The 121896-nt window shown below is 39.7% G+C and overlaps 4 protein-coding genes, 1 long non-coding RNA gene and 1 other non-coding gene across 6 annotated transcripts; 3 read left to right on the top strand and 3 right to left on the bottom strand.

Moving 5' to 3' along the window:
- Positions 1 to 838: 838 nt before the first annotated feature.
- On the top strand, positions 839 to 59110 carry MATN2 (matrilin 2). Its single transcript, XM_058040339.1, has 17 exons — positions 839 to 920; positions 15378 to 15947; positions 19979 to 20101; positions 23411 to 23533; positions 29053 to 29175; positions 33097 to 33219; positions 37106 to 37228; positions 39435 to 39557; positions 40675 to 40797; positions 41628 to 41750; positions 44690 to 44812; positions 48103 to 48516; positions 50931 to 51083; positions 55030 to 55101; positions 55605 to 55709; positions 55951 to 56046; positions 58810 to 59110. Exons 1-17 carry the CDS (start codon positions 854 to 856, stop codon positions 58860 to 58862), a joined length of 2637 nt encoding a protein of 878 aa, XP_057896322.1. The 5' UTR covers positions 839 to 853; the 3' UTR covers positions 58863 to 59110.
- A 1444-nt stretch (positions 59111 to 60554) lies between these two features.
- Positions 60555 to 64405, bottom strand: RPL30 (ribosomal protein L30). The gene is made up of 5 exons (XM_058022655.1): positions 64348 to 64405; positions 64210 to 64259; positions 63182 to 63327; positions 61963 to 62093; positions 60555 to 60720 (listed from the first exon to the last, which is right to left on the bottom strand). Exons 2-5 carry the CDS (start codon positions 64228 to 64230, stop codon positions 60671 to 60673), a joined length of 348 nt encoding a protein of 115 aa, XP_057878638.1. The 5' UTR covers positions 64231 to 64259; positions 64348 to 64405; the 3' UTR covers positions 60555 to 60670.
- On the bottom strand, positions 60958 to 61092 carry LOC131094857 (small nucleolar RNA SNORA72). The gene has a single exon (XR_009115804.1). It is a non-coding gene; the product is annotated as a small nucleolar RNA SNORA72 (small nucleolar RNA).
- Positions 64406 to 77702: 13297 nt separating the features above from the next.
- On the top strand, positions 77703 to 80356 carry LOC131092140 (uncharacterized). The gene is made up of 3 exons (XR_009115470.1): positions 77703 to 78045; positions 80010 to 80126; positions 80226 to 80356. It is a non-coding gene; the product is annotated as an uncharacterized LOC131092140 (long non-coding RNA).
- Positions 80357 to 88511: 8155 nt separating this feature from the next.
- RIDA (reactive intermediate imine deaminase A homolog) lies at positions 88512 to 97141 on the bottom strand. Its single transcript, XM_058025363.1, has 6 exons — positions 97013 to 97141; positions 92823 to 92928; positions 92220 to 92274; positions 91319 to 91387; positions 89726 to 89781; positions 88512 to 89299 (listed from the first exon to the last, which is right to left on the bottom strand). Exons 1-6 carry the CDS (start codon positions 97072 to 97074, stop codon positions 89237 to 89239), a joined length of 411 nt encoding a protein of 136 aa, XP_057881346.1. The 5' UTR covers positions 97075 to 97141; the 3' UTR covers positions 88512 to 89236.
- A 167-nt stretch (positions 97142 to 97308) lies between these two features.
- On the top strand, positions 97309 to 118837 carry POP1 (POP1 homolog, ribonuclease P/MRP subunit). The gene is made up of 15 exons (XM_058032279.1): positions 97309 to 97523; positions 99953 to 100120; positions 100958 to 101133; positions 103300 to 103548; positions 104070 to 104157; positions 104458 to 104633; positions 105248 to 105498; positions 105631 to 105724; positions 106501 to 106612; positions 107548 to 107667; positions 112618 to 112733; positions 114054 to 114245; positions 115128 to 115282; positions 116035 to 116376; positions 117181 to 118837. Exons 1-15 carry the CDS (start codon positions 97403 to 97405, stop codon positions 117839 to 117841), a joined length of 3021 nt encoding a protein of 1006 aa, XP_057888262.1. The 5' UTR covers positions 97309 to 97402; the 3' UTR covers positions 117842 to 118837.
- Positions 118838 to 121896: the final 3059 nt, after the last annotated feature.

Here is a 121896-nt window from a genome sequence, read left to right as displayed (position 1 = left end):
TGAATCTCTAGCATGTCAGTCTTTGTTTTCTGTTTGTGGCAGAGTTAGCCATGGCTTTTTATAGAGCATTAACAAGCTCCTCGTCAGGAATAATCTCTTAATGTAGGAATTTTGGCTGTCAATTTGTTCTTCTGTATGATAAAATTGCTCCAGAACCTATGGCAAGCTCCTTGCCAGTCCTCAGGAGTCTATTCCTACAAGCAAGATTAATCTTGCACTGACATCTTTATGTTAGCAACCATGGACTGTCTTCTGAAAAGTAAGCATGAGTTGTTGCCAGTTCACATTTATATTTGCTGTTTCTGAAATATATTTTCTTCTTTCTATTTTAATTCTCCAAGATTTTCTGCAGCAAGAATCCCTCAGACTACAGAACCATTAAACTTCTAAAAAAAATTGCAAAGGAGCACTGTGTGGAATAACAAAAATATATTTGTGTCCTCCTGAAACTTGTTTATGCTGACAGGCTGAGTGAAAAAACTTCCTTTTCTTACTTTAAAAACACTTGATTATTGTAAATTATTGTCAGTGTTGATGATGGACTTCAACTAACAGAATTTAGAAATGCTACACTGGGACTGCCAACTGTTGTGTTATTGTGTAAACCTTATTTCTTGAAGTTGTAGGTATTGTTTGGTGCCTGTGTCTCTGCATGTTTGTATGTGATGGAAGGGAAGCAATGCTGCTGGGTGACTGATGTGGTTGGAATGCATCATTTTATGTAATCAAAGAACTTATCTCCTTTCCTCCTCCTGCAGTTTTACATCCTTGTGTGTCCCTCTGTTTCATGAAGATGAAGAAAATGGTTGCATGTTTCCTTCTGCTATTTGTACACACTCTGCTTTCCACTGTCATGGCAAAGGATCTCTCTGGAAGACATTTTACTCGAAGAAGGGATGTTAACACACAATCTCTGCTGGGTAAGTTACACACAAAATACCCCAAACACCACTACCAAAAACTGTCTCAAATACAAATGATAAAAGGCATAAGCAGCTGGCCAAACCTTGGCTGAGTTAGTCTATAACAAAAAGGAGATTTTCATTTGCCAGCAGGTATGTGATAGTTTGTTGACCAGGCAGCAGCTGTTGAAAGAAGGTATTTACTTTTGGGGTACTAGATTTACTTTATGTAAGTGGTATTAAATAAATATTTGCTACCAGACTGTTGGCTTGAAAAAGAAAGAAAAAACTTTGTTTTCAGTATTTAGAGGAAATAAGTGTTGGTCCATGGAGGTTCTGTCAAACGAACCTTTAACCATGCTGGAAAGTTTTACCTGTCTACATGTGTGTAATGTGCATAAAGATGATTGAATAGAAATCTCTGGCTATTGAAATGAGGCTTGTCATTACATTATTGATGATAATCCTTTTATTTTGTCAGATTTATTCATAATGAGTAGCTTATTTTATAATGAATATTTTTTTATAATTTTCCTCCTTTGCCAAAAATCTTAGGACAGGGTGTATCAGTTTCAGCTTATGGGCTGTCATGTTTTAAAATATAAGGTTCATCTCTCTATTGTTGGTCATCACCTGTGCATCACCAAGCAGTCAACTTTTTCATTTCCTAACAGTTTGTGACTTAGAATAACTGTCTTTTGCTAATTGTTTAAAGTAATTGTCAGGTTATGAGAGTACAGCATAGATGGGGTTTGGACACAGCCCATCATTAGGGATTAATTGATTCACATCAGTAGTAGATCTCATCAGATACCTCTCTCCAGCCACTGGGGATGGTAAGTGGGCTCCATAAAGGTCACCTAACCCAAGTGAACATGAGGAATGTGAAATGTCCTGCAGAAGATACATCAGGAAGAAAGAAAGAATATGGGGGAATAGAGAGAAGAGCACCAAATTTTATCAGTGAAATGCTTGTCTAAATAAAATGCAATCCTTTACATGATGTAAAACTCCATAAAGTACCATTTACAATCTGTTACTTTAAAATGTTGATTTTCAATTCAACATTCAAATTGGGCAAATTTAAAACAAAAGATAACAGATTTCCATTTCTTATTCATCTTTCTCAAAACTAATAGATGCAGTCCTGAAACACTTGGGGTTCTGCTACTGAATGCTGAAAACCACAGCTCTGGAGATCTAATTCACAAAAAACCATGGATATAGAACAACAAAAAGAAATACTCACATTCACACCTTACTTAACAAGAATTCCAAACTTTCTAAAATCATAAATTCTAAAATGTGATTATATAGGAGCTCTTCCCAAATATTTTAGGATTCCTAGCAAATACCCTAAGGGAACTTATTACTTTAAGAAATAAACTGCCGGTCTCTAGAAAATTATTGCAGAGACAAGGTGTTATGCGGAGAAACAGAAAGTGTCACATTCCTTAGTTGCCATTTTCCCTGTGATTTTTTAAAAATTCCTTTTATAGCCTCTTTCAAATTTAAATAGTGGAAAATATATGAAAGGGTTACCAAACCAAAACGTGTAGAATAAATTATTTATTTCTTCTTTCAAAAGCCAAGAGATTTCTGGTCCCTGCATTTGGAAACCAGTGGATCTCTACTCAGTTTGGCATATGCAGGATGCAAACAGTTTTGGCTAAAGGAGCCTCTTCAAGATGTTAAATGATGCAAAAAACTTGGAACATTCTCTGAGCCAGCCCATAAAAGTACGTGGCAGTTTGGAGTCAGACTCTTGGGCCTTGCTGTCTGTTTCAAGAAATTAGGTCACCTGCTTATGTGCAGCAACGTATAGAAACAGTGGCATGGTAAAAACATGCCTCTCTGTAAAGAACAGAATATGTAAAGTGCCACTGTGCTGGAAAGTTGAGTGTTCCTTAAATGCCATGAGAGAGAACAGGGCCAAAACATGATCTCAGTGACATCAAGTAATAGATTTAATTAAATCCCTCCAGAATTCCAGCAACTTAACAGGGATTAGAAGTTGTCACATTCTATGTAGTGTGCATATTATAAGTAGTGGTGGTGATGACAATTGCTGCTGTTGTGTAAAGACTTGCTTGGCAGGCAAAATGGAGCAAAATAGCTGCAAAGAACCAACAAGTACCTGGAAAAATAATAAAAATTAAGGTTGGGAGTTGGATTTTTTTAGATGGAAGTCTCTTTTTCAGGACTAAAATGAAAGTTTATGCTATGTAAGTATAGCAGTATTAAAATAATTTTATTCCTTTTATCTTCTTTTCACCATTTTTAAAACAAAAGTGTACTGCTGTGATAACTATTTACTGGTAAAATAACAGCAGTTTCCAAGTACAAAAGTAAAAGTCATTGTTCTAGGAGACTGACAAATTAAATAAGTAAAATGGAATGGATGAAAAATTCTGTGGGATTGTCCATATAGAGAGAAAAGTACTTTGAGATCCAGGTTTAGGTGGATTTAATTTTTCATCAGCCATGCACTAATAGTTCACAGATTTCTTAACAGTCTTGTTAGGTCTAATTGCCTATACATTTTAACAAAGTCTTCTGGAGGAATAAGTTGTGTCTCAAAAGATATATATTTTTCTTATTCCTCAATTTTTCAACTAAATCTCAATGCATGTTGTTTTAATTTGGCAGGTCTTTGCATTGCTTATTGCTGTTTAAAATGATTATTGCTATAGCTAGTCATTTCTGTGAAAGAGCTAAAATATCTTGTTCAAGGACATATAGGAAATAGAGTTTTTGGAACTCTCATTATGTGGCCCTTGAAAACCAGACTCCTTTGCAGGTTTTTCTTTTGTGAACCGCTGAGTCAGACTTCCAAATATTAGAAACTTGTCAATCATGCCAAATTAATTAACTTTTAACATTTTCTTAAGTCTTTCTTGCAGCATATTAGATATGCATGTATTTCAAGTAATAAAAATTTGTATTATACTGCTGGAAGATGATGTTTTCATACAGCTGTATTTATGTTTTAAAGAATTGTTTTCATAGTTGTGCAAGGTCTTGTGAAACAACAGAAAGATGTAGGATTGTCAGTTTCTCTTTTCCGTTGCAGATAACAGTCACCTTTCCCCTTTTCTGAGATATGAACTAAATTTTGCCTTCTTTTTCCCCTCATCAGTACTTTGATCCAGAGTTTGGATCAAATTTGGCTTATCCTGATTTGTGAAAGGAAAATAATATTTTGGTTTTTTCTAAAGAAAAGCAGTGATATGCTTGCTACATGGTTATAAAGATAAAATTGTGTCTGTCAGATTAGCTGATTCCCTTCAGGCATAATGAAATGGCCTTCTGCACCTAAACAGACTGATGAAGAGCAAGGTCATTTGTCCAGAGTGGTGATTTCCATACCGTGTTTGCAAGGCCAGTGAGAGGTCCACAGCACCCTTCAGCAGGTTCAATGTCTAAAAGCAACATGCATCCATTCTTTGTAGATCCAAGATGTAGTGCCTTTTTGGTGTTTGAAGTTGGGAGGGTTTTTTTCTGAAGCAGATTTTGGACTTTGCCCCTACTGCATCTTAATAACATATGACAAAGTAAAGCAAATTAAAATTCCCACATTGTGAAAAAAAAACAACAAACCCAACAAGTGTTTGTGTTTGCTTTTTTTCTTGATTAACTCTGTTCTAATAAACTTGGCATGTATTTCATTTCATGTGGGCATACTTTGGAAAGATCTGAAGTGAATGCATGAAAGCTGTAGTGAATACAGTGAAAGCTAGAATGTAGAATACTATTCTAAGCCATAACATTCTTTCTGTTCCTTAGGAATATGAAACATGCAGCTACATGATTTTGAAAATAACTGTGTAAGGAGAAAAGCTAATTTAGGGGGCATTCCTTTAGATATTACATGATACCAGAAGAAACAACAAAAAATTAACAGATACTGCACAAAATTAAAACAGAAAGGAAAGGAGGCCAAGAAGGAAATGTACTTGGCTCCTGTTCAATGGAAGCTGCTGCAAAATGCAAATGCCTTTGTCTGCGTTAAATTATATTTTGCAACAAAATATACAATAATTTGTCTCTTGCTTGTATATGTATGATTCCACTAATAATATGAAGTAATAGGAACTATGTGGAACACTCACTAAGTTTATGAATCACTTGCTACATCCAGTTAAAACTAATCCAAGGATTATTATCTTCAACCCAGTTCTTAAACTTGAGTGTAGGTAACTTTAGGGCTGAAGACATTATCAGGTTAAACATTCTGAGTTATTTTAGCAGCAGATTAGAAGGAAAAGTATGTGATAAAAGTGCTTCTGTAGAGTGCAGATAAGATTCCTGTTTAATTTTGGTTTAATTCATTGTATATTTATACAGTAAGAGCTGACCAGAGATCTCTAAATTTTACTAATGTGCTCTGTTGAGCCAATGTGGGATGCTTTCTGCTGTAAGGAGCTAATTCACAGCCTCAACGTATGGATGTGTTATTTCTTCACATAAATGCAAGCCTGACAAGTTTTATGTCCTCAGATATAATCCTGTCAGAAAGTAAAATTATTGTAACTGAAATCTGTACTGCAATTGAAAAGAGAATTTTGTCACAGTAACTACATCATGTGCTAGACATACTGTACTGGTATGGTACTGGGGGAGGTGAAAACTCTTCCATGCAGCAGATGAAGGTAGGAAGTGATTGCAAATTACATCTTTTGAATTACCACATAAGTAGTTAAAATACAAGCAAAATCCTTGCCAAGCTTTTGTAAGGATACAGGGTAATCAAATACCTATCCATTTATTTACCTATCAGTTTTCTCTTCAAAGCATGATGTTGTCATATAAATTGGAACACATTATATTTAGAAAGAGAGCAAGCAAAGCATTTTACAGACAGCAAAATCTCCTGGTTTTTCCTTCTGAGGTGAGTAGATAGATACTGCAATCATTGTGTCTCAAGGCAATATTAGCAATGGCATGTTTTGCTTCCCAGTAGTGCTTGTTTCAATAGCTGAGAGGTCACCCATGAACTTTATTCCGACTCTCAAAATTTCAACTTTCATCCTTATCTCTCAGCTGTTGGCCTCTCCCCCCCAGTAGCTGCTTTTTCAGATTCCAGGGTTTATCCACAGTTGAACATCCTCTCTCTGTGGCTTTGAGGCTTGGTAGCATGGTTTGTGCTAAGGCTGTGCCTCCCCAGCCCCTCACAGTGATCCCAGAACCTGAGAAATAGAGATCTGATCAGCAGCCACATCCCTGCCCAGCCAGTTGTTCCTGCAGCAGCTGTTATCCCTTAAACAGCCCCAGCTAATGAGGGACTAGCTGGGACCGTGACAGACCTCAGGGATTTATGTTCTGATCTGAGTATGCTCATCTGTAGCCAATTATCATGGAGATCAGAAAGTTTGGATTTTGGTCTGTGCTAGCAGTTTTTAACCACAGAACAACATTCTGCTTGCCAACTTTTGTATTTAGTATTCATTATTAATTTTCATGTGTCAAAATCACATTCACTTTTAAGTCACCTATGGGGTATTTGTGTAATTTAAATTACATGGAGTATAATTTGATTTCCAGCATCACAAGAAATTATATTGTATTTCTTTAATGTGTATTTTCTCTATCAAAGCCTTTTCCCTCCTTCCTCTCATCTTTCTTTGTTTTGTTTTCTTATTTTTAATTTGCCCCTCCCCCACCCACTTTTCTTCTTTTCCCTTTTTAAAGGTAATTTGTAATATTTCCACGGGATGAAAGAATATCTGCTGTTACAGAAAAAAACTTGAGTCATGAACTAAACATCAAATGATCTTTGTATTTCTGAATTTGTTTGTTACAACCCCCTCAAATTACTGTGAAATACCATTTCTGTTTGAAAAAAAAGTTTGCCTTGAAAAAATTCAGTGAGGAACATTACTGTGAGTAAAAAAACTGTTGTTATGAGTATACTCTCAAGGAGCTCAAAGCCTCCTCTGTGTATTATGTCTTGAAGAAAAATCAGGCCAAAAGAAAGAATACTGATATTCAGCAGTGTGCTGGTTTTGACTTCATTTTGAGCACTTTGCCTTCTTAATTTAAAAAGTGCAAAAATTAATTTGAAATTCATGGAAATAGTATTTGCACGACTTCAAGAACATTTCATTTTATAGGCATGAGTGGGTGATCAGACATTATTGTGCAGGAGGACAACATACTTTAAATTGCTTTGGAACCTTGAAGACACCATCTTATTTAAGTACTGCTGAAGCAGAAGAACTGCTGGTTCACCAGTGGAAATGATGTCCCACATGTTTTGGGAGACAGGGGGAATGGTATACAGCATTATCTCCTCATGCTGTTTCTGAATTTGTTCTGGAAAAGAATCTAATTCTTAGACCGTTACCAATAGATAGAAATATGTGGTTTCAGGTCAGCTGATCAATGAGTAATGTTGAGGTTGCTAACAGCTTCCCCCATAAACAAATACATGGACAACTTATAAAAAGCATCTATAAGAGTTTTTAAAGGTTAAGCTAATGTCCTGAAAGCAAGACACCACAAACTCAGTAAGGTCACATTTTTTCTCTAGATTGTCTGTGCTGCTACTAACAATTGTTTACTTTCTGTTTCCATTCTTTCTCTAATAATTTCTGTGTCACCAGCAGCACCCTAAGTAGCTGAGGTAAGATAGGAGTCTCAGATCTTCAAGCAGAAAGCTACAAAGATCACCTTCTCCCACACAATCACCTTTTTCGTGTTGGTTGTGATTTGATGTTTTACAGGTGAGTGCAGGAAAAGACAGTCACAGAGTAAGTGCTTCCAGGCTGGCTGTGGGAACAGGATACAAAGTAGCATTACTGTGTGTACCACGAGTTTCTTCATCGTGGCTCAGAAACTGAATTCCTCATCTCTCATGGGTGTAAGCTATCCTTAGCTGAGAGCACATAACATTTGTTTCTGTCAGAGAGTGGTGGGTAGATTTTCATGTTGCCATATGCCTGGGGGTATGAGGATACTTTATCCTTCTGTGCAGGTGTTCCACTGCCTGCAAGGAAAACAACCTGCTCCCTGGTCTTCCTGACCATGAAAGCAGGCTTGGCTCCTGTCAGGAAACCAAACAGTTTCTGTCTCAGAGCAGCTGAAATATGCAAAAAGAACTAAGGAACTTGAGACTGTCCTTACACCATACTTTGGCTTCCTACCAGAGAAGCACCAGCATAGGTAAAGAAATTAAGAAATACTATGAGTCAGTTCTGGTTCTTTGGATTTAGAGAGACTTAGTGTTAATAATGACCTTGTTATTTTGAAAAACGTGACAGGGAAGGAATAGAAATAGTGAGGTGAAATGAGAACAAAGTAATATACTACTTTAGTCACTGTAGTGACTAATAATGAAGCATTTGCATGTAGAAGGAAATGGAAATCTCTGGACAAGAGCCTCCCAGAAATTTTGGAAGTTCAGAAAAGATTTTGTCAGAGGCAATAAAGAAATGTCTGGAGGCTGTGTTCCATTTAGAGATTGTTCCCAGATGAAGAAATTTGTAAGGAAAAATGGGTGAGCTGCCAAACTCATAATGAACATTTGGGTTAGGGCCATAGGCCTGTGTGTTTGGGGAAAGATTCACAGCAAGCATGGGGCCAGAAAGTACAGGGGCAGGTCTTGGATCCACGGCCTGTCCCAGAGCTGGGAAGAGGTAGCATCACCTGCAGAACCAAGAGCAGCATGTATGTGTGCTAGGGAAGGGATATTGGGCAGTTTCTAATGTTTACTTCAGGAACTAGGTATGATTATATGTAATATAATATGTATATGAAACATACATATATATATTATACATATGAATATGCATATACATGAAATATACATATTCATATATAGATATTTGTATATGAAATGTACCATACCATACTTTGTCTATCTTTGAATTAAATGAAAAAAACCCAAAAGGAGTGAAAGCTAACTTGCTCAAAATGTCTCACTAGAGACAGAAGTGCTTGGAATTAAATGCTCTTCTTCATTTATTCTTTGCAACAATCACAATCAGGAAATGTTTTTCCCAAAGCATTTTGCACTTGGAATGTTTACGAATGAATTCGAAATTTGCCTATTATTTACCTGTATAATTTTATATAGTCTATAATTTTATAAGATTAAACCTTCTTGATGAACTAGAAAATCTTTTGGAATTATCTGAGAACACGTCAAACACAATCTTTCTGGCTGGATATTTATCTAGGGAAAACCAGAAATATGACTCAATAAAAAAATATTTGACACCCAGGAAATTCATACATCTTTTAACAAATTTTGTAGGAGTTATGGAGAGATTTATAAGGAAAGAAGTTGTAAAAAGAAGATGAGCAGGGAAAATGAAATAATAAAATGGTAAAGAAAGAAGAGACATTTAGAAAGAAGTTGTAAAATATGCTAACAGGGAGAAGAGTTTTCTCCCCCTTTTATTTACTTTTCAGTAAAAACTTGTTCTGTTACTCAAAGATTAAATCTAAAAATAAACCTGGTGTTACTGCTGGCAGTGTTACAGGACATGTAATTATTGTATATGCATTACTGGGGAGTGAGCTAAGAAACAAAAAATATTAAAATTACCATTAAAGTCTGCTCAGGCAATAATTATTCTATGATCTCATTTTTTCTTAATTCTTTTTGCTTGAATTGTCATACTCTATAACATCTTCATGGAGCTAATATTTACTTGTTATAAATTACTTTTTCAATATGTAAACTTGGTTGTAGTGTTTACCAAACTGAGCTGACCTCCTTTTGCTTTGCATACAACAATAGCCTTCTTTAACATTTATCCATTCTCATCTATTGGATAAAGCCAAATAAGTAATATCTAGATTAAGTGAAAGGAAAAAAATTATTAAGGGGTCATAAAGATGTAGGACAATACCAGAAAATAACTTACTCATTTTTGAACAAGCATTTTTTCAAGACAACCACCTTGTAAACACTTTTGAAAAATGACCATCTAAAACTTGTGTCTTTGAATGTGTTCAGTTTGAATATCCACAGATGGAAATGTTTGAGGAAATGAAACAGTGCTGGGCACATTCTTGCACATTGGAACCTCCACCATTATTGTTGCTGTTAGATGGCTGGAGCTGTCTGTGACCCACAAAAACTAGGCATCACCATGCATGATTCAGAAGGTACAGAGAATAATCCCTGCAGGGATTATTCCCAGGAGGCCTCTTGCATACAGCCACTCTGTTTGAGCAGGACACTGAGTTTAACACTGTGGATGGAGCCAGGTGGGCTCTGGGCTTAGCTGGTGCCTCAGACTGTTCTCTGGCACTGAGACCGGTGATACAACGTGGCCTGCTTCTCTGCTGGGGAATACCCCGGCTCACAGACCAGTTCTGTCCACAAAGGATGCATCCCTGGTTCATGCTGTATCATGCCTGAGGACTGCTTGAGAAAATGTGAACTGCCCTCAGACAACAGTATCAGGAACTATTCTAATGATTTAACAGTCTAGAGGAGTCAATTTGAATGCCCAAGAAAGCTCCTTAGTGTTATTTTAGTTGTATTAAGGGAATGTAACATTAGTGAAAAATGAGGGGATAGAAACATGCTCTCAGACACAGAACCTGGATGGGTGAGCAAAATCCAAGCACTGTGAGCTTTGTCAAAGCCAAAACAGGCTCAGAATAATTTGCCTTGAGAAAGGAATAGAAGGAAACCTGCAGTCATCAGATAAAATGATTTAACTAACTTTTCAGCTTTAGAGGAAATAAGGATGCTCAGTATTATTTTAAGCCTTGTTTTATGAATCTCAGTAATTGGATCCTAGCTGGATTCTTCCCAGTAGAACTGAAATTTCCTTGCATTGTTAGTGTTCCAAAGGTGGCATCACTGTGGCTGTCATTTACGAAGCAGACACTGAGTAAAGAAGGAGAACATATTTATTACTGGCTTGTCTTCCCTTTCCTTGCTTCCCCTTTGGATAATACAACCCACACTGAGGGGGTTTTTTTAACTTTTGTGTTGGCAATAAAAGACCTCTGCCAACTTAGAAGTAGGTTTATGGATGAGTAGCTCTTTTCAGTGAGTAAATTTTCATAAGAGTGAAAGGGAATTACTTTTAGTTATGAAGATATTTGCCAAAATTGTGAGAAAGTTCACTGTTGAAAATGAGAGCTGGTCAGAGAAGAGATTATAGTTTACAGGACAGAGAAGCATGTAACTGCTAAAAAGCTATCACTGAAAATTTATCTGAGAGGATGAGTGTTTAGATCTGTCAGTCATTACTACTGATTGCCACTCCTCAAAATACCACCAAGCTGGATTTTTTATCTGTAGAAGAGTAATATAATATTTTTCATGGAGCCCAAGTTAAATCAACTTTAATAATTACAGCATTTTAAAAAAATTCATACCAAATCAGAAGACAAAGATTTTAAATACATCTTTATTTGGAAATGTTTTATTAAAAGTTTCTATAGATAGAACTTTGCTGGTCAAAGTAGTTTTGAAAAACACTGTGTTTCATTCAGCTTAATAGATTTTTCTAAAGTAATTCAGCACAGTGTGATGTGTTTCTGTCCACCAAGGCTCTCCGGGCTTTTTCCCACCAAGATTCTTTCCAGACTTCAGAATTGATGAATGAGCCTCTTCAGACTGGGATCCAAATGTTTATATTCCAATTAAAAGGCTTCAACACCATGGCTGTAATTCTGATTTGATTTCACAGAACAGACAAGGTTGGAAGGGAGCACAGTGGGTCATCTGGTCTAATCTCCCTGCTCAAGCAGGGCCATGCCAGAGCACATGGCACAGGATTGTGTGCAGATGGTTCTTGCTTATCTCTAGTGAGGGGCACTCCACCACCTCTCGGGGCAGCCCGATCCAGTGCACCCACACAAATAAAGAAGATTTTCCTCATGGTCAGGTGGAACTTCCTGCCCATCAATTTCTGCCCACTGCCCTTTGTCCTATTGCTTGGCACCACCGTGAAAAGCCTGGTCCATCCTCTTGTCACCGTCCCTTCAGAGACGGGTGGACATTGATGAGGTCCCCTCTCAGTTGTCTCTTCTCAAGGCTGAACAGGCCCAGCTCCCTCAGCCTTTCCTCATATGAGTGATGCTGCAGTCCCCTCATGATCTTTGTGGCCCTCCTCTGGGCCCACTCCAGCTGCTCCATGTCTCTCTTGTGCTGTGGAGCCCAGAACTGGACACAGCACTCCAGATGGTGCCTCACTTGGGCTGAGCAGAGGGGCAGGGTCACTTCCCTTGACCTGGTGCCAATGGTGCTCCAAATGTACTACCTTGATGAATCAATACCTTTGCCTCCAGGACCCCCAGGTCCTATTCTGCAGAGCTATTTCCAGCAAGTCAGTCCCTGTCCTGCACTGGTGCAGGTTGTTCTTCCCCGGGTGCAGGGACCCTGCATTCACCTCTGTTGAGTTTCAGATGGTTTTCTCTGCCCATGTCTCCAGCCTGCCGAGGTCATTCTGAAGGGCTGCTCAGCCCTCTGGGGTATCGGCTGCTCCTCCCAGCTTTGTGTTGTTGGGAACTTGCTGAGGAGGCCTGTGCCCCTTGATCCAAGTTATTGGTGAAAAGCTAAACAATACTGGGACCAGTACTGAACCTTGGGGGACACCACCAGTGACAGGCCTCTAACTATACCTTGTGCCAAACCAAACCAAACCAAACCAAACCAAACCAAACCAAACCACCTCTCTGTCCACATCGTCCACACTTCCTGAGTTTGCCCATGAGGATATTGTAAGACAGTGTCAAAAGCCTTGCTGAACTCTACGTGGACAATATCCACTGCTCTCCTCTCATCCATCCAGGCAGTCATTTCATCATAGACGGCAATCAGGCTGGTCAAGCATGATTTACCTTTAATGCATAAACACTGAAATGTTTTACGGGAAATAAAATAGCATCCATTTTACCCTTCTCCCTTATCTGTCCTTCCCCTCATATGCACACACATATTCTTAATCTTTTTTTTCTGTAATCATCCTTCTTTCCTCTTGGTCTGCTCCCACAAATCATAACTTAGCATTATCTTCATATTGCTGGAATCATTCATGTTATAGTAGTAAAGATAATTTGTCATTTTTTTGTATATAAGGCAATTAAGATAATAAGGTGGAAAATAGTTATGTCAGGATATCTGTATCCCATTAGAACTGGAATTTTTTTTCTGCTCAGCTTGGCTTATATTCAGCCTGCTCTGATTTTGAAAGAATAAGCAACCCGAGCATATTCCTACGCTTATGAATAAAGCTGTACTGTAGACTGCACATGAATAAATCCAGGCAGTCATTTTTATTGTCATTAAAGAGCATTTTTATTCTATGCCAAAAAATGTTCTTGGTAATCTATGAAAGAGGCTTCTGAGTTAACAAGTGAAAACAGGCATCTTTCTCACCCCCTGCCTTGGCAGAAGTTCATGGTGAGTGTTCGTCAGCAGTCACAAGCGAATTTGTTTAAAGGACAGTCTACAGAGAGATGTTTTTCCAATTGAGTCCTTGATTGGCCCACTTGTACTAGTGCAGTATGGCATGTCCTTTGATTGTACAGTCAGACACTGCTTTTCCACCAAACATTCCCTAGTGCCTCATTCACTGTACACGATGGATGACAGTGTGCTGGGATTGAATTGGGTTTGGCAATACAGTTTGGAAACTACTGATTAGGGGAGTCTCATCTTAGTAAAATAAGGATGCCACTACAGTCTGATGAGCATTCTTCCCATCTTTAATCTTTCGAGTTAGGTATACAAACACAACTAAGAACCTCACAGGTTTATTCATAGCCACAGGAATTTAGGAAGATGAGCAGACACAATGATTGAAGCCATAGGTATATCTGACCCTATGTTCTGACTCTGACAGAGGTCAAAAGTAGGTGCATGTGGAATAATTTAAGGACAAGAAAATGCCACCTGCAGTTATTCCCTGAACTGCAATGCTTTTATGATGCAGGGATTTCCTAATTTGGAGGAGTCTCTAGTATGCACATTAAACCTCTGTTGATTTCTTTTCATCAGCATCCCATCAAAGTCCTTTTTCCACATGCTGTCTTCTGTGGCAAGTATGATAGCTCAACTCACAGGCTTGCCTCAAACCTGTCATGTGCCAGCTTCTTGTGAATGCTCAGTCTCTATCCATTCTCATCATGCAACTCATGCATGTGTCTCATATTTCTCATATTCTTTCAGAAAAGTATGCCAAGCAGAAGCCAGAGGATGTACCCAGAGTCCCAGAAAGCTCTTAGTATTCCTACAAGACAGCCAGCCATCACTTCTACTGCTATCCCTAATGGCTTGGCCTGCCCATCTGTGCCATAGTCAGATATAGACATACTCTGTCTGTAATATTTCTGCTTCAGTGATTCTTGGAATAAAAGCCTTCTGAAAGCTGACATAGATTTCAGGGAGTGTTCAGTATGAGTGTTTTTTTGGCTGAGTGGAGTACCACTGCAGACAACAGGGTTTTCTCTCTGATGCAACCATATAATTTCTCTGTGATGCTAAGCTAGTCAATACAAGAAACTTTCCCCAGATGGGTATTAATTACATGCTTGAAATCATGACATTTGATTTGTAGAACTGCTGAGCATTCACAGCTGCAGTTGACATCATTGAGAACAGTACTTTGTGCATGCAAAGTGCTGCTTAGTGCCAACTTCCTTGAAAAATCCATCCCTTCTCTTATCAGTCAGTGCAATTAACAGATGCTTTTGACCTGTATTTCTTTGTGTTCTATTTCTCTGTTTTTAATGAAACACTTATATCCTCCTGATAGACTTGTCACAGTATTAGATTTCTAAATTTTCAGGCCCTGCCACATAAAGCATCACAGTGCATCCACTTAAATAGTTAACTGTCATTCAGAGAGGATTTCCACTCTTGCATGGGGAGTGAGGTCAAAATCTCAACAGTGACAAAACAGGGTAATGCACAAGTACCTGAAGAGTGACATTTGACAAGGGCATGTAGTGGTAGGACAGGAAGGAATGAACTAGTAATAAACTAAAAGAGGCCAGGATTAGATTAGGTGTAGGGAAGAAATTCTTTACTTGAACAGATTGCTCAGAGAAGTTGTGAATGTCCCATCCCTGGCAGTATTTAAGGCCAGGTTGGATGGGGCTTTGAGAAACCCAGTCTGGTGGAAGGTGTCCCTGCTTACAGCAGGGAGGATTGGACTACATGATCTTTAATGCCCTTTTCAACCCAAGCTGTGTGATTCTTTCTCACTATTCCACTGCCATTAACCATTCTGGGCACTTACCTCACTCACTCACACACACACACACACACACACACACACACACACACACACACACACAAAAATACATATAATGATCAAGTATCAGGCCATTTTTATTATATACTGGAGAACAAATTTATATTGCCCAAGTATTCTTAATTATGCTTTGTCCTATTTTTCCTGAATTTTCACAGCACTTGTCAGAGTTTGTTTAGACAGTAAACCTGAACCTATTTGCCTTTTGAAATTGTAAAGTACTGTTTTTGCATTTTCCTTTTAGAAAACTCTTGCAAGAACAAACGTCTGGACCTTGTTTTCATCATTGACAGCTCTCGCAGTGTGAGTCATTATGACTTTGAAAAAGTGAAGGAGTTCATTTTGACCATCTTGCAGTTTCTGGACATCAGCCCTGACGCCACGCACGTGGGTCTGATTCAGTACGGCAGCACCGTCAAGCAGGAGTTTTCACTGAAGACCTTCAGGAGGAAGCAGGACATCGAAAGAGCCGTGAGGAGGATGATGCACCTCTCCACTGGCACCATGACTGGACTGGCTCTGCAGTATGCAGTGAACATTGCATTTTCAGAGACAGAGGGGGCTCGACCTCTAAGGCAGAATGTGCCCCGAATTATCATGATAGTGACAGATGGGAGACCTCAAGATCCTGTGGCAGAGATTGCTGCTAAAGCACGTAACTCAGGAATCCTAATTTTTGCTATTGGAGTGGGAAGAGTGGATATGAACACTCTGAAGTCCATTGGGAGTGAACCACATGAAGAACATGTGTTTCTGGTTGCTAATTTCAGTCAGATTGAAACATTGACCTCTGCCTTTCAAGATAAACTTTGTGGTAAGGTTTTTATCTATAGATTTGAATATATAGATGAAAGTGAAACAGAAAAACTAAGCATTATCGTTAAACTTTTTTTTTTACATGAAACCTTATCTGTTAGAACATATGTATTGAAGGGATATTAGCCAAACAATATCCAGAACAGCAGTCACACACATGGGGAAAACTCATGCTACTTTTAAGTGCCATAAAAAATTATTTCATTGCTCGTGGTCATAAGCAGTTAGGCTAACACACATATAATGATTTTCCTATTTATTACATAATAGCAATAAATTTATGATTTATGATATTTGAATATTAGTTGAGTTTTTTCATCTCTTCATTTTAAGAGTGGTCTCCCTTAGCAGTGAAACTTTTAACTGCTGGACAGTCTTTCAGTTATTTAAATAGTCTTGAGAGTCCATGAATTCCTCTTCCAAAGCTTACATACGAATTCTATGCAAAGAATCATTTCTGTATATGTCTTGTTACTGGAAGTGAAACACAGAAGGTTTTGTATTCCATCTGTTTTAAATACAGGAAGTTAGGAAAAGCCTTTACAGTGACATTATTTATTCATCCAATATGGTAAATATTTAAATAAGCATTAACTTACAATAGAGATATCACTTCCATCTGTAATTCCCTGATAAGGAATTACCTTTTGCAAATATCATGGCATTTGTAATTAATTTTATTTTAATCTATGTACTTAGTAGATTTTTTATTTATTCCTGAGATAAATGTGAAAATATTTCCTACAACTTTGGCCTTTAGCTGATGTCTTTTCATTAGAATCCAGAAAAAGAATGCAGGGTAAGATTAAATAGTCACTCATGTCTAGAGATGCTTTTGCCAGAAAAGAACTGCAGCTTATTGTAAGGATAGTCTGGAGGATTTTCCTTACTTGATCTTTTCCAAAATTGTTTCAAAGAGCAGCTGAACTGTCTCAGCACAAAACACCAACAAAGACATTCATCAGATAATAGATTTTTTCCCATTTCTTCCTGGCTGTATTATTATCTGGCATAGTGGGATATATTTAAAAACCAAGAAAGAGTAAACTAATCATTGGATTCAGAGTTTAAAGGGAATGTGCAGCAAATGCTGAGTTTTTAGATTGTGTTTTAGAAACAAATCCCATACAAATAACATTTACTTGGTTGGATTTTTTTCTCACTGGGCCGTATCCAATAAATTTATTAGAGTTTTTAGCTCACTTTTAATCAAAATTATGTGTTCCACAGTGAAGCCACCCCCCACTGCTGATGGAGGACTATGGAGGTGACAAGGATTGCAGTTGCCTCCTGCTCCCAGGAAATGCCTCCACAGGATTTGCTGTGCTGAGAATTCAAAGTGAGATCCTAAGACATGTTTAAAAACTCAGATCCAGGTTCAACAGAGAGTTTAAACTGTTAGATTCATATGGATTTCAACATAAGGTGCTAAACTGGAGATAGGATCCATAACATTTTATTTGCTCTTGACTGTGAAGCAGCATTCAGCTTGATGAATTTCAAGAGAGTAATTCTAGGAAGCAGAGGCTATGATTGCTCTCTTGAAATTCATCATTCCTCCAAGAAATGTGGTTAGTTTAAGTCCTCCCAGGTGTGGACCCAGAGGCAGTATCAGTAGCTGAGTGGAACATCTGGACACCTTGTTTCTTTGCTAAAGCGATTGAAGGCACCCCTCTGGTCAAGTCTTCTGGAATGCTGTCTGCTTGGCTTTGTGCTGTGGGAAAAGACCTTGGCCCCTGAGCTGTCCTTGTGTCTGAATCACCCTTGTGTCTGTGGGAATGTGTCTTCATGGTTCCTGTGATGACAAGAGAAAACCATGGCTAAATGGTGAAGCTTTGTGGGGAAAACAAGAAGTAAGCCAAACTAGCCACTACTTACTACTGAATGGGAGAGATTACTAAGTATCCAGGACCTATATTCTCAGAAGAATCCCTGTGAACTGGATGTGCTCTATTCTATTAAGTCAGAGGTTCCCTACAGTTGCTGCCCCTGACTGTTAAAGGTTTGGGGGTATCAGAAACACCAGATGAAGCCAGGACCCCTTTTTATTACTAGTCAGTAAGGTAAAACAGAAGCAAAGAGTATCCTGGGGGATCAGAGGCATGAAGAATAAGACAAGAGTTGAAAACTCAGAAAAATGTCAGTGGAAATGGGAACAGAATCCAGGAAAGGAGATGGAGATTAGATGAAGCGTGAGAAAGACAGGACTTGGGATGGAGCAATCAGGAGCAGATAAAGTCTTTATTATATTCCTGTAAAGTAAATAGCAATGTCATGCCCATTTTACACTGGAGGAATGGAGGAACAGAAACAGGGTTAAGTTTGTCAAAACTAACTTAATATTTGACTCTACCTAAAGTTACCTCCACTAACTTTAAATATTTGACTCAGTGCAATCCCAGATGTGATTTTCAGGCATGTAACATTTTTGGACTAATACAACACGTTATTCACAGCTCTACAGCCATCACTTGCACTCTTGCAAATCCAGATTCAGGTCTCTGTCTGAACAGTTACAGTGTGAAGGCTGATATTTCCTTGAAGATACTGATACTATTGTCTTGCCCAAAATCAAATAAGGACCCTGTGATATAGAGATAAGATTTAAGTCACAACAAGGCTCACGTTCAGATTCCTTAACTATGAGATCACCTTATTACCTTCCTACGATCACCAAACACCTCCTGCAACAGATGAGGTTGCAGAAATCATTCAGAGAGCAGACTCCACCACAGAAATCAGACTAATGACTATCACTGCTTTGAAATGGGAGCAACAGAAACACTTCAGAATATGTACACTGTACTTGTGCGGTAGATGGGAAGATTGGTAACAGACAGCAACAATGTACTCTCAGAAGGAACGGGAGTTATTGGACTCCTGTCATTGAACGCTTTCATTTTCAGAATGACAGAAAGATGACAAGACAAGAAGTCAAAGTAGGTCTGTGTTCACATAAATAAAAGTACTTGAGAAGATTTATTATGGGAGAAATTTGTGAAATCCAAGAAGCTGATTAAGATATTAGGGTATTGTGGTGGTTTGTGTGTTAGCAATAAATACCTAACTCTAGTAACCGTGCCAAAGAGCAGATACATAGTATATATCTTAAAATCACATGTGGGTTTTTTCCACCAGTACCACACCCACCAGGTTAAGGTACTTTGCAGGCTTCTGTTGTGGCTTTTAGAAGATTACTGTCAATATCTATTCCATAAATTTTACTAGAGTTTTGTCGACCTAGCGCATTAGGAACACACCAATCCCTGATTGCTGTTGAGCAAAATAGATACTTTTCCACACAAAGTTCTCTGAGAAGTAATTCACCTATATATTATGGAGATTACATACAAGCAATGCTGCAGTGGAAAAAAAAAAAATCAGGATTTCTTAATCCCCAAATACTGCTCTGGAGAAAAATAGTTCAACAATGAATTTGACTGAATGGGCCTTCATTCTTTTTCTCTTTCATTGGCTGTCTGCTGCATTTTAATACCTGCTGTTAGAGACATAAAATACAAACAGAACAAAAATAGAAAGACTTACAATCTGGAGGGGTAGCTCAACTCAGCTCCTGCATAATGAATTTTGGAGATGCATATCCTCAGTGTCGTCATGTATTATTTCCATGTTCCTCAACATTAATAACTAAGCAAGCAAAACAGTATCTTCATTAAGTTGTTTTTTAATAATTCTTCTTTATTATTGGGTACTGTGTGGTGATTTTCTTCATGTGAGAAGTTGAATGTCCTCTAAATCAGCTTACACTTAAATTTCACTTATTTTCTAAAGTTGATTATAAAAGGTTTGTTTCATTGTCTTCATAGGGCCACCAAATGATTAGATTTTTCAAATACTCCTTTGTGTATTTTTATTTTCTTAGGATCTCATTTTTTGTCTTTACTAGCAACACTTAATTTGAAATTTCTGAGTTACTTCACTAAAATTTTCAACATCAGTTTTTTTTTCAGTTGTGACCACAAGTAATTAGGATCAGCAGCTAATAATGTTTTCCTTTTTCTCTTTCAGTGCCTCATATGTGCAGCATAATTGAGCATCACTGTGATCACTTCTGCATAAACACCCCTGGCTCCTACTTGTGCAGATGTAAACAAGGATACATTCTGAATGCTGACCAGAAGACTTGCAGCAGTATGTTATCTTTCTTTTCTCTTTCATACTCCCAAAAAGGGTTTAACATCACTTACCCTTTCTGCTGGGCTCATAAAGAACTGAGGTCAGTACATATTTAATGATAATCATCCGAAAGTGTCTAGAAAGGTGAAGTTGTAATTCTTTTTCTTGCTTTAAGTGAAGTTCTTACAAATCTTTCTGAAGTATATCCAGCTGAATTTTATACACAACTCTGCAGAGGTACACTGTAACTATATGAAGTTACATTTTAATTTTATTGGTATTTTAACTTCAACAAATAAAAACAACCAAATCAGTAACTTTATAATTTCAAATGAAGTGAATTTATATACTTTACTAATTTGTTCAGCTAGCAACAGTACTAAAAGGTGCAGAATGGTGCAATAGACCCTATACTAGAAAACTGTAAAACAACCTGACGTTCTGAAAAGCTCTTTCTAACTGCTGGTGGAAATATAAGGGTTTGCAACCTTTTAAAGAATGGTTTCAGAAGACTTGCTTATGCTCTCATTCCTCTCTTTAAAAGTGTTGACTTCTTTCATTTTGAGTAATTGGCTGTAGAGTTTATAATAACAAACTGTATTTCCCTTTAATTTTGATTTTTGTGTCAGTATTTTGTTAGTGCATTTTAACTTTTTTCCAAGTAATTAACAGCAATTTACATCAGGGGGATACGTCAAATTTATTCTGTATCCACCTTATTTTAAAGAAATTATGTAACACTATATTTAATTACTTGTGGAAAATGTACATGCTAAAAATTCAAGTTTTTATTACACAGCAGTGTACAGATTCAGATGAAAGTGCATGGATTCAAATTAAAGCTGCTAAACTGATTTTAGCCAGAAGAAAAATTTCGGAAAGCATCTTTTCAAGAAACTGTGGGAGACAGTAATCATAAGAGCATAGGATGTAGCTCTTACAATCGATAATTTAGACCTAAGGTGAACACTGCAGGCTTAAATCCCATCATTGTATTTGATGTTCTGTATCTTAGGAGAGTGCCATAAAACTGCCAGGTATCTTGAGATTAGTGGACTCTTAGTCTCTCTTGCTTAGAGTTGTTTTATATCAAATATGAAGCACCAATGAAACAGTGAAGGTATGTAAATAAATTAAAAAAAATAATTACAAGTTTGAAAAATTCTGTCTTTATTGTCTCTTCTTCCTGTTACTCTGTTACATTTCCATAGTTTTTCTCAGCCAGCAGTTCAACATTTGGGCACTGCACTGCTTCAAATACAGGTTAATTTCCAAGAGTTTTGGAATTGTATGTAATTTTCCTGCTAGTGACCCAGGCACAGTAGCCCTCAATATGCTCCCTCTCTACCATTTTTCAAAGCCCTTTGCTGCATTGCTTTACCTTGTTTTTTAGCTATGACATCTATTGGTTTTCCCCACTTACCTCTCACATGATTTCTTTGCTTGACCTGCTTTGATTGTCAATCAGATGATACCAGATTGCAATTTGATCAATATGAAAGTCAAATTAGTCCTTCAATGTGTTTGCAGCATTTAGGTTTTTTACATTACCAAATTGTAAATTAATTTTGGCAATTAGCACTGGAAATCTGAGAGTCATCAAACTGGCCTTAAATGCGCTAGGATGGTGCAAATCACTGGTGAATAAGAGAGATGATGCCCTATCAGTCTAGAGGAGATCAGACAATTAAGTCTAAAACCCCCACAGAGATGTAACAGAATTCATGAGGATGGGGAGTCAAGCCTGGACATTGGGGGCAGCGTAGTTCTGGAGGTAGGAGAACCACAGAGAAAGAAAAATGCACAGTGTGGGACTATTTTAGTTACCTTCACTAGCTGTTAATTGCCCACAAGTGCACAGAGACAATGGATTCCTCACTTGACGTCTAAGTAAAATAAATCTTCATCATGTTTATGTTAAGTACAATACATGATCAACATAAACCAGATGTACTTATCTAAGGTTTGGTTGTATTGGCACCTCTTCAATGAACAAATAGTTTCTTTACATACAAAATTTAACACTTTCTGAATTAAACAGTGCAGGAAAGATGAATGCTTTGTAGCTAATGTTATACTCTCTTTTCATTCTTTTGTCAGACTCTGTTTTTATTGTTCTGTTCCCTTTTTTTAATGTTGTGAGAGTATATGCTATCAGTAGTCAGTTCTTTAAAGCCCTTAACCAAATGGCTTCAATCAGCAATGAACTGGCAACTTCACTTCATGCTAGGAAATGGATTTTTTTAAACTAAAAATATTCTTACATTTGTTTAATTATTACGTTTTTGCATCCATGGAAGGATGCTCCTTTCGTGTACTGTGGTCCAACTTTTCTAGAGAAGAGTGTTTGTGTCAGATAATGGGTATTCTTTACTTATTACACTGTATTTGTTTGTTTAACTAATCTCTCCCATTCTTCTCTAGAGATGCTCGAATCTTACATTAATAAACAAAATGATACAAAAGAGGAATGTAGCTGAAACAAGCTGGAAAATTATCTATTTGTGGGTGTTTACACTGGAACAAAAGAGTTAAGCGACTGTTTATGCTGTTCATCATGCCGCTTGATATGAAGCAGACAGCTATAAAAGAAAATTTGGTTTTGCTTGGCTGATTTCCTCAAACACGTTCCAAAAGCCTATTTTGTAGCTGTAAATGACCATTATGTGTTGAGCAGTCTTTGAACAACACAAAGCACTCTGCTTTCCAGAGCTTTCGCTGGGGAAACTTGGGGTTCTCATAAAGCTTTAGTCTGTTGAAAAGAAAGCCCAGTGTGCTTTATTTGGCTAGGTGCTGAACTGACCTCATTTGTCATGGTCATTTTTTTGAGATCTTTTGCATGGAAGGGCTGACTTGCTATGGTATTTTGCATAAAAATGAAAAATTCTAAAACCCAGAAATTAAACATGCCCGAATTTTTTGCTGTTGTGTTTTCCTTTTCTTTCCCTTTCCAACCTCATCATCATTTATCAGGTTATGCAAAATAAAGCCCCAAAAATACATAAATAAACACAATTACTTTTCTTTAAAAAAAATCCCAGAAAACGTTTGAACATTTTAGGGAAACATACCTCAAGAAACTCTACTAGACACCATTGGTCCATTAATAGTCTTTGCCATCAACTGAAGGAATGAGTGCCTCAGCTTTGAATGACTGATGCTATTGTCTTTCACTGTTTGACAGAACATTGGCATGATCTGTGTTAAAATGAGCTCATCTCTAAAGAGCTGGCCATAGCTTCCTGAAATTTATTTTGATCTATGGTCTACCTGTGCATTGTAGAAGGTCAAAGAATGTCATACTCATGCAATTATGTGTTGTAGCTCAGGACCTTTGTGCTGTGGAGAAACATGCCTGTGAGCAGATTTGTGTGAACACACCTGGGTCCTATGTCTGTCAGTGCTATGAAGGGTATGAGCTTGATGCAGATGGAAAGAGCTGTGTTGGTGAGTATGAATTCAGCAATTCACATTTATCTCTTGACAAAACCAAAGCAAAACTCAATATAAAATAGTATCCGCTTTAGCTATAGACAAATATGTTCTCCTGTATGAGTGGTAGATGAGAAAGCACACATAATTTACATGTTTGTAGGCCTTTACTGATAATGAATGGTGTCTTGGGAAAATCGTTCCAACCAATTTCACATAGAAAGTAATTTTCCATTTTGACAACACACCCGATGTTTCATTCAAGATCCATGTAGGTGGCCAGCAATGTACTGGCATGACATATGTGACCATTAAAAAAACAAAGGCGGACAAAGTCGCTAGCTGCTCTTCAGACAGAAGTTATGCACAGAAAAACTTTAAAAGAGGACAATTTCTTGATGTTTTTTCACTTGATTTTATGGTGATGTGAGGAGACATTTCAACTCATTTTTGGAAAGGTTGACTTTAAGGACAGTTTAACCACTTTAGGAAACCATCCACTATGTGCCTTTAATTTTCACTGCAGGCAATGAGGAAATAAATATAACTTCCAAGAATTACAGCTCAAAAGAGAGAGTGTGGAAATATGGTACAATAACTTTTTAACACAAAACATACTCCCCTCTGTATTACTCTGTAAATATCTTGTCTTCTTCTCTGTTCATATGTGGTAAATACTTCTATTACAATTTCTTTTACAAGTCTATGTACCTATTCTTGTAAACTTTTCATTCCGTGCTCCATTCTGAGAAAATACTGTCTTCTGTCTTCTGTTTTCACTGCAAAAAGCCCTAGTGAGATCTGGATACAAAATTACATTATTTGTTAGGTATTCTCTTCAGGCAAGCGCTTAGATGCATGCTTAATTTCAAACACAAATTGAAGTGCCATGGAAATGAATCCAAGTCAGTCCTTGGCCTCAATTCTGCCACAGGCTGCCACAATGCTTCTGTCCAACAGCCTACTCTTTCTTGTCATTTTAAGACAGCTCTAGCATATCTTCCTCTTATTACCTTCAAAAAGCTATTGGCTTCCAGGATAGCCCTGTTTTGAAATGCAAAATAGGTGACAATTTATGGAACTTTCTTCATGTAGCTTCATGCAAGACACACAAAAAAGGTTTTGAGGTTTTTTAGGCCTGGGATAACATGAGGTTTTGAAGAATATTCACTCTGTGCTTACTCTTCAGAAATGTTTCCTTTACTTGTTGGCTTCATGATTTCAGTATAGGAGTATTTGAAGGTCTCAATATAATTTGTCTCCAGCATAATTTGGCCACTCATATACCATTTTAAGAACCTGGTTTTTGAAACCAAATTGTTTTGCAAATGCAGATAATACTGGTTATTTAGGTAAGTTTTTATGTTCTGGCCCAGATTTCTATATCTAACATTCACCTAATAACCTTAGCTGACTCTCTTGACTTACTTGTGTTAGAATAAAGGATATACTTCTCTGCTATTTATTTGACTATATCCTGAGACAGGAAATCCGTGATTTCTGGTAACTTCTTTCATCCCTGATTCTTTCCTACCAGGTATTCTAATCCAAAATATTCATGCTTAGTGTAATCAGCTGTTGTTACTATTTTCTATTAAGTTGAAGTTCCTTGACAGCCCAAGATATTCTTTCCAGGAAAGTAACTACCAGAGCTTTCATTGTGGTGAAATTCTTTGTATGTCAAGTCTAATATTAATTTTGTAATAAATGCGAAAATTATTTTTGTTATTTAAAACTTCATAATATTTCTATGCCACTTATTGAATTTCTTGCATTGGTGTTTGGGACTTTTGTCTGTTAATAACTTATCTGCAAAGTCTGGGGTGATTGCTGTTTGGAGGCATGATACATCTTTGACGTTTTTTTTCTTACCTCCTCACTGACTCTCTTTGGCTTGAAGAGATATACATTTATTAGGAGCACTATTGTTGACATTTAAAGATTTCATATTCTCTCTTCTATTATTTTCAAAATAGAGCATGCATGGGTTCACTGTCTTGTCTTTTACAGGAGTTTTTCTTCTCCACTTGATTTCTATTAATTTGTACCTTTTAGTAACAAAACATGAATACATGCTATTCATACCACTGCAATAACTAGCAGTATTAATTGGAATTTTAAAGCACATTATTAACATTTCTATTTTTTATTTTTCTTTTTCAGTTGCATATTTGGCACTTAACTTTTAAATTTGTTACTGATGTACAAGAATGGTTAAATGTATATTAATTATATTTGGTCTATGCAGAACTTAGTTTCTCTACATTTCTTGAATAGGAAAAGATTGGGTAATTTAGGAATTTGATGCTAATTTGTCTGCAAATCCTATTGTCAGCCTTTAGAATTTGACTTTTCAGGTTTGAACAATTTGAGATTTTTGAGGAATATGCTAATACTAAGAATGTACAGCTTCTGCAGATGTGATCACCAATGAATAATCATCCTTGCTGGAAAATTTTTTAAGGGAGACTATGTGTAGTACTGAATCAATAGTGATAACTCTCAGTTTTCATTACTCCTAAGCTAGTTAATCCTTCCTTTCTGTCAAGTATTTATTATCAAATGAGCAGGATCCGAATAAAGATCTTGATGCACACATATACTAGAGATCACTAAGAATAATAACAATTTTGCAAAAAGCAGTGACTTCATTAAGGTTAGTCACTCCTCCCCTTCCAGAGAATGAAAAGAGAATTTCAGTAGGAAATATGCATTGTGATATTCTTGGAAAGAGTCAAAGGTTTCCATCTAAGATCTCTGTGATTTCCAAAGTTTTAACTCCAGCAAAAGCAAATTAGAAAGTACCGAAACTTCATTTCATGGGCATGTTTATTAATTTTTTCTGATGGGTTAATTTAAGGATCAGTGGTGATATTAATTGCTTTATTGACATGTGCCAGCCAGTTACCTGAATGGCAATAATTACATGAAATCTCACAGCCAGAACTCACAAGTATCCATTCAAGCTGACCACTGAATAACCAACCAATCTGAGAGTTTCCAATGCAGTTTATGAACGAATTTGTAGGATAAACAAAACTTGGAACTGTCTGCTCAGCAGTAAATCTGGCCGGAAGATTTGCCTTTTTTGATCTGTTTTTCACATGCACAAAGTCCTGTCAGCTGATGTTTGCTGGTAATGAGCTACCCTTTCTCCATTAGGCTGCTGGACACTCAGTCTCTCCACCTTGGTGTTGCTGGACATGCTGTCCTCTCTTTCCTGGCACTAGTGTTAGTTAGACTGTATCCATCTTGCTGCCCTTGCTGGGCTTGGATCCCTTTTTCTTGGCAGTGGCTTGGCTGCTGGCACTACTGGATTTTTTTGGCTGCTTCTTAGGTTCTTACGAGTCTTCCCTGAGTGTGTTTTCTTCTTCCCTCATATTCTTTTTCATCCTCCTTATGCCTTTACTTGCCCTACACCTTTTCCTCCTACCCTTCTCTTTAACTTCCTTCATCATCCCACACCTGAATAACCTCTATAAACGTCATAGGGCTAAAAGAACCCCTTATGAGAAAGGTGACCCATGCAGTCCATGGTTCAGAGAGGGCAATGTAAGCACCCAGAGTGCAGAACTGCTAACTGGAAGTCAAAGATGGTTTTCATCACTTACTAATGCCAAGTGAGAAAAACAAGGTGGAACAAATATGCAGAGATGACAACTGAATTAATAGTGTGCTCACAAAAAAGGACACTAATAAATCATCTAGAAAAAATTTCTTATTGAAATAGACATGAGAGGAAATTCAGAACAGTGAAATCTCAGGTTTTCACATTCTCATGTATATATCATGACTTAGCATAAAATATGCTCTTCTCCCAGGAACGTGGGAATGGTTCAAAGCTGTGCCAGGGGAAGTTTAGACTGGACATTAAGAAGCATTTCTTTAGCAAGAAGATGGTCAAACACTGGAACAAGCTTCCTACAGGAGGAATGCTGTAGGAATGTGGATGCTCCAAACCTGTCAGTGTGTGAGAGGCATTTGGGCAAAGTCAACTCTGAACTGGTCAAATAGTTGAACTAAATGGTCATTGTGTCTCTCTTCCAACTGAATATTCTACTTTCACTCTTATAATCATTAGTTGGGCAGTTGTAGATATTGCAATAGAAATTAATTTTGTTAAGGTTCAATGCAGAGGAAGAGGTAACTTTACAAAGACATCCATATGGGCTGTTTCCTAGGTATGATGCTAAATTGCATGTATTCTTTGGCCTACTTATTTCTTAATGTGCCTTTTAAACACTTGAAAATGTGCACATTGGAATTAATTTAAGAGGAAAGTTAATTGTAAGGCACATTATATCCCTGAAATACATATTCAGTAAATAAGTTTTAATATGAATCAATTCTGGAAACAGGAAGGTTCCTGCCAGGAAAATGGTATCACATGGTAGCCAGAAAGTAATTTGACTTGATTCAACAGAACTATTCTGAAGGGTTAAAAGAAACTCTTTCAAAGTAGCTGAATAGGTTATCTGCTTTCCTGACTAGATGGTCTTGACTAAATATAGTAGCACACCTGAGTGTGCATGATTTACATAGGTGGGGCAATTGAAGAAAAAATTGATTGCATTAAAACAAATTACTGCCTATTAAAGAAATTTGTGAGCCTCAACAGTGAAAACAGTGAAAAATTTTACTTAGTTGGCAAAGAGGAACCTGTCTTGGTATGAAGCTAAGTACATGACTGTCTTCTGCAGAAAGAATCAGGTATACTTTCCTAATGTAGGTCTGGCAGCTCTTTGTAGATAGAGCACCAGTTTTGTGACTTATCTTTAATTTCTTCTAAGACTTTTGTTGTGAAGATGAAGCTTAACCTACAAAGAAATTTTAAAAATCCTTTAATTTCTTTAGCAACTTTAAATCAACTTGTGTAATAAATGACCAGAGTTATGAAATAGATGACAAGACTGCCTGTGACTTTTTTTGTCCCCTGCATTATATAAGCAGAATATCCATGGAGAATATCAGCCTGAAACTCTCAGGCTTTGCAGTTGTAGCTGCTTTGCACAGAATGAATCTGGAGCACATTAGAAGAAATGAATGTACTGTGACAGTCTTCAGTGTAGAAGATAATGCCAAGATTTTCCTATAAACTCAGGCTACAGAACCAGCTCTTGAGAATTAACACAGCTGGGAGGGAACTAAGGAAAAGTAGAGCAATTCAGGACTGGGACTTCAGAGACAGAAGACTAAATCAAAGTTTTCTATGCCCTGGACTACAGTGTGAACATTGGACAGAGATGCTCACTGATGCATGGTTTCCAGATCTGAGAAAACACGTTGAGAAAGCTCCTGACAGTCTGAGAGTTGATAAATGTTCAAAGTTGAGAAATTATTCAGGATTCATTTAAAATCTGATTTACCAACTGTTGTTGTGAGTGCACTACTTTTTCCAGACAAGCTTTTCAAGACAGCAATTACATCAGCTTTTCCTTTTTTTATAGCTACTGTGTGTCTCTAGAACCATAATATCCATGCATAACAGTTCTGGGTTTTTTTCCTAATTGCACGTTCGTCTTGTTCTTTTTCAGTTGTGGACTACTGTGCTTTGGATAACCATGGTTGCCAACACGAATGTGTTAACACCAAGGACTCCTATTACTGTAGATGCCACCCAGGGTTCATTTTAAATCCAGACAAAAGAACTTGTGGAAGTAAGTTGTAATAAAGTTTAATTATGAACAGTTTATACTTTTTCTGTCTTCCAGCTGCCAGCAGTAGTCCTCCCACTTGTCCTGAGAATGCTGACTAATGCATCAGGTATAGAAATGCATCAGGTTGGAGTGCCCTGGAAGCCAAAGGTCTTGAAAGCAAAGCAAGTTGTTTTGAGAGGAGGGCCTAAGGGTAAAGGTCCCTCTTATGAACAGGAAACTTAACATGAAACCCAGCTCTTTTTCAACAGCAAAAAGCTGAAGCTTTGCCTTGGATTTCTCTTTGATTATTCTTTTATCCCTATCTGGGTAAACAAACAAGTCTGTGCAAAACAATTTATAATCAGTTTGCTTTGTAAGATGATCTAAAATAATCAGTAGTTTCCCAATCAGAAGAAACATTGCAGTCTGTTTTTCTGTGGATTTTTCTCCAGAGTGAGTTCTCTGATGGTGTGGCAAAGCTCTGTCAGTATCAGTATCTTCTACCAGGCTTCCGTGTTTCCACCAGCTTATAATAACTTCATGGCTTTGCTTGTTTGTTGTTTGTCAAATTCCATACCAGGCTAAAAAGATTTAAAAATTACTGGAATGAAGAGTGGACATGAAGTGGAGGAGATCTGACAGACCAGAAAATATTCATGCCAAGGCCTCCCATAATAGGGAAACAAAGCTAAAACCTCCACAGTGTTTATTGTTCATAACTCCCTTTAAGAAAATGTCAAGGGGAAACCTTAATGTACCTTCCTGGTTACCTTTCTTCATAAATGTGGGCTTTGATAAAGAAATATTACTATTGTGCCTATAAGCAGGAAAGCTCCATTAGTTTTAGACTATTTCTGCTGCCAGTGATGAATTTAGCCCGTATTATTGAATAATATGTTCAAACATTATTTCTGAAAAAATGCATCAGTATACAACTGCATTTCTGTGTGAGGGGCATTTCAATCCTTCTGATGAGAGATTTGGTTAGCCCATAGGTTGTATTTATATTGTGTATTATGGTTAATATCTATTCCATTTAAATTTAACATTTAGGGAAAAAACACGTAATCCAGTCTGTATATGTGTTCTTACCATCAAGGCAAAGACATACACTTCTCAAAGGTGAACCCTTCCAGTTCTGACACAAATTTATGGAAGTGCCTGTATTTTCCTTGAATATACAGGGGGTCTTGATGACTTGCCAGATTGGACACATAATTTTTAGATGGTCAGAGTCAGGGAAGATGAAACTTCTGCTTCCCAAGGGCCAGAGTATTTGTAGTGGTTAACATCATTTGTAGATTGTATTAACATTCCCATTTGTCAAGTATCTATCAGCTAAGGGCTGGCTAATTATACTTCCACATCCATACCTATCTGAAATCTTATTTTAGTTGCCCAAGCACAAATTTTTGTTAATTTCTTTGTTTTAAGAATTTGGATTTTGAGCAGTGTTTTCTTCTCCAGTTTGAACCAAAGAAAGTCCTTAAAACTGCATAAACATTTCATATTCCTTGACTGATTTTTAGTTTATGGCCTAACTGTATGCATTATTTTAACATATTTAAATTGATGATTCACAGCATGTTGACATCTGAGGGAGTATTCTGGGAGACTAGTATTTCAGGCTTGACCTGTCTCTATCCTTTATCTGTTGCTTGAGACAGTATATTAGGCATAAATAGCACAAATAAGACTTACTAAGCCACTATTCCTTACACTTGATATCCTCTGAGCTTTGTGGATAAATTAAAGCATGAATGAAAGAACTGTGTAGCTCTTAATGCTGCAAAAGTCAAGACAGCACGAGAGCTCTTCAGAGCAAAAGTGTCCCCTAGTTCCCATATGTTATAAATCACACTGAGTTTGAGTCTGCATAAACAATGCCAACAAACTACAGATCACTGGATTTAAAATGTTTGTGACTTAAAAAATTTAACATAAATTTCTACATGTTTGGCTTATGTATTGAGTCTCAGGGAACATGGCCAGCTAGTCAAGACTCACACATGCCAGAGCAGTTCTCTGCATCAGCAAGCAGGCCTGAGGCGCCCACTCCTGAGGTCTCGTGATTGTCTCACAAGCCTGACTTCCCTTTCAAAAACAGAAAGTAAGCTTTTATGCTCATGGCTACAAAGAAATGCATGGAAATATAAGTGTTGTCAGTATGGTCATGCATATCTAACAAATGTTTTCTCTGGGAGCTATTCCAAAGTTCTTAGAATGAGACACAAGGAGCAGTGCTCATGAAGCCAACCTTGCCAGCACCATCAGAGTGCTCTATTGCTGGAAGAGCACAGCAAGTTTGGTTTATCAGTGAGGCAGGTGGAGGACATTCAAGCCACTATTAAGGAGACTCCTGCCACTCTTGCTGCTCCCCTCAAAAGGACAGATGGCAGCTTCTGCTTGTACTGGGTGCTGCTGAGCCTCAACTGTTCTTTACAAAAGACCTGTTTCAGTTCTGGGTTCACATAATTTGTAGCTGGGCAAGGCTCTGTTAATATCCTTAACCTGGGCTGTGTTGATAAACATACTAGAAGAGTGTTTTTAGTATCCCAAACTATAGCCTCAAGGTTTCAACAAAGATAATACATATTTTTCAGCCCTTGTGGTCACTTTCAGAATCAGTTATCCAGGAAAAGTCTCTCCTTGAGTGAGCAAGGATTTGAGCAGGTAAATGCACCACAACACTGCTTAGGTCCAGAAAGCATAGAACTGCATTCCTCTGGTGCACACACAAGGCTTTGTGGGTTCTGTCTCTTCAGTGCCCTCTTAAACAAAAATATATTTTCTAATTTTCATTTTAGTAAACAGATATCTCCATGTTATGTATAAATGTATGTGCACATGCTGTCAGAAAAAGCTTTGGTAAAAGAAATGTTAATTAATGTTATCAATGTTGATTAATATACAGAGTGATTGTACAGAAGTTATAGTCCTTCTGAGTTTTCTTAGGAAGTCACATTCCACTTCATTTATTCTAAAAATATAGGTTGTTTATTATCACAAAGGGCTTTCATCATATATAAACACTCAATTCCATTAACCTTCCACAAATCCAAAGAAAGAACTGTCCATGCCTCTGAAAGCAAATCACCTCTGGGAATAATAATTATTTAACTTCTGGGAATAATAAAACCCCCTGAGTTTTCAGGTTGTATAATGAGGTGTTCAAAAGTGCCTGGACGTTTTTTGAAGTGTGATTTATGTAATTTGTGACTTGTTTATCTACTTTTGGCAGTGATAAGGGGTTAGGAGCATTTTTCACTAATGTAAATTAACTACACTGACACAAAACTAAGTGATGGGCAGACTCTGCATCCAAGTGAATGTCAGGTTCATTGACTTCATCAATAATGATAAACTCTATAGGGGAAATATCTCAGTGCTTAGTGCACAATTGCTGTCCTTTCTAAGTTACTTTATCCACAAGTGGTAGCTGTTTCTAGACTGCTCATCTTCTCTTCCATGGGCATTTCAAGTGGAAGAATTGTGAAGGAAGCACTCAGATCTGTTAAAAACTTCCACAGTCCTGATGACTTGTTTGTCCTGCTATGATCTAATAAACAGCATTCAAAAGCATGTTTGTGTGTTTGTTACACATCATGTCTAACATGCTCTGAGTGAGTGCAATTTTGATGAGCAAATGTATAAGGCTTAGCTGCAAAATGTTAGGAAATATTTAAGATTCTAACTTCTCTACTGCATGAACTATTTATGTTCTGTAATAATTCTTTGTAGTATATGTCAGATGTACATCAGTATAGCAGATATTTGGAAAAAATGAAGCATTTTATTTTCATGGTTTGAAACAATATGGTAAAACACCAAAATGGTGCCTAAGGGAAAAAATAAGGCAAAAGAAAACAAAATAACTCATTTTACCTAGTTTATTTCCAAGAAATTGTATTACTCACTGGCACTAATGTTTTTGTTGTTTAGAACCAGACTATTGCTCTCTTCAGGACCATGGTTGCGAACAGGAATGTGTTAATACAGATGATTCCTATTTTTGTCAATGCCAAGAAGGGTTTAGACTTAATCCAGATAAGAAAACATGCAAAAGTGAGTAATTCTTTGGACATAATAAAGTTCATCTGCTTTTATTTCTTGAACCGGAGTGAATTGTTTCCCTTCTGAAAAGAGGGAAGTTTTCTCTATAATTAAGGTTGAAACAAATGTTTCTTTATAAACTTGAACTTAACTGAATGAATCATGTTGGGAATGTATACATTTCTCTGTTTTGTAGATCACTTTGTATATTAGACATTTTTGAAGACTTTTATGAAAACCTGAGGATTGTAGGAAACAAAATTACTTAAAGTTCATTACTTATTTGAAACTTTCTGGCCTTGGCTTGTAAAGACATTAATAGCTTTGAAATTTAAAAAAAATCACCTTGTTTTACCCAGTTGGTTTAGCCAAGGACAGATACATTTCATCAGCTTGGAAATTTATTGAACAGACAACACAGCTATCAAAATAATCTTAGAGTCACCCAGGAAACTTTACAGTTTCCTAAAAAAATTGTAAAAACAGCATGAGCAATGTTAGCGTTATAAACCAGTCACACGTGCCATTTACTTTAGAATGACTTAGTGTTACAGCTCTTTTACTTTAGAATGACTTAGTGTTACAGCTTTTTTTGACTGGAGGCCTGGAATCACAGCAGATTTTTACTGTGATGTGTTAAAGTTTAAAGAGAATATATTCAGCAAAATGAAATAGCTGATCTCATGACTCAGTTGTTGGGGGGAGAAAATTGTACTACTGATATTTTATGAATAATAAACTTGTTTGGAACAATCTAATTCTATTTCTAGGCACTCATAAAATGTATCTGGTTTTGAAACTGTTGTTTTGTTTAGTCTTAAAGATACGTTCTCACAAAGCATTTTTGGCTACACAGTGCTGCTTTTGCAGTAATCCATGTTATTCTGCTTTTTATTATCTAGATGTTATGTTAATACATTCAGGTTTTTATAGATTCAATAGCCTTGGTAGAGCAAATAGAGCCAATAGAGCAAAAGAACAGCATCGTATAAAATATTTATTGCCAAGGATGTAATTGCAAATTAAACACAAATTGTAATTCCCATTTGGGGTATTTTTCCTTATGGGGCTTTGGATTTGGCTGCAAATCTGGTGTTTCCAGGATTGGGCTCCTATTCCAAATCTTGTTGTAACAAGGGTCATGTTAGCTAAGCTTGTGAAATAAAGCAGAATGTTTGCACATATGCACTTTTCAGAAGTCAGGGACAGTAGGTGAGTGGTGACAAGCACCAGGCATTCCTCCTTCACCACCATGTGTGACTTCTGATGACTACAGGAGGAGATCTGTGGGGGTCAGAGTGAAGCCTTACATAGCTGAGTGTTTGCAGTCTGCTCTCAGGTCCTCATCTCACTGTCAGCTTTAGTAGGTGTCCAAAGCACAGAATCCAGTATTGTTTGAGAAAAGAGAGTTTTTCTAAGCCATTTTACTTTAGAAGCCGCTATGGCTGGCTCCAATTTTTCTCTCCACAGAAGTAAATATCTGTGCTTTAGGTCAGCATGGCTGTGAACACGAATGTGTTAACATGGAAGAGTTGTTTGTGTGCAAATGTATCCCAGATACACCCAAGAACACCATGGTGATACGTGCAGCAATGAGTGTGTCTCATGAACTGCAGTGGATAGTTTGCTGCAAGGGAGAGGTGTGAACAGAGTGAGAAAACACTCCTGGGTCCCTTTTGAGATGCTTCTGAGTCATGCAAACCTATGTTACTGCAAAGTCCACCAGAAGCCAGGCCTAGTGAAGTAATGCTATGGTGAGATCCCTGATCCAACAGAGAACTAAAGCATCATTTTCTCCAATTCAAATAACTGGGGAAATGTGTTCAGCCTTTCACTCAAAGGCACTGTATAGCACAAAGGCAATGCTTGCTGCTGAACATCCATATCATTGCTGTGGGCTGTGTAACCTGCACACCTCCTGCTGCTGCATGCTGGGATGTGGGGATGTGAAGAGACCCATCCCTTCTCTGTGTTTGCAGCTTCAGTGATCCGTTCCATGAGGTGTCCTTTTTCAGAAGAATGTTGCTAAATGAAGGATTGGTGTTTCCCAGAGAAACCCAACAGTGCTGCCCACTTGGCATCACCTAGTTTTAGAAGATAGTTTTATTGCAGAGAACCATTTTGCATATCACCTAAAGCATTGGCAGCATTTTTCCCTCATGTAGTTACAACCTACTTTTCCAAAGAGATGCTCAGTCACTGAAGTTTTTAAAACACTTGGTAGGACAGGGAATAATAATTTTTAAAGAAACTGTGGTAAAAGCATATTTAGGGTAACCTGGACGAGTTTTAATTTTTTGACTATTTTAGTTTTTGATTATCTCAAGTTGAATTTCTAAAAATTAATATATTCCAAGACATTCCTTGTTTGTCAAAACAGTGAGCTTTCCTCATCCTTTCCCCTGCTTGCATTTTTTTACACATGTAATAAAGCACATATGATTACATTTACAGTAGTCCAGTAATTAGCACCTTGTGATTACTGCACTCTTCGAAAGAGTGTGTTACAAAATTCTGTATGAGAGCCCCAAATATTTAAATGTTAAAAATTCATATTGATGTGGGTGTTTGTATTGAAAAGATGGAGCCAAACAGATGTAATTTTTCACAGAGAATATGGGTATTTTCTTTTTTTTGTTTCCACATTTTTTGTGTGCTCTGAGAAGTTACACAAGCCTCCTCATGATGATGTGAACTCTTGGAAAAAAGAGGAGGTTCCAGCTGGAACTTGCTTTAGCTAGCAAAAACTGACACCTCAGCTTCATTTGTTCAAGCCTACGTTGTCTCTCTGTGTATAATGGCAAATCTGGACCATTTACTGCAAACTCGTTGCTTAGTTAAATAAACCAATAAACAGAAATATTTAAAATAAGTGATTTATTATTAAGTACAGATTTTTTAAAATGTAAACAAATTGCTGCAGACATGTCTGTTCACATCTGTAAATGATTTGCAGAGGAGACATGCGAGACTATGTGTGTGTGTCTGAGGGAACTCCACTACTTACGATCAATTTAAGCTAAAGTGATTTGGGCCTCTATAACTAAAACTAGCCATTAACAAACCACCACTAAAACACTATGAGGAAGTTCAAAGCTTTTTTCCTAAAATGTCCTTTTTCTATACTCACAGAGACAGCAAATTGTATAGTACATCTGCAAGTGCATGTATTTCACCCTACAGCTTTGCTGTCCACTGTGAGGAAATGTATTTCTTAAACCCAGTTCACACCTCTCTCCCTTCCCCCACCTTTTGTCTTTCACACAACTAGTTGCATACAAGACTTAAAAGATATATTCCATTTTATGTTACTTGGAATAGGAATAGGAAAATCAAAGAAATGGAACATGTTAAGACACTCTCACACTCATAATTTCTGTCTCCCATGAGGCTTTAACTGCTTGAACCTGTTGGCCAGTTAAAGTTTTAAATTGGTGATTTCCTGTTGAAAAAAGAATTTAATCTTTATGAAACCATCTGAAAGCCATAATTTCTATTTCAAAAATTGCTAATACTCATATGTGCTGTGAAAACTTAAGGGTGAACAGAATGCTTTTTAAAGAAGGAAAGCATGATTCTGTGGGTGAGACCAGACTGGGCTTCAGGATTCTCCCTTCTTTCCACTTTTTGTTAGTTCAATCACATTGTGATGTTTGGCAAAGGAAATCTGCATTTCACCATGTTTGCTATATGCCAAGTGGGGTTGTTTTAATAATTTCACTTAGGTGTTGTTAATTAACTCAGGTTACTCAAGTAGGTGGGGATACTTGCATAAATAAAAAACTGTACTAATCTTTTTGCCTTGCTCTGCAAAGGCATCATGTACTAACTACAGTGTCATAGTTTATGTATCGAAGACACCAATGTGATTTCTTCAATCATTAACACAAATCAATAGGAGTGGACCACTGTGTTGAAAGCAACCATGGCTGTGAGCAACTGTGCCTAAATACAGGTGACTCCTATGTCTGTCAGTGCTCTGAAGGATTTGTCATCAATGAGGACCTAAAAACCTGCTCACGTGAGTCTTGTGAGAACATCCTTTACTTCAACTCCCTTGGGAAAGGATTTTGTTTTCATACAGGGAAAAAGACTCATCTTCAATTTATTCTTACTGTCTGCATTTCAGTAATACTTTAGTAATTATTTGAAAGCAGAAACAGAAAAATTATTTAGGAAAGAATATTTTTCAAGATGACTGTTAGTCGTCATATATTTAGAGAAGTTTTGGGAGACATATTCATCCCCTGGTTTGAGGATAGTTTTTCAGTCACATGACAAATGTATCTGACAGGTCATTTGGACAGCAGCATCCCCAAGGCAAAGTGCCCCACCTTACCTGGGGCAGGAGGAGAACTGAGAGCCCCACACTGAGCTTTACATTTAGCATGGGAACCCTTAAAAAGTGAGCAGTTGTCCTAGCAGCTCTCCACTCTTCATAAACCAAATTATCATTGAGAATTTATACAATTTCACAAACAGTTGAATGGCCTCCTTAACTGGAAAAACAATGTATTGAAAGTGCCAAAAAAAAGAACAATATGAGTGCATTTTACCTCTTGACTTTTTATGGACCTCGTTGGTGAGAGTGTTCTGTCCACTTTTTCCAGATTTTAGAGGTATGTTATCTTTCAAGCTTGTGGAGTTCTGGAGCAGCTCGAGAGTTCACCCTTTTTCTTGCTCTCAGGCACAAAGTTTTAAGAGAAGTCAAACTGCAAGTCCTCAGTCACAAAAAATATCTAGAGAGAAGAGAGGCAAAGCAGCAAAGGCAATTTGCCTTCGTATTTATCCCTGTATTTGTCTTCATACAAACCTCTTTAGCCCCATCCAATACCTTGACAGACTTTGCTTCTGTCTGCCACTGCAGCTCTTTAGAAAAGGGCAGACAGTAACACAAAAGTATGATTAGTGTACATGTAACAACAATAGGGTCTACTAAAAACATTTTTTTTTAGATATTTATCTCTAGTACCACTGAAAATTTAGAAACAGCCAAATAATGGAGTTTTATCAACTTCAAACGGAAAATCCATTTTCCTTCCTAGTAACATGAGATTATTTTTCATTCCTGAGTTATTTTCCTCCAGGCTGTACTTGGAAACCTATCAGCAGCAGAGTACAAGAAGCATTTGGACAACATTCTCAGGCAGATGGTGTGAGTTTTGGGGCTGTCCTGTGCAAGGCCAGTAGTAGGACTTGGATTGGTCCTAGCAAGTCCCTCCCAAATCAGGATATTCTATGATTGTATGAAAATGGTGCTGAGTGCAATGAAACTGAGCTTTTTTGAATAGCTCCTCTTCTCATACCCCTGTCCTCATATATATTGAGGAAAGATTTGTCCTATTCCTGAGCTCTAGATGAGAGGCTGAAACCCCATGAACATTTTTAGGTACCGTGATCAGAGTTTTGGCACTTTGCAATTTCCTGAATGGTAAGTTGAAAGGAAGGGATTAGCATTTAACATACACCAGTCCTAGTGAGAAAACATCTGGGACATTCTAGTGTTATATGAACTGACTCAAGGATCTTAAGAAAGCTACGGGAACACCTGAATGGTAACCAAATCTGTACTCCAAGAATTCATTACAAAAAAATAAGTGTGTGTAGCCAATAGACAGTAGCAAGTCCTGCTTGCAAAGTCTCAGGAGCCCTATGTCCTTATGTGACAGAGAAGAAACACTTGGGAAATTTGAGATGAAAAGTGGACCATATTTGACAGTACTTGTCATTTGCAATTCTTTGTAAAATCCTGAATAGTCCAAGCCAAATCCCACTGACATCTGAGAGGTTTTGTTCTTGCTGCCACAGGAACTGGTTCAGGTCCACAAGTGGGTTCTGGGGACTGCCACCTTCACTTCAGGCCATTTAGAGACTATTTAAAGAATGTTTACAAGGTAGCTTTTATGTCTTTGCCAGTGTCTTATATAAAATCATTGCCAAAGTATTTTGGTTTTTTAATCCACTTTAATCCAATCCAGATATGGACTCCATTTAGTTACATTAAACACATAAAAGTATGAGTTCTCAACTCTGCTTAAAGCAAAAAACGAAAAGTAGGACCTCACTAGGACCTCTTACATTTTATTGAAGCTTTATAATCAGATGAGAAACTGAATTACTGTTTAAGCAGTTCAATGTATTTATATTTACTTGCTTATATGGTATGCAAACACTAGAGATAAAAAGTAATTGGTTAAATTTTTAAATAATTTTGATTGTTCCTGCAGGAGTTGACCATTGTGCTCTAAGTGATCATGGCTGTGAACATTTGTGTGTGAATGGTGACAGATCTTATACTTGTCAGTGTTTTGAAGGATACAGGCTCCGTAATGATGGGAAAACGTGTAAACGTAAGTTATTATTCAGCAACTCAGATATTGCACACACAGAAGAAATCTGTAAGGTAGGATTGGACTGCCTAAATGTTCAAGGATTTCTAGAGGTCATATTTCCCCTTTGGTGTCACATTTGCCAGCAGTATGGTGATATGTTGAATATGCTGAGGCACCTAAAATGGTACTGAATGCATACTTTTAGGCACCTGAATCACATCCTAAACATCAGTGACATTTTAAAAGTAGCCCTGAAATTAGACAGTTGTGGGTCCAAAACTATCCAGAGCTGGGACAACTGTGATTTTCTTCTAAAATTTCAAGGCAAAAATATATAATGTTTATAAAGTCTTATCCAGCATGAAGCTTGCAACACTATTAATGGAAAGTTCTTTTGTCCAAAATAGGATAAAGATTATTGCAACAGAAATATCATAATTGGGTTACAAATTTGACTATATTACACAGTTATGAGTGTCAGATATCAAGGAAAAAATTAATTTTTCTCAACTTTTATAGCATAAGTCACCAAGTGATCAAAGAAGAATCATGGATAAATTTCAGAAAAACTCACAGGCATTCAGTATTTTCTTACTGCAATCCCCATAATATCTAATATCAACATTTGCTGTTAAAAAATGTTTACAGAAAAAAAGTAAAGGCATCCAGGTATTACCATGATTAATTAAAAGCTTCTTATTCTTAGCTGCTGTTTCACAACATCACCCTCTTTTGTTATTCTGTGCAGAGACAGATTCTGCCTGTCTCAAAAAGTTAGGATACACTAAAAGCAAGTTAACTTTGAACATACTACCCTTAACTGACAGAATTTTTATATATTAAATTATTTCCAGGTAAAAATGTCTGCAAATCAGTCAACCATGGCTGTGAGCATATTTGTGTTAATGCTGACAATTCCTACGTCTGCAAGTGTCGTGAGGGATTTGAACTGAGAGAAGATGGCAAGACCTGCAGAAGTGAGTGACTGGTATTTGTTGAACACTTTTGCATGTACAAGGAAAGAAAGGGGTATTTTTTACTTCCTACTGGAAAAGAAGCAACAAACTTCCTTTCGACAGCTATATTCTCTAACATGTTTTCATTCAAAACTTACATTTATATCAATCATTCCCAGGAGAGGACATCTGCAAATCAGTCAGCCATGGCTGTGAGCATATTTGTGTTAATGAAGATGACTCCTATGTTTGCAAGTGTCATGAGGGTTTTCTGCTGAGAGAAGATGGGAAAACATGCAGAAGTAAGTACTCTGAGAATTACTCACAGAATTTTATTTACAGTATGTACATCTGAGAAGCATTCAAACAAATACAAGAGTTTACTGTCATAATAAAGGAGTAGTCTTCATATGTATAATATAGGAATAGAATTTATACATTTATACATTTAGACCGTCCAAATGACTGTAAGAGACTCTGTGGACAAAAATAGTGTCTTTTAATAGATCAGCTAACAGACTGGAAACAGAAAATATGATCCATTTGCTGTAGATTTTCTTTAACCAAATATCATCAACTGTTCTCAGATAAAGACATTTGCAGTTCAGTTCACCATGGCTGTGAACATATTTGTGTTAATGCTGATGAGTCCTACATCTGCCAGTGTTATGAGGGATTTGCACTGAGGGAAGATGGAAGAACATGCAGAAGTAAGTTTCCTTCTCTTTAGTAGATTTTCTTTATAATCTGCGCATTTGGAGATATATTTTAAATATGGAAATCTTATTTTTTAACAGATAAATATGTCTGCAATTCTGTTGACCATGGCTGTGAGCATATTTGTGTGAATACTGATAGTTCATACCTTTGCCAGTGCTATGAGGGTTTTGTATTGAGGGATGATAAGAAAACATGTAAAAGTAAGTTATTTTAATGTTACTATATTTATTATATTCAGACATCTACAGAAAAAACATATTATTTAGAAACAGTTGTTCTTATAGGAGATTTTTCCTTGCAAAAAGGAGAATAAATTTTTTGTTTACTAAGAGTTTACTACTGTTAGTCTTTAAAGTTTTGGAAATGTTCTTACTCATCAAACTGTAGTAAATAAATTCTAAATTATTTCTAGGTAAAGACATCTGCAAATCAGTCAGTCATGGCTGTGAACATCTTTGTGTTAATAATGATGATTCATACACTTGCCAATGCCATGATGGATTCGTACTAAGGCAAGATGGGAAAACATGCCGAAGTAAGTAGTTTATTAATGAAAGAAGAAATGTATTTTTTGTCTTGTTAGAATATTATTCACTGGTTCATAGTAGCCAGAATGGAATATTTTTATCTATAGATCATAAGACTTGTATGAATTAAGGATTGTTTGAACTAAAGCTACATTTCAGAAAAATAAGACAATTTTAAGGTTTGAATGTAGGTTTTAAAATGTGAACTTCATTTCCAAATTAAGTATATTGAGTTTTAATCTTGAGCATAGGATGTTGCTACATTTTACTGTACTGTGTTCTTCTGTCTGTATTCATGCAGATCATGACTTGTTCTGTAACCTCTTAGCATGTTTTTTTTTGTAAATTATAAGCAAATTAAACTCCTTCAGGCTTTTTATGTCTTCTAATCTTTTTATAACTCTCTTCTTGCTCCTCTAAAACCTTTGCTGTTTATCAGCATCCTTGTGAATGCACCACAGTGAAAGAAAGTCTTCTAATAGGAGACTCAGCAGGATCCACAGCAGAGGAACGATAACCCATCTAATTCTTATTTGAATCTACCTATCATTTTTAAAATAATTTATCTTTTGTTTAATCTTTTTTTTTTTTTTTGGCAAAAGACAGTGTTAGTCTCTGACCAAAATATTCTGCTAGTACTCATGTTCAATTAGTTATCTACCATGATCAAAAGTTATTTAAGATTCACAGTATTACAGGTGTCCCATGTCCTTAAGGCTGTAAGTACAGCCTTCATTCCTTGTTTCTAAACGTATATCCTTAATTCTGGCTATTTTAAAATACATATGATTTGATGTTATCCAAAAATATTCATGTTACCTTATATTTATTTAGTTTTTCCAGGATTAATTTTTCCATAACACCAAATTGATTGATATTAGTCCTTTTTCTTTGATTTTACTCTGACTCGAGTTCTATGTTATCTGTTGCATTATTTTAATTCAGATAAATGTCAGTCTGGCAGGCTTACAGTGAACTACTCATCTTTTTAAACCATATGCAACCATACTGCTTTTTCAGTGTGTATACATACACTGAGAATGGAGACAACTCAGTGTTTTGGGGCTTCCTCAGAGTTCTAGGAATTCCTGAAAATTAACATTAAGCATCAATGATATTCTTCAGAAACCTCTTTTGCAACTCTTTGCTGCAAGTTATCTGGAGTTTCTTATTCAAAAGTGTGTGTATGTTTGTTAGTTAGATGCTGTGTCACTTCACACAGAGTGAAACTCTTCACTCCAACAAGGTCATCAGTAATCTATTTCATGGGTTCAGATCTGAATACACCAAAGTGTTTAATATTTCTGCATGAAGATTAGCAGTTCTACTTTTCTGTCCATTAATTAATAATACATTGTTAAAATGCTTTTTGTTCCTAATAGTATGTAAATAATGTACTCATACTACCCTTTATTTGGTTGGCCATTCACCCCCTTCTCCTTCATCTTATTATTTCAGTGTTTCAAATTCCTACTTTTTTCCCATTCTGTAAATACTGTGAATGTTCCTTTCTTTCAGTTTGTTTTCAAATCTTATAGCTGTTTTCAACTTCAATTTCTAGATTTTTTAACTAGCCTGGCATTCTTTTTAGATTATGAGACGACATTTTTTGGGGGTGTCTAGTAAAATAACCTTAAATAGTGCAATCATTGATATTTTTTATTACTATTATTATTTCCCTCTTGCATCCCAACATAGTCTGGCTCATGCTTACTTTCAGCTATGTAAAATTTATCCTTCTGAAGTAATAGCCATGTCTGCTGCTGGTTTGTATTTTATTCTGTTTATAAACAAATGTTTCTGAGTTGTGCACAGCTGGGTATAAGCAGATGCTAATTTTTACTTTCGTTGTAATTTCTTACCCACTATGACCAGATCTTGTTTAGATTGCCATGTCTTAAGTATAATTATTTTTGAGTCAGAATATTGTCTTATGTAGTAGCTTTTGGAATTTTTCTTTTGGTAGCTGGAAACCCCAAGAAATTTGGCTCAGGTTGAAGTTCTTCTAAAGACACAAACCTCAAGAGTCAAACTGAACTTGGCTCTCAGGAGGCCACTTTTTGTGTAAAGGTAGTTCTCCATTAGAAACTGATAATTCTTGTGTTTGGCATGAAGAAGAAAAAGAGAAAGCTGATAGATGGCTCCACTTTCTTCTGCACTTTCTCCCCATCTATCCTTTTTGAAGAGGTTTTAACCAAGTGGTTTAACATTGCAGTCATAAAAGTCCTCGCATCAATTTTCAGCAATCCAGTTAGATTTTGTTTATTGTCTTATATAAGTAGTTCCTGTTCTTTCAGGTTTTGTTTACGCAGACTCTTGGCACTGATATAAGGATGTCAAGACCTATGGTTAAATCATGTCCTGTGGTGTTTTTCTTAGTTTTGTTTTTACCAGTATGCATTTATGCTAAATGACTGTACTAAATTATTCCCCCATTTCACTCTTGGTGCTCTTAACGTAAACTCCTCCTCCTTAATCTAGTCAGATTAATCCTAAAATGGTTTCTTTTCAGTTGGAGGTCATCCAAACCACGAAGTTCTGGTCAAATGATAAAGAATAGATACTCAATGTAAGCTAAGATGTCCATCATTTAACTAGTGAGAGAGAGATCTGCTTTCAGTTTGCAAGCTTCCATCTTTTTTTGCTCATGGGATTGATCTTCCAATTGTTGTATTTATTTAAAAACAAATTAACTAACAAGCCACATAAATATTATCTAACTATTCCCAGGCAAGGATATTTGCAAATCAGTCAACCATGGCTGTGAACATGTGTGTGCTAGTGCTGGTGATTCATTTGTTTGTAAGTGCCAGGAGGGATTTCAGCTAAGAGAAGATGGAAAAACTTGCAGAAGTAAGTAGTCTGATATTACTCAACATACTCTTTATCTGCAGCTCGTGCTCGTGTAGAAATGGGCTAACCAGCAAAAGCTGTTATCTGTTTTCAGATAAAGATCTTTGCAAATCAGTCAACCATGGCTGTGAACATGTTTGTGTTAATTCTGGTGATTCATATACCTGCAAATGCCATGATGGGTTCCTACTGAGAGAAGATGGGAAAACCTGCAGAAGTAAGCAGCACAGGAACTTAATTGGATGAATTACACATTCAGTAATGAAGGCCTCTGCTGATGTGTGCTGACTACCAACTCTCCTGTTTGCAGACAAGGACATTTGCAACTCAGTTGACCATGGCTGTGAACAAGTTTGTGTGAATACTGAGGATTCCTACATCTGCCAGTGTCATGAAGAATTCATACTGAAGGAAGATGGCAAGACATGTAGATGTGAGTAGCCTGAGCTATAAAAGTATGTTTTTATTTGAGGCCTTCAAGTATTGTGGGTGTGAGTGCACACATGTATGTTTGTGATTTCCAACTATTTGGGCTGGTTTAAAAAAGATACTGTCTCTCCCTAACAAGCCTCACTTCACAAACCCCATCCACTTTTCTCAGATAAAGATGTTTGCAACTCAGTCGACCACAGCTGTGAGCATATTTGTGTTAATACTGGTGATTCCTATGTCTGCAAGTGTCATGAAGACTTCATACTGAGAGAAGATGGAAAAACTTGCAGGAGTAAGTTATTTAATCTTGTTTTGTACTTCCTGATCTGTTAATGAAACACACTATGCAACCGTAGTGTGTCATTTGTGTCTTTATTATAGAATCAGCTTAATGTGAGCTCCTTCATAGCAAATCGTAGCCAAATTTTTTATATTTTGTGAAATTTATTTACTTAGCTAACTGTGCTAAATACAATTTTCATTATTCCAAGGTAAAAATGTCTGCAAAACAGTCACCCATGGTTGTGAACATGTCTGTGTTCCAACTGGAGATTCATACATGTGTCAGTGTCACAAGGGATTTATATTGAGGCGAGACAGGAAAACATGCAGGAGTGAGTAGCTGAAACTTCTATGGGGAATATGTTTTTCAGTCTTAAAAGAAATACAGACTTACTTTCACTCAAAGCTTGTTCATGACAGTTTTGTATTAGAGAAATGGTCTAATAAGGGGATTCTCTTAACAATTCTCAGATAAAGACCTGTGTAAATCCATTGACCATGGCTGTGAACATGTGTGCGTTAATACTAACAACTCATACAGCTGTCAGTGCCATGAGGGCTTTGTCCTGAGACAAGATGGGAGGACATGTCGAAGTAAGTAACTCAGCCCCTCTTCTCTGGCATTGCTACATAAATGAACAAAGATATTGTACTCCTTTGTCATATGTTCTTCAGATATAATGTCTGGGGTCTTTGGATTTATAAAATGTTAAATAGAATACAGAAAAATACTTCAATTTTTCCTAGGTAAAGATGTCTGTAAATCAGTTGACCATGGTTGTGAATATGCTTGTGTTAATAATGGCGATTCCTATATCTGCAAATGCCAGGAGGGATATGTACTAAAAGAGGACCAGAAAACATGCAGAAGTAAGTATATTTCATTTAGAAAGCATTTGGTTCTTTTATTTCTAAAATTAATTTACCTCCCTTCAAAAAAATTATAGAATCATAGAATGGTCTGGGTTGGAGGAACCTTATTAAAGATCACTTAGTTAATCTCCCTGCTGATGGCAAGGGCACTTTCTACTAGACCAGGTGTCTCCAAGCCAAATATAGCTTGGCTTTGAATACTGCCACAGCCTCTCATTTCAAATATGATATAATATTTGAAAGCCCAGGGCATTTGTGTGTGGCAGAAAATGTCTCAAACAATTAACTTGATGCTCTCCTATACAAAAATCTATCAAATTGGAAGAGTTGTTTTAGTACAATAATAATTCTTTTGAAACCTCAGGGAAAAGCCAAAAGGGAATCTTATTACCAAGGAATGTACATTTTAATCAGGTTCATATACTCTGGGTCTTTTATCTTTATGTACTATATTTTAAAATCTCATTAATTTTATTTGCTTATCTTCCAACATAACATCTATTTATCTCATCATCTCTTAATACTTGGAGGAGAAGTTCTACTGGAATTCAGTAAAAACATTTATTCTGCCAAAAATGGATGCTTTAGTTGAGGAGACTGTGATTAGAACAGTAACAAGTTCTGGCTGTTCTTGATCCTAACTGACACCATGCACCATGCTGCCCTTTCTTGACTTATGCAGTGGTATTGAGGTGGTTCTGATATGTACATTAATTGCATTTTCATCACCTTAGTACATGTGAGGTGTCTTTTTTCTCAGATGACTGTAGAAAGGAATTCTTGAGCGGTATTAAAATAGATATTTCCTAAGAATACAAGTCCAGGCTTTAAAGCTGAAAATCTGTTATTTGTACTTTGACTTGGTAACATCTCCAGTAATTTCTGCTGAATAATTCTCTTTTGTGTGGTGCTTACAGCATTCTGCCTGTACAAAGATCAGAGGTGAGTGGAGGTCAAAGTTTATTTGGTCCAGACTAAGAAGCAAATCTTACATTCCTTAGCATGGCATATTTTCCCTGGAAGCTACATTGATCCAATAGGAACTAGCTCAAATAGGAGTCCTGCAGCTAGTCTTTGCACAAAGCACACTAATCTCTGCCTGCTGAAGGCAATTCCTCTCCAGAATTTAAAGCAAAACAAAACAACCTACCTGGCAGAAGCAGTCTGCAGCTTGGAAGACATTCTCCAATCTCTAAAATCCCTAACCTTGTTATTGATGCCCTACAAACTACTTTGATTTTTGCATGTGCATATGCCAAAAAGTATGAGAAATACAAATTTTACAAATTTGCCTGTCTTCTGACAAACTCCCAGCTCTAATTGGTCAACCAGAAATACAGCAGCAATACATAGGTCTTCTAATTACAAAATTGGTAGACACTTACAAGCAAAAACCCCCTTATCTTGACAATTCTGATTCTCTCAATAATTAAATAGTTGTAACACTAGTAGTAGTGTTGTATAGTTGTAACGCCTGTAACACTAATGCAGCTTCAGTGATTCTCTTTCATGTCTCTTAGTGCTGACAAATTTGACAAATGCAAGCTTAGTATACAGGCTTATCTCTGGAAGAAAATGATGGCAACTCTGTCTATGTTCTTCAGTTCTCTCCACTAAAGAGAAATTCTAAACATTTGCTGATTGTTGAAGCATTTTTAACAGGTGTAGTATTCTGCAAAGCAGAATATGTCTCAGTAAATATTTGCTGTGGTTATAATTTTGTTAAATTCTTAGTCATTGGCCCACTCTTATCTTTTGAGACAGACTGTACACAACATCTTCAGAAACATTGGCACAGTAAGACGAGCCAGGAACAGGGTACTTTAGATGATTCCTGAATTTTTGCCAGGGTATCCAGATCCCTTTCCAAATCTTGTGGACTTTTTTCTTGATCTGTACACTCTGTTGCTCTTTTCACAGGATGCACTGAAGGCCCAATTGACCTGGTGTTTGTGATTGATGGATCAAAAAGTCTTGGAGAGGATAATTTTGAAATTGTAAAACAATTTGTCTCAGGAATCCTGGATACACTTGACATTTCACCCAAAGCTGCTCGAGTTGGTTTGCTTCAGTATTCCACTGAGGTTCGTACAGAGTTTACATTAAAGCAGTTCAGCTCAGCCAAAGACATGAAGAAAGCTGTGTCACAAATGAAATACATGGGCAGAGGTTCCATGACAGGACTGGCACTGAGGCAAATGTCTGAGAGAAGCTTCACAGAGACAGAAGGAGCAAGACCATTCTCAGCAAACGTGCCTCGAATCTCCATTGTGTTTACGGATGGGCGGGCCCAGGATGAAGTGTCTGAGTGGGCTACCAGAGCAAAGCAGCGTGGTAAGTGCAAGTTTGGTGTCAATGTTTTTATTGTCTCGTTCTAAAAGGCAAATATTGTCAGGAATAAGATGTAGTAACAGTTTGGATGTCTAACCAAGAGAGTGTTTGCCAAAGCAGTGTGGCCAGTACAGTGACAGTCCTGCACATCAGCCGCTGTCCTGCACATCAGATCTTTGTGTTCACAAGGGCCTTTGCTGTCAGGCATGTGCATCCTCCCCACAGCAGGGCTCTTGGGGAATGCCTCACCCCAGGTAGTGGTGCCACCCACCTGGCATCCCTGAGTGTATCCTCTAAGGGTAGACATTAGATACACAGACATGGGAACACCGGGAACTTCATCAAAAATTTTAGGAAAACAAGAAAAGAAACCCCAAGCTGTCTCTTCAAAATACAGCAATCTATTCTTGTGAGAAATACTATGGTAATAATTGGTTATATGTATGTTTATAGGGTATATTCTTTATTTCTAACCAGTTTTATAGCACTAATGGTGTTCTGGAAGGAAGATGACTCTTTTGGAAAGAATATAACTGTAGTGCTGTCTATCTTACTGTTTCTACATGCCTATATGCTGAAATGTGACTGAAAACTGCTGATTTTAAATTTCTAATACGTTTGGGCAGACATCCATCCTTTAGAACACCTGTGTCACAAATCAGAATCGTTTCATCTGTTTAGCAGAGTGAACTGAAAATTTTCAAAACTTGTCAAGAAAATAAACAATCTCTTTTTTCTTTGCTAAACCTTTTTTTTAATTTTATGAGAAACTGCTTTAAGAACCATGGCTGATAGGCCACAACACAGAGAAAATAGCCAGACTTCAAAAGATTTTGCACATCTTTTTTTCTGTGCTTGTTTTATTGATTTGACATATTAATCAGAATTTGATACATGATTAGTAGAGCATTGATCAGGATCAATACCTCTCCATAAGGAGAAAAGGGGAAACCACCCAAGGATATGAGAAGGGCATGTGCTAACAAGAGTGGAATTCCAAAGAAAGATAAAGTGATTTTAAAAACTTTAAAACCCCCAAACATGTACAGGCTTGCTAGTGAGATGAAACTACATGAGGATTTACAGAAGCAAAGAAGTACAAACCAACTTCCTTACTTGCTGAATGAAACCTCAGCTCTGGACTGCTTACACTGACTCTGCAATGCTACAAGCCAAACCCACCTTCTGTGTAATTGCAGCAAAACCAATAGAGTAATACTCAATATGAAATGGACCTTGAATAACTTTATCACTGATATCCCCAAGTCTTCAAATAGCAATAACTTCAGCATGACTGGTGCATTCATTAAATTGAATTAGCTTCTGGTGGACAATTTCCTTTCCTGGATAAAGTGCAGTAGTAGGCAGATTAATGAAGAAAAGTAAGGAGATACATTAAAACTTGGAAAATGCATACTTTGTGGTATTATCAGACCCGTGATTCTTCAGCAGAAAGGTTAAAAGTTGCAATTCAGTGAGTGTGCAGCAGTTATCACCTCATGTTAAATAAAGATATCAAACCTATGAAGCTCCTAGCTGTACTATGAATCACAAAATCAGTACTTCTTGTGGGCACTTTCTAAGCCAGAACTGATATAAAGAGAAATGTTCTATCAGACCATATGCTCATGAGCATAAAAACATAACTGCTGGAAAAGAGATTATTGAAGATCTCTATGTTTTGTAGTTATTGCTTGTTTAAAATCTATCTGGTGAGAGGGCTCTGAATCACTCCACCTTCCCTGCTTCCAGAGTTAAGAAAATTACACATCCTCACTTACCTTCTCCCTAGCTCCTCTGCTGTAGAAATACTTGTCCTGAGCATCCCTGTTGTAAGGCTTTTTCTTTCCTAGCCTCATAAATTTCTGTTTTCCCATTCTAACCCTCCTGCGTGGCCCTTCCAGCCTGTTAGTGCCCCTCAGAGAGCAAGAATCAAGCCTCATTGTGCTCTGAGGATTTCAATGAAGCACTTAGGTATTTTTCTGAAAAATTACTGCCATCTTTCAGGATTCTGCCCCATTTGCTAATATGCAAGAGGTTTTCCCAACAACCCTGCATTGCATATACCCTACAGACACACACAAACCAGGGACTTGCCGTGCAATTGTGAGGCTGAACTGTGTGATTCTCTTGGATTGTTTGTGATACTCTTTCTGGAACCATTTACTATCAATAGTGGCCAGGCAAGTGTCATCTCTTTAACACAAAAACTGTATGTCAAATTACAGCAAACAAGAGAGTTTTGCAAATCTCCCAGTAATTACAACATATTAACCCTCTTCACTGATTTTAAAGTTACATATAATATACATTTCTTGGGCTCTCCCTTTCTCTCTTATTTTCCTTTCATGGACAAACAAGTGCTTAGAGTTAGAACTGCTGAAATAATAAGTATGTGCAATTTCTTTTGAATCCAGGTATAATCATCTATGCCATTGGAATAGGAAAAGCAATTGAGGAAGAACTGCTGGAAATTGCTTCTGAGCCATCATATAAACATCTCTTCTATGCTGAGGATTTCACAGCTCTGGAGGACATAAGTGAAGAGCTAAGAGCCCAAATCTGTGAAGGTAACAAAATTCCATTTTCCTTATAGAAGTAAATGTTTTCAGGTGTTTTGCTTTTTGGATTTTTCTACTCTTTAATACATGAAGAATATATACTGTTAATCAATCACTGGGTAAATTATCTTCTCTTTATTTTCATGAACATTGCATAAAATGTACAATTCTACGCCTAGAAGAATTAATCGCTTCTTCTCTTTTCTTTTTCTCTGGTTAAGTTAGCCATGCAATGAACCCCACTCCACCAAATAAACATGATCTATTTCATTGGGAATGTGGGAAAATAATCAGGGATTTGTAATACCTTAATGAGAATTTTAAAAAAATCCTAAAACCAGCAGCAAAAACCTAAAACACAGCAAAATAAATCATCAAGACCTGTAGTGTGTATTTATAGACTAAAAATAGTTCATTGAACATCCATTCACAGCTACAAAGAGTGGATGTCAGTTTTGCACAAGCTCTGAGTTTTGCTGCACAAATGTGGAAGGTTTGTTTTAGAAAACACCCTTCTTCACTCAGGAACAAACAGCTTTTATATAAACATTCCCAGATGAAGTTTTGCAGGGGGAAGGGGGAATCTGAGCTGAGATGAAAGCTATGGAGCCAGAGAGAGGACAGCATATCTCTCCCACTCACACATTTCCAAGACTCAGTATTTTTTTGCACATTCAAACTGGTACCTGAAACAAAATTCAGAAACAACACATGGCATGATGTTAGTCATAAGAATAGAATTGTGCAAGATTATTTAATTTTCACTAGATTTTATCTGGTTGTTTTTCTTGAAATTAAATCAAAACAGATGTTGCCCTTTTTTTTTTCTTTTTTTTTACATTATTGTATAAAATTAGCTGCAGGACGTTTCTTTATACAGATCTCAAGAAAGAATCTGTAAAAAAGACTTTGAGGATGTTTCTTAGCTTGCATACTCTTTGTCCTTCAGTCCTAAGAAGTCCTAGTTTCATCTTTCTGAAATACTAAATGATAACATAAAGCCAAGTCAGTTCAATTAACCTTATTAGGCAGACAATCTTCCAATGACAGCATGTCATCTTAAAAGCTTTTGGAGAAGCCAAACCCAAAACTATCTGGCAGCCAGAACAATAATTCTCACTCATTAGCAAACCCCAATATAATAACTCTCACTGACCAGCAAACTCCAGAGCTCAGGGATGGAAATGCATCCTTCAGATACCCACAACAGTGGTTAGCAACCACATTTTTTTTCCTTTTAACTACATTATTTAAAATATTAAAAAAGAAGTAAATCCTGCCCCTTTGTGGCAGTTTCTTGTCTATACCTCCAGTAACTGGGCAGCACTGGTGCTTCAGCTTCTGGCCTGCCCCTCTCTCAACAACAGGCAATGAATGCCTCACACCTGTGAACTGAGGACTGACCAGCCTGGTTTTTCTGGACACTCCAGAACTACCTATTACTCATCAACTCACTCCACCAGAAATTCTGCCTCCAAACCTGTTACATAATCTAAAAGTTCTTTTTTTTTTAATTCCTTCTGTTGTATACAGCGCAGTTTTTCTCCTCCTTTGCAATAGCAATGACTTTTGTCTTTACTCCAGCTTTGGTCCTTAGCTGAGGTCTTCTGAGGCTGCACCTTGTGAGGACAGTAGGAGATCCACAGAGCCTCTCATCCCTAATCCCAGCTGTGGATGCGCTGCATGTTTCCAGCTAAAGTAGAAGTTCTCCAAATGTTTCTTTGAGGGTTAGGCTTTTTTCTTTTATTCTGCCTTGTAAAATAGCTGCTGATTACTATTAATTATTCTTGATGACTAGTAGTAAAGGCAAAAAAGGAGGGGTTTTTTTCCCTCTTGCCTCTTATTAAAAGGAATTCAGTTGGAAGGTTCCCATTCACTGCCTTGGTTCATGTTAATTTCTCATCTGACTGGAAGCACTAACGAGGCTCCAGCAATGTCATACATAATACACACTCAATATGATTGCAGCTTCAGCCCTGGGCATGTGCATTGTGGGAGCTTTTAATTACATGGTCATATACTATTTTTGTCACAAGACCCCAGCCCTGATCAGATGACAGTACTCAGCAGCCAGCTGGTTAACATTCTGTTCTCCTTCCAAATTGTGGATAGTTTTCAGTTCAGCAAATATTCAGATTCTGCTTTTGATGACACTCTCACAGGCTCCTCCTAACAAATTACCTGTATTTTTTTTTACAAAACAGAACACTAAAAATCAACATCCAATTTCAGCATTGTTCCCCCACAAATTTATTCATTGCACTGACTTCACCAAGGGATTCAGGGTGATCAGCCTCCGTCACTACTTGAGTGTTTATTCAGCTTCACAGAGGCAATGAGATCAGAAATCTTAGAGCCCCAACTATTCTTCAAGCCTGAAGAGAAGTTTCTTAAATGCCCAATTGCTATTCCAAACTGGAGACCTCCTGCCACACCTCTACCAGTGCATCTGTCATTTTTCTGTCCCTAATTACATATCCACACCAGCCCAGTGTCCAAAGCTCAAACACTTCAGGTCAGTTCCTCTGCCCTTCCTAAACAAGCCCCTCATTAGCTTGCAGCTCCTGAACAACTTCTAGAGCAAGTCATTACCCAGGGTCAAACACTCAAAATTCATCTTACCTTCTCCATTGCTCCTACAACAGAAATCTTCACCATCCTTGTTCCCATTTGATCATTCTTCAGCTAGACTCTGTTTCTCGTTCATTTCATTCCCTTGTGATCTCATCCCACACCTCTCTGCCCTGAACTGTTCTCCAAAATCGGAGTTCCTTCCAGCAGCTGGTTCCCATGCAGACTGAGATATCTATAGCTCTCTATATAAATATTGTAGTTCTCCTGCTTGATCTCTGGTCTCCTTATTCAACCACTCATCTGTTCTTCCCTGATATTCATGCTCAGTACTTTCAACCTCCACTCAAAAGGGCCTCATCTCCTTCCCAGTGCAATTTAGCACAGCTGTATATTATTATGCATCTGTCAAAACTGACTAAACCAGCAGGGACCCCAATAGTTATAGCAAACTTGGATGTCACAGAAACATCTTCCACCTCCCTACTTCATCTTCATGGTATATGGTGCAAGTTTGCACTGTCACCTTTTACCCCCATGCATTCACTTTTAGGGAAGGGGCTCTGGCTTCCAGAGCTGTGTCTGTGTCCCAGATGCTCCATCACCCTGGCATCATCGGTCACGTGCAGTTGTTAAATACCTGCTCTTCAGCCCCTCTCGGCCATGAAGGGCCCGGAGTCAGTGGAAGGTGAAGTGTTCATTTCCTAGGGAAGGACCCGTGCCTGAGGAACCGCAGCCGCCTCCACGCTGCCCTCTGGCGGCAGGAAGGGGCAGGGCACACAATGGCGGCCCTTCTGCCTCCCAACAGGTTTCTGTTTCCTCTCCATCTCTTGACTGAAAAGATCGGGGTGTGCACTCTGAAATGAATCCTTACATTTTAAAGGCTGTGCTTCATGAATTAAAAACGTGTATTTTTTGCCTGTAGTGTATCAAATAGACTCTGCTGCACCCTTCTCACCTAAAAACTCCCAACTCCCTGATCAATGTTTCCCATTATAAAGAAGAAAACTGAAGGACAGGAAGAAACTTTTTCTTTCTCCAAGCAATGTTCTTATTCAGTTCACCCCAAAGGATGATGGATGATAATGAAACATGAAAGAATTTTCATTGTAGGACACAAAGTAGATTGCTGTCATTTCAGATTGCTTCACTATTATTAAACAATCACTGGTTTTGGAGGAGTTATTCTGATAGTCTGAGTTGAAGGGCAAATTGTGGAGTTTCAACACTGGACCTCTTCTAAATTGCACAGGTATGAGGCATTCTCCATGTGTTATGAGAGACAAATATCAAGCTACTGGCAAGAAACATCAATTGTGGGGAATGTGAACATTTTTATTGCTCTTTTGTGATATCATTTCCTTTGGAAATTTCTATCTACCAGCCTTGAGAGAGTCACCTCACCAGCAGGATGCATCATCTGGGAGGCTTCATAGGACTGGTCCACAGCCTTCAGGTTGGCTGTTTTAACTCAAGTGTCCTCTCCTGCTGCCTTTTCATGCTGTCTTCTGTAGAGAACTCTCACAATTCAGCTAAAATGGTTTATCCCATGTCCCTGCCTCCTCGCCCCTCTGAGTCACTCTGCAATGTGAAAAATGGAGATTCACTGTGACAAAAGCATGGCTGCATGCTTCTTACATCATCTGAATGAAATACTTCATGGGGAAGCTTGTATTTCAACACTGGGCCTCACACCTAAAGCATGTTCAGCTTTCAATCACTTCTGTTTTTCACAGGAACCTTCACAATTCCCTTTCAGTTTTGCAACCCATAACTTATATCATGTATACAGTAAATACAGCCTAACAGCCTGGTTCCTTCATAGCTTTGTATCCCTAATCCTTTCCTTGAATGAGTGAATTACCTACTAATTAAGGAGAACTCAGTGCATGCAAGTAGAAAAAAAAATTATAATTTAGTGGGTCTGATTTTTAGAGTGTTGGGGGGGGTTTCCTGCAGGACCTGAATCAACCACAATAGCCATCACAGATGTCATTGACTGTCCACATCTTGCAGTACATCACAAGTATCTTTTTGAAGACAGTCACATCCACTCAACAACAGGTAATTGGGTTCCTTTGTTTAGAACAACCCACTGTTCTTTGAACATGGAAGACTACATATTGTGTACTGTTTTCCAGTACCAACAGAATCTGCCTCAGGGTGTTCCTTGGGATGTTGACCTGTTTTGAGAACAGGCAGCTGTAATAAACCTGCTCTGCATTCATAATGCCTTGTCATTTCCTCCCCATTCTATTCAATTTATTCAGCATTTAGCCTATACTTAAGTGTTTCTCTTTTTCAGCAAAAGCCTCAAAAGACAATGACCAGTGCAAGTGTGAAAACCTTGTGACATTCCAGAACTATGCAACCAGTGAAGTAAGAAAACTCACCCAGCGATATATCCTTTCTGAGTAACTGCTTCTTACAGGTAAGATAAGAAAGGCAGGTTAAAACAAACTACATGGTTTTGGATCAAGTCTAAACTGCCTCCATAGCTAAAAACAGTTTATTGTTATGAAAATCTAAACTACGTAATAGTTGCCAATAAGCAAAGCCTTTAACTTTTAATCTGCTTCTTCTACATGGAAGGAACAAAAATATTAACAAGGATCTTGAATTTTAATAACTCCTTACAGTAAACACTTTCAGGAATAGCAAAGAAACAACTGGTCAAATTCAAGACTAACATGCTTTGTTCTGGGTTACTTCTTCAGATGCTACTGAAATAGCATTTACAGACTACAGGTTTCCCTGCTGAACTCCTTGGTGAGGCACATATGCAGTGAGTCATTTAAAACCATACTCTAGATAAGGAGGAAATCAGAGGACTCAGGTTTGGTTAATCTTGCATTAAAAGAAATGCAGATAAAAGTTAGCAAAGTGCAGATCACTAGCTTCTGCCACTCAGTCTATTTCAAGGGAGCTGCTAGTGCAGCAGCCTTTACCCTGCCTGCAAATCCACATCTCAGGAAACAGCAGCAAACTGGCAATACAACTCATTGTGCACTATTTATGCAGCAAATTCATGAAAGCTGCTTCTGATCAAATAAACGCTAACAAAACATCACATCTTCTCCTTGTGTAACTGTGTGCAAGAGCAGTAAGCACTTACTCCCTGCACAGAAGAGTGCAGTGATCCCAACAGCTCATCACTGTGCTTCCTAGACAGGAACAGCTTCAGACTGTGAACTGTCAGTGCAGAGGGAGGCAAGCAGAGCCCTCAGTGACTGGTAACCTGATGCAGAACATGGCAGACACTTTAAGGAATTATGTTCTAATCACTTAATTAAATTACTCCATGCAAAGCAGATTTCATAAAAGAGGAGAAAGCCATCATGTAAGGTTATTGCTAGGTGCTTCAAATGTTCATCAACACACATACTGCTCTGATAGGACTTCTTCCAACAATTTTGGAGAAAAACTTCTAGGTTATTTCCCACATCCTTAAGTGTTACATGACATGCAGCGTTCCAGCCTGCATGCTAACGAGAAAGGAGACCAATTCTTGCCCCTTCAGAAGCTCTTTACCACAATCTCTTGCAGTGGGCTGTGAGGAGCTCTGAGCATACTCAAAGAACTTAGTTACTAAGCTTAGAAGCTTAGCAACGTGTGCTTTTTTACTTTACCATTTGAGCAGGCAACTGTGATTTTTACTCCAATGGCTCAAGGTAATAGAAAATCTGTCAACACTGAACCAGAGACTAGGAATTTTGATAGGAACTGTGCTAAGCACTTCCTCAGAGCACTGTGCAGCCACTGCTTTGAAGAGTATGAACAATCCAGTTTTGTCTTTATTACAAACCTAATTTCTCTGCCTTATCTCCAGAGCAAGCTCAGGTATGAGGTGCTACACTAGTCCTTGGTAACTGCAGACTGCTGGCTAGTCCTCATCCAGAGATCTGGGGGGTGGAGGACGGAGAACTGGCTACATAAGTAGCTCCAGTTACACAATACAAATTCAGAGTGACCAGTCCAAACTGTTTTGTGTCCAGCTACACTAACTTCTATCAGTAAGCTGAGTGCAGTTTCACTGTTTCAACTTTGCCTCTGTGAACACTTGAGAAAAATGGCTGAAGAAAATGCAGTTCACATGGTGCTCCTGTGCAGAGTAAGCTTGCCACAGCAGACAGATGAGCAATTACCAAACCCAATGTCCAGGCAGACTGAACACCCACAAAAGCAAGACACACACCCTTGCTCCTTACTAGCAAGAGATTTTCCTGCTGACAATGAGGACAGTACACGTAGCTGTTCTGGCCAAACTCAAGAGGCCAAGTTCTATTTGCCTGTCTGCCCTAAAAATTCCTAACAGCAATGTGTCAAAGATCCCAATTAATATGCCCAGTTCTCCATTTTCCCTTGTGCAAGATGTTAAAATGTTGAAATCAAGACTCTAGTCAAACAAGCAAGGAGTGGGGTGCAGCAAATTCATCCTTCTGAGGTAGATCTCAGTGACTTCAGATCTCACTTGATGCTAGGCCTCCTCTTCCTCTCAGCTTCCCCTGGCTGCAGCCTTTCCATGGCACTCAGAGAGAGGGCCTGAAGTAAACAGTACCAGTCCAACATCTTCCTGCAGGAGACAGCATTCCAGCCAACTGGAAGTGCTTATCAGGAAAGGGATACTGTACACTACTTTGTATTGCTACAGCTTCTTACTGTAACTGGAACCAGCCCTAGATCCCACGGAGTTTGTTGTGCTCTATTCCACATTTGTCTGGAAACCACTGCCACAATTGTGGACAGGAACAGATCATGAGGAGCAGACATTCTTACTGGGGTCTCAGAGCCCCAGAGTTCTGTAATCTACTGCCAGTTATGTGCAGTTTTCCACATGATTAAGGGAAACAGTTTTAAACAGCATTAACTAGATAAATATTTACCCTCACTTTAAAATGGAGAAAAGCAATCAATTTGTAGAACCAGCCTTTTTAATAAGCTACAGTCTGAACTCCATGTCAAGGTAAACCTGTTAAATAATGGGGCTTCACACAGCTTTCTCAACTCAGCTGATCAAATCAGAAAAAAATAAAGGGGATTAGTGTATGAGAAACTACTGGGATTGTAAGAGGAGAAATGAGAATGTTTATGGACCATAGCAATCAGGTAGCTGACTTTTTAATGCATTTTTATCAGTAGCTCTCTTTCCTTAACTTTTATCTACTGGAAGAAATGACGAAGAGAATGGAAGACTTGGAAAACAGACTAAAATACTGATCAGAATTTGAAGCGTACACTACACTGTATATTTATACATACAAACTTGTCAGAGCTATTTTCTTTGTGTCTGAAGTTGAAAAGAATATTCTGGATCCTTGCATTTATATGCCATGTGTTGTCTTGCATTGATTGCAGATAAAAATGTTGATAATTTTATATAAACAATTTAGTAACTAGCAGAAGTTCTAATTAAGCAGAACTGAAATAAGCTATGCAAAATAATAAAATGGTGTTATTTTTTGAAATGAAACCTCCATGTTTTGAAGTATTTTTAGGGTATGAATTTGACTTGCTTTTCTGTACTTCCCTCCTCCACTCCTAGCATTTTAAGCACAGAGATTGTGTATGTATATAGTTCTATGTACAGACATACACAGAACAAGTGAGACAGCATTCACAGCCATTAGGATTGACTTGGATTCTTCAAAAAAGTTACTACTGGAATCAATAGGAAGTAAAAATGTAGTTACACATTTGTGTTTAAACTGTAATGGAATTAAATTACCAAAGTGAGAAGTCTGCTGGGTTATCAGGGCATCACAACTTGAAGTTTCAAAACCTTTTACTTATGTCTAGACTACCCAACTTCTCCCTGCTGTCCTTTTGTCAGTATTCACTGATTCTCTAACTTTCCTGAATGCAAGTAGTATATTAATTCTGAAAATATTACTTGGTCAATTCAGCTAGCTGTACACCTGTCAAACACTAAAACACAAACAAAACCAAACAAACTGCTTCTATTCTGGCCACCCGAAGTACCTTTAAGTCTCACTCCCTTCCCTTGACTGCAACTCATCCAGATCTGTGGTTTAATAGGTAAATATACCAGCACTTCCTCCTTTGCTCTGACACACCTCAGAGTTTGCCTCTTGACTGTCTCCAAATGGAAACACCAAACTTCATTCACTTTATAACAGAAGTAGTTGCAGTAAAACTTAAGTGATTAACTGATGTCAGACAAGCTGGTGAGTGTACATGGATATACAACAGCAGGCTTTGAAAGATACCTCATGCTTTGGCATACTGCGGAATTTTGCGGGGTTACAGGTACATCCTGATTTTCATTAGGTGTTTGTTTTTACCATGTCAGAAAATCACTGCCACCTCAATTAACAATCCCTAGTAATAAGGAACATCCTGCAGTCATGGTCTCAAACAAAACAGGCACAAATCTCTAAGATACTGACATTCTCAGCAATTGCCTTGAGAACACCAGCTCATCTGTCTCCAGTATCTTCAGAAAACTAAAAAAAAAAAAAAAAGGCTACTGATTTAAAAACAGCTTTGTGAAGTTAACAGGTATCTTACTGAAAGCCTATACATCTAGAAGCTATATCCTGTTTGTCCTTTTACAGGTATGTACTCTTGGATGGAAAAGACAAAGGAACTGATGCACATTCTACTTGATTCACTAGGTAAAAACAGTGTGAAATATTGAACATAAGTAAACCCTTAGGGGTCCCCACCAACATCCCAAATTTGCTACTGTCCCTTATGTTATGGCTTTTGTTTGCATTAGCACTCCACAAGCAAACACTAAGGGAGCCCCAGCCCATTGGGATTTGGCACCATACTTGCCATGATCAAGCCTTCCTTCACTTACCTCCTCAGATCCACAATGCCTACAGAAAGAACAGCAATTTTGCCATGTGAAGGTTATTTCTAACAGAACAAGAAGCACAGCAGTGGTAATGAATCTTCATTTATATAGTTTGTTCCCTAAAACCAACAGAAGTATAATACAAATTTTTCTTTAAAAGAGATCTGTAACCAGTTTTATTGTAGAAATAACACCTTTACAGCATTTACTTCTCACTGGTTTGTTCTGGCATGCTTCTAATGATGTCAGAGTCACCTGTAAAACAAAAATGTATTGTTAGAAGAGGACCCATGGGAAGATGATTTTTGGAATAAAAGTAAGAAGAACACCCCCTACTCATAAAATCACCACAGTGATTCTAGAAAAAGAAAGCAATCTAAAAGAACAGACAGTCTGCTTAGGAAAAAACAAATAATTTTGATAAAATCAATGATAAGAATACTTGTAACTGTGTTTTTCTAATCCAAGCACAGTATTTTCCAGTAATTACGCACCTGTCACCAGCATTTACAAAGCCAGGACTAAAACAGCAATCTAGTCCTGGAGGACACAATGCATAGTTTTACTCTAGCAAATGTCTAGCCTCCCCTGATCACAGAGATATCAGGACAGCGAGAATATTCGCATTGTCAGCTCCAGAGCATTGGGACTGACTTACAGCTCCCACCCCACCCAAAACCAAACCTGAAAGTGACATTCTGACAATTAAGTTTACAGCTACTATTTGAATACAAGCAAGCTAAATAAAGTTTCCTGAAGGAGTAGGAAATTCAAATCATTCATTGTGACTTGGGGAACAGCTGGTTAAAGTCATTACAGGAATCATTAAACCTATGTGTATGCATTCTGGTCAACAAACAGAACAAGGGATTGACTCTTCTCTTAAACATTCTGGAAAGAGGATGGGAAGTCACCTACTTAGCTTTCTATATAAGGAATCTGAGCAACTCTCTGGGACAAACACTGTTACCAAATCACACTAATTACATACAAATGTAGTTTTAAAATGAAGCATTTAACGTGATTCTCATTCCCTTGATGAATATCCACCTGCCTGTTGGTTATTTTTCTATATACTATTCTGGGAAGCAGGACAAGTCACAACCCTTTGTCTCAGACTAAGAACGGTCAAACAGGGCTGTTGTAAACAGTATGTTGTGCAAGCCCATGTCCTAGCTGATGGGTTCAGAAAAAGGTCCCACATAGTTGCTTCCCAGACACCAAAACCTCCCTACAGACTGACAAGCAGACAAAATGCTCACAGGGCTCAGCAGTAAAAGAGTTATGTGCAAGAGATGCAGCAATGCTTCCAGGTTCTGAGAACCTTGGACTCACAAAAGAACAGGATCTTGGTCAGAGAAAATTTTAAGTATTAAACCTGATGGAAAAATGCAGTCAAGTGTGTCATCACTCCTGCTCATTCCTTGCTCGGTGCTGCAACTCACAGGAGAAGGGAGGATCTGCAGACACCTCCTCTACACTGCAGGAGGGAATTACCTGGGTCAATGATGGCCAGTGTGCACACTCTGTAGTATTTTCCACACGCTGTGCCCAACTCAATGTTGTTCCCACTATAATGATGGACACCAGTCTTAGCAAGCATAGCGTAGTACTCGATCTCTGATTTTCTGAAATCCAAAAACTGGGTGTTAACATGACCACAAACAATTCTGACAACTGCAATACAGAGAGAGCAGCTTTAACTCCTACCACACTTAACCCTCAACTTTTCCTTCCCACCCAGAGAAACAGAGCTGTTTCTTGTGAGGCAGCATCACTCCACACTGTGGCTCAGGAACCTTTATTTAAATGTCTGCTGAAGGTTTGCAACAACAAACACTTCAGGCTGCTCCTACTCAGGCTCATTTCTACATGGTAGAAGGATTCAGCACTTGCAGACCTCTGGAAGGCCTTTCTTTAGGTGCCAAAGTGCATAAAGTAAGAGTTAATATTGATGGCCAGTGGTGACCAGATGCTGAACAGAGAGGCACAGGTGTTGCAGCTGAGAAAGGAACCATGTATTTTAATTTAAAACAAAAAGTCCACCTATGCTGCCCTCTCTTTTGACTTCCACCAGGACAGTCTAGCAGTCAATACTGTTTCCCAACCATTTTCAGATCCCCACTAATACTGGGGACTGCTGCCCACTGCAACACTCTTGCTATTTCTCAAGTATCTAATTTCTGGGTTGTGCACTGACATTGTCTTAAGCCTGTCAATATCCCTCAACAACAGAAAGGGCCCAGGTATTCAATGAGGAAAACATCATGATACTAGTACAAATTACATTCTCAAAAAATCAGTTTCACTGGCCAGGACCCCAAATTTATAACTAACTTTGGCAAAGTGCTTCAAATATTTTAAATCTGTCATCAGTTCTTCTAGCTATAAAATTATTTTCCAATATACTACCTTGGAAAAACATAGGAATTCAGCCCCATTACACTCTTAGTGAACGCTATCAAGTGTGAAAAGCTTCCATGACTTTCTCTAGTGCAATCTCCTTGAATCAGAAAGCCAGAAAAACACCAGGAAGCATTTCAACACTTCTAGACTTGAAATCATTACACAGCAAACTACTAAACAAATTCAAGAGCACTCTAGAACATGCCAGCAAAGTCCTCTGTATTAAGTCTCTGGAGCAATTAGCACGAAGCCCAAACTGCATTTGTACAAAGAGCCCATCTTGGAATTGTTTTCTCCCACATCTGCTTACCTCAAAGCAGGACAGTTGTTGGCGAGGATGACCAACTTGGCTTTGCCCTGACGAATCATTTTCAGAGTTTGTTTGTACCCAAGCACATATTTGCCACTTTTCATAACCAGCTGAAGCCTGGAGTTGATGGACTCCAGGGACTTTTTCTGAAAAAGATGTAAAGAAATGTTATTTTGTTACTTCGGGCTTTTCAAAACAATGGGGAACACAATAGAGAAATTTCAAATACATGCACTTTTCATAATCTCCCTATAATCTGAAACATGGAATAGGAAAGGCCAGTCACTCACCAGAGTATAAGAAAGCTCATGGACAGGGGCATTGCTGATACTGTGTTTTCACAAGTTCAGAAAGTCCTTTCTTATCCCCACATCTCTCAATACAAAAATACACCTCAAAGCACTGTTGCTGCTATCTACATAAATCAGTGACATCTGCATGTATCTGACAAGCTCTTGTCAAGCTCTGTGGTCAAGGCCTTGCAAATCTAAGCCAGGTTCAGAGCCTGTCTCTCCCCAGGGCACACACTGACAACGCTACATGGAGCAGCAGAAAGAAAGAATTCTGTGCGATATCGAACTGATATTACAACAGGGGAGCGTGATGCTCAGGACAACAGGTTAGACGCATCTGACGGACGAAATCACCACCTCTGACCAAGAAACTCAGATCTGTCAGAGCCACTGTAAGAGAAAGGCCAGAACATGGCAGGAAAGGCAAAACCTGAACTCCACCCGCACTAGGACCCCCTCGGCACCACCTCTCCCTCCCTGCAGCCAGCTCAGGAGCTCTGTAAGCCCCCGGGACATCGCACGGAGGTACCCGAGGACACCGAGCGCAGCGGGAGGCGGCCCAGGGGCGCGGCCAGTGGCAGGAGGGCACGGCCCGAGCTCTGAGGGCCGCGATGGGCCGTGCCCAGGGACCCCCCAGCACCCAAGCCAGGCCACGCCGGGGTCCCCCCGCGCACCAGGGCGCTGCCCGGCCGCTCCGCCGCCACGTGCGCCCGGCGCGGCCCCGCTCTCACTCACCGTCTTCTTGGCGGCCACCATGTTGCTGCCTCGCGCGGCTCGGGCGGTACCTGGAACACAGGGGGATGGAGGGGAGCGGTCAGAACCCGGCAGCAGCGCCCGCAGCGGCCCCCGCGCCCCCGGCCCGGCCCCGCTCACCGCAGACGCGCCGCCAAGATGGCCGGGCCGCCAGAAAGGAAAGAGCGCCCGGCAAGCACCGCGCGAAGACCGCGGCAGCTCTCGCGAGAGCCGCGCACACCGCGCCCCGCCCCACGGCTGCCATTGCGCCCGAACGACGGCGGCGGCCCCGGGAGGGGCGGGGCCTTGTCCGGAGTGGGCGGGACTACACTGTGTGGGGGCGGGTCTTGAGTTAATGTAGGCGTGGCCTGGCTGAACGAGAGACGGCGCTTGGCGTGTGTGGGCGGGGCTTGGGTGAGGGGCTCGGCGGCGGGGCCGGCTCGGCGGCGGGGCCGGCTCGGCGGCGGGGCCGGCTCGGCGGCGGGGCCGGCTCGGCGGCGGGGCCGGCTCGGCGGCGGGGCCGGCTCGGCGGCGGGGCCGGCTCGGCGGCGGGGCCGGCTCGGCAGGCGGGGCCGGCTCGGCGGCGGGGCCGGCTCCCGCCCTTTCCCATGCCTACCACTTCCCTCGTTCCGCAGAGGGGCATTAACGCATGTTACACATCACAGCCTCGCGGAAGGCTTCAGGAGCTGATGCGAGAAGAGCCGTAGCGGCCTGAGCCTCCCGTCATGGAATCACGGAATGGCCTGGAGTGCTAGGGACCTTGAAGCTGACCTAGTTCCAGCCCCGCTGCCATGCCATCTTCTGCTAAACCAGCTTGCTCAGAGCCCCATGCCACCTGGCCTTGAATACCTCACAGGGTCAGGCTGTGTCCATAGCACCTCTACCAGTGTCTTCGCCACCCTCACAGTAAAGGGCTTCTTCCCAATATCTAATGTAAAACTACTCTCTCTGTTTAAAGCCATTCCCCTTTCTCTTGTCACTAGCAGTACATGCTCTTGTAAAAAAAAGTCCATCTTTCCTGTGGGCTCCCTTCAGGTCCTGGAAGGCCACAATCAGGTTATCCTAAAGGCCACAATCAGATCATCCCAAAGCCTTTTCTTTCCCAGATTGAGCAATCCCAACTCTCTCAGCCTTTCCTCATAGCTCCACCCCTGTAATCATCTTGGTGGCTTCCTGTGCACTCGGTCTGACAGGTCAATGTCCTTCCTGTGCTGGGGACCCCAGAGCTGAGCACAGTACTCCGGGTGGGATGTCACCAGAACAGCGTCCCTGGGACTGTCACTTCTGACACAGGGCTGATGGGGGAAATGGTGGGATGGAGAAGGTAAATCTCTAGGGCAATGCAAAGTACCAGCACAGGGGACTTGTGGTGGTCTGCCCCGTGTCCCTGCTGTCCGCACTGCCTCCCTGAAGCAGCAGCGCCTGCCCTCTGCCCTGCATGACAGCCCCTGACAGGCCCCAGTCCTGCATGACAGGCCTGTCCCAATGGGACACAGCTCCGGGATGAGCCCGAGCCTAAGCCCACAGACAGGTTTCTTTCATGAAACCAGCCACTGAGCCTGGGAATAGACTTGGGCCCGACTCTGCCTATGTTAGAGGTTCAGCTCTGGGTGCCCTCAGTGCAGCTCCCGGGTTTGCTGGGGCCATGGCTCTGCACTCCCACCAGCTGTGCAGTGTCTGTGCAGTGTCCTTAGCCCATCCCCAAGCAGCTCAGTCCCTGGCTGTGCCAGAGTGACAGTGCAGGGAAACTTCCTCCTGTCCTCCATGCACTCTGGAAACCAGCAGCTTGAAAATTATTTCACTGAGCACACACACACTGCAATGTCTAGGACCAGGGCCGCGACATGAGGCTGCCATTTTCAGGCCAAGGACATTTGTTCTCAATCCCACAGTGCTGTCCATCCTAGAACAAGCAGGCCAGGCTGGCACAGGGAGGAGAGAGAGCAGCAGCAGCTCAGCTGGCGCCTGCGGGGATGAGCAGTGTGGATGCTCTGAGTGTGAGCTGCAGGGCTTGCTTGTGACATCCCCCTAGAAGATGCTCAGGGATCCAGCCTGGGGACAGGACAACAGGTTTGCTGCTGGTGTGACTTGATGCTCTTAAGACACCGCCCCAGAAAGGCATCACAGTGTGTACATTTCTTATAAAATTACAAAACTAGCATAGGAATTTTGCTAGACTCACCAGGTTAGCACAAGCACGGCAAAGTGGTGGGCTTGTTGGCCTTAGGAAGTGTGACACATTTATCAATATGGAATATGGAGCAACAAACTAAAAAGCCAAAACAAAACATGTTGCATTCAGTTATTCTAGTATGCTTTTATTAACAGGTATTATTTCAAATAAGGGAAATAATTTATAGCAACGTATTGTATGCCCTTCTCCTGGTATGGCTACCTCCATGGTAACTTTTTCTGATGTATGATCACAGACCTAACCAAAATATTTCCAACGGGATATCCTTCTCAGTGACAGGCAGCCTTTGGTCAAAATGCAAATCATCACCCCAATTATTTTTTTCTGGGTAACAACCTTGGGTTTTGACAGATCAGTTTAAGCATCTAAATTAAGATCTAAAGTAACACTGAGACAAAGGTATGTTGGAAAAAATGTTACCAAACTTAAATGGAGCTGAAATATCACAAGTGAAACTCTGACATTTGTCCATCTCTAAAGGTAAAGTTCTCTGGGAATAATGTCTGTGTTAAGCACATAAATTATACATGTAGTATATAAATAATAATATAAACATATTACATTTTGTTGTGTCTCTATAGTCCTATATCTTTTATTGAAGAAAAACCACATTTCTATCCCTTTACAGAGTATGATTCAAAAAATTTTGAAGTATACTCCAAACTTTTCTTTGGCAACTGAAAAGTAAACTCTTTCTATTCCTGTTCCACGTTTTGCCCTTGTCCCAGCCATCAGGTGCATTGCTGTTATTCCCCATCAAACTGTGACTTTGCTTTTAACTCTTTATACTTTTACTCTGTTGGTTATGGTCTGGTGAAACATTCATCTTTCATCCTTGTTGAAATTCCAGGCAAGGGAATATAAAGCTCAGTGGGCCTCCTGAAGTCCTCGGTGCCATTCCTTTGGGCTATTCCAGGTTTTACGTCCCTTGCAAGATGCGGGAGCCGTGCATGGCTCCGGGAGAGGGAGCTGTTTCCAAGGATACCCTTGCAGCCTCCGCTCACGTTAGGAGAGAGCTACTTTCTTTAGCTGTTTATATCACTGCTTCTTTCTAGTAATGTGTTTTTAAAAAATCTCCGCATTTCCAAAGGAACTTTCTGATAGACACTTTCGTCATTAGACCCCAGATTCTGCCCTAAATCTAGGTGGAATAAGGATTGGTCTGGGGGTGGTGGGAATACATGCAGAAATGGGCACATTTGTCTCTCTCAGTCCCCAGGTCTCCCTTCTGTGAAGGCCTCTCCTGGGGTCTGTGGTCTATAAAATGTCCTTTATAAAGACAAAGGGCCAGTCCAAATCAGATGAAAATTACACTAGAAGAAAGAAAAGGCTTTAGCCCCACTTTACACAGCCACTGTCTAATGTTGGCATATTGCCCTGGGAGTGTATGGGCCTTGACAGCAGCTGTTTGAGGATTAAGGAATGGGGGAAGGCACATCAGGGAGAGTTTGGCACCCAGGCACCCTCAACACCCTCAGGGATCTTGAACTCTCCTCCACAACGGGGCTGTGATACAGCAGAAATAGAAGAAAGGCAGGGAAGCAGCAGACAACTAACAAGTCTCGAGATGGAGTGACCCAGGGTGCAGCTCAGGAAAAGCAGTGTCACTCTCCCAGCACCAGCAGCAGGCACTGTGGTCCCATCCAGCCGCCCTGCCTGCCCCACCATGCTCAGCCAGGGAGATCAGCTCCTTCTGGGGCTGAGCCAGGCGCTCCCCTGGCTCTGGGGCTCAGTTTGGCAGGGGACATGAGCATGCAGGGAATGCAGAGTACTTGGGGAAAGCAGGACCACTCCTCACCCTGGCCTAATTAATCTCTGGTGAGAGGCCAGAAGCAGGGTTTCCATCACAGAGGGAGAACTTAATCCAGAGAGCAGTGGTCTTCAAGTTCTTTCACCACTTTTCCCCACTAAAATGCTGACAAGGTTGTGTAAGAAAGCACCATCTAGAGGTACGAAGAGGTAGAAGAGTGAGAGCACTACAAGAAAAGTCAGTGGTGGAACACTGACCTATCCCAAAAATTAGAAACCAACTTCATTTTAGGTGAATGAAACCAACTCAGTGTATCTAAAAAAGGGAAGTCAGGGTGATTCCTTGTTGGGATTAATTAAAAACAGAGGCCAGACAAAATTAAGGGTATAAAAAGTGGTTATATTTATTGAAGGGCATTCAGGTCCACTTCAGGCAGACAAAGTCCACCCAGGGTCTACACCCAAAAGAATTAATGACTTGTCATGGTTTCCATGCTTTTATAAGTTTTGCCCATTTGCATGTTGGGGGTTAATCTTCCAATTACAGCTTCAGGTAATGAAATAATTTATCCCAAGTTTGCTCCCCTCCCAACTCACTTTTGTTTTACATTTCTTGGGACCTGAGACAGAAAGGTGTCCTTGATTCCCAGGCCTAGAGAGGAATTGTTTTGTCTGACCAAAATGGGGAAGACAGTAGCTGACACTCTATATGGAGTTTAAAGTTATACACTAAAGAATTGCAGGATTACAAATATATGAAAAATATAAAAGCTAAAATCCTAAAGCATCAAGGCAATCTCCTGCAGCAGCACTGACACCAATGGCAGTGCATCAGCAAACAAGCCATGGTGGCAGGGGCACACACACCTGGGGACAGATAAGCAAGTTCATGGAGCTGGCCAGCGTCACCCATGGGGTCTCTTGCCACAGTTTGGCTGCAAGGAATCAGCACTGGACATAGTGCCTATGTGGGTTCATCCAAGCAGCTTACCTTTCTGCAGAGAAATCCCAAAGCTACTTCTTCTCTGTGTTATAGAACCCCAAGCACTGCCCCCACAAATGCAGTGGTAATAATATCATCAGCTTTTCTCACTACTCACTGGAAAATTCAATGAACAGTAAAATGAGGTACTAAGGTTTGTGTGCTAATTATGTGTGCTGTCGTAGACAGTGTATAGTTAACTGAGAGAAAAGGTTAGAAAGAAGAGAAAGAGAAGAATGAGAAAAAATCATTCTGAAGTCTGGAAAATGAGCAGTACATGGGCACCTTCTGGTACAGTCTGGGATGGATCATTCTGTTAAATTCTCTGAACTTCTGAGGTCTTTATAAAGCTGAAGTGGCAGCGCTGCTGATCCTCAGAGAAAGTGGGGATCACTCTGGCAGCCAGGGATGAAGAGGAACATCTGAAGCTGTACCCCTGCTTAGCCCCTTCCCCTGAGTGTCAATAGGCAATGTGTAGAACAGTGTGTAGGCAAGGATGAAAATATGCAAAAAATACAGTCCTGCTTTGATTTATAGTCTGCTCTAGTCTCTGCACAATTACACAACAATGCTGTGTGAACACCTGCAGCCATTATTTTCTGGTTTTGCACATCAGAGTTATTAAAAGTGACAGATTGTGTTCTCTGATAATCATTGCATTTACAGCAAATGCAAACATGTTCATCTGATTTTCACAGGGCCATGCACTGAACTATCCCCTGTATTGTCAGGCAGAAGAATGCAGCTCTCTGTTTCAGATTACTGGGAATTTAGAATCACAGTAAGGCACAGGTCCACTAGATCTGAATTAAAACCTTTCTTCAGCCACCCTTGAAGCAGCTTTACCACGAGGAAGGGAAGGTTCCGGGAAGGTTCGGGAGAAAGAAAGAGAAGAAAGGAAAAGAAGAAAGGAGAGGGAGGGAGACGGAAGGAAGGAAGGAAGGAAGGAAGGAAGGAAGGAAGGAAGGAAGGAAGGAAGGAAGGAAGGAAGGAAGGAAGGAAGGAAGGAAGGAAGGAAGGAAGGAAGGAAGGAAGGAAGGAAGGAAGGAAGGAAGGAAGGAAGGAAGGAAGGAAGGAAGGAAGGAAGGAAGGAAGGAAGGAAGGAAGGAAGGAAGGAAGGAAGGAAGGAAGGAAGGAAGGAAGGAAGGAAGGAAGGAAGGAAGGAAGGAAGGAAGGAAGGAAGGAAGGAAGGAAGGAAGGAAGGAAGGAAGGAAGGAAGGAAGGAAGGAGTTGTGGAGGAAAATGGGTCAAGTGGAGAAAGGGTATCTCATTAGGGAACAGGGACAACCTTGAGGTTAAATACTGTCTGTTGCAAATACCTGGATATCTGCAGACCTGGATAGATTTTCAGCCAATAGAAGCATGTTAAGTATGTGTGTGTGCACATACATAAATATATACATGTATAAATACATGCATTTTTATACCTCTATGTGTAGCCAGCTTAAATCCAGTGCCAGTACAATGAGAAATTGCATTTTCTAAGGGTCAAATTGTGCAGAAATCCACAGGTGCAGATTTCTAAAGACAGTAATTAGTTTGATGAGAAAATCTTCAGATTGACCCCTTTCCAGAAAATTACAAGGCATGTACTAGGAGCTAAGTTTCAAGGTCATTACTATCCCAGGCAAAACAAAAATAGCTGTTTCAGAAGGCAGCTCTCTGCAGTTCATAAATCAGCATCACAGAACAGCCTTCAATGGACCTACAAATATTTGAAACAGTGAAACATTTGGCCTGGATTACTTGACACAATAAACAATTTAGAATATTTTATTACTTGTTTAGGTACTGATTGTCCTGTACCCAAAGAGCTGAGAAATGAAGTCATCAAAAAGAAAACTTTTGAATAACATAATATCTTGAAAAATCACTGTGATATGGAACCTAACAAGATTTGGGACTATTAGAAAATAGATATAAATTTAATTGCTGCAGTAGGAATAATATCTAAAATACTCAAAAATCTTAACAGCTAGTGAGCTCTGGAATGAGTGGAACAACTTTGGTCATGTAGTACTGGCTTGGAGAACTTAAAAATTATCAGGGCCTTAGAGAAATCTTCATGAAGTTTGCTTTTGGAAGTGTATGGCTGATTGCATATAAGAGGTCATAGGTATTTGTTGCTTTACCTCTGGATGTACAGCTATCCCTAAATACTCATAGTTTACATTTAATTTTAATTTCCCAATTTGTAATCCTGAATAAAATAACTAGCTTAATATAATTGTTTCATTTATTTGCTCTTAAATTTGGAGGTTTTTTTAGCTACTTTGGTACTGCCTTCAGCTGGGGCAGTCTCTGGGTGGTTTGGATTAGAGGCAGAGAGTCTGTGGAGAGGTGCCCTGCCGAGGGGAAGGGATGGGATGGAAAACCTACCAAGGATTTTCATCTGCCAACATCATGCTGCAGCCACAGTGTCACTTTAATTTCTTGGGGACTCTGTAGAAGGTCTGTGCAAGCCCGTGCTCCCAGAAGGCAGGAGGGTGGCAGAGAGGCAGCGTGTAGCTATCCCGGGGACTGTGTCTGTGCTGAGTGCTCTGCAGAGGGCACACGTTGACCAGGCCTGGCCTGGCCGTGTGATGCGGCTGAAACTCTGAGGTGCAGCCCTGTCCCGGCGTGGCCCTGCCGTGCCCAGCTCCAGCACTGGCTCTGTTATGCGCAGCCTTCCTGCCCAAAAGATGCAACTTCTCCTTCACACAGGAAGAGGGAAGACCAGGACATTGTTAATTAGTGTTTGTGGGAGTCACCTGCCGAAATGCCCTTGGGCTCTCATTTCTATTTCTGTATCCTATCCAAGGCTGTTTAAAGAACATGAAGTACAGAGCACCCCGGGTGAGCCTTGCTGCCAGCACACACTGCCCCGTGCTCCTCTCTCTGGCCTTGCAAACCCTGAGTTCCTTTCTCTGCTGCATCAGTCAGCTGGATGGGAGGCGCACTCTGCACAGCTCACCCTTTGCTTAGGACAGGGAGGGAAGCAGGTACAAAGCTCTGCAGGCAAGAGAATGAACTGAATGTAAACTTCCCTTTCTTATTTCCTCAGTGCTCAGTGTTTGATGAGCCTGTCCTGGTGGTCTATCCTCCTTAGTTTGTTCTTTGAAAGATCACAGAAGGAAGGTGGGATATCAGATATGTTTCCTGGCATGTCAGGCTTCCTCAGCTTCGGAGTCCCAGGCACTTCTGTTTCCTACCTGTGGCAGCAGAGCAGTGGGATGCCTGGGTGTCTCCATCTGTGCTGTACAGGAAATCCCCACGTGCTGTGTAGGGAACTGAGCTCGCTCCCACCACAGCAGTAAGGATTTCACACCAACAGCATGAATGTTAAATATGTCTGAAATTAATTTTTAAGTTGCTAAACCTCTTTTTGCACTTCTGCTTTTGTTGTCACAGAGCAACATTTTGCTAATTGTAAAGTTATCAGCATTTCAGTGTCTAGTGTCTCATAGTAATCTCATATATAGCTACATAGAAATCTATAGAGCCTACAATGGATTTTTTTTTCTGTTGTTTTCTAAAAGCATCCTGAAAATTAATTCAAACTGAGGAAGCAGAAACTATTGCAGAAATTATTGGAGTTATTGCTACTGCTATACCTTGGCTGTGGAACATCACAAACCCTGGAAAAATGTCCAAATACAATATGATTTGTCTGAATAAATTTATGGGTGGATAAAAAAAGTTCATTTAGAAGAATGCATGGCTAGTCTAAATTTGATATAATTAAATTATGTCTTGGGTGCAATACATACATTATCTGCTCATGCAAGCAAATGTGTGGCAAAGATTCCTCATTCTTACAGTCTGTGAAGTTTTTAGGTCATCTCAGCATTCCTGGGCATCTGTCAATTTGCCTATAAGCAAATATAAAAATATTATCTTTATTTTGCCTTTCAGGCTGGTGGTAAGGATGTTGCAGGGTGGTCGCTGAACCCAGAGGACTCTGCAAACCAGGGATTCCTTTTTGCCTCCGAGTTGCTGAGACCCCAGGGGTCTGTCTGTCTGTCCCTCTCAGTCCCACGGGTGCATCCCGCAGCTGTTCCTGTGTGCAGAGAGGGCTGGCGGCGGGGCTGCAGCTCCTGCGTGTGTACGAGCACATCCCCGCAATGCCCAAAACTACAAACAGCCAGTGCAGGTAACCCAGCCCTGCTGCTCCCCTCCCCGGGTCCGGTCTGGGGTTCCCTGCAGACACCCCACATTCTCAGGTTCACAAGCTCAGCCGCATTCACGGACCGCGGAACATCGGCGTGGCCTCCGAGTCCGTCTGATACCGCGGCCCAGACCTGCACCCTCTTAGCCGGGCTGCGGGTCTCCTCTCCTCGGTGCTATCGGGCTCCAAGCTTGCCAGCGAGGTTTACGGGCACAGCCTCAGGGTTAAACTCCGGGGCACACGGCCCTGCAGTCCCTTCCCTCCGGCTGCCACTCACACCTTGTGACACCCTGGCACAGCGCAGGAATCCGCCCCGGGGCAGCCGGCCGGGCCTGAGCGCCGGGGGAGGCTCCAGCGCCGGGGCCGCCCCCCGGCTCCGCAGGTCCGTGCTGCCCGGGGCCGCGCCAGCCGCGCTCCGAGCCGAGCCGAGCCGAGCCGAGCCGAGCCGAGCCGAGCCGAGCCGAGCCGGCCGTCGGGAGCGGCTGCAGAGCCCGCCGGCCCCGCCATGGGCTGCTCCAGCAGCGCCCGCAGCCGCCCCCAGGAGCCGCCGCCGCAGCCGGGTGAGCGGGGCGGGGGAGCCGAGCGGGGAGAGCCCGCAGAGCTCTTCGGGGATGCGGGGCCGCGCTGCGCTCAGGTGGTCCCGTCCTGTCCCGTCCTGTCCCGTCCTGTCCCATTCCGTCCCGTCCCGTCCCGTCCCGTCGCGGGGAAGGCGCCGCGGGTGCGCGTCCCACAGAAACCCCAGAAGCGGGGCCAGGAGCCGTCGGGCTTGCCTCGGCTTTTAATTCTGCCCGCGCCGAGGAGGGAGCTGCGCCTCGTGAGTGATGGCTTCGAAACTGGTGTTTCTTGTGAATGAATGCCTAAGTCACTTCACTCCGCTCCGCAGGCTTTTTTTGTTTGTCTAATTTCCAGATACGTCCTGCTGTTGGTCTTTTTGTGTAGAACCTTGCCAGTCTAGTGCCCTTTCTTTCCTTCTTTAAAAGAATAATGAACTAGTAGTATTTGACCCCGCTATCCTTCCTTTTTCTTACAAAATCCACCCCGACATAGTGTGCAGCATCGGCAATGTTCATGTGGCTTTAATTGGCTCAAGTCACAGCAGACTAATTTTGTGAGCAAGGTATATTTGCAGGATGTTCCATAAGAATATCCTTGCTGTTCAGTAAAACTAAAACAAAACTTTGTTTCCATGTTCATCATATTTAGCTCTTTGCTTCAAGGAAGGTTTGGAAACACTTCTGTAAGAACCTGAATGCTGCAGTTACAGGAATTGTCCTCTCCAGAAAGATACATCTCGAAGGCAGATCCAAAAAAGTTGTTTGCATTTCATTTTACTGCATTTCTTTCCTGTATTCTTGAGTTATGATCTGTTGGTGTTACTGTGCCTGCAGCATCCATGGTTTTTGCATTGGTTTATATTCTGTGTGTTGTCTTGTGGTGCTGTGGCTTGTGAGTGCAGAGAGGAGAGCAGGTTATGGGCTGAGCGTTGTCTGTGACCCACAGAGCCAGCACGGATCTGCTGAAAGCATCAGGAGAAACCTCTTTATGCTGTACCTGCTGTCTCAGTCACCTGTCAATGTACCAATTCCTCTGCCTTTCCATCCTCCACTAAATGATACCTGCAAAGGAGCACTGAAGGGTTCAAAGTAACAGCAGAAGTAATTTATTCTGAGTATTTTAATTATTCTGTATAAAAGCATGTTCATGGCAGGATAGGTCATGAAATGTTCTAAATACATACACTAATGTCACAGCAAGGACGAAATGCAGTTTGTAATTACAGCTGAAAGATCTGCATTAATTTGGCAATTACTAACCAGATATGTTAACAATTTAATAAGAAAAGAAAATTTGAAAGAAACTTCTCTAAATAAGTTAATAAGGGCAACTGCATTTCATTTTCTTCCAGTGATGTGTAACTCATAAAACTTTGAGGCTTTTCCAAAAGGAAAGAAGGCAAAGAGAAAATACTGTAGCCGTGGCCCACATACATTCACTGTGTTTTTCTTTGTTTCTCCAGCTAAAAGAGTCTACAGCAGGAAAAATTAAAAAATTTAAATTTAAAAATAAAACAAAACTAGAAGAAATTCTAGGAATGCTGACTGCCACATGATATTCATTTTTCTTGGGGATAAAGATATTGAACAGATTAGTGAGAGGATTTATTTTTTCCATATTAGGGAATTCTTTGCATTTCAGATGAGAGCGCAGGAATGCTTCCAGGGTTTCCAGCAGTGCAGATCTTGTGTTGCATGGCAGTATTTCATAATCCAATTTTTATAAAACATTTTGATGTAGAGAGGGCTGGCTGGAAGTTATAGGGCTGATGCTTATAGCAGCTGCAGGAGGTTCTTAGTAATAATACATTTGAATTGTTTCTTTTACTGCTAACATGAATTAAAACTCTGTATAACATGCTAATTTTCATGGCTCATTTGTTTCTATCTGTAGGCTTTAAATGATCTCTCTCCATCTGGCACTGAACAAGGTGAAGGTGTGAAAAGTGTCAAAGGGATGAAAAATAAAAATGTGAAAACATCAAATTTCTGGTCTCTGAGCATACATTACTTTTTTAATCACTGCTTAGAGTAGCTTAAGTTTAACATTTACTCACTATTCTGATTTGGTATCTGTTTCACCTTGAGCTTCATTTTAGGAAAAGGAGTGCTTGGGAGACAAGGTGTGATAGAGATCTAGAGAAAGCAACCAAGGAAATACATTTGCTGTTTCTCATAATGCAAGAACTGCCACTTGATGAAATGACCAGCAGCAGGCTTAAAACCAGCCGAGATGTGTTTCACAGGGGGTGTAAGTGGGCTGCAGCCCTCGTTCCCATTGGGTATAGTGGAGACTGAGTGTAAACAGGTTGCAGAGGGGCTTGAACAGGTTGACAGAGGAATTCCCCTGACAGATTGACACTGAGCCCCGTGGGCTGGGGCCCTCTGCCCTTCCCCCTGTCAGAGGCAGGGTCTTGTCGTGGGTGGGGGGTCTGTTGTCAGAGACCCATTGCTGAGTTTGCCTCCTGTTGTTGCATTATAAATTGCCATGCCACTGTGGATTTGGAGGGGTTGTTTGGAACTTGGATGATTTGACAGTTCCCGGGACAAATGAGATTTTATCTGTCTCATAGTCAAAATTGCCTTCTGTCTGTCTCAACAGTCCAGATTCTCAGTTCTTGCTCTTCTTCTGGCTTAGCCATCCTTCCCTGGGTCTGTAGGCACATGCTGACGAGGTGACTCTTGCTGGGGAGCTGTTTTGTTTGAATGTCTCAAAGGAACTCTAAACTTACTTTAAGGGCAGCAATATTCAAGCAGATGTTTTAAGAGCAGGGTGTACTACTTTTTTCCTGTTCATCTATGTCAATATGAACATGTGTAGATGTGTTCATCTGTGAACAGTATCATATGGTTCTGCTTACTGGCATTCACACTGCAATCATAATTTTCTCAGAAAATACAGTTTTTCCAGTTTTGTAATTATTATATAAACAGATTTCATGCTTGAATTACCAGGGGTTTCATCCTGACATTCTTTAGGAAAAAGGTTAAGTACAAGATCCTGTCAAACTGAATTTCATTAGAATGTTAGTAAGTCAGTCTGATAGGTAGGTATAGCTCATTTTGAGTCTTCAGCTTTTATCCTTAAATACCTGTCAAAGTAATTTTGTCAGTTCTTTATTCATAAATTTTTTTCTGCCAAACTCCATTGCTTTGCTGGCCAATAAGTTGATGAAAGATGAAAGAAGTGGAAGTTTTAATTTGTTTAGGCTTCCTGTTGCTGATTTTCTTTGCTAGACAAAACATAGTATGAATGGTAGTTTAGTATTGAAAAAGACAGACAAAGTGGTTTTTGTTTTATGAGGTGAGCACTGCTCATCCTCTGGGTTCTCAGGGGTTGTATTCAGTCCACCTGAAGGTACCACCAGAACTTCTCACACACAGCCCAGGACAGCAGCTCCCTCACACTCCCTACATTGATGCTGTGCTTGGTTTGGGGTAGGAAAAAGTGCTTCCCTGCAGTGTCCCATCACCAGCAAACCACCTGCACGCTGCAGATTCAAAAGGGAAAATGTAATTGAACATTGACTTGCAAACAAGTCTGCTCTCTTCATGTAAAAATGTATTGCATGCATCGAATGAAAACTTATTTTTACTGTAAGAGCCACACCATCCTCTACTGGATATGTGCAGCAGACCCGGGAGGGAGTGTTTTCCCCAGCCAGGAGGGAGCTCTTTGTCAGGTACTGCTTCTGTGGTTCACTGTGGGTTTAGTTGTCATCCAGCTTATGTGCCCATTCACCAATTATCTGTAATTCTCTTTTTCCTTTCCTTGCCCCGCTGCGACTGAAAGCATCTTCAGGTGCAAACGCCGTGACTGCAGGTGACCATGGGACTGCAGCTGGCCAAGCCCCGCTGGAGCCGGCAGAGCGGGCGAGCCTGGCCTCGGATGGGAGCAGCCCGGGCCAGCAGCTGCCGGGAGAGGAGGCTTCGGCCGCGCTCCGGGACGTGGAGGGACACACGGGGTCGGTCAGTAAAAGGGAGGAGCCAGAGGGCACCGAGCCGCTGCCTGCAGGAGAGGAGGAGAGCTCCGAGCTGCCCTCCGTGTGGCGGGAGGAGAGCAGGGGCCCCTCGCCGCCAGCGCCAGGAGAAGATGCTGGGGCACCATCGCCAAAACCAGCAGAGGACAGTGGGCTGGCAGAGGGCAGTGACAGCTCTCTAGTGGAAGTCGTCGAGAAAGTACATATTGCTGAAGAGGAGCACCTCGCTGAGGGTAATATTTGTGCTTTCATAAATTCAGAAGACCAAAATTTACCTCCAGGGACTTCTGTGTGGGTCCTCTTGGCTTTACTAAGAGCCTCAAATGAGCTTCTGGTGTCAGAATTTGGTCCAGGGAGTCTGTACAATGGAAGGCATAGAAGAATGTGGCTGGGGAAGCCTCAGATTTACAAGTCCAAGCTGTAATAAATTTAATCAGCAGTTCCACGTCTTCTATTTAATTCAATGTTCATTTTGTTCTTAGCAGGTAAAATGTCCCACCATACCCCTCATTTAAAACATTGTATCTCTGGGTAGCTCAGATACATTCCTTAATATTTGCGCAGCCCAACGTTCAATTATTTACTCACATGTACTAAAAATTAAATTATAAATTACTAATTATTAATTATGTGCCAACTGTCCCTGCACACATAAAGCTGGATGTAGAAGAAAAAGCGTCTCTTTGATGCACACTTGGCATCTCCAGTGTGTCCTTGAAGCTTGGCTACAAGACAAGCAGAGTAGAAGCAGTAGTGCAGAGATATCGGGCTGGTTTTGCACCAATGCTTGGACATGACTGGGTAGGGAGAGAGGCTGTGTGAGGAAGCAGTGGTGTCTGAGGTGATGGGATTTCCATGTGCTGTGGAGGGACCTTTAGCAGGAGATGTGCTCCTTCCTGGAAATTGCAGGCTATGCTCCTCCTTGGGCTAGTGCCCAGAGGACATGGACTGCACTTGCCGAAGATGAACACAGCAGGAATCAAATTTCTCCTAAAAGGTACAAAGTAGCTCAGTAAGGAATCAGGCGCATTCCTGGGGTTGCTTTTCTTCAGGGAACAAGCAAGTGAAGCACATGAGGAGTATTTCTCTGCAGGGAGACATCCTCACTCCACTTTGGCCTTGCAGAAGTGTGAGGTGCAGAAGGACTGATCCGTGTGAATTCCAGAGCCAGTTACACACGCTGCCACTACTCCTGTGGCTTTTGTGCTGCTTGTCTCTGAACTGGCTCTATGAATCTCATTCTTTGCACATCCTTTGTAGCTGAGCATGGTTGTTGGATTGCTTTGTCCTCTCCTGTGTCTCTTCATGAAAACATTTTGTCCTCTACATAATCATCTATCCTTTGGAATAAAGTCTTGTTTTATGTAAACAGTAAATGACGGGTTGCTCACCTGTTAAAGACACATCCTGCCCAGCTGCAAACTCCAATTTCATTATTCACCATTTGTAAGCCTGAGGGCAGTGCCAGAGGAAGAGCAGCACACCCTGGACGTTGTGCTGTCACATCTCATCAGTAGAAACATATTTACAGTTGTCTGTCTGTCTGAAGATGAGTTGTGGGGCCTCTAGCACCAAGTGATGTGTGCAGGGCGAGTGAATGAAGCTTTTGGGGAAAAGAGTTTTGCTCCTATTATTTCCATGGTAGAAGGAATGCCTTAACTTGTGTGCACTCTCTTCCTTTCTTCTGAGGAAGAAGGGATTTTCTATTTTGATGCTATGGTACATATGATACTTAGCATTTGTTTTGCTTTCCCTTTATGCTTTCATAGCTATGGGAGGAAATGAGTTAGGCAGCAGCTTCCCTGGGAAAGCAGGGTTTCAGCCAGACTTGCATGTTACCATGTTTTTTATTTCTGGTTTTTTTTTTAAATTGCAAATAAAACTGCACATCTATGAAATAAAATACAGGAAAAAACAATTTGAGCAGAAATATACTCATTATTTCCTTTGGATACAGCATCAAGGGGGTTTTGTGAAAGCATTAGGAGAACTTCATGAGCATGAGGCAACCATATTTCAGCTGAATGATGAAAAGTGTTTGTTTTCCTGTTTGTTCTCTCTGGGTTCATTCAGGGGATACCTTGATAATGTGCATTGGAGAGCTTACAAAACAAAATCAGGTTTACAGAAAGAAGCTAGGACACTTGGTGCTTTTTTTAGTGGATCCTAATTTGATCTCCATGGTTACCCTTCCCAGGTGAGACGGGAGAACAGGTGGAAACTGAGCTGCTCAGTGAGACAGTAAGTGAAGGGCCTGAAACAAAAGAAGAAGAAACAGGAGAAGCTGTGGATAGTGCAGCAGCGACAGAGATAGGTATGTTGACAGAGGAGGGAAGGAGCACATGGGTTGTTGTCTAAGAGACAGCAAAGACTGTCCTGTCCTTATTGAGCATATCTTGTTATTCCCCTGTAGGCATACAGCTGCTTTCTGCATTTTTACACAAGAGAATCAAAAATACTTTACAGTAAAAGACATTTTTGGAAGCAACCAATTGGAAGCCATGCTTTTTACATGGGTCATCTTTATATAATACACAAGCCTTATCAGTGATAACTTTACCCACTTTGGGAAGAATGATAGACTGTAACATGCAGTCTTGGAAAATAAAAAACCTTTGTTCAAGTCATGACTCTGCTTATTATTATTTGCAGGCTTGTCTTTGTAAGCTAAGCCTTAATGCTGCTTTGTGATTTCCATTCTGTGCCAGTCATTTTAGATCCCCTTGCTCTCCTTATCAGTTGAAATCAGCAGTGAGGTGCTGTGATGAAAGCACATTACACAGCATATTCAGTCACATGGTGGGAAGGAAAAGCCACAGGCCAAATAAAGTTCCTCTGGAAAACTGTCACATCAGTGAAGAGAAAAATTAAAGGGGATAAGATTATCCCTCTGGCAGACTTTGAGATTATGGTCAAAATTCTGTCACCACTGTCTTGCTACAAAAGTTATTTCTTCTTCTTCCTCCACATTCACTAAGAACCTCACACGTGAGTCTATCATGTAAGGTGCTCACACGCCCCGGAAGGCAGAATTAGAATCAGAGAATAATTTAGGTTGGAAAAGATCATTGAGTCCATCTGTTAACTCAGCCCTACCAGGTCCATCACTAAATCTTGTGCCTAAGTGCTGCATCCACATGTTTTTTGAACACCTCCAGGAATGGTGATTCCAGCACCACAGGTTACCCTATGGTATTGCTGGAATGTGGAAAAGGATGAGCAGGCAATGCTCCCCCTTTCCCCCAGCAAATGTTAATGCAATAGCCAGAATCACCTTCTCCTTCTCCCCTTCCCCCTAATCACTGTTGTACTTGGTCATGCTCAAAATCTCTCTGGGCTAGCAGGTATTTCTGTAATTCAGAGGAGAACAGCTTCAGCAGAAAGGGTGGCAGATACCTTACACCAGTGTCCTTCATGACTTCCAAAGGAGCCCCTTGCACCTGGGGTGAGCACTCTTTGGTTCCTTCCCAATGCTGGCATGTGTCACAGCCTTAGGGCAAGCCAGCTGTTGCACTGCTGCTAATGCTCCTGCCAGAGGGCTAAAGGAAATTATATTCTTTGATAAAAGCTCCTATGCTTTTGCAAAGAATCATCTCTCTGTGCTATGAATTCAGCAAAGCACTTAACTTGTTCTAGGAAACCTCAAAGAACATCTTCCTGCTCCTGAAGAGTTAAAGAATCATAGAAAGGCTTGGATTGGAATGGACCTTAAAGATCACCTGGTTTCAGCCCTCCTGCCATAGGCAGGGATGCCACCCATTAGATCAGGTTGGTCAGAGCTCCATCCAACTTGGTCTTGAACATTACTAGAAATTTCACCCAGTGATGAAATTTATTGCTTTATTGAAATTCTTCCTGCATTTGCCTGCTTTGACAGTATTCTCCCCAGTTTTGTAAGGGAGCAGAAAGAGCAGCCCTACTTCTCTGTCTGTAATGCATTTCAGATGATGGGAGTGCACTGACCCAGCTCAGAGAACAGCTGCAGGCAAGAGGAGCAAACAATGCTAAGAAGGGAATACTGATCATTTAAACCTGGGGTTCTGTTGTGTAAGGGAGCAATTCTTCCATCTTGAAAGGATATTGGAGAAATAAAGCAAGATTCTGGGCAGGAAAGCAAGACTGCTTAAGGGAATGGAAAAATTCTTACTTTGAGACACATCAAAAACATTCACATCTTTGTCTCTAGTAGGGTATGACTAAGAGGATACAAGCTGATCCTAGTTCAAAAAAAAAAAAATTAAAAATAGGGCTCTAAAGGTAGCTGATGTCCACCTAAGAATGAGGGAACGTTCAGTAACATACTAAGTGTTGAATTTGAAACCATTAAAGGGACTTGGCTTTTTTCATGTTCTATTAAAAATCTTATTCACAGAGAATCACTGCAGTTGGATGTCTTTCGTTGGTCATCTTCATTCCCAGGCAAAATTTCCCACCTTTCCTGTGTTCCTTACCCTCCCTCATGGAACACCACAGCTCAGTGTGAGGAAGTCCCACATTCTCATGTTCCCTACCCTTGCTGAGTCTCCTAGCTAGGGAAGGAGTACTTTGAGGTGGGATGGCCAGACACTGTGATTTCAGCCAGTCACCCCCTGGGGCACTGCCTTTTAGCCATCGAGTGAGCCCCAGAGCTTCTCAGCTGCTGATGGCCAACAGTAGCTTCAGGGACTGGACACAGTTCCTCAGCCATACTTTGTCATGGAATAGCTGAGGTAGAAAAATACCTCTGGAGTTTGTCTAGTCCTGCTCAAGCAGGAACAGGTTGTCCTGCTGGGTTTTGAATCTGCAGGGGTGGAACAGTTCTTGGCTGTATCGCTAAATCTAAGGTTTTCTCCTTAGCAGCATTCTTATGAACTTGTCGGTTTCATTTAATGTCAACTTGCTGTAGGCAACACCACAAACTTTTAAAACCCAAATTGTGTGCAGCCTATTTCCATAACTTAACTGTCCTTACAGTAAAAGAAAAAAATAAGCTTGTATTTAAAAGGGCACTTCAATTTGTGCCCTTTGTCTCTTGTCCTTGCTTAGGATTTACTATCCATGAAATGCCTGCCTCTGTGCCAAATCTGACTGGAAGGATGTAGTGATTTCAAAAGTTGTTAAGAGAAAAGGCAGCAGGGTGAGGAGGAGAAGAGACTGTAGCAGTGACTCACAGAGGTGATGTTAATGTCTGTGACAGGAACCGCAACTGTGTATGATGGGATGGCAGAAGAGGAAGCAGAACCACTGGTTGCTTTTAGGTCCATACAGAACATTCTTACAGATCTGGGAGAAGAGCAGATATCCCCTCCATCCTGTGATACTTCCAGGGAACTTTCACTTTGAGTTCCTGTCAGATTTAGTGAATATCAAGTTATACTTTCCATTAATTGCTAAATTAATTTTCTCCATGTGTTTCAGAGACAGCTAATAGCAAGGAATAGAAGTTATGTCTCAATGAACGTCCTCTTCTTGGGCCTGGCTCTTCTGTTCACATGAATATTTTTAAATTTTATTGGGCTGAGAAAATATAAAGGCTTTTATGAATTGAACCACAAGCTACAGACACATGAATAGAAGGCATCAGAAAAAGTTTTATATAATACAGAGTTTTTGAAGTCAAGCTGCCAGGGCTTCAAGTTTTTGAAATACTCAAACTTTCATCTCCCTGCCACAGAGTGCCTTCTATACACACCAGCATGCCTTTTCAACAACAGTATGATCACTCCTTTTTCAATTAGGAGCTTTTACCAAGTTCAGATTAACTGGCTTCAAATTGTTGAAACCTTCAACCAACATTATATAGCATGAAAAATAGAGTGTAGCTTTTTTCTCTTCAATTATTGTATGGAGGCAGGTCCTCTGAGTGCCTGGACTACCAATGCAGGCAGCTGCTGAAATGTACAGCACGCAGAGGACTGGGAGAGGAAATTTACCAAGCTCTAACTAAATGCAGAGGGCAGTTTTCCAGAAAATAGAAGATAACAGAGTGCAGTGTCCACGACCCAGCTGTGTGCTGCTCACTCCCCATTTTTAAATTCAAATTTTTTGAAGGGATTGTAGTACAATACAGGGGGCATTTTTAATTGAATGGGATGTTTTAGTTATATAAATCCTAGAAGATAACTTCACAGCTGTTAACATTAATGGCCAATAATAACCTGTCTTTAGCTGTGTAGCTCTCCTCATATGCATTTGTGGCTTCTAAAATGGACTTCTAAGAGAGAAAATACAAACCTGTCTAAGAGACAAATATAAGCCTGTTCCCAAAGAAAAGGTTATCTATTATATTTCTCTATTCTATCAGGGACTGTCTGGGTTGTTTTCCAAAATGCTAAATAATAATTTGGAGATGAAGCTGAATGGCAATACTTTCAGACAAATTTCCTGTGAAACAGGCCCTAGAAAGGATTTGTGTTTTGGGTCAGATAAAGAGTAGAAATTTGTTCTGGTGCTGAATGTTGCAGGATCACAGAATCAATTAGGTTGGAAAACAACTCTAAGTTACTTTAGTCCAAATGTTGACTGAAGACCACCTTGTCAACTAGACCATGGCAGTAAGTGCCACATCCAGTCATTTCTCATCCAGGGATGGTGACTCCACCACCACCCTGGGCAGCCCATTCCAAAAACCCTTTTTGTGAAGAAATTCCTCTTGATGTTCAACCTGAACCTCTGCTGGCACAGCTTGAGGCTATGTCCTGTGCAAAGGGACTCGATCTAATACATTGCTGGGGACTGTGTTTACAAGATCTCTGGCATAAGGATGTAGGACATGGAGAAATGGTCACTTACCTAAAAATGGCAAGCACAATATTGCTCTTTTAATAGCTTTATTGTATAATAGGACTTAACAAAAATCCTAACTGTCACCAGCAAATTATACAAATACCCTCTAAGAGATAATTTCATAGTGCATGCACATGTCTGACTCCAGCTGACTCTGAATTGTATTAAATAATCTAATTGATATCCTTGGCCTATTAACCTTTTGTATAAGCTGATAGTTCTTGGCTGTATTAAATCTAAGGTTTTCTCCTTAGCAGCATTATTATGAACTTGTCAGTTTCATTTAATGTCAACTTCCTCTAGGCAACACCACAAACTTTTAAAAGCCAAACGCATACATTTTTAAGGGAATTTTTCCTAGGTGGATGTCACTTTTAATTATTTTTTAGCTTTTCTGGCCTTCTGTAACAGAGAAGCTAAAACAAGCTGCTAGGTCTATTTAAAACATCTATTGACATTAAAGTGAGCATAAAAAATACAAACAGAAGTAGTCAATGTTTTTACCCACATACTCAAACCATCCCATGAAAAACAACACCATGCACTTTCAGGAGTTGGGGAGCAGGTATTGAGCAGAATGAGAACACCCCAAAGTGACATGGGACTAGGCTGGGTCTACAGCCATGTTCCAGGATGCCCCAAGCACTTCCATCCTCAGCTGATTTCCTCCTGTGAGCTGGGAATTCAGTTCAGCCACCAGCACATGTACTAGCACAGCCCCACTCCAAAACACAGGAGATGAAATCGGCAGAGACAGGCTGCCAACAGGCAAGATCATGAACTGCAGTCTGGCAAGCATGAAACTATTTTTAAGCATAAACCAACAAGAGTTCTGTGACAGAGATCAGTAGTATTCATAGCAACAGAGGAGACTGCACTTGGAAATAAAATTTAAAGATACAAGGGAGTCAAAATTACCTGCTCACCTCAGTCACTCTTTCTACCACCGTTGTAACATGGATGACAGGTGACTGTGTATGTTCTTCACAGTTCAGCTTCTTCAGGCCATTAAGCAATGCAGATGAAAACAAGAGGAATATAAACCAGTTTATGACTAAACAGTAGCAGTATTTCTCAATCATCTTCATCCTTACAAAGTCTATAATCACAACAGGTGAATTCTCTTTTTCCTCTCCTAAAGAGGAAGTATGCTTGATACTATGTTAAATATGGAAAGTTAAATCACCTAAATTGTCAAAATGTGCTTGCTAGAAATATGCTGAACATTCCTGCCCTGAGAAATAAGACATCCCTGCCACGCAAATTTCATTGAGATCTGGTATTCTTGGTCTGGGAGCTACCAAAGCATGTACTATGGATAAAGAGCCACTGCCTGCAGTTACTTGCCCCTGCATACCTGGGACTACTCAGAGGTTGCAAGGAGCAGAAATTTGTCTATCAAAGCGCTTTCTCATGTTAAAAGCTGGGAAAAGGAGGATTTCCTGCAATATGTGTTTATATGATACACCTCCAGATCTTAAGCAACATGTTGGTTTTTTTTAAAATACAGTCAAGCATTTTTGAGGATTGTTTTGTTTTTTATCAAAAGCTAAACAATCTTCAGTCCTCAACTTCATCCAAGGTAGAAGTAACCATTCCTCACTGAAGGGAGTGCTGGGCAGTGCACTAGAAAGAACAAACTTATTTTCCAAGCTAACGAGAAAGTTCTGGTAAATTTTTTTTTCTAGTTACCAATAAACACAGCCCTAGAAGAGGTTAAATTTGCACCCTGCCAGCTCTGTGCAGACACATACACACACTGTAGGGTCTCAGAAGATCCCAGCACATCTGGCTGGCTGGGCTTGGCTCTTTCACTCAATGAGGAACTGCTTTTAGGTAAACACTGCAGCAAGAGAAAATGCTGGTAGAAGAAGATTGGGGCAGTTTATGTGGTTTAAGAGAACACAGGTTCATTAAAACTAGGTACTGAAATTTATTTTTTGCATTATTTAACCTGTAGAGAATATAATCACTTAAAGAAGAAAGAGTCTTACTAAAAGAAACACTTGGTAGAACATACACATTTCAGTACTTCATACATTGCTTAACTTTCACAGAAAGAGAAGAGGTGTTTTGCTGTGTTTTTTTAGTTATATGTGATAGAAACAGATTTTAAATGCCGAAATGAGGATGGCACAAGATGAATTGCAACTTTGTTTTTTGCATGCAGCTCAGTCTAGCAAAGGAAGAACAAAACCCTGTCTTTTAACATATCTCTATTTAAAACTGGATTTGTTAACTGTCTATGTACTTAGTTTGCAAATTAAGACCTAGGAGATAGGCTTTTCATATTGGAGAATCATGGGTGTTGGCCTTTTTGTTTTAAAGAACAGAATCAAATAATATAACTCTGCTTAAATAAAATAAATGTTTTACACTTCTCTGTGGAAGGCTGATTTTTTATTTTGAAAACTACTATGTCAGAGCTGTAAATAAGAGAGTTTATTTCAGTTATTCTAAACTTCCTGTATCAGAAGAATACATATCAAGAAAATGTCTTGAAAGGCTTTGATTTAAATATATAGTCTAAAAACTACAACTATCCTCACCTGAAGAATCATAAAGCTAAAAGGGAATTTCTGTTCCTGAGTTTTTGCAGAATGCACCTTACTGATACAAACACTTAATGGAAGCAGTATGTTCTGCCTTGTTAGCTGCATCCAGCATGGAACTTTTCCAGGTGTTTCATTTGCATGTCAGTCTCAGACTGTCCCCCACAGTGCAGAGCAGCGGTGCATTCACTCTCCTGCCACCCAAGGAGGGCTGTGATGGACTCTGACCGGCCAACGCTCAACTCGGCACGCCACCAGAACACCGCGACTGCCACCTAGCGCTGGGTTCCAGGCGGGCACAGGGGGAAGGCAGCGAGCAGTGAGGAGGGATAAACCACGGGGTTATAAAAGGCTGAACACAGCTCATGCTCAAAACAATTGAAATCAGCTCATTTACAGTGAACTTGAACTGTATCTCCTACAAATCAGTGAAATAGATCCCAACCAAGTAATTACACCTAAACAAAGATGTAACAGAGAAACCTAATATAAATTAGGAATTGAACTCCATTTAAAAGTTTAAATGTAACTCCATTCAATTACATTATTTTTAATTATTATTAATTAACAAAATGAAGGAACATCTGCTTTGTGTTTCCTAGGAAGTCATAGCCATATTAGTCAGTACTAACTCCTTCCTAACACTTCTGAGCACGTGTTTTCTTAGATGGGATTGCTTATGGAATCAGAGCTACAGAGCATAAGATGCCTTATTAGTACAGCCAAGGATAAAGAACAAGATCAGCAACAAAAAGTTTATGCATAGGAAGTTTATTTAGAGAAAAGTCAGGCATTTTTCAAAGGCTGTTTGGAAGTCTGCTGTTTGAAATAACAAAGGCATTATCTTGCTTCTAATAAAAATAATTATCTCCCAGAGAAAGCAAGGTAATTCTATAAAAAATCCTTATAGCTGCACATATTTGCTGTGAAAACCTCAATAAGAATCTTTTTTCTATAATGGTACAATTTATAAGCTCAGTGAAAAGGAGGAATGGCTGTTTCACATCAAATTTAGGACTGGTAAGTAGGGCTGACTGTTCTCACAGTATCTATTTCTACTTGACAGAAGATCAATACAGAGGGATGGGATAAGTTACTGGCATCACCAGTTGGATTTCTCAATATTGCTTAATCACCCCATCAAATCAATGCTTCTGACCTTAATGGCAGAGGAAAAAATTACAAGAACTGTAATGATGGTAGCTGAAAACTTCCTGTCCTGGAGAATTTAATCCTTAGTTATTAGGATGTAGATAATAAGCCTATTCTCTTGGTTCAAATTTGTTATTGAATAAGCAAGCTGGAGACTTTTTTTGTAATGGAGTATAAAACCACAATCAGGAAAAGAAAAGTTTGTTCCCATAATAGACAAGTACATATTGCAGTTGCAATTTTATTTTATTCTCATTAAACATTCTTTAATTTTTATTGGTTTTTTAAAATCAAAACAGTCAAAGTTGAATTGCTATAAAAAAGATCATGAGAAAGGTTACATGTAGATATTAATATCTGATTTATAAAGGTACCACTTCAGAAAATCATAATTTTCTTCTTTCTGAAATCATTATTGTCTTTGTTAAGCAGTTGCTTACATATGAAAAAAAATCTGAGTCCCAACAGTCATCTATTATGTAAAGAAAGAAGTTAAGAAAATTCAGAAGCAAATAAAGTAAAATTCCTCTGAAGTGTATGCTAAGCAATTCATGTGTTCTGTTTCCTCATTTCTGTCACTTTTTAAATTTAAAATTTTTGCTAAAGACCTACAATTACAAATCAGTATAGTTTTCCATGTCCATATCACCCATAGTGTAGCTCCAATACATTCACCCAGGTATGTACCTTAATGACTGAATATCCAGTCACCTCCACAATGGGCAGATCCTGTCCTGCAATCTGGCTCAGCTGATTTTAGCAGGACTCAGGCACTTTTCAGAGTTTGTCAGTACAGAACTCACTGTGAGTGCTGAAGGAAGCACCTTTCCTCAGTAAATTTACTGATTTCAGCTGTGTGTAAATGCTGTTAGTCAGCTGTAGGAATTGGATATAAGGGAGAAGTATTAACTCAATCTAAAACTGCCATTGTAAGATATCCAGTCTCTACTTATAGTCATGCTGAAGCATCTTGGAGAGGTCCCTGAATGGCAATAGCTTCAATCTCAACTCTGGCCCCCTGTGACAAAACAATGAAGAAACATATTAGGAATTTAATGTATCTATTTTATGAAGCAATTGGATGAACAACACAACTTCATAAAAAACAGAGTGACATCTGAGAGAGATTATATTTCTGACAGTTGTATTACTGATTTAGCAATGTTCAGTATGTTGTAAATTCAATTTATGCTTACTCAAGTATCATAACCCCTTATTTCTAATGTTTTATCTATCTTCCACCATAACGAAATATGTATCTCACATGCAGATCTCTGACAATGTGTGGGAATAACAATGGTATACTTAGAAAAGAAACTAATTAAGAGTCTTTATTGAAATAATTGCAATCAAAGCTATTTCAGAATTCGAAAAGCTGTCAGAATGCTTCAGTAGTATTTCAGAAAATGTTGGGGTTTTTTGTAGATAGAAAAGTGACACTTACTTTGGGCAAAGCAGCAACTTGATAAGCTGCTCTGGCTGGGAAGTTTGCCTTGAAAACTGTAATTTAAACAGAAATATCCAGCAATCACTAACCTTGGCTTGATAAAACAGAGTTCAAAGTAATCTGTATAAAATTAAATCATTGGAACAGTTTCAGGTTCAAGGCTACAAGACTTCTATGCCAGCCTTGGTGTTTTTTTGTTTTAGTGACTAACTGCTCTCAACCTCAGCAAGCCACCACTCATCCCCCAGCAGTCAGCTGCAGTTGTGACCTGGTGGCCAATGATAACCTGACACTGCAGGGCCTTCACACCAACTTGGCTGCAAAAGGATGATTAAATCAGAATGGTGATCATCCAGTTTCAAACACCAGGGAGTGGGAGATGGCTCTTTCACAGAAGGAGCAGGAGAGAGAAACAGGGCTCTGCCAAAAGAGTCATGAGCAAAGATCCCAGATTCACAGGAAGTCACCAGGAGTCCAACCTTACTCATATCAAAGACAAACAGAGGAAAAATAGGCCTATTTAGACCTGACAAACACAGATATTAGAACAGGGGTAAGGCATGGGGAAGGGTACTGGTAAAGATATAAGAGCTGGATTTACAGAATATGAGAATAGTTCAGGTTGGAAGGAATCTTTAAAGACCACATAGTCCAATTCACCACCATGCCACAGCCAAGAACATCTTTCACTGTATCAGATTGCTCAAAGTCCTGTCCAGCCTGACTGAACACTTTCAAGAAATTTGCATAACGAAGTCAAAGTTTTACTAGTGTCAGTAATCACAAAACTGTTAATAATGGAAGTGTTGGGGTCCTGCATTGAGGTAGTAACTCACAATGAGAGAACAGCAGCAACTGTTTGCTCAAACTCCAGCTGGAGGTCACAAGTAACTAAGCATGCAGCTGGTCTGGTTTTACCCTGCTTAAGCACTCACACTCCCAGTACATTTTGACAAGTAGGAGACTGTGTTACCTGCTTCTCAATGAGACTTCATTCAAGACCAGATGCTGCTATCAAATTAAAAGCCAAAGCTATATAAATAAGGAGCTCATGCAAATTGTCCCAAATTATTCTGCACAACATGGCTCCTTGGAATCACCTATTTCAGTCTACATTCACTTTTGCTGACCAAGCACTGTTCTCTTTTTTCCTTCAAGGGGAGCAGCATGGCTCATCCTTGTATAAAGAACGAGCCCTGTCCCATAACAATGGCCCTCAAATTGTTCAGAGATACAGACTTTAAAGAAATGGAGATATAAAATCTGAAATTCAGCATTGGAGGCTGCCTACAGTAGAATTACAGCCAGGACAGCAGAACATCAAGCAAGGTAAGAGGCAAAGAATATCAACTTGTAGGGATAGCAGGAGCTGATCTTCACAGGACAGTGAGTTAGTGAGATGGCAGAACACAAATCCACATGAAATTAGGCACTGCTTGATCTGATACTTGAAATTTTTAAAAAAATTTCTACAGGAATTTCAAAAAATATGGAACTACATCATCTGAGTCATTAAAACACTTTGACTACCATGAACATAATTTGTTCCACAAGCCACAATGGTAAAACACAACTAAAATATCTACTTACATTGTTTGTAAACATCATTGATATCATTGTAGTCCTTCATGTCTGCCATCAAAACTGTGGTCTTCACAACTAGAAATTATGTAAGTGCAGTTATTTTAGACCTCTGATTTGCATAAAAAAATTGAAAAACTTTAGTGCTTTCTTGCTTTTCTTTTATACATTTCTCTCAAGTATTCTAAACATTTTGAAAAGTTTTGCAGATATAGAGCTACAACCTAGGGAACCACCTAAAAAAATCTGAGCACGTAGTATGTAATAAAACTTTAGGGAATTAAACTATTCCTGACTAGCTCTGAAAAAGCCAAATTCTCCCAAGAGGCACTGAACTGATAAGCAGATCAAATAAAACAGGTGTTATAAGCCAGCTGCTGGCAATAACTTATATATAATAATATCTGCTGCCAGAAAAAAAAGTTCATGGAAGGTCTGAAAATATACTCTGTGCTAGAATTTTTCCCAGGACTGCCTAACCCAGCATTAATCCTGGTGTGGCTTCACCAGTAGAATCCTCCCCCCAAAAACAGTGTCTAGAATACTAACAGCACAGATACAAACCTGCTTTCACCTGGAGCAAAGCCTAGGATGCTTAAAATGTCTGCAGTCACTGAAACATTGTCTGTACCCCAGCTCCCCCAGCTGGAATTAAAACATTAGTACCATTGCCAGAAGTTTTTGGTGAAAGACAGTGTACCATTGATACCCATTGCAAAGACTTCCATGTAGATTCATTTCTTTTATTTTTTAACCTAAATTCACAATTTTTGTTTCTCCCAGCTATTGGTAACAATTCAATGTTCAGCAAATAGCTTTTTTCTTTTTTTTTTAAAGGTCACTTGATTCTTTAATATTTTAATTCAGGTAAAAACAACCACCTGTTTGCCAGAGTCATAGCAGCACTTACCATTGCCATAGTCACAGCCTGCAGCTTTCAGGATTTCTCCCATGTTTTTTAGAGCCTAAAGAAAACATGAAACAAAAATCTTTTAGCTATCAGCTGGGTTATATTTATGTAAGTATGTAAATATAACTTGTGACTTGGCTGAAGTTTTACTGTTCAACCAGCAGAACCTCAACTGTCAAAAAAAGGCTAACTTAAATAAAAATTAATAGGAAGGAGCATCTAATAAATATTAAACCATCCACTCATTAGATGTAAATACATGATGCATCTCCATCTCATCCTATTATCTCACTCCACCTCTTTGCTGCTGGGGAGTAAAACTTTGCCTGACTCAAGCCAGGGTTTTTATTGGGGTGTGAACCTTTGCTTCAAACACTGATTCTTTCATACCTTCCTACATGAAACAGATTTCCACCCCGACCTTTGTGTTTTCCAAGTTGTTGGAAAAATGACAGCATTAGTTAAGAGGGAATGATTTCTTCCTGCTTTTCCCCCATCTGGACAATGTGATGTGCTCTCGATCCTCCTCAATTTTTCACAATTCCACCTTTAATGAGACACATGGCAACTCCATTACAAGTTCATTGCTGGAAGACTTCTTACCTGCTTGGCTTCCTCCTTTGCCCCTCCAGAGACAAGCTGCCCAGTGGAAGGCTCCAGCCCGATCTGCCCTGCAATGTACATTGTCCGGTCCACCAGCACGGCTTGGCTGAAAGCACAAGTGCCATTTTAGGTCTAATGTTCCCTCACAAAAACATTTCAAATTTTCTACAGTACTTTATAATGTATCAGGAAGAAGACTGAGGTTTTGCACATGCAAGTCTGTACATGCAGTCACACGTCAATCTGCTTATGCTTTTGAAGAGCTGGGATTACACCATCTAAGCTCTGCCCTCAAGGAGATAAACCCTGTTTCTTGCAAAGGCACAAGCTGTAAATGCAGTAACACAACACTAAACTGAGCTACAGGTTCCCCACAGCAAATAGCACAGAGGGAAGGCAGAGTAAATAAAAACATTTTTTGCACCTGCCCAGATAAATACTGCATCCCTGTCTGAGAAGCAGACAATATCTTTCAACCACAACTCAGCTGCAGAGCAATGGAGAAAAAAAAAAGGAAAGTCAAAAGATATTTAAAATTTTTCTTCTTAAACAGGCACTATGAAAATGAGTTACAGCCGTGAGGTGACCCTGCACCCTGATTCTCTGGCAGTATTCCTCCAGAGTAATGAATTTGGCCAGTCAGCAAAAGAACAACCACTCTCACCAAATAACCTGAGTGACTTCTTTGCTGAGTTAATTCAGAAGAATGCAAAATTCAAGCTATTTGCAAAACATTTATATAAAAATGTCAAGTGTGCTTTTGCTGAAGTTGAGTCAGCAACTATTAATGTCTCTACTACAAAGAGCTTAAAAGTTGAAAGCAAAGGTTTAAACTACCTAGCAAACATTATACAAGTGACACAACTTAATTATCTTCAACCAATAATTTAAAATATTTTGCAAAGAAATTATAGAAAGATTCTTTTGCAAGTGCTTGTGGCATGTCAATACCGTTTTTCATATCTCTTCTCATTCCACAAGAAAATGCAATGTTTTGGCCATTCAACAACTCTCTCAAGCTACACAAACTAGAGTTAGGCACCTCCCTGAAGTATCTGAAATAGGAGGTTTGCTTCCCTTTAATGTTGATGGAAAAAGAGGGACATATTCAGAGAACATTTTCAGCACATCTCTCTGAGATTCACTCAGTTGGATTGTCTTAATGCATTCACCTCACAAGGTACTAACTTCATCTAGGGACTCGGTCAAATGATCAGGGTTAGGCAGTCTGAACTTCCCATCTTTTTTTGTTACACCTGCCCTACATTCTCCTGAATTTCATGAGGGGAAAAAATAGCCAGTAACTTTGTCAGATATGGTAAACTGTCTTACATGGGAATTATTTTTTCTGTCATCAACTAACAAAACCGGAGTAAATCACAAAACTACACCATACAAAGAAGAGAAACCAGTGAATGGTTTTCTAGCTGACACAGTCTTGTTGATAGAAATGTGTGCATGTAGACACAGGTTTCTTTAGTTTTCTTTGCTACTACTGCTGCTGTGGAGGGAGGCCCTCAGAGCACAACTTTCTGTTTGTGTTTGCTGCACAGGGAACTGTGCAACAAGAAGGTATGGGCTCTCCACTGAAAGAGATTGTCTTGTACTGTTTATCACAAAGCAAATGACAGTGAAATATTTATCTCAACAGAGACCTTCTGAGAGTCCTAAATCATGAATAACTTGGGAAAGAACAAGCTGAAGCCTTCTGATACCACTGCCAGACAAACATCTGCAGCAGCCTTATTTGGTCTACTCAGCTTCCTCCTCTTGGTGTGCTCACCAGGGAATCCTCCATTCACTGAGGCTGGGAACAATTTACCAGCCAGGGAGGACACCTGCACTGCACTCAAATGTACAAGTGCAGCTAAGGGAAACTTCAACTCCACAAACCCCAATCAATTCTTAACTGCAGATGCACCTTGCAGCTAGGGCCAGTCATAGCTACTCATTAATCAGCAGGGATGTGATGTGTGTCTGAAGTCAGTCACATTTCAGTGTGCCTGAATGCATAACTGGGCAGACACTGTGACCTTGGAACAACACTGTCTGCCAGAGAGATGGTGTTAGGAACCATGCTCTGTTAATCAGATCTTTACACAAATGACTGTGGATTAATACAAGAACAGTATCCTTTAAAAGGTTAATAACATTAATGAGATATATAGATCCATACACATATGTGTCTTTTTACACATCTACCTACCCATCTCAAGGTACTGGCAAATGGATGCAGTAAAGGAAATAGAAAAATACAGTAAAAATAGGTCACCAAAAAGCATATTGAAGGGCTGTAGCAGAACCAGGAATGCAGTTCATTCATCCCAATCCTTCATTGCTGTTTAACCAAGCTCCGACCTCACAGCAGAGATGTGACAGTTATTTCTTGTGCAACTTCTGCTCTCTGGACTTTGACAAGTTTACTAAAATCTGATAAACTAAGTTAGTGATAAACTTATTGATGTTAGACCCATCATACATTTAACAGGCTGCACAATAAGCAGTATTTCATCAAAAACTACCAATAAGCACAACATTTTGGAGTTGAAAGCCATGTTGAAGTCTGGGACAGTGGTGTGGACATGCAGACAAAGAATTGTTGCATTCCCATGTCTCAGATGTTCTGATGCCAAGCAATGCCAGGCCCCTGGCTGCCATCCACCAACAGTTTATTGTTTACAGAAGTTAACCTTCATGTCATGTCTCTCTGCTTCTACACTTTGTATTTTTCCATCTTTATAATGCCTATAAGAAGTCTGAAGCTTAGAAAGCTTAGGACACAAAGTAATGGAGACAAAAAATGCACCTGGAAGGCACAAAGATGCTATTGTGAACACAAAGCCTGAATATAGAATTAAAAATTCTTAGAAAATATCCTGGTAAAAACCCTTTAGTACTTTAGCTATGACAATCTACTACACTGACTGAACATTTTTTCATATCCAAATTGCAAAGAGAAGCCTTTCTCCAATTCTAACTGGGATTTTTCATTTTAATGATATGCAAAACGTCTACAGCAACATACTTGTGAAAATGCTGAACATCTTACATATTTTTACAGCAGTTAAGTTTTTAGGCTGAAAAACATTTATAGCTATTCAAAATAAGAAAGACTTTTCAATTCCCAGGCATTGAATTCTCCATCCAACCAAGCTCGCCCTAGATTGGGCTCAGCCTTCACTCTCTATCACCTGCATAGTCAGCATCTCTAGCTTCCCTGCACAACATGTTTGTCTCTAGCCAAGCACCTTTTTCTGGAGAGCAGTCATTCTTCTTCTTTTTTTTTTTTTTTTTTTTTTAATTCACTCCTTACCACTAATTCCAGAATTCTTTTCCCAATCTAACTTTTTGAGCTATCTCCCTCCCGCTGTGCGGCTGCAGTTTGCCGTGGCCCCACAGCCCCACTCGTGCTCTGGGACTCCAGGTGCCCCGGGGTTTACTGGGGACGGGCCCTGCTCAGGGTCCTGCCCTCAGCCCAGGGACCTGCCAAAACGCCGCCAGCAAAACCTGCTCCTGCACCTCCTGAGAGGCTTCCCGCTCCCAAAATCACAGCATTGTTAGGGTTGGAAGGGTCCCCTGGAGATGATTCAGTCCAACCCCCCTGGCAAGGCAGGGGCAGCTGGAGCAGGTTACACAGGAACGCATCCAGCCGGGTTTGGAATGTCTCCAGAGAGGGACACGCTACAGCCTCCCTGGGCAGCCTGTGCCACAGCTCTGCCACTCCAAATATAAAGAAATTCTTCCTCATGTTGAGCTAAAACCTCCTCTGTTCTAGTGTATGGCCATTGCCCCTTGCCCTGTCAATGGGCACCACTGAAAAGATTCTGAAAAAGATTCTGGTACTTGCCTTTGAGAAATTTATAGGTGTCGGTGAGATCCCCTCTCAGTCTTCTCCAGACTAAACAGCTCCCCCATCTCTCCTCAGGTGCTCCAGACCCCTCATCATCTTTGTGCCCCTCTGCTGACCCTCTCCAGTAGCTCCTTGTCTTTCCTGTACTGAGGAGCCCAGAACTGGACAGGGCTCTCCAGATGTGGCCTCACTGGGGCTGAGCAGAGGGGCAGGATCACCTCCCTCAACCTGCTGGCCACTGTTCCTGCTGCACCCCAGGACACCATTGGCTGCAAGGGTTCCGCCGGCTCACGGTCAACTTGCTATCCACCAAGACTCTCAGATCTTTCTAAGGCATTACCTGTAGGGACCCAGGGCAGGGGCTTTAGCAGTGCTGATTATTTTCTTCACGAGCGAGGTCATGTCAGAAGCTGGTCCCGAAGCTGCAGAGACTGCTGGGGCCTCCCCGCCCGCACTCCCTCCCCTTAGCGTTCTGCCGGAGCACGCCCCGCCCACCACCGCCCGCGGGCCTCTGGGAAATGTAGTCCTTCGGGGTGGGGGGGGGTGTGTCTGCCGGGAGAATGCGCATGCGCGGTAGCGGGGCGTGGGTGTCCACGTGTGGCGGTGGAGGCCGCGCTGCGAGTGAGCGCCGCGTTGGGGCTGGTGCCGGGGGCTGCGGCTGCACCTGCACCGCCCGCCGAGCTCTCCCCTCCTGTCCCCGCTGCGGAGAGGCTCCGCAACCCCGCCGGAGATGTCTGGGGCGCGGGAGAAGAAGCGAGCCAAGAAGATGAGGAACCAGCCGGCCAGCGTCACGCTGCCCGCAGAGCCGGGGCCCTTCGGCGGCGGCGGGAGCAGAGCCTGCCCCACCCCAGGTACGGCTGCGGGAGCCCCTGTGTGAGGCCATTCCAAACCCACCCGGGCCCCTTCTGTGTAACCTGCTCTGTGTGACCCTGCCTTGGCGGGAGGTTGGACTGGGTGGTCTGCAGAGGCTCTTTCCAGCCCAAACTATTCTGTACCTTGTGAATATGCCCTTCTCTCTGTCATCCCTTCGGTTACATAACGAATCCTTACAGTTCCCAGTAAAGTGAACTTGGATGTTATACCCGATCCAGTTTCTCCCTTGCTTTTCCGCCAGACCTGGGAGCTGCAGGAGGGGCTGGTGCAGTCTGCTGGTGCTGTTTTCCCTCAGATGTGCATGCCCAGCCGGTTTGCCTCCTGGGGCTGGTGGCTCCTGTATCTATGAAGGGTGTTGGCAGGAGGCAGCAAGGCATGGCCCTAAAATGTCAGTGTCCTGGGTTATTACTGGAGCTTTTTGGACACAGGTAACCTTTGCAGCTGAAGACTGAAGGATCCTGTCAGTTTGTATGCTAGATGCTCTTTTTGTCTTTGAGGTTTGACCTGCATTCTCTGTCCTTCAATCGGACTTCAATTTCCACCACCACCTTCACATTTAGATACTTTGTTACCCACGTTATTTCTGGGAAAAATCCAACTTAAAAAAGGACTTGTTACTGTGAGGCCTGCAGAAGTTGACAAATTGCATCTTTGTGATTGAATGAAAAAACCCTTAAGCGTCACTGTGTATTTAGGTGGCTGAAGAGTTCCTAAGCAGACAGAATGACATAGCAAATTATGCTCAGCCATGTCTGAGGATTTTGGAATGTCATTACAGGAGTACTGCTAGATTGAATACATTTTCCTAACTTCATTTGTGGCAGTGAACTTCCAAGATTACACGGTTATGTTTTTCCATTCTGTTAAAAGGCGTAGATTTTTGTCCATGTAGCATCCTTCTCTAGTGTCAGTATCACAGTTTTACAGAGCTGTTTTGTAGAAACAGAAAAGCAAAATCCTAAATAGGAGTTACAAAATTATGAATCTGTACAGTAGCTAAAATAATTTAAGGGTTTTTTAGTTATTAAGTCAGTGATAGTTTTGCCAAACAGTCTTCTGATTATGATTTTTATGTCCTTCATTAAGAGGGCGTGTTTGTGATATGAGTTAATTTTGGGCTGTAGGCCTACACAGATTTGCTGACTGAGACAGCTTCCATCCCTCTTTCCCAGCTATTTCCTTCTCACTTTCACCTCAGTGTCTGGAAAATGCTGCTCTCAGGCAAGTGTAAAACCAGGTCAGGACATAAAAGCTAATTTCTATTTCTACACCAAATTATTTTTTCTGCAGTATTACTGCAGTTCTGTATGATGTGTGGTTGCAGCAGGCTACAACAGTACTGCTGCTAAACATAAAACTTCAGTTTCTTGCTTATTTGAAATGGAAAAAAGAGGTTCTTTGCCTTTTAAAGTCTCATAAATTGAGATGCTGCTGAATGTGAATCTACTCCTGGCTGGTCTTCATGCCAATGGTAGCATTTTTGGGACAAAGGAGCAGGCTTGTTTAAGAAGCTGATCAACCTGAAAACTGTTTTATTTAATCTCACACTCCAGTTCTGTGGACACACAGAAATGATTTTGATTTTGACTAGAGAAGCTCCCTGAATGCTGTTGTCCCTTGTTCTCTCAAGCACTTGTCTTGAGGTAGTGGATGGGGTGATAGGAATGGCTGGAGCTTTTTTTCTTGGATTGTCTAGCATGAACTGCCTGAGAACCATATCTCAAGTTGTACTAGAAATCCTAACTAAGGCTTAACTGAACATAAAGTTATCTAAACTAGTATATAGTATTTGTTAGGCTGAATGTACACGGGTGTTTGAATAAGGATTTCAAGGCCCTCTGAAGCTTTAGGTACTTGCCATGTGCTTAGCAATCCTGAAAGGTATGTCTGGACCTTAGAAAGCTTTACTGTAGGCTTTAATTATTTAATTTCGGTATTGGTTTAAGTGCTTGTACCAGACAAGTAACTTACTGCACCAACATACATGTCTCATGCATACCTTAATTATTGCTCTAAAAGAAATATATGTCAGGCAAGAATACATTTGCTTATAGAAAAATAAATCAAGGAGCAAGTGGAAAAAATAACTTTGCTGTTTTGTTACTGAAACTCTGACAAGACAATATTAAAAATCACTATGATGTTGCATGGACTGATTTTGCTCTGACTCTTGGATTGTGTACCATTTTCAGAGCATGAAAAGTTACTTATTCTACCACAAGTTTGCTTCAGGCAGTGTAAAATTCTTATTTGTTCCTGTAAGAAAGAATATAATTCTTCTGATTTCTGGTGGCTTTTGCAGTTACACGTGGTAAATATAATAGGAGTCTGCAATGCAGCTTTATGAGAAAAGACTAATAGAGTTATTTGTGTTTCTCTAACCTCTTTTCATCTTTAAACTTTCCAGGAGATGTTCGTTCTGAGCAGCAGCAGCAGCAGAAATTTTCAAATCAGTCATCTGGGCCGCCTTACAGGAAAGACCAGTATTTTTCAAAGGGGCAAAGTAGAGGAGAGAGAGGCAGAGGAAGAGGAGGACACCAGAGTGTATCTGAGGAGATGCCAAAATACATAACAGGTTTGTATATGTGAAAAGGTCATAATTCATCTGTCCAGGGCAATTTGCTGGTGATTAAGTTTGCTGTCTTTGTTTTTGTGCAAGAGCAGAAATTAGAACTGATGCTATGTTGTTCTGGTTTTCCTGATTTTCTCCAAAACACAGAGGTAATTGTGAAGTGGAATTAGTGATTAGCTGTTGTTCAATGGGTCCTTTCAGACTTTGGAGTGGAAAAGTTACACCTGCTTGTAGTGAGGGAATATGCATTTTGGTTGCTGTTTGCCAGCACAATGAGTACTGACACTCATCTGCTTTCAATGTAGCCAGTGAAACAGATTTTGCTCATGGTGTAAGTTAAATATAGCTTTTTGTCTAACAGAAGGTTTATTTAGGAGAGCAAATCAGCTTTGCAAAATATGGCAGTGCTGTTATAGTAGATACACTTCCATAAACATGGAATGAGACCAAGCTCTGGATTTTTATTTCATTGTTCCAAAACAGTCCATAATATGTGACTGCTTCCATTTTTTTTCCACGCTAAAGATTTTTTTCATCTCCCTGAATACCATCTGAAAAGATTGCTACTCTAATTTAACAAAGAAGTATTTAATGCAAATAGGAATTGTTGGTTAAACAGCTTTGAGATTCATTCATGTATAAATATTTGCTTGACCATATCTGTTAGCTTCAGGATATATAAAGAACTGAAATTTCTTCAGTGACAGTGTACAGTACTTAATTTTATGTCAAGAAGATATTAGACTGCTGTAGTAGGAGTAATTCCATAGTTTACATATAATATCCTCCTCTGGGTTTGTTTGCTGTTTGTCATGCTCTGATGCAGTTCTTTCATTCCAGTGTCTGCCTTTGCTCAAGCTCGTGCTGCTGAGATCAGTGCCATGTTGAAAGCAGTTTCACAGAAGTCTTCCAACTCTCTGGTGTTCCAGACCCTCCCCAGGCACATGCGGAGGCGAGCAATGAGTCACAACGTTAAACGCTTACCCAGGCGGCTCCAGGAGATGGCCAGGAAAGAGGTATGGCTGTGTGTTACAGCATTTCCTCTAGTGGGCACAGCCAGAGCACAGCGTTCAGCTCTGTAGTTGTTAGTGTTCACACCTGAACTTCTGCCAGACTTCTGAGTACCCTAAACTTTGATTGAGATTTCACTTCAGTGCAGGAACACCTCAGTTTCAGGTGGTAGCTCAAATAGGTCTCACTAACCACCTAGCTCTGTAATTACTGAACATCTTGAAAAGTTACTAGATTAGTGATAAGAGTCCACTCTTTTAGAGCAGAGGGTGTTCAAGTGGTGCACTGGTCCCAGGTGGTCCAAGAGCCCTCAGTAAGACCTGTCTGCCTTGCAGCCCAGCACAGCTTTAGGATGTGACTGGCCTCAAGCTAGTGCAGCTGATGCCATGGTTCGAGTGTTACAGCTCCAACGTGGGGGATACACTGGGGTTGTTGGCAGGCTGCATGATGTTTAAGACTTAGTAACTGACTAGTCCTAACAGGTCATGGAACTCATTTTGTGGTAGTATCTCAGCATTTAGTCCGAATTTGCCTATGGGGTTTACTTGCTCCTTACTCACTTTGGCCTTCCTTTGTTTTTAAAAAGGAAAACTAAAAATGAGTTCAGCAGGATGTTATTGGTAAATGATGTTCCCAGTGTTTGGCATTGATCACTTTATAATCTCTCAGAATTCTTAAAATGATCAATTGAGTTTACTTGGTAAATTTTGTCTGTATTAAGGTTCACAAATTTATTCTTTGCATTCTTTTTTTCTTTTGCATTGTCTTTAAGTTGAGACCTTGCCCCCTCCACCCTGATTTCCTGAAGATGGTTGCTCATGGTTTCAGAAATCATTTCAGATACTTCTCAGCCACACACCAATTACATGTTTCTTAGGGTGTTTTATTGGATCTTCACATTTTACTGTTTTGATTCACATTCTTTTTGCTTTGTCAGACATGACAAGAGATGCAGTTTGGGCCCGTTTTCTGGGAACTGAAGGAAGAAGGCATGGACTGTTTTGTATAGTTATAGTTATGTGTTATCCTTGTTAAATCTAGATTTCTCTAATGTTTATGTTTGGTTCTTTTGTGTCCTGCTTTTTAAACTCCTTTCATATGACAGCCTTTCTGACTTCTGTGTACATGCTCACACTTCCTCTTCCATTGGATTTTTGAGATTATTTAATTGGCCCTGGTGCAGCTGTATTTCTTGTGCTACATTTTCTGCCTTCAGGTCTTTTGGTGTGGCTTATGTGTTTGCATGCTTTCTTGCAGCTTGTCATGTCTCTGTTACATGTTTTTGTAAAGGTTCTGCCTATTACTTTTCAGTGTTTGATCTACATCTTCAAAGTTATCTGTTTCAATTCTGCTGCATTTTCTTCATTTGTCTTCGATCCTTTTTCATGACCACATTCATTGAAACATTTACCTTGACCATCTCTTATCTCTTCAACAAGATTAAAGATGTACATTTTTCACCTACAATGCCACATTCCTTATTCTGTAATTGCCTTTCTGAACCAGTCACCTACCACTGATCCAGTGGCTTGTATTTCCTTCTCTGTGATGAATGATGGGTCTGTTGCTATTCTATTGTCAAGTATTTCTTGGTGAAGTCCTGTTTCTTTGTACCACTTTTCTTCACAAAAAGAAAAACACTGATTGAGTCATGCCTTCCTCTCTAGTTGTGCATCTATATGTAATAGTTCAGACCTTGATTAGGTCTGGTTATCAAGAATTTGTCAGGATATTACCACACTCCTCTCTTGTCAGCTTCTATGAGTTATAGAACTAATAGGGTCCTTTCTGTCAGTCTGATAGTCTGTACTGCTTCTGAATGAGCTCAAACCTCCAAGCATTTTCCATGTCACATTGATTTGTTCATGTGAATATATTGATGTGTGGCAAAAACTTCACACAGGAGGTAGCAGCACTTACTGTTCACTGTTAAGTTTCTGAATGTGTGGGGATTTTGTTTTATATATGGGTTTCAGTCAAACCTTGATGCACTTCTGTGGATGTGATTTGCATAGAAAATTTCAAAGTTAGTTACCATCAAGAGTGATCCAACATAGTCAACATAGTATAACTTAATGTTAGTTCTTCCTCTATTCTTATATTTCAGCCTTTTTCTTTTCAGATTTTTTTTGCCTTGAGATTTACTTCAATTTCCTCTCTTCTAAAAACAGGCAGAGAAAGCTGTGCATCAGAAAAAAGAACAGTCAAAGACTAAATGCCGCAAAGCTAGAAGACGCCACATAAATTTGGTAGCAGAGTTTAATCACCGGCAAAGAAAGAATATTTGGCTGGAAACCCATATTTGGCATGCAAAGAGATTTCATATGGTAAAGAAATGGGGATACTGTTTAGGAAACAGCCCTACAGAGAAGAGCTACAGGGCTTGTTACCGAGCCATGACAAAGCAATGCCTTCTTCAGGTACCACCTCTACATGTTTTGTTTGATATTTTGCCAAGGTGAAGTAATCAACTGCTTAGTTATAATGAATATTTCTGCCTCTGTGAAGTCAGCTTTTAATAAGACTGCCAGGTATGAAATGAATCATTTTATAAGTGTAATTCTGGGTGGCAAGTTTCAGAGAGGATAAAATGAGCCTTTAAAGGAGTCTTACAGTAACTATGAAATACTGAAATACTGCATTTTCAGTTTTCTCAAGAGCGAAGAGATTAAATGAATCCTTATATCATCTTCCTGAGCAACTATTGAGGAGAGATAATTTATTCTATGTCCTTTTTGATCTGTTGGTTTGAGAGGCAGGTTGGCCCTCAAATGAGAAATGCCTCACCACTTTCCTACAGCTATTAATTTTAAGTTAAAAAGAAACTCATTTCACTTTGGCAAACTTTAGAAAATGAAAAATTTTTACTTAAGTGTAAATTGTGAAGCCCTGTCTCATCCTTTCTTAACAAGCTCACTTTAACCCTATCATATTGTTTCAGGACTTATCATATTATTGTTGCCTGGAGTTGACGGGTAAAGAGAATGAGCTTCTGAAGCAACTTGCTCGAATATCTAGCATTGACACAGGTAAAATTTACATAGTTCAAAATAAAGATTCTGAATAGACTAAAGGATGACACATCCTTTACCTTTTTTAGAAATGTGTCAGTAGTAGTTACTCAATAGTAGTAACAGAGTTGATACTGATTTTGAGTGAAAAACGTAATTAAGATGTCATAGTAGGACTAGACATTTTTATTTCAGCGGCTTATTAATAAACTAATTATGGTACAACATAGCCACTCAGCAGCCAGACTGAATTTCAATTTTACTTTGTTTATTAAACAGCATGTTATTTTGTTCTTCAATAAGTATCTTCTTTTTTAGGATTGACATTTCAAGAGGCTTCTTGTCTGTCTGGAAGATTTGAGGGCTCCCTGAATCTTTACCAAGCAGATCGCTATCCTGAGGGTATGCTTGGTCCTGTTACGTTTATTTGGAAGCCCAGGGATGGGTCTGAAAACAGACAGTTGTGGATCTGGGTGCATCCAGCTCTGAAGCAGGTATATTTCCTATATAGTTGAACTCTTATTTCTTTATGTATTGTGCATTATTAATGCTAAAGATGTCATCTGAAAAGTATGGAAGAACTAGGTATAATACATGGCTTCAGGAACTAAGAGTTGGAAGACTATTTCCACTCTAACAATATTCATGTTCTGCAATTTATTCTTATAAAGCTTGTACAGAAGGTGTGTGCTGCTGAGGTGTTCAGCTTCTGAAAACATTTTTAGTGTCACTTGCTTCAGGATTTATGTGCAATATTATTTTGCTTGATTTACATCCTTTCCACTGGCACCCCCAGCAGGCTAAGTTCAGTATCATCATGGATAGTTACATTCTGATACTTAGCTATCAGCTTTAAAAAAAAAAGAATAAAGTAAAATCTTGTGCACAGGCAATTTTTCTTATGTTAATTTCCAAGAGAACAAATTCTTAGCAACTTTCAATATTACTTTCAGCTTTTCTTAGCATGCCCTTGACTTCAGCAGAATTAAATTTTTTTACTTGAAATCCACATAGGAAAATTAAATAATGGAATATAATTTTCAAAAGTATACTTAAGGTTATGCAGTGTACTGCATATCATCCTAATCCAAACTTCATTTTTCTTAAGGATATACTGAAGGAGTTAAAAGCAATTTTTCAGTGTTCAGAGCCTGAAGAAATCTGTATTTCTGAGCCTGTTACAGCATCAGTTCAAGAGGAAAAACAAATGGAAGTTGTTACGAGCCTTGGCAATAAAAGAAAGAAGGAGGATAAAGAAGGAGAAAAAGCTGTGCCAGTGAAAAAAATAATTGGTGACGGCACTAGGGATCCATTCCAGTCCTACTCTTGGATCTCACGGACTACTGGCATTGCAGTCAGGTTTGTTCACAGTAGAGTCAGAAGCTGTGGCTCATAACCACATAACATTGGCTGCATTTCTGGCTGAACAGTACTGGGGAAAATAATGTGTGTTGTCCAATTGCACATTCACCTGAAACTTTGCTGTTTCAGTGACAGAAGCATGGAGATTCTCAGATACCGGCTGATCGGCCCGTTATCGCACTCCATCCTCACAGAGACCCTGAAGGCAGCTTCTGTCCAAACAGTAAGGAAATTGACTTTGCATGTTCGTGTAATTTTGGTAATGTTCTTAGAACGTGCAAGCTTGTTTTTTGCTAGAAAGACCCATAAATTATCTAGCTTTCCTTTCTATAAAGGCCAACCTATGTATTACCCTGGTGGCTTCTCTGTTTTGAGCCTCTTGACTAATGCTGATCTTCTTCTCAGGAAGAGCTCCCACCTGGATTTTAAATGGGAGTAGGAAGAAAATACAAACAGTTGTGCTGAGCAGGCTGTGTAGCTTCTGCTGAGAGGTCCAGAATAATTCATACTCCTTTTGACAAACCACACATCCTGTTTCTCAAGCTATGAGCTAGAGCACCTAAAACCAGGGAGCAAGACATGTAAAGTACAAAAAACTTATTTGTTTTCAATCAAATATGGAGTTTCTCCAGGATTTAGACATTTCATCCACTTCTTGGCATACAGCATCACTGTGGTTTTAATGTTGTTTTTTTTTTTTTTATTGTCTCTTGAAGCAAACATGATGAGGTCATGACATCTCTGGCTTTCTGTAAGAAATAATTAATGACAGAATTAGGAAGCATTGTGGATTGTTTTATTTATATTTGGAATACAGGTTACAGCTTATTAGAGATTTTTGTAAAGTATAGGACTATACTTCATCAAGAAAAAATTACTTTGGTTTAAAACTTGAAGAGGAGGAAAGTGACTATAGTGTTTAAGGCAAACAGACTGAATTTATACTGATAGAAAATAATGAATAACTATTTGAGTTTAATTAAATACGTTTTTTTCCAGGAGATGGCAGATTCAGAAACAGAACTGAATAACTGGTGGGTAGAAAACTGCAAGGACTCTGAAAAAGTATCTCTTCATCAATGTCAAAGTGCTATCTTTGAGCTATTGGAAGGTATTTGGGCATGTGGATGCTGCTGGTGGAAGGGGGGGGAAACTTAAAATCTAATGGTCAAAATTGGCATGCTAAGAAAGTTGGCTTCATTTTGTACATGCTTATTTATTGGATGATCAAGATAGTGATGCATTTGAGAATGTGCTTAGGTACTTGTCAGGGCATGGCAAAGAATTGAAAATGTTACATTGCAGGTATTTAAGGGTATTTAAATCCTCTGTGTAGTTCAAACTCTTAAGAGAGAAACTGAATCTTGTTTGTTATCTTCATTAACTTAGATTTGGGATTGCTGATGGGATATACAGTCTGATGTATACTCTCACTCTCTCCCACCATACACTTCAAATTAAGACAATAAGTTGTACAATACATTCACATAAAATGGTAGCCTCCAATCCAAAGTGAAAGTATTATACTTTGTTTATATATATTCATTTCTAAATTAGCAGTTGTGTATTTGGCTGAATTGTAAAGTATCATAAAATTAACAATATCTTCTCAATTTCTAGCACTGAAGTAGGTAAGGCACTTTGGTAGATCTCAAGCTGTCTATCCAATGTGAGGCAGTTAAGCAGAGATGAGATAAAACTTTCACAAAGCACTTCTGAATTTCCTTCCTCTTGATGACAGGTGTAAAACAAAGGTTGCAAATGCAAAGAATGAATTGAGTATGTGACAGTGACTTCACTTTATGCTAAATGTAAATGTAATTGCAAACCAAGTCTTGCACTGCTCTTGTTGAGTTTTTTGTTACTGGAGATTTAACAAGCATTGGTGAGTTTTCCAAACATGTTAAATAGAATATTCTGGATTGCTTCACTGGCTTACAGTGGTGTCACATCACTACAGGCAAAAATGCACAAAATACTCGTGCAGAAAAAGATCACAGCTTAATTGGTGGTTTCATGGCAATGTTCATCTGTGTGTTTTTAAAGGGATGACCTCACCATCAGATATGCCACCAGGTACGATACTTGGCCTCACTGTTGGAGATCCTCGAGTCAATTTGCCAAAAAAGAAGACAAAAGCCATGCCAGACTTTGAAAAATACCAAGGTGAAATTCCTTGTTTATATTATATGAAGAGATCTAGTTTCTCTGTGTTCTGTTGTTTTCATTTACTGTCATCTTCTATAGATTGTCTCTTGCTGTTTTCCTCTAGGCTTTGGTTCAAAATATTTCCCACTTCCAGAGCCCCTGGCAGAACAGAAACAGCTTGAAAGTTGCGTAGGTTCTAGAGCAGCCGTTGTGAGGGAGGGACGTGCACCAAAGCTGGTCTTGTGCTCAATGGAAGCCTCTGTCTGACCATACAGATGATCCAGGTTCGAATCCTGGCAAGGCCAACCAGGTGCTAAAAGCTCCATAGTAGATTTCTGTTTGGTGTTTAGTCTTCCTGTTTCTCTCTCCAAGAAGATATCTGCTATTTCTGGTTTATAGGCCCACGATGTTGAAAAGTTGCAATTCCACTGCAAAAATTGCAGGATTGGTATTTCAGGTGGCCAAGATGCTGGTTATGATAGAAAATGAAAGATGCAAGCATAACTTCTGAAATTTTCATTTCAGTGCTAACTTACACAATGTTTCAGTGCAAAATTCAAATTCATATGGATGTGAATGTCCTCTAAAAATGTGCAAAAGTATTTGCAGGATATAGGGGAGTTTGTGTACAGTGTGGGCATTCCCGTTTAGGTTGACTGGACACAGGCTGCCTCATCTAATAGGAGAAACATGATAGCCAGCGAGCAAGCAGTAGCAAATAGGACAAATTGAAAGTTCCAGAGACTTCAAAATACTGCATTTCCTTGGTGGTCTGTTTGCAAGACACTAGAATCATCTAGTCTCACATATCACTTAAGTCAGGTTGAACACCTACTTCAGTTACTTTTAGCTCTTTGCAAAATTCTGCTATTTTCATGTTCTTACATCCTCCTATTCTACCCTTTGTATCTAGAGCAGCCTTTCTGTTAATTAGTTCTGCTCAGCTCACTTTCTCATCATTAGTGTTCCTGTTTGAAATGCTGCAGCATACATGATCTCTACTTTGGTTCCTTCCTGCTGAGAAGTAAGGTGAGATATGTAGCACTTGTTTACTGGTTTGAGCTGCTAGAAGAGTTAGCTGCTATAGAAAGTAATTTGATGTCTTTCATTCTGCTTGTCATGTCTGTGAGGATGTGTTCAGGAAGACAAGATCAACACAAGGCATTTAGGTATTTTAAATGTCTCCTAATAGTTTCTCTCCCACTGCTGGAGCAGGTTTTCCCTCAGGAAGGATGGCCATGGTAAAGAGGTAATGGTGTAAGATAGGCAGTCAAGAGTACCTGTGTGTTTCTTCCTTTGGCTGGGTAGAAATGTCCATCTTCAAAATCTTTCTGCCTTCACTTGCAAAATATCTTTCATACCACAAATACTCAGAAAAGCTGGTGTTGTTTTTTTGTTTCTTTCTGAGTATTTTTTTATTTTTTTCATAATGAACTTAAAACTGCTTCTGTGCCCTCTGACTTTTATTTAGCCTTGTTCAGCTAGCAAGGAAAGGTAAATGGAATAATACTTTCTAATTTAGGTTCTGCTAAATAACTTACTGTTACACACAGCTGAAAAATTTGAGTAAGCAGAAGGATGAAAGAAGACAGACAATATCACTGTCTTCCAGTAGAACTTGCCCCAAAAAAAGACTTCTCTAAGATCTGCAGTTCAATTTCAGTGCTTTTTGTTTCCTTCTTCTGAAAAAAAAAAAAAAGATCCTTAGAATTACATAAACTTTCTGAGCCTTGATTGTGTTGTGACCTTACTCAGATATACTAATATTGTGAGCTGACCTCTATTAAAAATGTTAATAGTAATTTATTTGTCTTAATCACATCTTGTTTATTGAGCAATAAAAGGGAACCATTGGTATATTCCACCACCCACTTTTCCCCCCCTTTTTTGCTTCTTGGACATTCAAGTACTATCAGGGTTAATACTAGTAAGATTGAAATAGCACATTAGCATACAGGTTCCATATGTATTTTAGCCTCTCTTGTTCTTCAGTATTGTATAAAAGCCATCTGATTTTCTTAGATAAACGTTACTAATTTAAAGATGCATTGTTTGTCAAATGAGTGAATAGTTTAGGTAAGTTATAGCCATCACCTTTGCTTAGGGATTGTCATACATGTAGTCTGTGGAATGATACACATCTGTTCATACTACTTTTTTTTCCAAAATGCTGTTCTGAGATATGCCTGTGTAGTTTTTCCCTGTCAGTAACACACCAACAAATCAAATGTAATTTCAGTCTTTCCAAGTTACTTTATCTCTTCAGTGCATATGCATGTGTGCAAGCTGTGTGAACACAGGCTGATCAGATTTAATTCAAATCAACTGAATTACTTCTTCAGGCAGGAGTCAAGACTCCTACATGACTGCACATTAGTTCTGTTCCTTTCTCCAGTTTGAAGTGCACATCTGACATTTTGATATGTTGTTACTGTCTCATATGGAGAAAACAAATTCTACTGCCTTAAAAAACACTCAACATGGAGTATGGTGAAACGTCTACATAAACCATGAAACATATGTGAACTAAAGTTCCTTCTGCAGACACAGAGCCTGGGTCCATGCCTGTAAATGCACCTCTTGCAGAGATGTAGGTATCTGTCCCCAGCTGTCCTAATACCCTCCCTCCCTGCAGACAGACACGGGGCTCTCAGACTGCTCCCAGGCTGTGTTTCTCTTTTTTTTTTGTGAAAGGGAGGAAGGAAAGGTTTCAAATAGAACTCTTAGACCTGTCTTCTAAGACAGATAATCAGCTGTGCAAATCAGATCAATAGCTTGAAATGGAGCAAAGACTTCTTCTATTTGCCTGTATTGTCTAAGCACACACTATTGACACCAGCAGAAGTAGCTTGTTGATGAGCTTCATGTGCTTAGTAGTGCAACTTCCTATTTGCTGTACTAGCCCTAACATCTTACTTTCACTATTACCAGCAACTTATTCATCAGTAAGGTTATTTCCCCAGAAATCTTAAAATATGGACTGAAGAAAACAAGAGAGAGGTAAGAAGAATTGGTGTGAGGGTTTGGGATTATGATTTGAATTATAGTATGCTTAGTAGAAAGAATAAATTCTCCAGGTTCAGCAAGGATCAAAGAGAAGGAATGTGCCAAGTTAGAGAAGGATATTTTAGGGTAATAAGGAGGATATTGGATGAGTCGTGGTGACGAAAGGAGACTGAGTTAAAGGTCTTTCTCTAGTGGGGCAACAAATACTCATGCCATTACAGAATATAGGAATTGCAAAGAGCTCTGAGAATATGGCAAGGATAGGCTGCCTGAACTGTAGTAATAGAAAGAAATGTTAAAAAAAGCAAATAACTTTGCAGTGAATAATTTGCAGTTGAAGGAACTAGAACATGTTCAAGTAATTTAACATAAAGAGATTCTGGTGTTCACAAGTGCTTTCTGAACAGAAGATGGAAAAATACTTTCCCTACCTTATGCTTGTAATTATGTGCCCTTCACCCTTGGTTATCTGTAAGAGTCAGGAAGGCATTCCCTAGCACCACACACAGTTTTGTTGCTCTTTTTCTCCTTTTGAGGCATTCATACTTGCTTTCTCTCCAGACAGAATGTGCTTTGCCTTTAAGAGTGTTGAGCTCTCTTAGGTTCCTGCTCACTGTTCTTAATTCTTGGTCAGAGAAGGAATTCTTCTGCTTAATTGGCAAGGATTCCTTTTTTAGATTTGTTGTTCTTAATTTGAAGGAATGCCACTGTAATCTGATAATTTATTTTGCATTTCTTTTCCTCAGATAAATCTAGCTTATTAAATAAGCAAGAATGCATGGCAAGTATCAGTAACATCACCAAACTGTCACGAGTGCTGCAGTAGTTAGTATTTCTTGCGAAGGATTTCGCAACTTTTTGTAATGAGTGCGTCTTAAAGACTGTGGATTTTAAATAAATAATTATTGCAGTTATGTTTGGCAGTACCTTTGGTAGGTACTTTTAGTACCACTGAATAAGCCAAGTCTTCTGTGTTTAAGTCTTTGTCTACATTACCTAGAAAAATTAGCAGAACCTTTTTTAAAGAGATTTAAATAATTTTAAAAAACAAAACAGCATCCTACATATTAAAGGAAGATGTTATGTTCCTTTACTATGTAATACCTTGTGGATGATGAAATGAGGAGCAATCTCTCTTAAGTTTTTAATCACAAAACTATTAATAGGTTCATTGTATTGTTTCTTGGTAAGAATTACTTTACTTAAATGGATGAGCATTCAGTGTGTACTGTGCTGTACATTGAAGGCTGTTAATCCTTAGATCACTAAAGGTAGGTACACATTTTCTTTGCTTTCCTTAGATTATAAAACTGAAGAAGAAATAGGTTATTTAATACTTCAGCAATTCATTTTAAAGCTGCAGTTGTTGTTTTTCTTCAGTAATGTACACAGCTGTTGATTTGTGCAGGCATAAGCAAGAATAGTCCCTTGGTTGAAGCACACAGCCTGAAAGGATCCTGAGCAGGAAACTAGTACTAAATAATTGTTGTAGGCTAAGCATAGCCATACAAATTTTTCCTGTATGTACATTTCTTACAGGTAACTCTTGCTTCTCTTACAAGTTTACTTAGGCAGACTTATTTCAGGCTTTATAATGATGCTCTCTGTGATTTTTACTGAATCTGTTGAGCTTCACACTCTGCCAGAAAGGCCAGATTCCAGAATATCAAAGGTGGTATGTAAAGATCTAGTTTACATTGCCAACAGTCATGTCTTTTATTAAGAAGAAATGCTGTTGAGAAAATACCAGGTTGGTCTTTCTAACATGAACAGTTGATTTCATATTTTGTGTTTGGAAAAACATGTAATAGTAAGGTGTGCCAGAAGCAGGGATGCTTGTTGAGCTTTTAACAGGCTTTTCTTGGTTGTCTGCTCATTATGATATGGAGGTGGCTTTGGTAATTTGGTACTTCAACCAAAAAAATGGTTTGAATTTTTTTTAAAGGTTCTTTTCTTTTGTAGATAATGATAAAGTTAGGCAGCTGTACCTGAAGGGTGTACCTGCAGACTGTGCTCACAGCTTTATCTGGGACCATGACATCTGTAAGAACGTCACTGAAAATAAAATCTCAGAGCAGGTAACTCAGTAGGTGGATTGCCATTGAGTAAATGGTTCATGGAGTCCATAGAAGGAGACTCTTGAAGTTTGTATAAATCTAAGATTAATCAATAGCTTCCTTAATGTCATAGTATCCAGCTGCTGACGTGTTGTGATTTTTTGTAACCTTTGCATAATGTTCTTTCACAGTCATTGACCATGGGTTCAATTAAAAGAAAGCTTTATTGGATTGCCTGTGGGACTGTAGTTGTAGGTTTACATAACAGAAAAGTTTGGAATTGGATTTTCACACATCACCTTGACTTGTGTAGCAGAAAAGAGTGTCACAGGAAGGCTCTGGCCTTAAGCTGTAGGCAGGATGATTCTTTTGAGTGAAAGAACTGTGGAAGCTGAAAGGAAAGAAATCCTGTTTTTCTGAACTGCAGCGCACTGTGCTGTGGGTATGCTGGGCAATAACTTGTGTTTTGTAGAGAACTTCCAGTTTGCTGTTGCAGGTTTGAAATCTCCCATCTTCACATTTTCATTGACAATGGAGGGCAGCCCATAAAGTGCATGGATAAAAACGTGATTTAGTCCCAAGAGCTGATAAACTTTTGCCATCATTGTAATCAGAAAGAGAAAATGTGTGTATGGCAAAAACATCTTTTCAAATATTCTTTCTGAAATTTAATTTGTGCTCTTTCAAACTGTCTGTCATGGTGTAAATAGGCAGAGTACTTAAAAATATTACACTAGCATATGACAGTTACCAGAACAATCTTTTTGTATATGACAATCTTTTTATATATAAGTGTTTTTTATGCTGTCATGAAATCTAATGTTTACCTGATAAAACACAGGGAGTTGGATGGTTTGTTTCTTCGTAAATGTATTTTTAATGTGGTACAATGGCATATAACAACTGGTGATTGACAAAACCTCGGTGCCAGCATGCTTTATGTGAAACTGTTTGATGACCAAAACTTCTGCCCCTCTGCTTGGATGTAGTTCAGGTTTGCTCCATGTATTAACAGACTGAAAGCACTTGTTCAATTTGGTGTTGTGCACAAGTGTATAAACACAAAGTTGCAAAACTTGATTTTCCTCCTTCATCTATGTTGTGCCTTGTACCTACTGTTTATGAAGGACTGTGGAAGTAAGAAGGGGAGAAAAAGGGTGCTTAATACTCTTTTCTAAAATAACTTTTCATGCCTTGATGAAATTCTGTTAAAATATATAGTGTATTACTACTGTATTTTCCCTAGCTGTAAGCTCACCTTTTCTCTGTGTCTTGGAAGGGTATCTGGAAGAGGGAAGAAGAATGGTTATTGACTTATGGGAAATGTCTCCTCCTTCTCAGGATTTAAACCATATGAGAGCTCAGTTACTGGTACCTGGATCACATCTTGATTTGGGTCCTTGTGAATCTAAGATTCCCATTCTGTTGGTGCAGCAGCCAGGGAAAATGGCTGGAGAAGATCGACGAGGATGGGGGAGTGGCTGGGATATCTATCTCCCAAAGGGCTGGGGCATGGCTTTCTGGATTCCTTTTGTAAGTAACTTTGATGGCGAATTGCAAGTAAATTCAATAATTTATATAATTTAGTTTAAATTAATTGATTTTAGAGCGTGTACTTCACATTGTATAACCAATTCCCAATTACAGGATCAAAATTTCACTTCAAAAAATGGTGTATGAACTGGTTTATATGACAGAAGCTTGGCCTTGAAACTTAAACATTAGCTTTCCATATCTTCTGTTGGGAGACAGCTGTGCCCACATACAACTATGCCCACATGGCAGTCTAGAAGCAGCAAATCAGTGGGGAGTCAGGAGAGAAGCTGAAGCTATACCTCTCTGTGTTTCTACAAGCATATGCCTCTAAAGAGAAATCATTTGGTGCCTGCTGCTAATCAATTTCCAGCTTGGCTATCTACACCTCTGTCACCAAAGTTGCTGATTTGGGAGAGGGCTTAAGACAAAGTTTGAGTTAAGCTTGAATACTCCTTTGATGCTGTTTGAAGCAGCCTGCTTTGTGTGTTTAGGTGGCAGTGTTTTTACCTTTCTGCAGTTAAAATGATGCTTTTGAATGTTCAGGGGATTTAGTTACAGTGATACCTATTGTATGGTTAAAATACATTGGGCAGTGGTTGTTGAAGTAATGCAACATTCCTGGCAATGTCCAACATCAGAACCTGCGAAATTCTCTTCAGTTTTGTTGATAGTTTTGCAGAATTAAATTTAAAGCATGAATAACTGTTTTGTTGAAATTAGCATTTAGAACTGTAGAAACCTTGCTTAAGTTTATTTTTTAAAGCTTAAGTGTTAGACTTACAGTTTTCTAAGCATTTCTGAGCATTAATGTTTTGTTTCAGCTAGGAACCCAGAATTGGTTCAAACGTTGCTTTTTTGGGTGTTTGATTTTTATAACAGATATATCGAGGTGTACGAGTCGGTGGCTTGCAAGAGGCATTAAAGCATTCTGAATACCAAAGAACACCTCACACTCCAAATGATTTCCCAGACTGCCAGGCAGGAATGCAGTTTGCCAAAGAACTGGAAACAAGTCTTCTTGAAAAATTTAAACGGTAACATTAATTTAAAAATTGGTGGTAAGAATGACAAAAATTAATACTGCTTGAAATATTCCCTTAATTATATGTTCTTGTGTTCATTTAGACTTGGACTTTTTGAGATCTTTCACCAGTGTTTTAGGAATCCTAGATATATTTAACTCTGCTAAACAGAGCATATAAATTAAACCCTTCTATTCCCAGAGACATGCTCAGTTATAGAGCTGTAACAAGGCTGCATAGCAATAGAATAAACAAAACTATTTTCAGATACCTAAGCAGCAAATGGGGGAGGAGGTAAGAGAATGCAAAGGAGTATGTCCAAGTATGTACCAAGTGTTGAAAAATAAAGTAAATTAAGAGGTACATTTTGGTATATAATTTTAAGTATCAGGCATTCTGAAGATTGCATTCATTTTTACTGCAACAAAGAGAGCTCTTAACCATGAGTTTGGAGTAGCTGGAAGTGTCCTCTGCACCAACTGGTGTTGGTTCCCCTTCCAGATAGGAGGGGAAAATAGGAGAAGTTCAGAGGAAAAGGTGGTGGTGTGAGTCACAGCAGGTAGATGTTTCTAGCATGATTGAAAAGATACATCAGCATAAATATGTCTGCATATTTATGTAGACATAAATACAGCAGCATTTTCTAGAGTGTAATTTTAAAATTGTTATTCAATGAGGTTAGAAAGTTAATTGTGCATTCCCTTTCTGGTTTAAGTACTTGATTTTGAAAATATTCTTACCTACTTATTTGATTTATCATTTAGACGTCCACCTGCAAAAAGGGCAAATTATGTCAAGCTGGGCACTCTGTCTCCTTTCATCTGTCCTTGGGGGCAGCTGACCAAGAACTGGGAAGGAAGAATGAAAGCTTCAGGAGGATTTTTATGTCCTTCTTCCCCTCATCCTGACTGCTGCACAACTGAAGGGCAGACCCTTTGTGACCCCAAGGCAGAAGTGGTCAGAGAAGCTTTTCCTGAGAATGGTGAGGCAGAGGAGACCATGGAAATAACAAGTTCTGAAGGTGCCCTAAAGACAGAGGATCTTACAAGCATCCAAGATTTTGGTGAGAGAGATGAAACTAAGACAAGTGACTGTATTGTTCTCAGGTATGACAAAATTATACACACATTTATTTCTTAACTGGTATTGAATTGGGGAAAAGGAAGAGCTCAGCCTTGATTATTAGCGTGAGAGAATTATTTCATCCAAATACAGTGAGATTAAATAGTTTTGTCACAAATCAGAATCTGCTGTTGAGTGGAAATCCTGCTTTTCTCCAGCAAACTTGATGGCTACATAAAGAAAACTCCTTAAAGTATCTTAAGTTTAACACTTTGGAGTTTACTGTGTTTTTAGAGTTTAGATATTCTATCTGCTTCCAGGTCGATGGAGCTTTTAGAGGCTCATATTTGTGACTTTAGGACTGTTGGCTGTGAAAATCATCTTGCATTCTCTTCCCTAATACATCACCACAGGTGATTCTTGCACTCCTTAACAAGGTCCCCAGAAAATAGAGAATCCTCCGCATTCCAGTGCAACACATGAGGGCAGCAACAGTACTGGAAAGTGCCTGAGCACAGGTCTTTCATTTTTGTGTGGTTACCAGGGGAAGAAAACACTGAAAGTTCTGGACTGCATTAGTATCACTGGAGATTTTAGAGTGTTTGTGGTTTTAACAAGCTTTGGGGGTTTTAACAAGTGATGTCTCCTTCCTTCTGAAGACAACTCATGAGTTCCACTCACCAAAGTTCTTTTTAGGCTAAGGGTGATACAATTACCAGCTTGGAAGGTTACAGAAAGCCCCAGGGCTTTTTTTAAGTGTGCTCTTGCAGATATGTGGGGTCCTGGATTTCTGTTAAACTGCTCATTAGTAACTATCTGTGATGTTTGTTTTCAAAAATTTTTAATAGGAGTGAGAAACTACTAATGCAGCTGTCAGCCTGGTGTTACCCCACTGCTGGGAAAGATCGGCGGATCCGCCTCGTTTCTCGGCTGGGACAGAAGGAAATGACTGAAGATGTGTTTTTGCCAATTTTGATGAGTTACCCAAGGGCTCTTGTCTGGGTCCATTTGTCACTCTTGAGAAAGGGGAACCCTGAATTACATGCCATGATTTGCATCCCAACAGAAGATGACTTGCTGCGCCTAAGCAAAGACAAACTCTTCTGTGGTCCACAAGAACCCAAGCATCGTGACATATTCAAAGACAAGGTACAGAAGCAAAAAGAGGAGAAGAAGAAGAAGAAAAAGGATAACGTGAAGTCCCTAGAGAGTGACCCTGCAGGCATTCCAGATGAAGAAGCAGCTGAGGACCATGAAGACCTCATTCTCGGTCTTTGGTCAGATGCTCTCCCAGATGTTACTTCCCACTGCTCCAGGACTGTCTTGGGGTATGTCACTCGAGGGGATTTTTCATTGGCTGTAGGCTGTGGAGAAGCACTGGGTTTTGTTAGCTTGACTGGGTTAATTTATATGTTACACAACCAGCCAGCAGATAAGAAAGGGCTTGTTTTGTTAAGGACTCCAGCATCTTTACAGTACAGGTTTGCAAGACTTACTATTGAGGTTTAAGCATCATTGCAGTGCAGTAGAATGCCAAAAATACCAAAGAATTTTGTTTTGTATTGTGGCCTTTCTGATTTGTCTCAAATTTGAGGTTATTCTGAGCCAAAACAGCTCTATGAAATAATTAAAAAGCTTTTCAGCCTTATTCAAGAAAATAACTAATGCCTAAAGAGAGTAGAGTTACTTTTGATGTCTGCATTGCTAAGGATTTCTAACAGATCATTATCATGATCTTCTTTATCTCTAAAGAAGCATATTCTTCCATTTTTTCTCCTCAAAGCAGTGGATGCTATAACAATATACAGGATATCATCATGTTAATTTTAGAAGTCTTTGCTCAGATGGACTGTAAATTTACAGTGCACTTTCACATGTAACTGCATGCAGTCTGATCCAGTGTATATAGCAAGTGGTTTTCCTGATTCCTCGTATCTGAATAGGTGTGGCTGCAGTGCACCAGAGCTATGCAGAGAAAGCTGAATGCTTAAATGAAATACAAATAAAATATAGACCAGCTATGTCATTTGGAATTATGGCAACTGGAGCTTTTAAACTGGAAAGCATGTCAGTCTGTCTCCCTGGTTTGAAAGGTAATAAGCCTTACAGATGCAAATTGCTACTGAATGCCACAGTGGGTCAGCACATATTTTCTGTTAATAATAGGGGATATTTTTGTTCCTCAAAACCTGAATTTAGTTTTGTATGGAATGTGCTAGAATTGAAGATTTCTTCATGTTACAGTACAGTTCATGAATGTTGTTCAAACAAACATAAAACTTGTAAAATATGCTATGGGGTAAAGGGAGAAAGCTATTTGATTTGCCTGGGGTAGTGTGGGTAGGTTGTTTGTGTTTGGTATTCTGTTGTTTGGGTTTTTTTAATGATAGCTTTAAGCATCTAGCTGTTCCTGAGTTAAGGAACTTGAAAAGGAATTTACAGTAATATGCTGTAGTTTAGTAGCAGCATGATACAAATATATGTCAGTTGGTAAAATTATCCTGAAATGATCATGTACAAATAAAAATGTAATGTATTCTGGAATTAATAGTCTGTTGACTAAGTTTGATTCTTAGAGAAATTAAGTATGGATTAGTTAATGACTTTTTCTTTCGAAATGTCAGTGTTCAACTTAATTTCCTCTTTCACAGTTTTGTTTGAAAGTCTTAGGCAAATTTATTAATGTTGGCTGGAGTTGTTGGAGGTAAGATTTAGTGTGCCTTTACCCTCAAAATTATTAAAATATAGGACCATTTAAATATGGCACACACATGGGGAAGGAGGAGGAACATCTGATTGCAAGGGAAATATTGGAAGAGGGGCTGGATTTTGTTTTTAAAGTCTTCAGAAGATGGATTGTAGAATGTGCACCAGCAATGGGAGTTGTGGTGGCACGTGGGAAAGAAAGATGCAGTTTCCAGCACAGCTTGGATTGCAGCTCCCTGAGAAATCATGCTGAATGGCTCTTCACTGCTCACCTTTGATGCACCTGATAAAGCAATCATGGTCCCAGAAAGGTCCTGGGAAGCATCTGCAGGAAAGCCAGCAGATGGCCCCAGAGGAAAGAGTTTGCTTCTGGCAGGGCTGGGATTCACACGCTCCTGGCTGTGACTGTGAGTGCTGCAGCCTGTAGGTATGTGAGAATAAGGAGCCCCTTAAACTTTACAGCCTGGCTGCTCTGATCAAGTTCTCTCATGGTAATAATCCTGGATGTAATGAACCTTCTGAATTGTAAGCCTGACTGAAATATTTCTAGGATCACAGTTTCCAGAGCTGTGCTTCATGGGAAGAAAGGAGGGCAGGTGAAGTTTGTATGATTTTTTAACTCATCACCTCCCTCATCTTAATAGATAGATATTTACTTGCCTCAGTAGACCTGGCTTGTATGTGAGAAATAAAGAGAAGCCCCTACCCAAGCTATCATTTTTTCTTTTCTGCTTGTAGATCTTTTGTTCACTGAGTCTTTCCCAGGTTTTTATTTAAAAAAAAAAAAAAAAAAAAAACAACATCTGGAGTTTTTCCTTTTTTTCTTTCTATTGGTAATTTCTGCCAGGTTTTCATTTTGACACTTCCTGTTACTTTTCTTTGATTTTCATTCTCTATTTTTGATTTATGATCCTTGTCTCTAGTGAGCCAGTGAACAGAAACTGGAACTCAAGTGCATCCTGTTCTGTATATCTTGTAATATTGTTACACAGTTGTTTTCCTGTAAGTCAGTGATTTATGCCTTAAGACTTCACTCCTTGTAAAATACACTGCAAACCAGTTAAGTTAAAAATGCTCAAAACTCTCAGCCAAAATTTGTCAGAAAAGTACTGTGACTTTATGTAGCTGCAAGGAAATTTTTATCTGTGGTTGCAATTTCCAGATTCCATGTGTCTCAAGGGTGATTTAGTCATAAAAACCATGTCAACACCGGATAATCAAACTGTGGCTAATTAAACCTGTGTTGTCTGTGCATCAGCTGCACAGTATGCCTGTGCTCATCATGTTGAATCAGGTGTAGTTTACAGCACACATCTGCTCTTACTGCAGTTGCTGCACATTGGTTAACTTACCCCAGAGCATCTGGATCAGCTCCTGTGGGCTGTAATGCACGAGCATTTTTGGGAACCGAGGAAGCTCTGGCCTGGTGAAAGCAGCTCTCACAAGCTCTCAGGTTCCCATGCTATCCTCCAGATAACTTTCTCAAAATGGGTGCCAGGCCAGACCCTTAGCTCTCGTTCTGTGCTTGGCAAGAGCTTTTGGAAGCTGAAATGAAGCACAGAAGGCAATTTTGGCATTCTATGTAGCACAGTGAGGAGGTTGAATGGTAACACACGGCTCCTGTAGCTCTTTTTGTGGCTCCCTCAGATCAGCTGTGGAAATGCTGCATTTGACTCACCTGGTGAGGGGTCTTTTCCCAGGCTGAACCACAACTTCCATGGCAGTTGCCTGCTCTGCTGACAGGTGCAGTGACTAATGGACCTACCAAGCTGAGGGGCTCCAACACACACATTCTTTACCATCTCAAGTCCAGAAAATGAGGTTGCAGAGAAGGATGGTGATTACTCTGTGGGATGAAGTGAGGTGGGACTGGGGCCAGATTGTTGTGTGTTTGTTAAAGATGTTCAGGGCAATCTGTTTAGCAGCCTGTAGGTAATGGGAGAAGTTATCTGGCAGAAAGGCAGCTGGGGTTGCTGAAACAAATCTGGGAAAATAATTGACAGGGTGTTAGACTGCTTGATGGAGATAGAAGCCTTGGGGGATCATGGCATACGCAGACAAAGAGCTGTCAAATTCAGCATGACATTTTTCTTTCTGTGCTCTAAATCTGGAAGAGCCAGATATGTCAAACCTGATCCATTCTCATGTCCATGTGAGGTAGGTAGTAGGAGCAGAGCCCGGGGGAGTAAACCACCGAAGGCCAATTTCTGAAGCACTAAGACTGAGAAAAGCAGAAAAGCAATTGCATTGTTACATTTTCCAAGAAATCAACATACAGAAAACCCCAACCCAAAATCCCATGCTTCTAACTGATACTCACAGAGGTCAGCAATATAAACGGCACCCACAAATCACCTTGTGCAAATTCAACTCAGCTGTACTACAGTTCTTTGCAACACTGGTCTCATCAAATTCCTGCAAGAGCAAGTAAAATTTTATGGAGTAATGAGAACTTAGAAAGGATAGGGGATATGGCCTGAAACCATTTTGTGCCAGCTTTGAAAGTCAGAGCCAGTTTGACGTTGGTCAAAATAATGAGTTCAAGGTAGTTTGCAAAGTAGGTGAAGTGACAAAAGACAAAGCACAGTTTTTATTTATTGCATTGGGTCTCTTCTTAAAGAAATGCAGTTTTTTCTACAGTAGCAATATGCCTGCACAAGATGATTTTTTAAAGCATTTTTAGACACTCTAAGATGAGTGTAACGTCTACCAGCATCAGCTTGCTTGATCCATTCTAGTTGTGTTTTCATCATGGGCCTACAGCAGTGCTGCTATTCTGACCAGCTAAGTCCAGTTCTTAAGAAATAATATCAAAAAGACATTCAGGACACAACAAGAGTAAAGCAGAGAATGAAAAA

The sequence above is a fragment of the Melospiza georgiana genome, chromosome 1 (genome assembly GCF_028018845.1).
Source record: "Melospiza georgiana isolate bMelGeo1 chromosome 1, bMelGeo1.pri, whole genome shotgun sequence".
Classification (NCBI taxonomy): Eukaryota; Metazoa; Chordata; class Aves; order Passeriformes; family Passerellidae; genus Melospiza; species Melospiza georgiana.
Note: the sequence above shows the minus strand (reverse complement) of the source record. Positions and strands in the feature narration are given on the sequence as shown.

Excerpts from the sequence above, each read along its gene's own strand:
- MATN2 (XM_058040339.1), top strand. The coding sequence starts at position 854 with ATGGCAAAGGATCTCTCTGGAAGACATTTTACTCGAAGAAGGGATGTT. Across the intron at positions 48,517-50,930 it reads TACCAGAGCAAAGCAGCGTG|GTATAATCATCTATGCCATT; the intron begins GTAAGTGCAAGT and ends TTTTGAATCCAG. Across the intron at positions 55,710-55,950 it reads TCACATCCACTCAACAACAG|CAAAAGCCTCAAAAGACAAT; the intron begins GTAATTGGGTTC and ends TCTCTTTTTCAG.
- POP1 (XM_058032279.1), top strand. The coding sequence starts at position 97,403 with ATGTCTGGGGCGCGGGAGAAGAAGCGAGCCAAGAAGATGAGGAACCAG. Across the intron at positions 115,283-116,034 it reads CTTCTTGAAAAATTTAAACG|ACGTCCACCTGCAAAAAGGG; the intron begins GTAACATTAATT and ends TTTATCATTTAG. Across the intron at positions 116,377-117,180 it reads AGTGACTGTATTGTTCTCAG|GAGTGAGAAACTACTAATGC; the intron begins GTATGACAAAAT and ends AATTTTTAATAG.
- RPL30 (XM_058022655.1), bottom strand. The coding sequence starts at position 64,230 with ATGGTGGCCGCCAAGAAGACG. Across the intron at positions 63,328-64,209 it reads TGGTGGCCGCCAAGAAGACG|AAAAAGTCCCTGGAGTCCAT; the intron begins GTGAGTGAGAGC and ends CATCTTTTTCAG. Across the intron at positions 62,094-63,181 it reads AACAACTGTCCTGCTTTGAG|AAAATCAGAGATCGAGTACT; the intron begins GTAAGCAGATGT and ends TTTGGATTTCAG.
- RIDA (XM_058025363.1), bottom strand. The coding sequence starts at position 97,074 with ATGACCTCGCTCGTGAAGAAAATAATCAGCACTGCTAAAGCCCCTGCC. Across the intron at positions 89,782-91,318 it reads CAATGATGTTTACAAACAAT|TTTTCAAGGCAAACTTCCCA; the intron begins GTAAGTAGATAT and ends TTTAAATTACAG. Across the intron at positions 89,300-89,725 it reads AAGTTGCTGCTTTGCCCAAA|GGGGCCAGAGTTGAGATTGA; the intron begins GTAAGTGTCACT and ends GTTTTGTCACAG.